The sequence below is a fragment of the Eleutherodactylus coqui genome, chromosome 4 (genome assembly GCF_035609145.1).
Source record: "Eleutherodactylus coqui strain aEleCoq1 chromosome 4, aEleCoq1.hap1, whole genome shotgun sequence".
NCBI classification, from domain to species: Eukaryota; Metazoa; Chordata; class Amphibia; order Anura; family Eleutherodactylidae; genus Eleutherodactylus; species Eleutherodactylus coqui.
The window spans coordinates 81,949,163-82,093,341 of record NC_089840.1 but is presented as its reverse complement, the minus strand read 5'-3'; the positions used below and the strand labels follow the sequence as shown (position 1 = coordinate 82,093,341).

Below are 144,179 nucleotides of genomic sequence, written 5' to 3'. Positions count from 1 at the left end.
AGATTTGGACCCAAAATCAACTGTGTGTCCTCTACTATGAGCACTGCCTTTCACCCAGTACCCGGTGCCCTGTAGTGATCGCGGAGCTGCTGGTCAGGTGATGCGGAAGTGGCATCCGATGAAATGGATTTTGACACTGTTTAGAATGTGGAAATGCTGAGAAATTAGTTGCTTCTGAAATTCCACAGCTTTTCCACCCCATGTGAACATTCCCTTAGGGCTCCTTCACACTGGCAAGCGCGATATCGCCGCAGGAAAATTGCGGCAATATCGCATATGTGCCCATGCGAGGTCCGAGTGTTAGCAATGCTTTTTCCAGGAAAATAATCTTGCATTGCTGCCACTTGCGATTTTCTCGTGCGATAGAGGGCAATAGGAATTTCTAAAACCGCATCGCACGAACATTGTAAGTTCGTGTGTTGCAATGCGATAAATTGAAGGCTCCATAGGGAAAACATGGGTGAGAAAAAAAATCGCTAAACACAGAAAGATAGGGCATGCAACAATATCCAGATTTTGCAACATCGCAGGACAGGACCATTGAAAATAATGGGTTTCATAATTCTGCGTTTTTTCTCACTCTCACATCGGTCAAAAATCGCAGGATTTTCTAGCCATTGTGAAGGCAGCCTAAGGGCTTATTCCTAGCTCTGCCCCCACCCCTCCCATTGCAAACAGTGGCAAGGGGCGGAGAGTGGGTGGAGAGAGGGTGGGAGCTCAGTGCATTGCTCTCGGCCCAGCCCGCCACCTCCCCCTGCAGGAATGGACACCGTATATCGCTGGGCATGAAAAACCCCGCCGATTTACGGACGTGTGAATAGGCTCTTAGACAACCTTTTCAGGAAATTTGACCAGTCACTGATAAAGACATGTGTAGTGTACCAAAGTAGGACACTACATAGGTAATGTGGTCACTTTATAAGGCCTCATTCAGATAAATGTCATTTTTGCGCTGCTAGCAGCGCTCAGAATGCACGTCTATTAGGGACCAATAGGTTCCCATAGAAGCGATCACATGAGAGAATGTTAGGCGCAAGAAACGGCGTGCACCTAACAAAGATGGGACATGCGAATGAGGTCGCATGTAGCTCCGTGGTGCACGCAAAAGATAGGACCTTCCCATCTTTGCTGCGTGCTGCGCAGGACTTTCCATTGCCTCCTACTGGGAGCTGGATAGTGCTCAGCACGCACCTGCGAACATGTGAACGGCTACTTCAAGTAGCTGGAAGCAGCCCGTTCATGTGATCTTTACAGCTCTGTTAGCAACAATCTTTTTGCGCTGCTAGCAGTGTGAAAATTACGTTTGTCTGAGTAAGCCTTAAAGGGGTTGTCTCGCGAAATCAAGTGGGGGTATACACTTCTGTATGGCCATATTAATGCACTTTGTAATATACATCGGGCATTAAATATGAGCCATACAGAAGTTATTCACTTACCTGCTCCGTTGCTGGCGTCCCCGTCGCCATGGTTCCGTCTAATTTCGGTGTCTTCTTGCTTTTTTAGACGCGCTTGCGCAGTCCGGTCTTCTCCCTTCGGCTCCGCTCGGCAGCATAGGCGTTTTGGCTCCGCCCCCTTGTACGCGTCATCGCATAGCTCCGCCCCCGTCACATGCTGATTCCAGCCAATCAGGAGGCTGGAACCGGCACACATCATGGGGCACACATCAATTCTGACATAGATTTTTTTTCTTTTTTTTTACAGTGTTAATCATGCAGCATACATGACACACTAAATGTTTTCTGCGGGTCAGTACGGTAACAACGATACCAAAATTGTTATATTTTTTTCAGGTTTTTACACTTTTTTGCAATAAAACCCCCTTTTTTTGGAAATATTTTTTTTTTCTCTATAGCTGCATTCAAAGTTCTGTAACTTTTTTATTTTTCTATGTACGGAACTCTATGAGGGCTTATTTTTTGCAAGACAAGCTGCAGTTTTTATTGGTACCATTTTGGGGAATGTACGGCTTTTTTGATCACTTTTATTGCATTTTTTGGGAGGCAAAATGCTAAAAATTAGCATTTTGCCTCTGTTTTTTAGCGTTTTTTTTAACGCTTTTTGTCGTACAAAATAAAAAGCATGTTAAACTTTTTGTACACGTCATTACGGACGCATCAATACCCAATATGTGGGGTTTTAATTTTTTTTCCCATTTTTTATGCTAATATTAGAAAAAGCATAAAAAAAGGGGGTTTTTTACATTTTTTTTTACATTTTTTTTTTTTTACCCTTTTCTTTTCTTCTTTTATACTATTTGAGTCCCTCTGAGGGACTTACATCACTGTACCGATGATCGCTGTTATAAGGCATGGCAGAGCTACTGCTCTGCCATGCCTTATCGCTTGTACAGCGATTATAGGCTCAGGCAATACAGGACGCCAGTGTCTGGCGTCCTGTTGCCATGGTGACAGGCCGAGCTCTCGGACATCGTGAGAGCTGGTCGGAGACACAGAGGGAGCGCGATCCCTCTGTGAACTCTTTCCCTGCCGCGATTTACTTAGATCGCGGCAGGGAAGGGGTTAACTGGGGGGGGCGCATCTCCGATGCTCCCCCGCTGTTGCAGCGGGACGCCGGCTGTGACTGGCAGCCGGCTCCCGCTGCGGGATAGCGCGGGATCTTATGTGATCTCGCGCTATCCCCAGGACGTACCGGTACGTCCTGTTGCGGGAAGTACCAGGCTCCCAGGACGCACCGGTACGTCCTGGAGCAGGAAGGGGTTAAAGTAACCGAGGAAGAGAGAGGCAGAAAGGCAAAGCATAGTCCTGCACTTTCAATTGTTATTGAGCCCAAATGTACAGATGGGGTTTCTGTACTAATTGTCTGCATATGTACTGATTTATAAAGCCTACTTCAAGTTCTAAAGTAATGTCAGTTTTGTAACTGAAGATTTTTCTCACGTTGATCCTGACTCCTGGAATTCCCTTCCCACCAATTCACCATCTGCACTGAGGCATACCATACCACAATACAACCACCATTTTATTTTATTTTCCCATCTTTTTTTTATTATTTTGTCCAGAACAGGTTTCGGCCTGTATACGGACTGGCACCACGAACTTAACAATATTTAACACCACCCCCATACTCTGCCTAATTGCCCGGTAGAGCAAATCGCCACTAGAGACTTAATTTTATTAGAGCTGTTAGTCCCTGCCAGTAGTGGGGTTACCACAGATCCACCGCTGCCATTACCACACCACCCCTTTACTATCTAGGGCACTACATAAGTGTACTGAGGCTTGTAAGAAAATTTTCAAAGGCTTTCCCATTAAAGTAAAAGATATAGACCATAAGGCTTCATATTCACGGGCGGATAGGATTCCACATGTGGGAGCCTTCAGCAGAATTCGACTGCCCGTGGCCGAGGACACTGCGGGTGTTATACTTACCCATCTGGGTCTTCCTTCTCTTCACTGCAGATGCGTGCAGAAGTGTCGGCGGCTCGCCACTGCGCATGCGCAATGGAGTTTGTTTTTTTTTAAACTACTGCTTTCTCGTGGAATCTGCGGCCCGTCCGCAAATCAAATCTGCATGCTTTAATTCATGTGCGAACGCCCGTGTATCCCTATGGGAGGCCTTGATCACCCGTGCAGATTCCACAAATCCGATCCGCCCGTGAACATTGGGCCTTAAACGGTTGTCTGAGATTTTTTTTATGATAAAACCTAATTCGCCATGCACTAACCAGCATATGCTCGCCTCTCCCTGCACCCTTCTGTGTCCCACACTGCAGGTCACCCCTCTGATGTCATGCTTTCCGGAGGTTCCCACGTTGCTTTCAGGCTAGACCAGGGCTTAGCAGTATTCCTACCTCTCCTGGAGCTGAGGGGTGTGGTGGTTGCAAGAGTAATGTCAATCCTCACCTGGTGCTAAGTAGCTCTGCTCCTATTTAAGCAGTGCTAGTATTGACTCCTGTGCTGGTCAATGCTTCAGTTGCCTCTGGACAGCTGCTGAGGAACACATCCTGGCTGAAGCTCCTCCGTGCTAGCTAAGTTCCTATTTCTGCTTTGTTTGGCTTTCTGTTTCCCTTTCTTTTGTTCTAGGGCTCCCTGATAGGGACTTGTCAGTGGCCCAGGCACGCGTGTGGGTCCGCACCTATCGGAGCGATCGGCCCGCCGAGTCGGCAGGGCCCCCTCCCCAGGTTAGGGGTTTATAGGGAGAGGATTTCCTGTAGTTTTATGTTTCCTTTACACAGTTGTGCCTTATCATTTGTTTTGGATATTGCATGTCCGGTTGGACGCAACAGATTGACCAGCCCTTACCTACTCAGGGAGATTCGGTGTGGTTATTATGAATCCCCTTGAGGTTTTGTCGCACCAGCTGGGCACGCTGGCTGCTGAGGTCGCAGAGATAAAACAGCGAAAACTTGCCCTGCTAGTTCCCAGCAAGGAACCCAAAATTGAGCTTCCTGACTGTTTTTCTGGTGATAGGCAGAAATTCAGATCCTTTCAGGATGCCTGTAAGCTTTATTTTAGACTGCGTCCTAGGTCTTCGGGGGGGGGGGGGGGCGACGCCCAGAGGGTGGGCATTGTAATGTCCAGACTGCAGGGGGCACCACAGGCATGGGCTTTTTCACTGCCCCCGACGTCTGAGGCCTTGGCCTCAGTGGATAACTTTTTTGCTGCATTGGGTCTTATCTATGATGACCCAGATAAGATATCGGTGGCTGAGGGAAATATCAGACGTTTGCGACAGAGAGACTCCACTGTTGAAGATTATTGTGCTAAGTTTCAATGTTGGGCAGCAGAAACTCAGTGGAACGACCCTGCCTTAAAGAGCCAGTTCCATTGTGGCCTGTCCAATGAGATCAAGGATGTACCGGTAGAATATCCAGTACCCCGCTGTCTAGATGAGGCCATATCTCTGGCTATTAAAGTTGGGAGACAGATCAGGGAGAGACATCAAGAGCTGTCTATGGATCCCGGCCTCCTACCTGCAGGTATGGAAGAGCCCATGCAGCTGGGGTCTCTAGCTGGCAGGGTTAGGAGGAGAAGGACGGTACAGTTTAATGGCCGATGCTTTATCTGTAATCAGACAGGTCATATGGCTCAGCTTTTCCCACGTCGTAATGCTCAGTTGGAAAACTAGATGGCCTGGAGGTTAGAGGGAAAGTTCCTCTAGGCCATCAGATTGCTTGGGTATCCTCTTCCAGGCTGGTACTTCCCGCTGAAATTCGTTGTGGCAGTGTTGACAGTCCCATACGAGTCTTTCTGGATTGTGGAGCTAGTATTAATTTAATACATCAGGAGACGGTCAAACGTTTAGGCTTAGAGATGAATGCTTTGGATTTTCCCATCCCTGTGTCCGCCATTGATGCTGCTCCACTATCTCAGAAAAGTCTGAGTTTTTGTGTGCCTAATGTCCATTTAAGGATTGGGCTGTTCCACACGGAGATTATAACACTATATGTCATGGAATCCCTCCCTACGCAAGTAGTCTTGGGGTTGCTTTGGCTGCGCTTACACAACCCAGTAGTGGACTGGGAAAAGGGGGACATTGTCAAATGGAGCCCTGGTTGTCTGTCCAGTTGCATTTCTCTTGATATAGCGTCTATTCAGGCAGAGGAGTTGCCTGAATTTATCGCTGACTTCTCTGATGTGTTTTCCCTGGAGGGGGCAGACAAATTACCACCACACAGAAAGGGGGATTGTGCAATTGAACTTCTCCCTGACTGCAAGTTTCCCAAGAGTCGCATGTACAACATATCGGCCCCTGAGAGACTTGCGCTCAAAGATTATATCCAGGACAGTTTGAGAAAGAGTCATATACGGCCATCTAATTCCCCACTAGCAGCTGGGTTCTTTTTTGTAAAGAAAAAAAATGGTGGGTTACATCCCTGTGTTGACTTTAGGGAATTGAACAAAATCACGAAACGCAATCCATACCCTCTCTTCCTTATCCCGGATCTGTTTTCGCAGTTGAATGGCTCCAACTGGTTTTCTAAACTAGACTTGCGCGGGGCATATAATTTAATCCGGATTAAGGAGGGGGACGAGTGGAAGACTGCGTTTAATACCCCAGAGGGGCATTATGAGAGTCTGGTGATGCCTTTTGGTCTCACTAATGCCCCTGCAGTATTTCAGTCCTTGATCAATGAGGTTCTCTATCAGTTTGTGGGCAGATTTGTATTAGTATACTTGGATGATATTTTGCTCTTTTCCCCGGATTTTGAGTCCCATGTTTCTCATGTTCGCCAGGTCCTCCAAGTTTTGCGCGAGAATTGTTTGTTCGCCAAAAAGAGAAAAGTGTGTGTTTGCTGTACAAGAGATCACATTTTTGGGGCATATAATTACCCAAGAAGGTTTCAAGATGGATCCTGAGAAGGTTCGAGCGGTGCAGGATTGGGTCCTACCAGAGAATGTGAAAGCCCTACAAAGGTTCTTGGGATTCGCCAACTATTACCGTAGATTCATTAGGAATTTTTCGGTGATAGTTAAACCTCTTACTGATATGACTAAGAAGGGGTGCTTCCCTACTAAATGGTCGGCGGAAGCAACGCAGTCATTTCAGAGATTGAGGAAGTGTTTTGCTACTGCTCCGGTTCTGGTGCAGCCAGATTCTTCTAGGTCTTTTATTGTTGAGGTCGATGCTTCAGAGGTGGGGGTTGGAGCAGTTCTATCTCAGGGAACGGAGACATTGCAAGATCTCCACCTGTGTGCATTCTTCTCTCGTAAATTTTCGTCTTCGGAACGAAATTATGACATTGGGGACAGGAAATTGCTGGCGATTAAATGGGCATTCGAGGAGTGGCGTCATTTTCTATATTGCTGAATATTCCTCAGAGCAGTGCAGGAGAAGAGCTGTCTGGATGCAGCTGAGCCCCGGCAACGGAAGAAAGGTGAGTATATATATTTTTTTATCACCATTTTTTCTTGTTTTTCAGGGAAGGGCTTATATTTAAAGCCCTTCCCTGAAAAACAATTACAGGATGCTGGCAGCTGGACCCACTACCGCAGCTGTCATCTGTGACAGCTTTTGTAGGGAATTCTTTATTCCCCGCAGGGATGAAGAATTCTTTTGCTGCATCTGTCACAAATGTGGCAGGTGCAGCAGGGAATTCTTTTTCCTCACAGGGATGAAGGAAACATCTGTCTCATGCAGCAGATGTGTTCTTCATCTCCATGGGGACACGGCAGCGGTGGACAGGTAAGTATTTTATTTTTATTTTTTACACCAAAATTCTTGTTTTTCATGAAAGGGCTTATATGCAAAGCTCTTCCCTGAAAAACAATTCAGGAATGCCGGTAGACCATTGTCTTCAATGGAGCCACCAGCAGCAGCCGCGGCTCCTTTGAAGACAATGCGTGCATTCTCTATGGTGCACGCATGTCCTATCTTTACAGGCACGCACCTGTAAAACATGGACATGTGAACACACCATACGGAATGCATTGGTTCTAATAGAAGCGTGTTTTTGTGCGTGCGTATGCACGCACAAAAACACGCTCATGTGAAGCCACCCTAACTCCTGAAAAACTCTGGAGTCAAAATATTTATGACAAAACTCAGTAAATACATTAAAATGTGTATTTTTAAAAATGTGTTTCATTTGTGGGGGTATCTATCATTGTGACACCTATGAGCCTTTGCAATCTTCGCTTGGTGTAGGAAAACAAAATGTTCCTCAAAATGTTAATAACTAGAGATGAGCGAGCACCAAAATGCTCGGGTGCTCGTTACTCGGGACGAAATTATCGCGATGCTCGAGGGTTCATTTCGAGTAACGAACCCCATTGAAGTCAATGGGCGACCCGAGCATTTTTATATATCGCCGATGCTCGCTAAGGTTTTCATTTGTGAAAATCTGGGCAATTCAAGAAAGTGATGGGAACGACACAGCAACGGATAGGGCAGGTGAGGGGCTACATGTTGGGCTGCATCTCAAGTTCCCAGGTCCCACTATTAAGCCACAATAGCGGCAAGAGTGGCCCCCCCCCTCCCAACAATTTTTACTTCTGAAAAGCCCTCATGAGCAATGCATACCTTAGCTAAGCACCACACTACCTCCAACAAAGCACAATCACTGCCTGCATGACACTCCACTGCCACTTCTCCTGGGTTACATGCTGCCCAACCCCCCCCCCCCCCCCGCACGACACAGTGTCCACAGCGCACACCAAAGTGTCCCTGCGCAGCCTTCAGCTGCACTCATGCCACACCACCCTCATGTCTATTTATAAGTGCGTCTGCCATGAGGAGGAACCGCAGGCACACACTGCAGAGGGTTGGCACGGCTAGGCAGCGACCCTCTTTTAAAGGGGCGGGGCGATAGCCCACAATGCTGTACAGAGGCAATGAGACATATAATCCTGTGCCACCGCCATCAGGAGCTGCACACGTGGGCATAGCAATGGGGAACCTATGTGCCACACACTATTCATTCTGTCAAGGTGTCTGCATGCCCCAGTCAGACCGCGGTTTTTTATAAATAGTCACAGGCAGGTACAACTCCGCAATGGGAATTCCGTGTGCACCCACAGCATGGGTGGCTCCCTGGAACCCAGCGGCTGTACATAAATGTATCCCATTGCAGTGCCCATCACAGCTGAGGTAACGTCCGAATAAATGCAGGTGGTCTTCGGCCCACACTGCATGCCCCAGTCAGACTGGGGTTCTTTAGAAGTGTACACATGCAGTTACAACTCCGTGTACCCACGGCATGGGTGGGTGCCAGGAAGCCACCGGCGGTACATAAATATATCCCATTGCATTGCCCATCACAGCTGAGGTAATGTCATGTTAAATGCAGGTGGGCTTCGGCCCACACTGCATGCCCCAGTCAGACTGGGGTTCTTTAGAAGTAGACACATGCAGTTACAACTCCCTGTGGATCCACAGCATGGCTGGGTGCCAGGAAGCCACCGGCGGTACATAAATATATCCCATTGCATTGCCCATCACAGCGGATGTAACGTCAGCTTTAATGCAGGTGGGCAAAAAATTAATTGGATTACACTGTAGGCGAGGGCCACAAAAAATTGGTGTACCAACAGTACTAATGTACCTCAGAAAAATTGCCCATGCCCAACCAAGAGGGCAGGTGAAACCCATAAATCGCTTTGGTTAATGTGGCTTAATTTGTAACTAGGCCAGGAGGCAGCCCAGTTAAAATAAAAATTGGTTCAGGTGAAAGTTTCAACGCTTTAATGAGCATTGAAACGTATAAAAATTGTTTATAAAAATTATATGACTGAGCCTTGCCCGTTCGGCGTGATTACATGAGGTTTCAGGAGGAGGAGAAGGAGGAGGAGGATGAATAGAATACACAGATTGATGAAGCAAAAATGTCCCCGTTTTTGATGGTGATAGAGAACAATGCTTCCATCCGCGGGTGCAGCCTACGTATTACTTAGGTATCGCTGCTGTCCGCTGGTGGAGAAGAGAAGTCTGGGGAAATCCAGGCTTTATTCATCTTGATGAGTGTAAGCCTGTCGGCACTGTCGGTTGACAGGCGGGTACGCTTATCCGTGATGATTCCCCCAGCCGCACTAAACACCCTCTCTGACAAGACGCTAGCCGCAGGACAAGCAAACCCCTCCAGGGCATACAGCGCGAGTTCAGGCCACGTGTCCAGCTTCGACACCCAGTAGTTGTAGGGGGCAGAGGCGTCACCGAGGACGGTCGTGCGATCGGCTACGTACTCCCTCACCATCCTTTTACAGTGCTCCCGCCAACTCAGCCTTGACTGGGGAGCGGTGACACAGTCTTGCTGGGGAGCCATAAAGCTGGCAAAGGCCTTGGAGAATTTTCCCCTGCCTGCGCTGTACATGCTGCCTGATCTCTGCGCCTCCCCTGCTACCTGGCCCTCGGAACTGCACCTTCTGCCACTAGCGCTGTCGGATGGGAATGTTACCATCAGTTTGTCCGCCACGGTCCTGTGGAATAGCATCACTCTCTAACCCCTTTCCTCTTCGGGTATGAGAGTGGAAAGGTTCTCCTTATACCGTGGGTCGAGCAGTGTGTACACCCAGTAATCTGTAGTGGCCAGAATGCGTGTAACGTGAGGGTCTCGAGAAAGGCATCCTAACATGAAGTCAGCCATGTGTGCCAGGGTACCTGTACGCAACACATGGCTGTCCTCACTAGGAAGATGACTTTCAGGATCCTCCTCCTCCTCCGGCCATACACGCTGAAAGGATGACAGGCAAGCAGCATGGGTACCCACAGCAGTGGGCCAAGCTGTCTCTTCCCCCTCCTCCTCATGCTCCTCCCCCTCCTCCTCAACGCACTGAGATATAGACATGAGGGTGCTCTGACTATCCAGCGACATACTGTCTTCCCCCGCCTCTGTTTCCAAGCGCAAAGCGTCTGCCTTTATGCTTTGCAGGGAACTTCTTAAGAGGCATAGCAGAGGAATGGTGACGCTAATGATTGCAGCATCCCCGCTCACCATCTGGGTAGACTCCTCAAAGTTTCCAAGGACCTGGCAGATGGCTGCCAACCAGGCCCACTCTTCTGTAAAGAATTGAGGAGGCTGACTCCCACTGCACCGCCCATGTTGGAGTTGGTGTTCCACTATAGCTCTACGCTGCTCATAGAGTCTGGCCAACATGTGGAGCGTAGAGTTCCACCGTGTGGGCACGTCGCACAGCAGTCGGTGCACTGGCAGATTAAACCGATGTTGCAGGGTCCGCAGGGTGGCAGCGTCCGTCTTGGACTTGCGGAATTGTGCGCTGACCCGGCGCACCTTTCCGAGCAGGTATGACAAGTGTGGGTAGCTTTTCAGAAAGCGCTGAACCACCAAATTAAAGACATGGGCCAGGCATGGCACGTGCGTGAGGCTGCCGAGCTGCCGAGCCGCCACCAGGTTATGGCCGTTGTCACACACGACCATGCCCGATTGGAGGCTCAGCGGCGCAAGCCAGCGGTCGGTCTGCTCTGTCAGACCCTGCAGCAGTTTGTGGGCTGGGGCCCGCAATTCTGGGGGTGGGTAGGACGTGAGCGGTCCCAGGCTCTGACTCTGTCCCAGCCTCCACTAAATTCACCCAATGTGCTGTCAGGGAGATATAGTGGCCCTGCCCGCCTGTGCTTGTCCACGTGTCCGTTGTTAAGTCGACCTTGGCAGTAACCGCGTTGGTGAGGGCGCGTACAATGTTGCGGGAGACACGGTCGTGCAGGGCTGGGACGGCACATCGGGAAAAGTAGTGGCGACTGGGAACCGAGTAGCGCGGGGCCGCCGCCGCCATCATGCTTTTGAAAGCCTCCGTTTCCACAAGCCTATACGGCAGCATCTCTAGGCTGATCAATTTGGCTATGTGCACGTTTAACGCTTGAGCGTGTGGGTGCGTGGCGGCGTACTTGCGCTCAAACAGTTGCGCTAGCGACGTCTGGACGCTGCGCTGAGAGACATTGCTGGATGGGGCCGAGGACAGCGGAGGTGAGGGTGTGGGTGCAGGCCGGTAGGCACTTGTGCCTGTGTCCTCAGAGGGGGGTTGAATCTCAGTGGCAGGTTGGGGCACAGGGGGAGAGGCAGTGGTGCAAACCGGAGGTGGTGAACGGCCTTCGTCCCACCTTGTGGGGTGCTTGGCCATCATATGCCTGCGCATGCTGGTGGTGGTGGCTCCCCAGCTGATCTTGGCGCGGCAAAGGTTGCACACCACTGTTCGTCGGTCGTCAGGCGTCTCTGTGAAAAACTGCCACACCGTAGAGCACCTTGACCTGTGCAGGGTGGCATGGAGCGAGGGGGCGCTTTGGGAAACAGTTGGTGGATTATTCGGTCTGGCCCTGCCTCTACCCCTGGCCACCGCACTGGCTCGGCCTGTGCCCACACCCTGACTTGGGCCTCCGCGTCCTCGCCCGCGTCCACGTCCTCTAGGCCTACCCCTACCCCTCAGCATGCTGTATTACCAGTAGTGCAGAAACAGAACGCTGTAATTAAATGTGCCGCTTATTGGCCTGTGGTTGGAGGCTGACTTCGCTTACGGAACGCACAGCAGAGGCAGGAAAGAATTTTGCGCAAGCCTGCTGTAACACTTAGCTGGCTGCGTATGAATTAGGACAACTACCCCCAGCAGAGACCCAGTACACTTGTGGACAGGAATACAGCGGTGATGTAAGAGGCAACACAGAGGCAGGAAAGAATTTTGCGCAAGCCTGCTGTAACACTTCGCTGGCTGCGTATGAATTAGGACAACTACCCCCAGCAGAGACCCAGTACACTTGTGGACAGGAATACAGCGGTGATGTAAGAGGCAACACAGAGGCAGGAAAGAATTTTGCGCAAGCCTGCTGTAACACTTAGCTGGCTGCGTATGAATTAGGACAACTACCCCCAGCAGAGACCCAGTACACTTGTGGACAGGAATACAGCGGTGATGTAAGAGGCAACACAAAGGCAGGAAAGAATTTTGCGCAAGCCTGCTTTAACACTTCGCTGGCTGCGTATGAATTAGGACAACTACCCCCAGCAGAGACCCAGTACACTGAGGACGGTCACAGGCAGCCCAAATAGATTTTTTTCCCCAAATGTTTTTGGAAAGGCCCACTGCCCATATACACTAAATATGTCTTCTGTCCCTGCCTCACCACTACTGGCCCTGGACAATGTAAAATTACTGCAGGACGCAATGCTCTGCACGGCCGATATACAAAAAAAAAAAAAAAATGTGCAACACTGCAAAAAGCAGCCTCCACACTACTGCACACAGTTAGATGTGGCCCTAAGTAGGACCGTTGGGGTTCTTGAAGCCTAAAATAACTCCTAACGCTCTCCCTATAGCAGCTCCGGCACCAGCAGCACTGTCCCTGATCTCTGTCAGAACGCATCTGTGGCGAGCCGCGGGAGGGGCCGATTTTTATACTCGGGTGACACCTGATCTCGCCAGCCACTCACTGCAGGGGGGTGGTATAGGGCTTGAACGTCGCAGGGGGAAGTTGTAATACCTTCCCTGTCTTTCTATTGGCCAGAAAAGCGCGCTAACGTCTGAGAGATGAAAGTGAAAGTAACTCGAACACCGCGTGGTACTCGTCTCGAGTAACGAGCATTTCGAACACGCTAATACTCGAACGAGTACATTCGCTCATCTCTATTAATAATCAATGTTAAATTTGTACGTCTCCTAAATGGATAAAAAACACTGATGTTTTTCCAATGTGCTTCCAGAATGAAGTAAACAGATGGAAATATATATCTCATCAAAAATTTGTACAGCATGTATGCACATATTTGAGATATTGCAGTTGAAAATGTGAAAAAATGACCATTTTGACACTTTTAATAAATGTACACAAATTCTATCGGTCTATTTTTACCACCTAAATGAAGTACAACATGTGGCGAAAAAACAATGTCAGAATCACTTGGATATGCAAAACCTTTACAAAGTTACTCTATGTTAAAGTGACACTTGTCCGATTTCCAAAATTTGGGCTGGTCATCAAGGCACATTTGGTCACCAAGGGGTTAAGGGACGTCACCAGCATTACAGCCAATAACAGAGCTCATCAATCGAGCGCTGAGCTCTGTCATTGGCTGCTGTGCCTGTGATGTCCCATAAACAGGCTGAGGCAGTCTGTAATCAAGGCATCAGAGAGGAGACCCAGAGCAGTGCCGCGGGACACAGCAGGAGTTGGTATAGGTGAGTATAAGCCTATTTCTTATGTTACTGCATGAGAAATGCATTTTACACAGGATCTGTAACTCAGAAAACCCCTTTAATTAAAATTGAAAAAAATATAGCATTTCCCCCCACGTGTTGCTTTATTATGTAAAAAAAAGCCTAATTTATATCACTTTTTCTATAACAACCTGTAGAACCGACACATTATTTATTCCACATGTAAGCCCTGTAAAATATACCAAAATGGCCATTTGTGTTACTTCGAAAAAGACAAAATAAAAAGTGACTAAAAAGTTGTATTTATGCCAGGATGGTAGCAGTGAAACTTTTTGATCCCTTTTCATTTCACTTTTTTGAGGTCAGCTGACCAAGGAACAGATATTCTGACATTGTTTTTTAATTGTTATTTATACAGCACGCACAGTGCGGCATTGATAAAGTCACCCTTAATTGTGCCGGCCATTACGATTACGGTGATAAACAATGTATATATATCATTTTTTTTTGTTGCACCACTTTTGCACAATAAAAACATTTTTTATATATATTTTGTATAGTTTGTAAGTGTTTGTATGGTACAAAAGGTAGTTAAACATAAAGCTATGTAAATTTAGTATTGCTTTAATAGTACTGAGCAGCAGAATAAAGGGAAAATATTATTTATGCCACACGGCTAATGGTAGAATATTGAAAAAATTGAAAAAGCAATAAGGGAAATGCTGTTTTTTTTGTTTTTTTTTTAAATTGCACCATCTTTAAAGATAAAATAGGCTGTGTCCTTTAGGGGTTAACAGAAAAGTATTAAACAAGGGGTTATCCAAAAGGTTTATTCACCTTAGGGCATTCTTTATACCTTGATAGTGATCATGTATAGATATGTTTACACTGTGTGTAACACCTAAAACCCACAAAAACCAACAGCGCACAAGAATCAATCATTGAATTCTCATCTTTATTAGAAATACAATGTTTTACAAAATGCAAAGAAGTAATTTGCTAAGGGCTTCCATAGTGGACATGCGCTGATACATAAATGGAAAGTATGAAATTGGTATTATATATGCTAAGCTGTAGAAAACAGTTCATAATTGTATATATAAAAATGGTAAAAAGCAAGATATAAAAAATGCCATTACTGACCACTGGGCCTAGTGACCAGAAAGATGTAGTGCATCATACATCCAAGGCATAGAATTCAGCCAATTGAGGCCAGCTGTCCAAATCTGGCACCCGTTCCCAATCACAGCAGACTTGTATTGACCTACAATTGCCAATGCAAGCCCCTTATCTAATGTGGGCACTGTGAGGTTGGCACTATTCCTGACTGCACGCTATAGGTACCCATTAGACTAAAATTGATTAAAATGGATGGCTTCAATTAAAATGATCATTTGCTGGGTGAAATTTAGCAAAGAACGATTGTTTCAGCCTACCACGTTTCACCATTGTTTCACCTGATAGTCGGATGAAAGATTTTTCATTTGCACAAGATACACTTTTTTCGTTCATCGCCTGGTGTCATTGAACCTGTATGGCCAGTGTGAACTACTGTGATGGCCTATAAGGACTAAAATGTGTATGGCTGTGCCTGCAAGTCTGTGGTTCACCAGACAATTACTAGTTCAACCATCAATCTACTTTTATATGTCTATAGCCATCCCATAACTCTATTCCTGCTATTAACCCTTTAAATGCCGCTCAATTCTGACAGCGGCATTTAAACCCCCTGAACAATGTTCAGAGGTCCTGTTCAACCCCCCCGCAGTGAGATCAGGGGAGCCGTGCAGGTGTCATGGTAGCCAGGGGCCTTCTGAAAGGCCCCAGGGCTGCCTTGGGAGACTGCCTATCAAGCCATCCCATGGGTTGGCTTGATAGGCTGCCTGTCAGAATGCAGTATGACGTAATACTATAGCATTACGTCATACTGCAGGAGTGATGAAAGCATCGTATGTTGTAAGCCTCCAGTTGGGCTTAAAAGAAAAGTAAAAAAAAGATCAATAAAGTTTTATGAATTATAAAAAAAAAAGTAATAAAAGTTTAAATCACCCCCCTTTGCCATATCTATAATTAAAAAATCTAAATCACAAAATAAAAATACGTATTTGGTGTCATCGCGTCCGTAAAAGTCTGATCTATTAAATTAGCACATTCTTTTCCCCACACAGTGAACATCGTCCAAAAAAAATAATAAAGAATGCCAGAAATGCACTTTCAGTTACCCTGTCTCCCAGAAAAAAAATGCAATAAAAAGCGATCAAAAAGTCGTATGTATTCCAAATCGGTACTTACGTAAACTACAGGACATCCCGCAAAAAATTAGCCCTCGCACAACTACGTCAACGGAAAAATAAAAAAGTTATTGCGTGCAGAAAATGGCGGCAGAAAATAATAATTAAAAAATTAAATGTCTTTGAAAAAAAAAAAAGAGTAGTACAGTAAAAAAAAAACTGTACAAGTTTGGTATCGTAACAATCGTACTGACCCATAGAATAAAGTTATCATGTAATTTTTGCGGCAGTTTGTGCGCCGTAGAAACAAGACGCACTGAAATGCTTTGTGCCACATTACTATATGTTTTTAAACACTTTGGACAGTTTTTCCAACTGTCCAACAAAGAGGCATGGTCTAAATTGTGCCAAAGTTGTACCAAATTTCTGCAAATTGCACCCAACTTTGGCGCAATTTTTGGTGTCAGCTAATAGGTGGTCTAAACTTAGATTAGGCCGTCTTAAAAGTCAATAGATTTATCATTCAGCAAAGCTACTGCAACAGATCTGGTGGATTTTGAGACTGTCCAATCTAAGTTTACATTAAAGGGGTTGTCCCGCGGCAGCAAGTGGGTCTATACACTTCTGTATGGCCATATTAATGCACTTTGTAATGTACATTGTGCATTAATTATGAGCCATACAGAAGTTATAAAAAGTTTTATACTTACCTGCTCCGTTGCTGGCGTCCTCGTCTCCATGGTGCCGACTAATTTTCGGCCTCCGATGGCCAAATTAGCCGCGCTTGCACAGTCCGGGTCTTCTGCTCTCTTCAATGCAGCCGCTCGTGCAGAATGCCGGCTCCGTGTAGCTCCGCCCCGTCACGTGCCGATTCCAGCCAATCAGGAGGCTGGAATCGGCAATGGACCGCACAGAAGAGCTGCGGTCCACGGAGGGAGCAGACCCCGGCGGCCATCTTCAGCAGGTGAGTATGAAGACGCCGGACCGCCGGGATTCAGGTAAGCACTCTCCGGTTTGTTTTTTTAACCCCTGCATCGGGGTTGTCTCGCGCCGAACAGGGGGGGGGTTTAAAAAAAAACAAAAAAACGTTTCGGCGCGGGACAACCCCTTTAACTTTTAAGCCAGTATTAGTAAATAAGCCTCATTGTATGTAGAAACAATAACTCTAGGAAAAACTGGTAATTGGTAATTGGTTCACCCTTAATGACATGGTCTATTTTGGCCATAAGGCCCAAACTGTATTTTTTATAGGTACCATTTTGGGTGTATATAATGTATCGTAAGCTTTTAGTATTTTCTATTTTTGGAGGGCTTGGAGCGAAAACACATCAATTCTGTCATTGTTTTTTTTTGTTCTTTACAGTGATAATCATGCAGCATAATTGACATGCCATATCTTTCCTGTTGGCTGGTACAAATACGACAATACCAAAAATGATTTTTTTAAAGGTTTTTCCACTTTTGCACAATAAAAATCCTTTTTTCTTTTACATCGTTGCGTTTTATGTTTTCATGGACTGCGCTCTGTGAGGGCTTACTTTTTGCATGACAGGCTGTATTTTTTATTGGTACCATTTTGGGGTACATGCAAAAATCTGTGCACAATAAATAGTGTGTTCAATTTATTGTACTGGATGTTATAGATACGGTGACACCAAATATGGGGGTGGGGGGTTAAATTTTTGTATTAATTTTTAAACAAATTGGAAAGTGCAAAGTTGTATTTTTTTTAACATTATTTTTTTAAAAATATTTTGTATTAAAAGCTGTAAAGTTTGGTCTCCCTTGAAAACATGCTGGTCAGGGGTCACAAGAAAGATACTTTCTCTCGACCCAGTTTAAAAGCGTTATCCCACTATCTAATGTGTATAGGAAGCTTTAGTAACAAGGATGAAAGTAGACGTGTCTAAATAAGCAATATATAAATCGCTGTTGGCAAATGCTAATGTGCAGAGAGCAATAAACATTTCTTCAGAAGGGTGTGCCGTTCCAGAATTGGCAGCTGTTTGTATCTGTGTTTAGCCTATGAGGAGAAAAAAAATAACCAATTGTGAAAAATCAAAAAATACATTTACTTTTTAGAATGTATACAAATGAGAGAGTTAATATAGTGCTTCTTAACCCCTTCTCGCCCACCCCTCATAAATTAAAAGGGTAATGGTAAGGTCACCCCCTCTGCAATTGGGATGATTGTTAGGTATTTTCCTATGCAAAGGGGGCTCAGAGACATGCAGAGGAGATTAAGGCCTCCTGTCCACCGGCGGATCGGATTCCGCATGTGGGAGCCCGCAGCGGAATCCAACCCTGCTTACAGCTGAGGACATTGCAGGTCTTCTACTTATCTGTCCAGGTCTCCTATCTTCTTCACGGGGGAAGAGTGTGGGCGTGCCGCCGCACGTGCGCAGTGGAGTGGTTTTTTTTTAACTCCTGCTTTCGCGCGGGATCTGCGGCCCATCCGCATTTAAATTGCGGACAAGCCGCAGATCAGTTGGCTTCCACTAATTCTGTTCCTTAGTTGACTAAAAAAGATGTGTTCTTTTTTTTCCGTCTATCTCTATTTTTCCAGTCTGTGTTAGGGAGATTATGCATCTAATTGTGGGAAGGCGATGGCCCCCAATGCTCTTATAGCTTGTATATTTGTTTTTACCACAGATTTACTGACTCCGCATCCATTTGATAAATCCAATCATTATGTGTTTTTTTTCTTGGTGATGACAAGGATCAGGTATTTTTTCTGATCTAATAACTGTAGACTGTATAAGGGACAGGAGCATTGTTCATGTTATGATTAGGTACAATGAATGGTCTGCTGACATTATCTATTATTGCTGGACTGATATATAAAAGGAGTAATACATAGCAATGGTCTAAAATGATCATGGAATTTGGAGGGGATCTCCTGGATCATTGGGTCTGTCCTCCTGCTTATTGTAGCACTCAAAGTAACTGGCTCGTGAGTTAATCAAGCCCACGACCTTGCCGCTATAAATGTTATGCTCTTATTGACTAAGCTAACTTTATCTCCATTTCTGATGTTGGTGTTTAGCATATATAAAAGGAGCAAGGCATAGCAATGGTCTAAAATGATCATGGTGTTGGGAATTTGGAGACCCCAGGATCTCCTGGTTCATGGGATCTAGCCTCCTGCTTTATGCAGTACTCCAAGTAATTGGTCCGTATGGCGATCAAAGCCCCGACCTTTCCACTGCTAGCGCTGTACTCTTACTGACTGAGCTAATTTTGTCTCAGTTTCTGAAGTCTGTTATTTGCACAGACCTGATAACTGGATAGTGTCTTGCATGAACTTTTGCTATTAACCTACAGGTGTGTATCTACATCTTGATTGGTTCTTCCAGGATCTGAAAGGGGAGGTAATCCTGTTCAGCAGTCTCTTGGCATTTTAAGAAGCAGCCATGCTATGTGGTTCTTCCACAACGCCACACCTTGGTAGTTCTTGTCAGAATTTACTGACTGCAGTTTTAACTTAGGCTAGATTGATACTAGTTAGCCAGAGTAGCTAGGCTAGCTGTCATCAAGCCACACTAGACAAAAAGCAGCTACATCTGGCTCATGGCAATCAGCTCCTTTGTCACTTCTAGCAGCCAGATAGTAAGTGCAGCATAGGGGGTCTACTGAGGTAATAAATGACCCTGCAACTTCTGGGTCTAACCCTTGTATTTCTACACCTAATCGTAGCACCATTGAGTACTCCTCGTATATTTGGAGGTCCAGGGTGATTCCCTGTCCCCTCGTTTATATCATATTTGAGGTCTACACAGGCATTGTGTGCTTACTATTATAAAGGTTACATCCACATTACTGTCAATGAACTACCACTGCTAATAGAATATGAGGCACCCAATTAAGGAATAAAAGAAACTGGTACTTTCCGATAAAGGACCCCTGATTAGTTTGATTGAAATGCGTGTAGACTCAAATAAAGTTGGGTTAATCAATGGATGTTATAAAAAGAGTTAATCGCTCATTATGTCACTAGATGGGTTCCACAACAAATGCGTGTTATCTCTACTGATATTGGTTTAATTACAACTACACAACCAAATTTTAAGCCACAGGACATTTTAACATGAACTCTTGATACAGGCATCTCGTGTTTTATCACCCATGAGGCTGCATTTGCGCTGCGGCGTTTACCAATAAACATTGTGCTCTCGCCTCCATGATCAATCAGTGCAATGCCAAGGGCCCTGTGACTGTAACACACACAACTTAATAAATTAGGGACTGTGGTGGGTATTACAAAAATCGCGCTCGAATATCCATTAGGGCACATTTTTTGTATATGTTTTGGGGATAACCAACTACAGAAGGAGATCCAGCCATTTCTTGGTGTGTTTCCCCATCCTCCGTTCTTTCTCTTTTGTGTTTTTTGGTTCTTTTGGGGGTTTATACTTTGCTTCACACTAATGTCATCACTATTGGCTATGATCAATTCCTGATTTTTAATGAAAATTATTAGAAGTTATATTTTATCATTATCCTTTCAGTGATACCTTGCTGTTATTAGGAAGACCCATGACGTCTGTACTGAGTACACCATTTTTCAGTGAGAGTAGGTAATAATGCAATATAATCACATTGTATAACTGTACCTGTTATTCCTAGATCTTCACTTAGTATCGGATCCCTTTCTCTGATTTTTTGGAGTAGTACGTTGGAACTGTTATCTCCCTTTCCGATTACTGTATCAATCAGTAATCGGCATTTGTCTGCACGCAGAGCGTTATCTAGAATGATAGACTCCTCTGCATTATTGAGTATTTTTTGATGAAGTAAGTCATCTATCAATCCTTGTATAAGTGCTTCTCTGCAGCGTTCTACTAACTGCAGTCGGACTCTTCTAAGTTAATCTACAGAATAGAATTCAAAATGAAAGACTGATGGAGGAAAGCAGAACATTGTTTACCAGCTGTAAGAGTAAAGGTTAAAACTGCCATGCAGATTTCAGTCTTAGATCCCTCAACATTGTTTCCTACTATACGCTACAACTAGATATTGTTACAATGTATGGTCACTGACTTACCCCTCCTGGCACTGGCTGTGTCCTCAATAGCCAGTGAACCTAAACAAAGTGTTCCCACTCCAATCATATTTGACACCTGACTATATCAGGCATCCATTTTTCTGTGGAGGGTGCCTGAGTATTGTAGTCATTTTTTCCTCGCTAAAGTTGGTATCAAGTTTGTACTGATGTTCTGGTTCCTTACATTGGATGTTCCTGACTACTTTCCTGTCTTTGCTCCTGACCCAAGCTTGTTACACTGACTATGTTTCTGTTCGCTACCTGCCCCAACCTCTGGCCTGATTTCCCATACCGGACCTGTTCTCTGCGGTTTGACCTCTGGCCTGTCCCTCATGTTGAAGTGTGTCACCTGTCCTGACTCGGACTGACTACGCTCCTGTTTACACCCTCAGATACCAAGCCCAGACCTCTAACAGCATCAGCTGACACAGTACTGAGACTACTTCATGAGTATTGGCCTGAGGATCCCACACCGAAGCCCACATCCCAATCAGTGAAGTTAAAGGGTGAAGACCGGGTTCCTCAAGTGTTGCTTTAAGATATGGCCCAAAGCCAAACCAGTCTGTGGCTTAATGGATCTACATTCCCTGATCCTGGCAGATATACTTAGAAATATTTTTTTTCTGGCAGAATAATAAAAAATCATGACATGCTCAATTAGATGATGTATTGCAGAGTAAGGGGGACTTTCTGTTTAGCCATATACAGCTTCCTGTAATCGTCTCTGTCGTGAGCATAGGCGTAGCGTCAGGGGGTGCTGGGGTCGCCATGGCGACCCGGCCCGTGAGCTCAGGGGGCCCTGGGGCTGCCCTCCGCCATACCCCCATGCACATTCATTGCATTAATGGCTGGCCGTTCTTTCCCCCGCATGATGCGGCAGTCAGAACAGCCAGCCTGAGAGGAAAAGCAGGGAGGTACTCACATGGGCCGGCAGGGGAGGAGGTCACATGGGACGGCAGGGGAGGAGGTCACATGGGACGGCAGGGCACAGTGATCATGTGCTGCCCCCCCCCCCCCCGCTTCCTGCTGAATGGGGAAGCCTCTGAGTTTACCTCTCCTGCTGCTGCTGTCACATGGAGGAGAAGTGGACCGAGCCCTGGGGTAAGTGTATATATGTGTGTGTATCTATCTCATATCTATCTATCTATCTTATATCTATCTATCTCATATCTATCTATCTATCTATCTATCTATGTAGCTCTCTCTTTGGTATAAGTTATACATCTCCCTGGATTTACTGTATTTATTTGCACCCTTTACACGCAATTAAAAAACGCATCAAAACTGCATGCGGTTATTAATAGTGTCTGCTGCTCCTTTACGGTGACTACCCACTAGAGTTTTTTTTCACGGCGAAATTCGCAGCGTTTTTTTTTTCTGTAGGGGTCTATGGGACTTGTAATGTTAAAATAGCAATCGCGCAAAATCGCAATTTACCGCGAAATCGCGGTTTTGCGCGATCGTGATTTTAACATTACAAGTCCCATAGACCCCTGCAGAAAAAAAACCGCTGCGAATTACGCCGTGAAAAAAAACTCTAGTGGGTAGTCATCCTAATACCGTACGCTGTCTTTAAATACTGCATGCAGGTTTTTTATGTGTCTTAAAGGGGTTGTCTTGCGGAAGCAGTGAAATTTTTTTTTTGCCCAGTCCCCCTTATTAAGCATACATTACTAAGCCCCCCTGTAAATGACTTTTCTAGCTGGTTTGTACTTACAGTTCCAGTGTTTCAGCAACTTATAAAAAGTTTCCCCAAGATGGCCGCCGGCTCTTTTCCCGTCACTTGCTGTAGCCCGACGTGCGCGCTCCCGAGATGCTACCAGCTGTGTCTCCCTGACAACCAGACGCCCCGCTGACGCCGACCGGACCCCGGGATTGAACGCGGTAGGCTCCGGGGCCACAGCGGTAGGCCCCGGGGCCCAGCGGTAGGCCCCAGGGCCACAGCAGTAGGCTCCGGGGCCACAGCAGTAGGCTCCGGGGCCACAGCGGTAGGCTCCGGGGCCCAGCGGTAGGCTCCGTGGCCACAGCGGTAGGCTCCGTGGCCACAGCGGTAGGCTCCGGGGCCACAGCGGTAGGCTCCGGGGCCACAGCGGTAGGCCCCGGGGCCACAGCGGCAGTCCGTCACGCGTCACCCCCGTCAGTCCGTCACCCATCATTTACCTGGGCGGCTGGGCTGGGCGGCTCTGCACCTTCCTCTAAGAGAGGATGGTAGCAGAATGGCTGCTCCAGCGCACTCCCGAGAAGATACAGCTCTTCTGCAGAAGAGCTGTAGCGGCTCATGCTCAGAGCAGAAGACCGGACTGCGCAAGCGCGTCTAAAAAAGCAAGCCGCCAGCAAATTTAGACGGAACCATGGAGACAAGGACGCTAGCAACGGAGCAGGTAAGTGAATAACTTCTGTATGGCTCATAATTAATGCACGATGTATATTACAAAGTGCATTAATATGGCCATACAGAAGTGTATAACCCCACTTGATTTCGCGAGACAACCCCTTTAATTGTGGTTCTAAAGTGCAACAAACACATGACCCCCCTGAGGCCGCTCTCACATATGTGTTCAGAAAACGCAGCTCGAAATCGTGGCATTTTTACCATGATTTCGAGCAACGTTTTTGAACACAGGTTACAGCGTTTGACAGCACTCTTCAATGCACCCCATCATTGTGATGGGTGATGAGATGTGTTAAAAACCACGAAAATGCAGGAACAGAACAGACAGCTCTCGAAAATCACAGCGTTAGAAACACCGTGTTCGAGCGCAAATTTGAGTAACCTCATTAAAATCTCTGGGAGTGTTGTACCGCGGTTAGTACGGCACTCGGGGCGCTGTGCTAATAGCGCTAAAAAGAGGTGTGTGTGTGAGAGTGGCCTGCGGGGCTACAAACAAATCTTCAGGAAATGCATCATGTTTGGAAAGATTACGCCAAGGGACAGATCATGTATGCAGCACGATCTAGGTATGGGTACGGGGGCGTGTGGGGTTGAGGCCCGGGGAGGGGGGGCCCCGAGCTGAACTTTTGCACCCGGGCCCCTGAGCCTTTAGGTACGCCCCTGGTCGTGAGGTTAGCTAATGAAAGATGAGAGGAAAAAAGAGGGAGCGGAGCATGTACTTGAGAGTTTCACAGTCTAGAAACCGATGTTTTGGTTTGGGAATTTTATTTTCTCCTCCCTTTATTCTATATATGGGAGTGAGATTGCTCAATTCCTGATAAGTCTGAGAGGGTGCAGCCGGTCCACGAAACATCACACCTTCCCAGGAGGATGTGCAAATACATAGAATAAATGTAGGAAAAAAGTGGTTGTAGGCGCAATCCCTTTTATTAAAGAGGCACGAGATGTATTTCTAAGCTCGACTCCTCTCTTTTTAAGAATAAACCCAGCATACAATAGACGTGTTTTGGGGCCATTGCGCTCCTTCCTCGGTACTTTAGTTGGGGAAACACTGTACATATAATGGAGAATATGTTGACATATAGGGGGGCAATTGCATAAAATTTAATTTATAATACTAAAAACAGTAATTTATAGCAAATAAGTGGAAAAATGAAGAATACAAGTAAATAATTAAACTAGTAATTGAATAATTGGATACATAGCTTCCAATTTTATAATTGGGCTAATAAATTCTAGGTCCATATCTATAGCAATATAGATAAATGGATGGAAATAATATCTAAAATAGCCCTCATTATTGTATAATAAAAAATGGAGCTTTTGCTAAAATTAAAATACATATAAAACATTAACTTATTCAAATAAGTTTAAATATAAAACATAAGAATATTCATTATATATGGTATAAAGACAAGAAATACTATATAGGGCTAAAGTGCAATAGTGTCTTGTGTTGGTAGTATAAATTGCTTACTAGCCAGCACTGGTGCGTTCTCTTTACAGAGGAGTGGAGCACTTAGCTCTTCTCAATGCAGGTATTTGAGTAAAAACAACGTGGGAAAAGGACTCCAGAGGATGCACTCTGCAGGCCTTCCCTCTTCTTTCACAAGGTTGTCATGAGGTTGACTTTGACTTTCTACAAATAGACTTGCCTTGGATTTCTGAACTGTGTAACCTTTATTCTATTATACTTATATGTAACTGTAGTTTGTTATCACAGTTAATCTGATGTCTGGTTATATGTAGAAAGGATTTTTTTATATACCTGCTGATCATGGCTGTCTGTGTCTCTTATCTCCACCTGCTGTTGGGCGTAACCAGCACCACATCTCCCGTGTGGTCTGTGGCAAACATCAGTTTCTCGATCCCCATTGGGTGCATGTGCGCTGCCAATCCATGTCTTATTAAATGGCCAGTGCAAGCAACCAGCTTTTCCATCTCCAGCCCATGCAATAAGGCCTATAGCTATTTAAAGCACCCTACCCCAATGGCAGGTACCTGAGCAAAAGGTCACCATACTGTGTGAAAGCTATTTTTTGTCTGGTCACCTGGTATTTGACTCTTGCCAGAACCACCCAGCTTTCCTGACCTCTCTAATCCTGACCTTGGCTTGATATTTGACTATGCTTTCTTTATCTGTTGCCTGCCCTGATCTATGTTGTGAACGTATTTCACCTGCCCTGATTCTGGCTCTGTTCTATGACTACGTTACTGTCTACGCACTCAGGTAGTTGTCTCCGTTGTGTTAGCAGCTACATAACCAAGACTATTTTGAGGTAAGGGTCTGATGTCCCCCATAGCGAACACCAGATCCCAAATGGTGGGGTTACATGGTGAAAATTGGGGAACCCCAGGTATATTCTCCAGATTAAACCCTAAACAAGATCGATTTTGTTGCACAACAGATGCTACAGATATGTATAATATTACTAAATGATAAGTGTGACAGATTGTACTGAGTATGTTAAAGGAGTTTAAGAGGGGACTAGATGCCTTTTTAGAGCGCTATTATATAACTAGCGAGGTAGGAACTTTCAAAACGTTGAGCCAGGGATTACTCTGATTGCCATTATGGAGTCGGGAAGGAATTTTTCCCCCTAAATGGGCTAAGTTGGCTTCTGCCTCATTGGGCTTTTTTTTGCCTTCTTCTAGATCAACAAGGGCGGGTGGAAAGTGGCTGAACAAGATGGACATTATTTTCTTTCAGTCTAACATACTATGTTAATATGTTCAGACAGCACTGAATAGGGACCGAAAGAAAATCTAGACAGAAACATATGGAGCAATTGGAGGAGCTGCTCTGGGGAAGACAGTTGGTGTGGTGTAGAAGCCACCAGTGTTGCCATAATATCCGGCTCCTGGCCTCAGTAAGGAATTGTCCCGAATAGAAGAAATATTCCCCACAGAGAGGGACCATTGCTGATGTGTAATGTTGATGTACCAGCACTGTATTAAGTATGTGCAGATGGCAGATTCTGCTTCTGAAAATCAAATCCGCATAGAATCAGGTAGGAAATTCCACATGCAGATTTTGCTTATTCTCAGGGCTATATCCATGTTTGGATACACAAAAAAATATGTGAATGAAATATACGGCTTAGCTGTGGATTTCTGCCACGGCTTTTAGAGCGGACTCCACATGGAAAAATCCTAGCTGTATTCTGCCATGTGCACATACCCTTAGTGTGATAGTGCTCAGCAGACAATGAGAGACTGGCTGCCCTGAGTCCTTGTGAGAGGCTGGGAAATACAGTTCAGCAGAATGAGGGGACTGGGGGTGTTAGAAAAGGCACTTATTACCTGAGAGGTTCCCTTCAAGTCAAGTAATAGTTATCCCTTCTTATGCCACCAAGTGTGAACTATGTAAGTAAAGGGACGTGGCATAGCTAGGATAAGACCACTTCCATGTAATATATACAGCCTGTGCATCCTGCTTTCCACAGCTGTTACACTGTTTGCCTTGTAAGACTACTTTCACATAGTGTTTTTTGATCCAGTTCTATCAGGCTAAAAAGTCAGGTACGGATGAAAACCTTGTGAATCAGAGACCAAAAACGTTTCCCTTTCACACATTAAACCCCATCCTGCTCCAGATTTCTATCTCCATGACATTTTTGGCATGAAGATGGAAACCTGAGATGAAATCAGTGCTGAATATAGCATAAAAAAACTATATATGAAAGTAGGGTTAGTGTGCCATCCTTCCTCTCTACTATCTCAGCACTGTACAGTAGGTAGACATGACCCGGGTATTGTAGAGTCATGTCTCGTATTCGACTCTAAGGACTCCCACCAGCTGCCATGACAAGATTCAATCCCTAGAATCCCCCCAACCTCTCAGCTAGTTAAGTTTCCACTCTTAGCTACATCCTGATTAGTCTGGTCTGAGGAATAAGGAAATCTTAGGCCAGGATGGTCGGACTGCTACTGATTTCCTGCTTAAAATGGCTCTGCTATGCCCTGGAGAGCATTTGTATTCCCTAAACTCCACCCCTGTAACCCTCCCCTAAATCCTTAACGCTTTAGCTCCTCATCCTCCCTACAAGCCCCTCACCATGTGGGCCTCCACCCAGGGCCCTGGCCTCAGTTACGGCCCTTATTTAACTTACTAATAAAAACCTTGTTCTGCTGCTCTGCAAATTATATTGGCTCAGTCATATTCAACAGTCCTGTTCTGTTTATCTGCCATACAGCTGTGTAATACTTGTACCGGCAGCTCTCCGAATACTTTACTACTGCTGAACTCCTTCGTCTAGTAGCGTATTTGATTGATCTCTGTCTGATAACAGACCTCAGGAACGCAGAGATCGCTTGTTGGAAACGGCATAAAGCTAACACAAATATTATTATTATGCAAATACACTTTGTGGTCAGATCACGGTTTTGCACACATTAACATAGTAACATAGTGTGTAAGCCTGATATATGTCCATCTAGTTCAGTCTATTATCCCCCAATGTTGATCCAGAGGAAGGCAAACAACCCCATGAGGTAGAAGACAATTTTCAACATTTATAGGGAAGAAAATTCCTTCCCGACTACAATCTGGCAATCAGAATAATCCCTGCATCACCGATCCGACTAGAATATAATAAGTCAGATGTACAAAACACACTGATGTAGTTAAAATGAAGACTCCTAAACAGGATACATTACCTGCCATCTAGAAGGGATCAGCAGCGCCGTCTATATTGCAGGGTTCAGCTGAATCTACTCTCCGGACTGAAGCTCGTTTTCGAGGAAGCAGGAATTACATTGTTTAAAGATAAACAACTGGCTGATATGTAGGGGGGGGGGGGGCAGTCAGGGGCGTCACGTCTTACTTAGAACTTTTTCTCTCTCTCACGGGATGTTCTTACATGAACTTATTCCACAGAAATGAGAAAGCAGAAGAGCGTTGCTTCATGTTCTAGTTTCGGAGTAACATCACAACAAGCTGACTGTAAATGCAGAAGAGAAGTGCAAAACTACTGAAGGAAATAGATCTTTCCATACACGTAAGCTTTACATGAACATGAGGAAGTGAAATCCACATCAAAATCTGCATGTAATACATGCAGATTTTAACATGGATCCTCACTAGAGATGAGCGAGCACCAAAATGCTCGGGTGCTCGTTGCTCAAGTCGAACTTCCCGTGATGCTCGAGAGTTCGTTTCGAGTAACAAACCCCATTGAAGTCAATGGGCAACTCGAGCATTTTTGTATATGACCGATGCTCGCTAAGGTTTTCATTTGTGAAAATCTGGAAAACCTACGAAAGTGATGGAAAGGCCACAGAAACGGATAGGGCAGGCGATGGGCAACATGCAGAGCTGCATCTCAGGTTCCCAGGTCTCACTATTAAGCCACAATAGTGGCAAGAGTGTCCCTCCCACCCCTAACAATTTTTACTTCAGACAAACCCTCATTAGCAAGGCACACCTTAGCTAGGCACCACACTACCTCCAACCAAGCACAATCACTGCCTGCGGGACACATCGCTGCCTCTTCCCCAGGGTTACATGCTGCCCAACCCCCCGCACGACCCTGCGTCTGCAGCGCACACAAAAGTGTCCCTGCGCAGCCTTGAGCTGCCCTCATGCCACACGCTCGCTTTATAGCCACACCACTCTCATGTCTATTTATAAGTGCATCTGCGATGAGGAGGAACCGGAGGCACACACCGCAGAGGGTTGGCAGGGCCAGGTAGCGACCCTCTTTAAAAGGGGGGAGGGGGCGATAGCCCACAATGCTGTTGAGAATTGATGAGACATTGACGTTCGATCTTCATTCCAATCCTGTGCCACCACCGTCAGGAGCTGCAAACGTGGTCATAAAGGGCACTCAGGTGCCAGCCCAGAACTTCTACACATCTCCACAATGCAGCAATACTCTGTGTCGGAAGTATGTGAGCGGTCCCTGGGTCTGACTCTGTCCCAGCCAACACCTGGTGTGACCGAAGGTGCTGCGAGTGACATAGCAATGGGGAATCTATGTGTCCACACACTACTCATTCTGTTTGGGTGTCGGATACCTCATCAACAACGCGAGGGGTAAACCATCTGCACTCTGCACCGTACCCAAGTCTGTCAGTGTTTTGGGGACAGACAGGTAAAGCAGCTCTATGGGAAGTCTGTGTGCACCCACAGCATGGGTGGGTCCAAGGAACTTAAAGACAGTACACATAAAGAAATCAGAGTGTCCAAACATGGCAGACTTTCACTGCGCCGAGGACATAGGCCTCTGCCCAAACCCTCAGCAATCGCGGGCATAGAGCGGACTCCGATGCTAGCGTAGCTGTGAACGTCTCATTAGCACTGTATCGATCCTCTTGTTTGGCCCAATGCAGTGCCCCGGATAGTTGTGGTAACGTGAGAGAAAATACATGTTGGCTTCGGGCCACACTCCATACCCTATTCAGTCTGTTTTTTTTAAAGTGCCAGGCAGGTACAACTCCACTATGGGAAGTCTGTGTGCACCCACAGCATGGGTGGGTCCCAGGAACCCAGAGAAGGTACATAAAGAAATCCCATTGCAGTGCCCCGGATAGCTGTGGTAACAAGAGAAAAAATACATGTTGGCTTCGGACCACACTCCATGCCCTAGTCAGTCTGGGTTTTTTTTTAGTGCCAGGCAGGTACAACACCACTATGGAAGTCTGTGTGCACCCACAGCATGGGTGGGTCCCAGGAACCCAGAGAAGGTACATAAAGAAATCCCATTGCAGTGCCCCGGATAGCTGTGGTAACGAGATAGAAAATAAATGTTGGCTTCAGCCCACACTCCATGCCCTAGTCAATCTGTGTTTTTTTTTTAGTGCCAGGCAGGTACAACACCGCTATGGAAAGTCTGTGTGAACCCACAGCATGGGTGGGTCCCAGGAACCCAGAGAAGGTACATAAAGAAATCCCATTGCAGTGCCTGGATAGCTGTGGTAACGTGAGAGAAAATACATGTTGGCCTCGGCCCACACTCCATGCCCTAGTCAGTCTGTTTTTTTTTTTTTGTGCCAGGCAGGTACAACAGCGCCATGGGAAGTCTGTGTGCACACACAGCATGGGTGGGTCCCAGGAACCCAGAGAAGGTACATAAAGAAATCCCATTGCAGTACCTGGATAGCTGTGGTAACGTGAGAGAAAATACATGTTGGCCTCGGCCCACAATCCATGCCCTAGACCAGTGGTGGCGAACCTATGGCACGCGTGCCAGGGGTGGCACGCAGAGCCCTCCCTACTGGCACGCGCCGCCATCGGCCGCCCACCACTTGTAAATACCAGCAGGGGCCGCGGCTCCCCTGATGGCATTTACTTAGCTGCTGTGCTAACATCGCCGATCCTGTCATAGAACTGGTTCACGCCCCCAGCTTCTGATTGGCTGGGGGCGGAGGACTGCAGTGAGCCTGAGAGCTGCGGGCCCGAAGCTGAGAGCACTGGCACGGGCAGTGCAGGGCCTGGCCAGCGGCCCCGGCATGGAGGACAGCAGGGAGGCAGGGAGCGCCGGGACAGAGGACAGCGCCGACCCTGGGTGCTGCGGCAGAGGCTGAGACGCAGGAGGAGAGCGCACCACAACTGAGGTGAGTGAGTGGGGCAGAGGAGGCCGCAATGAGATGTCACTATTAGACTGTGGGATGTCCCTTATACACTGGGGGATGTCACTATTATGCTTTGGGCGCCGCTGTGGGATGTCGCTTTTATGTGCTGGGGGCCGCTGCTGTGGGATGTTGCTTCTATGCGCTGAGGGCCGCTGTGGGGTGTCGCTTCTATGCGCTTGGGCCGCTGTGGGGTGTCGCTTTTATGTACTGGGGGCCGCTTCTGTGGGATGTCGCTTTTATGTGCTGGGGGCCGCTGTGGGGTGTCGCTTTTATGCACTGGGGGCCACTGTGGGGTGTCGCTTTTATGCGCTGGGGGGCCGCTGGGGTGGGGGTCACTATTATCGCTGGGGTCGGTGATGGGGGTCATTATTACCGCTGGTGTATGTTTACATTTGGCGGAAATGGGCAAGGCAGCTTCAAAATAGACAGCGTGCAGATTTTCACTGCTTTTTGGATGCGGAAATGCTGCAAAATTTGCAACAGGAATTTCTGTTGAGGACATTCTGCAGTATTTCCGCATCCAAAAAGCAGTTAAAATCTGCACGCTGTCTATTTTGAAGTGGCCCTGTCCTATTTAGAACGACGGAGGTAAAATCATACGTCGTGATAAGTCCCGCCCCCTGACATGTTGGCACTTTGCGATAAATATGTGGGTTTTAGGTCACAGTTTGGGCACTCGGACTCCAAAAGGTTCGCCATCACTGCCCTAGACAGTCAGTGTTTTTTTTTGGGCCAGATAGGTAGAACACCATGCTGGGAAGACTTAGTGCACTGATAGTATACACAGACCCCTGTAATATTCCTGTAGCAAAGGTATAAGCTGAACCCAGTAACAGTTATGTGGCAGAAGTCTAGGTAGACCCCAGTAACATTTCTGTAGTAACAGTATAGACAGACCTCAGTAACATTTCATTAGCAGAAGTATAGGCAGACCCCTGTAACATTTCTGTAACAGAAGTATAGGCAGACCCCTGTAACATTTACGTGGCAGAAGTATTGGCAGACCCCAGTAACATTTTAGTAGCAGAAGTAAACGCAGACCCCCTAGTAACATTTATGTTGCAACAGTATTGGCAGACCCCTGTAACATTTCTGTAGCAGCAGTATAGGCAGACCCCTGTAACATTTGTGTAGCAGCAGTATAGGCAGACCACTGTAACATTTCTGTTGCAGAAGTATAGGCAGACCCCAGTAACATTTCTGTAGTAACAGTATAGACAGACCCAAAGTAACATTTCTATAGTAACAGTATAGACAGACCCCAGTAACATTTATGTAGCAGCAGTATAGGCAGACCCCAGTAACATTTCAGTAGCAGCAGTATAGACAGACCTCAGTAACATTTCATTAGCAGAAGTATAGGCAGACCCCTGTAACATTTCTGTAGCAGAAGTATAGGCAGACCCCTGTAACATTTCTGTAGCAGAAGTATAGGCAGACCCCTGTAACATTTACGTGGCAGAAGTATTGGCAGACCCCAGTAACATTTTAGTAGCAGAAGTAAACGCAGACCCCCTAGTAACATTTATGTTGCAGCAGTATTGGCAGACCCCTGTAACCTTTCTGTAGCAGCAGTATAGGCAGACCCCTGTAACATTTGTGTAGCAGCAGAATAGGCAAACCCCTGTAACATTTCTGTTGCAGACGTATAGGCAGACCCCAGTAACATTTCTGTAGTAACAGTATAGACAGACCCAAAGTAACATTTCTATAGTAACAGTATAGACAGACCCCAGTAACATTTATGTAGCAGCAGTATAGGCCGACCCCAGTAACATTTCAGTAGCAGCAGTATAGGCAGAGCCCAGTATTAGTAACATTTCAGTAGTAACAGTATAGACAGACTCCTGTAACACTTCAGTAGTAACAGTATAGACAGACCCCAGTAACATTTCTGTAGTAACAGTATAGGCAGACCCCTGTAACATTTGTGTTGCAGCAGTATAGACAGACCCGTGTAACATTTCAGTAGCAGCAGTATAGGCAGACCCCTGTAACATTTCTGTAGCAGCAGTATAGGCAGAGCCCAGTATTTGTAACATTTCAGTAGTAACAGTATAGACAGACCCCAGTAGCATTTCTGTAGTAACAGTATAGGCAGACCCCTGTAACATTTGTGTTGCAGCAGTATAAGCAGACCCCAGTACCATTTCTGTAGCAGAAGTATTGGCAGACGCCAGTAACAGTTCAGTAGCAGCAGTATAGGCAGACCCCTGTAACATTTACGTGGCAGAAGTTTGGGCAGACCCCTGTAACATTTACGTGGCAGAAGTATAGGCAGACCCCAGTAACATTTCAGTAGCAGCAGTATAGGCAGGCCTCTGTAACATTCTTGTAGCAGCAGTATTGGCAGACCCCAGTAACATTCTTGTGGCAGCAGTGCAGGCAGATCCCAGTAACATTTACGTGGCAGCAGTATAGGCAGACCCCTGTAACATTCTTGTAGCAGCAGTATTGTCAGACCCCAGTACCATTTCTGTAGCAGCAGTATTGGCAGACCCCAGTAACATTTCAGTAGCAGCAATATAGGCAGACCCCTGTAACATTTACGTGGCAGACATTTGGGCAGACCCCTGTAACATTTCCCTGGCAGAAGTATAGGCAGACCCCAGTAACATTTCAGTAGCAGCAGTATAGGCAGAGCCCAGTATTAGTAACATTTCAATAGTAACAGTATCGACAGACCCCAGTAACATTTCAGTAGTAACAGTATAGACAGACCCCAGTTACATTTCTGTAGTAACAGTATAGGCAGACCCCTGTAACATTTGTGTTACAGCAGTATAGGCAGACCCCAGTATGAGGGTTAAAATTCTAAGTACAGCACCAATCGGCCCCACCCCACTTGCCCCGCTGCCGGCGGTAAGAAGAGACACCACACACAGGAGTCTGGTCTAGCTCCTCACACGGGAGAAAAAACTGCGCACTTTATTACAGATTACATGAGATCTTATACCCTCTGCCCTCTCACCACTAGGGGGTGATGGGCTCATAATCATATATGGGCAGTCCGGATTTCCGCCTTAGACAGTGAGGCGCCTCTGGCTTATACAGAAAATCACGTATTCAATTAACTCCAGTGCAAAGAATTACCCACACAATTCTAAGAAGTCCGGCCTAAGACAGTGAAAATTATGTACATTTGAACATCTTGATATCTTGTTTCTGGGAAAACGGCCAAGTACACGTGTCCTTCGTCCGATTCTTCTTTGCTGATACATTTTGTTCAAGCCTGGCAAGGCCTTGGCATATCTGATGTAAGGCGACCATATAAGTTTTTTCTCATTTGGAATTGAATAAAACTTGCATATAGGTATAAAAGCATAAAAAACACATATGGCAATATATATATATACCCTCACAAACCCCCCTAAAAAACTTAATATGGAGATCAAGCATCAGACCTTGCACTCTTCCTCGGTCGTCTCTCCCTTGCGTCAGGGTTTCTCCACTGCCCGTAAGTCCCTACTCCTAAAAGGGAAGGGATCCCTACCTAACCTCAGAAGGAGGCCATGGATTCCCTGGGCTTATTTCCGGGCCTCCATACCCTCTATCTGTACGAGTTAACACCCCACAGGGTGTGCCCTCGCCGGAACCTAAGGTCTTCTGTCTTTCCCTAGGCAAATGGGAAGTCCACTGACAGTCCATCTTATGAGACTGAGGCAGACACAGTACTAGTCCATCTCTCCATTCTTCTGGTAACATACGTGGTTGGCATTATTGGAACTGGCTCTTCATCTTTTACAAACAAGGGAAACATTGTTCATTATGCAGTCCCTTACTCATACTCTTTTTGATCAAAGGGATAATACACATACAGGAAATTACATACCCCACCTCTTTCTGCTAAAATCATATCCACGGCCACTCTATTTTGGAACGCCATGGATGCAGTGGGCCCTAACTGGTCAGCTAACCCTTGCAAAAGCATCTCTAGTGTAGTTTACAAACCTCTGCTGATTGTAATAGATATAATTCATCTAATCTACATTATTAACAGTGACAATAGCAAATAAGGACTCAAAACTTGCTTTAACCTGATCTCTAGAATTAAATTCATGTGGCACCCCCCTTGGCACTCCTATTGATACATGTGGGTCAAAGTTACCATCTTGAACGTTAACTTCTCTCTTAGCACGATGCGGTGTTGGATTCTCACCCTCAGTGTAGTCTACATATTGCACATTCGATTGTATTAATTTGTTCTGAAACAGGGGGCTAGTGTACAGTAGTCAAAGGTGTGTGTTAGAGGAATTGTACCACATTATAGCATGTAAAGGATATGCAGGATCATTCGTTTTTGCAGTGCGAAGTGTGGATCCAAGTGGGTTTTCCTTCGAGCTTGACTGCAGTTGGGTGAACAACATCTGGTAGGGACATTCAAACAGGGTTTCTCGCTCAAACTTTTTCACATAGACCCTGTCACCTGGTTTCAGATTGTGACACTCATCTGTAGGACCTGGGATAAAAGCAGAGACTACAGAATACATTACTAACAATTCCTTGGGGAGACCCATGACAAAATTAACAAGAAAATCATTCCCCAAACTCTGATACTGTGGCATGTATCCTCCTGGAAAAAAGAAAAACTAATAGAAAGACACTCAATTCAAAATTTTACCATTTCCTCCATCGCCTTTTGTATCTACTTTCCCACTACTCCGCGGATGGTAGGGTGTGTCAAAAGCCTGGAATATACCCAAAACAGACATGATGTGTTGCATTATTTCACCTGTGACGTTTGTACCTTTGTTTGACTCAATCACTTCCGGTGCCCCATATCTGCGGATTACCTCATTCATGAGCTTCTGTGCGATTACCTGCTTATTTATTTTGGTAACAGGGTAGGTCTCCAACCTGAAAAGCATTAACAACAACAAGCACATATTCATGCTTCCCAACAAGTAGGAGCTGAGTGTAGCCAATTTGCAATCCCTGAAATGGGTAGAGTGGTCTAGGCAAGTGTGGTGTGGCAAATTTACTTCTGCCCTGTTGCTTTATGGCAAAGATCATGCAAAATTGGACAAATGATGCAGCAGCTACAGAAAACCAAGGAGCCACCCGTCCTTGTTCAAGCGTCGACATCATTACTGCTTCGAGAGGTGTGTCTTTCCGTGCGTCAGCTGGGCCATCATGGGGCACAGGGACTATGGTAAGCAAGTTCTGTTGACTGTTCACCATACGCCGTCCCTTTTTAGTCCATTTGTAGTTTTAGTATTTTTATCAAAGTCCAAGATTTTTATCAAAGTCCAAGATTTTTATCAAAGTCCAAGTTTAGTCAAATTCTTCTTTTCTTCTTTCTTCCACGGCTTGAGGGCCGCTGCTTTTGCTGTGTGGTCTGTGATGGCGTTGCCTCTTGCTTCTCCGGTGTAGGAATTGGTGTGAGCTTTCCACCTTGTCAGGTAGAAGTAGGGCCTCCATGAGACTGCACCGCTGCAACATTTTTAATTGGCTGTCCTGCTGTGGTAAAAAAACTGTCTGGCCTTCCATGTTGGGCCTTAATCATGAGCTATGCCAAATGCATACCGGGAATCAGTGTAAATGTTTGCCGTCTTACCTTCCTCCACTCTACACGCCTCCGTGAGTGCTTTTAATTCCGCTTCTTGTACTGCGACATGCGGAGACATTCTGCTTTTTAGGACATCTTGTTGTGTAACCACAGTATATCCAGTGTGGAGTCGTCAATCACTCTGGGTACCATCTATAAAAAACAACTCAAAATATGCATTATTAACAAGGGCTTTCAGTAACTTTTTAAAACTTAAATTTTCTTGTTGCATTACTGCTAGACAATCAGGCTGATATTCTATTTCAAAAAGATTAGAACCTTGTTGCAAAAAATTTAAAAATGTAAAAATGACTTGCAAAAAATTTAAAAATGGCTGATTTGCAATACCTAAAATGGCTGACTTGCCATACCTAAAATGGCTGACTTGCCATACCTAAATCACCTACGCCTATTCCTCCCCCCCTTTGAAACAGGGTACGCAATTGGAACAAGAGCACCCGGTTTCAAGGTAGTATAACATTGTAAAAAGATTTGATGGAAGCAGATAAGGAACAAAAACATGAGTTACACCGGGGAAGAATAATCTACAAACACCTACTAATATTTGAAATGTGATATCCCTTTAAGTGAATTCATTATTAGTCTGTTCCTGCCTGCAGTCTTATCAAAATCTGAGACAGGAGGAAAAAAAAACAAAACAAAAAAAGTAGCTGCTCAAAATTCTCCCCCCTCCCTTGTGCAGGAGGGATGAAACATTACTACGTACTATTACATCATATAGCTCCACCCCTTCGATATTGGCACATTGCGTCCGTCTTCTCAACTTAATTTCAGCTTAACCGTCTACACGTCCACATCTCAACCAAGCAAAGTCCCATGCATGGGGTAGGACTTTTACCCCCAGTCAATTTCCACATCACACATTCCACCACAGCCCAAACACGGGTCACTAACTCACATCCATCCATGCGCTCAAGTCTGCTCCGTCACCCCCCTTTAAAGGTGTACCAGTCCATACAGATGCATGGACAAAAAAAGTTTGACAAACATACATACATCAGTTGAAAAACATTGAGGTGAGTGCTTTTAATTTTATAAAGTACATGATTCTATTGAGATGAGATTGTGAATGAGCGCTATCTTTGACAAATTATGTGAAAAAGTTTGCTGAGTGACTGAAATATTCTATATTTCTTATCTACTGAAGCTATTATATGCTGTATTAAACGCTGAAGTATTTAGTTTCTGTGACCCTGAATTTGGAGTGAATTCTGAAAGCCCCCACCCTTTTTTAAAACAAACCTCTTATCTCTCCGCGACTATGAAACACAATTTTAGCTCAAACTATTGAAAAAAAACCATTTGAACTCATAATTAACACATATGCTGGGACCTTGCAACATTCATTTTCAACCCCTGTATAAGTAAGAATATACATTAGAAATTACTATATTTCCCTGCCTACTAAGACAGTATAACTACTAATTAAATTCATTTCAATTCATTGCAAGCAAGCCAAGATATTAACCAAGGATGTTATTGTATTTTTTCTCTCGCTGTTATCTTCCTGACCTTGCAGCTACTTGTCAACAACCTCTTCTCCCCTAAGAGCAAGCTGTTAACTATTTGCACATACAGTATATATATATACACACACATATATCCACCTAGTATGGATTATACATATTATCTATTATCTATCTTGTATTATACACATTTTCATCTCTTTCTTTTTGCCAACAAATCACGTGCATTGTAACATTCTTTATCGACTTGCTTGCTCCCCTTATTTCTCTCCCCTACCTAACTGCCAATATAACTTTTAATAGACACTCTCCTGACGCCCTCTTGATCACTTACTGTACTTTTCAACATTTCACTTACGGACACTTTCTTAAACAAATAATGTGTATATACCTAACTTACTCTGACTATCTATCTCTCTCTTTAGCAAACCTTGATCTTCCAAGGCACCTCTGGGTCCTAAAGACCTCCTCCCAGACACCATTTTGTAATCTACCGTGCGGGTCGGTGTCACACATTTTCATTAGAGTTTTCTTACATTTTACAGATTCATCCACACGGCGGCAGCCCTTGAGGGGCTCTATCTTCTTTAATAAGATCTTACGCATATTAGAACATCAACAATAATAAAAATAACACGCTCCATAGAGTGAATCCCTCTTAATTCCAAATTGTCAGCCCCTTATATACCGGCAAAACAACCGAGGACATCTTCTTCCATGGAACCAGTCCCATAAAAATGCATCTCTCTGAAATCAAATCGCTAGCCCCATATATAAGGCAAAACAACCGAGAGTCCCTATTTCTATGAGACTTCTCATAGAGTGCGTCTCCTCCTCAGCTAAACCATTAACTAACTAAACTAAACCCGAGGGTCCCTTCTTCTATGAGACAAAATAAAAAGTAAGAGAAAAAAAACTCTGCAGATACAACAAACAATCTCCACTATCGCTAAAACGCTACGGACTTCAACAACAAATAAACTACAGACTAATTTCTGGGTGAGCCATTGGTGCGCATATCACGGTCAGTGGTCCATGACGGCAAACCCGGAGCCCACACGAGTTACCGTGTAGAACTCTTAACCCAACCCGTCCGGTCACAAACCACAGATAGTCAGTCCTGCTGCAAGACTCTCAGCGTAAAACACAACATAAATATATGTTTGTCTTACCTGGAGTTCTTGTGAGTTGATCAGGCTCGGTTTGCAGTAGGACGGTTTCTCAGTAGCGTGGATCCGGGTGAATTGCGCTGTAAGCTCCGATTTTACCGCCCCAGGTTCGGGCGCCATTTATGAGGGTTAAAATTCTAAGTGCAACACCAATCGGGCCCACCCCACTTGCCCCGCTGCCGGCGGTAAGAAGAGACACCACACAGGGATCTGGTATCATTCCTCACACGGGAGAAAAAACTGCGCACTTTATTACAGATTACATGAGATCTTATACCCTCTGCCCTCTCACCACTAGGGGGTGATGGGCTCATAATCATATATGGGCAGTCCGGATTTCCGCCTTAGACAGTGAGGCGCCTCTGGCTTATACAGAAAATCACGTATTCAATTAACTCCAGTGCAAAGAATTACCCACACAATTCTAAGAAGTCCGGCCTAAGACAGTGAAAATTATGTACATTTGAACATCTTGATATCTTGTTTCTGGGAAAACGGCCAAGTACACGTGTCCTTCGTCCGATTCTTCTTTGCTGATACATTTTGTTCAAGCCTGGCAAGGCCTTGGCATATCTGATGTAAGGCGACCATATAAGTTTTTTCTCATTTGGAATTGAATAAAACTTGCATATAGGTATAAAAGCATAAAAAACACATATGGCAATATATATATATACCCTCACACCAGTACCATTTCTGTAGTAGCAGTATTGGCAGACCCCAGTAACATTTCAGTAGCAGCAGTGTAGGCAGACCCCTTTAACATTTACGTGGCAGAAGTTTGGGCAGACCCCTGTAACATTTACGTGGCAGAAGTATAGGCAGACCCCTGTAACATTCTTATAGCAGCAGTATTGGCAGACCCCAGTAACATTCTTGTAGCAGCAATATAAGCAGACCCCTGTAACATTTACGTGGCAGAAGTATAGGCAGACCCCAGTAACATCCTTGTGGCAGCAGTACAAGCAGATCCCTGAAACATTTACGTGGCAGAAGTATAGGCAGACGCCTGTAACATTTCTGTAGCAGCAGTATAGGCAGACCCCTGTAACATTTCTGTAGCAGCAGTATAGGCAGAGCCCAGTATTTGTAACATTTCAGTAGTAACAGTATAGACAGACCCCTGTAACATTTGTGTTGCAGCAGTATAAGCAGACCCCAGTACCATTTCTGTAGCAGAAGTATTGGCAGACGCCAGTAACATTTCAGTAGCAGCAGTATAGGCAGACCCCTGTAACATTTACGTGGCAGAAGTTTGGGCAGACCCCTGTAACATTTACGTGGCAGAAGTATAGGCAGACCTCAGTAACATTTCAGTAGCAGCAGTATAGGCAGGCCTCTGTAACATTCTTGTAGCAGCAGTATTGGCAGACCCCAGTAACATTCTTGTGGCAGCAATGCAGGCAGATCCCAGTAACATTTACGTGGCAGCAGTATAGGCAGACCCCTGTAACATTCTTGTAGCAGCAGTATTGTCAGACCCCAGTACCATTTCTGTAGCAGCAGTATTGGCAGACCCCAGTAACATTTCAGTAGCAGCAATATAGGCAGACCCCTGTAACATTTACGTGGCAGACATTTGGGCAGACCCCTGTAACATTTCCCTGGCAGAAGTATAGGCAGACCCCAGTAACATTTCAGTAGCAGCAGTATAGGCAGAGCCCAGTATTAGTAACATTTCAGTAGTAACAGTATCGACAGACCCCAGTAACATTTCAGTAGTAACAGTATAGACAGACCCCAGTTACATTTCTGTAGTAACAGTATAGGCAGACCCCTGTAACATTTGTGTTACAGCAGTATAGGCAGACCCCAGTACCATTTCTGTAGTAGCAGTATTGGCAGACCCCAGTAACATTTCAGTAGCAGCAGTGTAGGCAGACCCCTTTAACATTTACGTGGCAGAAGTTTGGGCAGACCCCTGTAACATTTAAGTGGCAGCAGTATAGGCAGACCCCTGCAACATTCTTATAGCAGCAGTATTGGCAGACCCCAGTAACATTCTTGTAGCAGCAGTATAGGCAGACCCCTGTAACATTTACGTGGCAGAAGTATAGGCAGACCCCAGTAACATCCTTGTGGCAGCAGTACAAGCAGATCCCTGAAACATTTACGTGGCAGAAGTATAGGCAGACGCCTGTAACATTTATGTGGCAGAAGTATAGGCATACCCCTGTAACATTTAAGTGGCAGCAGTATAGGCAGACCCCAGTAACATTCTTGTAGCAGCAGTATTGGCAGACCCCAGTGGCATTCTTGTAGCAGCTGTATAGGCAGACTCCTGTAACATTTACGTGGCAGAAGTATAGGCAGAACCCAGTAGCATTCTTGTAGCAGCAGTATAGGCAGACCCCAGTAACATCCTTGTGGCAGCAGTATGGGTAGACCCCTGTAACATTTAAGTGGCAGCAGTATGGGCAGACCCCTGTAACATTTAAGTGGCAGCAGTATAGGCAGACCCCAGTAGCATTTCTGTCACAGCAGTATAAGCAGACCCCTGTAACATTTATGTAGCAGAAGCATAGCAGACCCCAGTACCATTTTTGTAGCAGCAGTATAAGCAGACCCCAGTACTATTTCTGTAGAAGTATAGGCAGGCTCCAGTAACATTTCTGTAGCAGCAGTATAGGCAGACCCCTGTAACATTTATGTAGCAGAAGCATAGGCAGACCCCAGTACCATTTTTGTAGCAGAAGTATATGCAGACCCCTGTAACATTTAAGTAGCAGCAGTATAGGCAGACCCCAGTAACATTCCTGTAGCAGCAGTATAGGCAGACTCATGTAACATTTACGTGGCAGAAGTATAGGCAGACCCCTGTAACATTTAAGTGGCAGCAGTATAGGCAGACCCCTGTAACATTTACGTGGCAGCAGTATAGGCAGACCCCAGTACCATTTTTGTAGCAGCAGTATAAGCAGACCCCAGTACCATTTCTGTAGAAGTATAGGCAGGCTCCAGTAACATTTCTGTAGCAGCAGTATAAGCAGACCCCTGTAACATTTATGTAGCAGAAGCATAGGCAGACCCCAATACCATTTTTGTAGCAGAAGTATATGCAGACCCCTGTAACATTTAAGTTGCAGCAGTATAGGCAGACCCCTGTAACATTTACGTGGCAGCAGTATAGGCAGACCCCAGTACCATTTTTGTAGCAGCAGTATAAGCAGACCCCAGTACCATTTCTGTAGAAGTATAGGCAGGCTCCAGTAACATTTCTGTAGCAGCAGTATAAGCAGACCCCTGTAACATTTATGTAGCAGAAGCATAGGCAGACCCCAATACCATTTTTGTAGCAGAAGTATATGCAGACCCCTGTAACATTTAAGTTGCAGCAGTATAGGCAGACCCCAGTAACATTCTTGTAGCAGCAGTATAGGCAGACCCCAGTAACATCCTTGTGGCAGCAATATGGGCAGACCCCTGTAACATTTAAGTAGCAGCAGTATAGGCAGACCCCAATAACATTCTTGTAGCAGCAGTATTGGCAGACCCCAGTAACATTCCTGTATCAGCAGTATAGGCAGACTCCTGTAACATTTACGTGGCAGAAGTATAGGCAGACCCCTGTAACATTTAAGTGACAGCAGTATAAGCAGACCCCTGTAACATTTACGTGGCAGAAGTATAGGCAGACCCCTGTAACATTTTTGTAGCAGCAGTATAGACAGACCCCAATAACATTCTTGTAGCAGCAGTATTGGCAGACCCCAGTAACATTCCTGTAGCAGCAGTATAGGCAGACTCCTGTAACATTTACGTGGCAGAAGTATAGGCAGACCCCTGTAACATTTAAGTGGCAGCAGTATAGGCAGACCCCTGTAACATTTACGTGGCAGAAGTATAGGCAGACCCCTGTAACATTTTTGTAGCAGCAGTATAGGCAGACCCCTGTAACATTTCAGTGGCAGCAGTATAGGCAGACCCCTGTAAATTTCTTGTAGCAGAAGTGTAGGCAGGCAGACCCCAGGAAAATGTCTGTAATAATAGTATAGGCCAACCTCTGAAACATTGGGGTACCATGAGCATAGGCGAAGGCCGGAAAAATTAGTTGGATAAGAGTGTAGGCGTGGGCCCGAAAAATAAGTGTACCAAGAGTACAAGTGTACCTCTGAAAAATTTATCAACCGAGAGGGCAGGTGAAACCCATAAATATTTTTTGAAAGATACATCTCACTGTTGCTTAATTTGTAACTGTTCAAAAAATTGGTTCATGTTAAAGTATCAATACTTTTGAAACTTTGAAAAATTGTAAAAACATTTGTAGATGTAGATGAGCCTTTTGGGCTGCAGAAAAATTGGCCGTTCAGCACGATGACATGTTGTTTCTGGAGGAGGAGTAGCAGGAGGAGGACTAATGTCAGAGACAGATTGACAAAGCTAAATGCCCCGTTTTCCTGTTGATACAGAAGAGTGCTTTTATCTGCGGTTGCAGCGAAAAAAATCTTTAGGTTCTGCTGCTCTCCACCGGTGGAGAAGAGAAGTCTGGGGAAATCCAGGCTTTGTTCATATCTATGAGTATAAGCATGTCGGCACAGGTGGGTACGCTTATCCGTGATGATTCCCCCAGCTGCACTAAACACCCTCTCTGACAAAACGCTAGCGGCAGGGCAAGCAAGCACCTCCAGGGCATACAGCGCAAGTTCGTGCCACGTGTCTAGCTCTGACACCCAGTAGTTGTATGGAGCAGAGGCATCACAGAGGACAGTGGTACGATTGGCTACGTACTCCCTCACCATCTTTTTACAGTGCTCCCTCCGACTCAGCCTTGACTAGGGAGTGGTCACGCACTCTTGCTGGGGAGCCTTAAAGCTGGCAAAGGCCTTGGGGAGTGTTCCTCCGCCAGCGCTGAACATGCTGCCTGATCTCCCCACCTCCCCTGCTACTTTGCCTTTGGAACTATGCCTTCTGCCGCTAGCGCTGTCAGATGGGAATTTTACCATCAGTTTGTCTACCAGGGCCCTGTGGTATTGCATCACTCTCGAACCCCTTTCCTCTTCGGGAATGAGAGTGGAAAAGTTCCCCTTATACCGTGGGTCGAGCAGGGTATACACCCAGTAATCTGTGTTGGCCAGAATGCGTCTAACGTGAGGGTCACAAGAAAGGCAGCCTAACATGAAGTCAACCATGTGTGCCATTGTACCAGTACGCAACACATCGCTGTCCTCACTAGGAAGATCACTTTCAGGATCCTCCTCCTCCTCCACAGCCCATACAAGCTGAACAGATGAGAGGCAAGCAGCATGGGTACACTCTGCGGTGGGCCCAGTTGTCTCTTCCCCCTCCTCCTCCTCCTCCTCCTCCTCCAAAACCCGCTGAGAAGATAGACATCAGGATGTTCTGACTATCAAGCGGCATACTCTCTTCCCCCGTCTCCTGTTCCGACCGCAAAGCGTCAGCCTTTATGCTTTGCAGCGAACTTCTCAAGAGGCATAGCAGAGGAATGGTGAGCTAATGATTGCAGCATCACCGCTCACCATCTGGGTAGACTCCTCAAGGTTTCCGAGGACCTGGCAGATGTCTGCCATCCAGGCCCACTCATCGGTAAAGAATTGGGGAGGCTGACTCCCACTACGCCGCCCATGTTGGAGTTGGTATTCCACTATTGCTCTCCGCTGCTCATACAGCCTGGCCAACATATGGAGTGTAGAATTCCACCGCGTGGGCACGTTGCACAGCAGCCGGTGCTCTGGCAGATTAAACCGATGTTGCAGGGTCCGCAGGGTGGCAGCGTCCGTGGTGAACTTGCGGAAATGTGCGCAGATGCCGCACACCTTGCCGCGCAGGTCAGATAAGTGCGGGTAGTTTTTCAGAAACCGCTGAACCACCAGATTGAAGATGTGAGCCAGGCATGGCACGTGTGTGAGGCTGCCGAGCTGCAGAGTCGCCACCAGGTTACGGTCGTTGTCACACACAACCATGCCCAGTTGGAGGCTCAGTGGCGAAAGCCAGAGGTCGGTCTGCTCTGTCAGACCCTGCAACAGCTCAGGGGCCGTGTGCCTCTTGTCACCTAGGCTGAGTAGTTTCAGCACAGCCTGCTGACGCTTGCCCACCGCTGTGCTGCCACGCAGCGCCACACCGACTGCTGGCGATGTGCTGCTCACATTTATTAATTGAGAGGTAGAGGTTGCGTTGGAGGAGGAGGAGGGGGAGGGTTTAGAGGAGGTGGCATAGACCGCCACAGATACCAGAACTGAGGAAGGACCCGTTATTCTGGGTGTGGGTAGGACGTGTGCGGTCCCAGGCTCTGACTCGGTCCCAGCCTCCACCAAATTCACCCAATGTGCCGTCAGGGAGATATAGTTGCCCTGCCCGCCAGTACTTTTCCACGTGTCCGTGGTTAAGTGGACCTTCCCAGTAACCGCGTTGGTGACGGCACGATTTATGTTGCGGGAGACGTGCTGGTGTAGGGCTGGAACGGCACACCGGGACAAATAGTGGCGACTGGGGACCGAGTAGAGTGGGACCGCCATCATGTTTTTGAAAGCCTCCGTTTCCACAAGCCTGTACAGCAGCATCTCCAGGCTGATCAATTTGGCAATCTGCACATTTAATGCTTGAGCGTGCAGGTGCGTGGCGGCGTATTTGCGCTTGCGCTCCAATGCTTGCGAGGGCGAGGGTGTGGGTGCAGGCCGGGAGGCGCTCGTGCCTGTGTCCTGAGAGGGGGGTTGGATCTGAGTGGCAGGTTGGGGCACAGGGGGAGAGGCAGTGGTGCGACCTGGAGGCGGTGAACAGCCTTCGTCCCACCTTGTGGGGTGCTTGGCCATCATATGCCTGCGCATGCTGGTGGTGGTGAGGCTGGTACTGGTGGCTCCTCGGCTGATCTTGGCGCGACACAGGTTGCACACCACTGTTCGTCGGTTGTCCGCGCTCTCACTGAAAAACATCCACACCTTTGAAGACCTAGGCCTCTGCAGGGTGAGGGGGTGCTTTGGGAAACAGTTGGGGAAGTCTTCGCTCTGGTCCTGCCTCTACCCCTGGCCACCCCACTGCCTCTTTCAAGCTGTCCTGCTGCTGCACTTGCCTCCCCCTCTGAAGACCTGTCCTCAGTTGGCTTAGCGAACCAGGTGGGGTCAGTCACCTCATCGTCCAGCGGCTCTTCCTCCGAATCCTCTGTGCGCTCCTCCCTCGGACTTACTGTCCTTACTACTACCTCACAGATAGACAACTGTGTCTCATCATCGTCCTCCTCACCCACTGAAAGCTCTTGAGACAGTTGCCTGAAGTCTCCAGCCTTATCACCCGGACCCAAAGGTTGGGCATCGGTCATGACAAACTCCTCAGGTGAGAGAGGAGCCATTTCTTCCCAATCGAGGCAGTGGTCCGAGAACATTTCCTGGGAGTCTGTCTGCTGATCAGAATGTGTCATTTTCATGGAGTGAGGAGGCTGGGAGGAAGGAGGAGCAGCAGCAGAGAGAGGATTCAGAGTTGCAGCAGTGGACGGTGTAGAAGACTGGGTGGTCGATACATCGCTGGATGCATTTTCTGCCATCCATGACAGGACCTGCTCACACTGCTCTGTTTGTAATAAAGGTCTACCACGTGGACCCAAAAATTGTGATATGAAGCTGGGGACCCCAGAAACGTGCCTCTCTCCTAAGCCCGCAGCAGCCGGCTGCGATTCACCTGGACCAGGAACTCGGCCTGTGCCCACACCCTCACATGGACCTCCGCGTCCTCGCCCGCGTCCACGGCCACGTCCTCTACGCCTACCCCTACCCCTCAGCATGGTGAATTTAGAATAGAGCAGACAATGAGCGGTCTGAATAATTATGCAATTAGTGGCGTGCAGTTGGAGGCTGACAGCGGTTATGTTACGCACACTGCCGTCCGGAAAAAAATTATATGCTAGGCTGCAAAAAGGCCTAGCTGGCTAATAGTGAGCAGTAAACTGCACACGGTCACAGGCAGCTCTAAGGAGGAGTTTTTTTTCAGATTTTTTTTAAAAAGCCAACAGCCTAGATAGCATGTATATGTCTTTCCCTCTATCAGCGGCTGTGGCCGTATGCTGTGCATGAAGTTGACGGGACGTACAGAGCGGTGTAAAAATTATGCAATTATTGGCCTGCACTTGGAGGATCACAACGGTTATGTAACGCACACTGCAGGCTGAAGAAATTATACGCTAGGCTGCAAAAAGGCCTAGCTGACTAATAGTGAGCCACTACAACTCCCAGCAGCCACAACAGCACAGCTCAAGATGAAAAAAGAAAATGGGGAAAACTGCTCCCAGCAGCCACAACAGTAATGCACACGGTCACAGGTAGCCCTAAGGAGGAGCTTTTTTGGGGTACTTGTTGACAGGATTCTACACTAGCACTGTCCCTGCCTCACCAGTACTGCCCCTATACTCTGTATAATTGACTGCTGTCTGAGAACGCAATAGTCTGCACAACCCAAGATGAAAAAAAAGAATTGTGCAAAACTGCTCCCAGCAACCACAACAGTAATGCACACGGTAGGATGTGGCCCTAAGAAGGACCGTTGGGGTTCTTGAAGATGCTAACAGCCTAACACTCTCCCTATAGCAGGAACAGCACTCTCCCTAATCTCTGCCAGTGTGTGTCTGAGGCGAGCCGCGGGCGGGACCACATTAAATCCTCAGCGGTCACTTGATTTCACCAGCCACTCACTGCAGGGGGGTGGGATAGGGCTGGAACGTCACAGGAGGAAGTTGTAATGGCTTCCCTGCATGTCTATTGGCCAGAAAATGGCGCAAAACATGCAGGGAAAGAAATGGAATTGATTTAAGTACCGCGTGGTTCTTGTCTCGAGTAACGAGCATCTCGAGTACCCTAATACTCGAGCGAGCATCAAGCTCGGACGAGTATGTTTGCTCATCACTACATAAAGGTAAATAAAAAGTGAAAAAAGTTAGTTTCAGCTCCCCTCACGGATCGTATCTGTAGGCCTGTAATCTCCGCTATCCATGGATAACGGCAATCATGGAAAAGTTCAAAAAAGTTAATCCGAACCGAGGTGAAAATACTCACCCCCATCATCCGCGATGTCCTGCAACTTTCTAGTCCTCCAGGACCTTATGTCATAGTGATGGACAAACATTGTCATGTAATAGCAGTCGAACTGAAGGAAATGGAAAGGAAACTGATGTCCCTGAAGTTCAAAAGGGTTATACCAGAATATACTTTTATCACCTATTCAAAGAATAGGTGCTAAAAGTCTGATTGGTGGTGGTAGGTTCTCATGTCTGACACCCTCACTGATCCTGAGAGATGGGGTCTCATCTCCTCCCTCCTTTTCACTGCGACTTGCTCAGCTAAGCTTATTCTGTGACAACCTACACAGAGCCCTGTAAGCTGTTCCTTTCCTTAAATAAGACAATCCCAGCCCAACTACACTAAAATGGCAACAATTAACCCTTTCCAATCCAATTTGTATTCTGGTTTTCCTAGGGGGCTTTTTTTTCTGATGTTTTACAACAGCGCTATCTGCTGGCTAAAGCCAGTACTGCATGAGGTGACCGTTGGATAGGCTCTGAAAGCAGAGAGGCTGGCAATATACAGTAAGAGAACCCCAACGGACATCTTCCAACATCAGAGCTGTACAGCCTTAAATCATAATGTCTTCAGATGTCAGACAGTGAATTGGAAAGGGTTAATATGAGAGAGACTATGGGGGGAGAAGGGTAATTTGGGGGGTTTATATGTGTAGTATATGCAAGTATGTTTTTGTATGTCAAATTTAAATTGCAAACGTTTAATAAAACATTTGATTAAAAAAAAAAAAATGGTAACAATTCCATACGTCAGTTCACTGTCTCCTTGCAGTAACATCCTCTGGCCCTTGTTGGGCAAAATATACCTCTCACCTTAAGGGTCCTCCAAGAGGTGGTGCACTATGCAATGCCTTCATAGGCCCTGCATCGCATACTCCAGCCTCCAACCCATTGCTTGTCTTTTAATGAGTGAGCCAACTCTGGTCTTGGGTTTACCAACACACCTCCGATGGACAAGCCCTAGGCCTCCCATTTTACACTGGGCTACTCGACAACACACAGACTATTCACTCAGCCCCTCGGCACCAAAACACAACCTTTTATCAGTTCCTTTTTGTTCCTTCTATTGGCACTGTGGTATAGCGCTCCAGTGGCACAATGACCAACAGGCTCAGCTTAGAAACCAGTCATTGTCACTGCCAGTTACTGTGACAGAGCATGACGGCACTGCTGCATTTCATGGCCTGCCAGTCCCGACAATCTAGTACCCAGAGGAGCAAAATCAGTATATAATGCCTCATCACATCTACGCAACATAGAGTACATACATTGTACTTCCTTTACAGGTAGAAATCAATAAGCAACTGAATAGTCCCTAAAGTATTAAACAGTTTCTTAAAGTGAAGGTAACTTGTTCTTTATGCCATATCGCTAACGGCACAATCTTTAAAACCATTTAAAAAAAGTAATAGCGGAAATGCTGTTTCTTTCTTTTTTCCCCCAGAAAGAGTCTGCAAGAGTCAGGCAATCAGTTAAATGTATGCCAATGTGGCGCCATTGAAAACATCCTTGTATAACTAAGTGAACAAAAACATAAAAAGTTATGGCTTTTAAAAAGTGGCAAAGAAAAAACCTGCCACATACTTTAAGACAAATAGGCTGCATCATATAGGGGTTAACAGAAAGGTATTAAACAAGGGGTTATCTGAAAGGTTAATCATTTTAGGGTTTTATACCTGGATACATGTATATATGCATGTATACAGTGTATGTAACACCTATAAGCCACAAAAAAGAACAGCACACAAGAATAAATCATGGAATTCTCATCTTTATTTGAAATACAATGTTTTAGAAAATGATAAAGATGTGTTACACATAGCAATTAACTAAGAACTTCCACAGTGGACATGTGCTGATACACATGATGGGTATGTAATTAGTGTTAAAACATGCTGCATTTTTCAAAATATATCCTAAAATATTATAGAAAATGTCATAATTATATATCAAAAAAATATAAAAATGTAGATATAAAAATGACATTACTAACCATTGTGGACAAGGGGGAAAAAGAGGGGTGAAGCAGGACCCGTACAGTTGTGTTTGTTGTGAAAAATGATACTGTAAAAGTGGTGAAGAGAGAAGTGCTAACTTCAGTAATGGAGGTGCTGCCTGACCAGATGACGCACCACCTGGGGGGTGGGGGGGGGGGGGGGATGGGTGATAGAGTAAGAGAATAGAACTAAAAAAACTGGCAGTGGAGGAGGAGCAACACTCCAGGTTAAAGCAAATGGGAAGTGACCGAAGGTTTGGGAAACTTCTGCTTTTATTTAATAAACTACATGATCAGCTTATGAAAACGCGTTTCCGGGATAACCCCTTCGTCAATTCAGCTGGTGTTTAAAACATACAAGCAATTAGTGGGTCCCAAAAGGGTTAATGATTAGATCTGTTTGCCTGTGGGGTGCGGGTCAGCCAGGGCAGGAGCAGGAGAACGAAAGATGTTTACTTTACACACAAGATGTTTCTTTTTCTTTGAAAGAACGTTCCCAGAAAGATCCTTTGTCCATCGCCTGGTGTCATTGAACCTATATGGCCAGTTTGAATGACTGTAACGGCCAATAAGGATTCAAATGTGTATGGATGTAAGGCTCCGAAACACGACCTTCCCACCCCCAATAATAAGATAAGGGAAAAATAGTCACAAAATCAATACACATAAAGTGAGACGTTGTGTATTGCAGTCAGCTGACCAATCTTTTTCTACTGGGGAGATAAGCCGCTGCCAGAAGAGTCCGGCAGCAGTTTATCTCCCATCAATACATACAAAACACATGTATGCTCGGCCAGGCCAAGCATGCATGTACATGGGTACGATGGGTGAGATAGCTGTCAGCCTGAAAGAACATGCAATCAATGAATATCTTTGGGCAGCTTTATGAAAAGCTACAAGGATGAAAGTAAATAATGAGCAAAATATAAATCTGTGCTGGGAAATGCTAATACCCAGGAAACAGGAAAAATTTCTTCAGACTGGTTGTCCTCTCCAGAGTTGGCATCTGTTTGCCCTTTTGAAATGAGCATCGAACCTGTGAGGGGCAAAAAATAAGCAATTATAAAAGCTCACAAATACATTAAGCAGGCACTTAAGGACCAGGCTGTTTTGGTCCAAAATGAACAGACACTTTTCAGGGATCTTTTTCTTCCACTACCAAAATTATTTTTGATGCGTTTTTGCCCTGTGTCCATAGCCAGCAATGGGAGTGGGCGGGGCAGAGTGGAGCTTAGCTCCGCCCCTGTCCCACCCACTCCCATTGCAAACCGCTCAGAGGGTAGGAGAGGGGCAGTGATCCGGTGAGGGGGAGGAAAGGGGGGAACTGCTCAGATGGAAGCTTATATCGGCCGGCCGTGAAAACGCCGGCCGACATACGGTTGTGTAAATAAGCCCTCAGACAGCAATAACTTTTTAAATCTTCTGTCGACATATTTGTGCGAGGGCTCATTTTTTAATGGGATGTCCTGTAGATTCTATTGGTACTATGTTGAAGTACATATAACTTTGATTGTTTTTTATTACATTTTTTTCTTGATGACAGGGTGAGCAAAAAACAGCAATTCTGACATTGCATATATTTTTTTCTGATTACATTTACTGTGCAGGGTAAATAATGCTTTACTTTAAAATATTGGACTTTAATGGATGGAGCGATATCAAATATGTTTTGGGATTTTTTTATTATAAATATTAGATTTTTTTAAACTGATTTTTACATGTTTTTAGTCCCCATAGGGAACAGGAACTTGCAATGGTTTGATTGCACCTTGAAGTATGTAAGGCCATAGCATTACATTATGCCGCAATCTGACAGTCTAACACACTAGACCACAGGTCTGGCTTGATAAGCAATATGCAATGGCAGCCACAGGGGCTTTTCAGAAGGCCCCCAAATGTCATGGCAACCTAATGGCATCCCGCAAACTCATCCCACAGGGTCCGTTTGGGACCTCCGAACTTAAATCAGGGCATTTAAATGTCGCTGTCAGAATTGACATTCTAAGGGTTAACAGCTGCGATCAGCGGTGGTGCTGATAGGAGTTGTTGCGGGAGGGTGTTGGCTGTAAGAAGCAGCCAGCACCGGCATTGTATGGAGCGAGATTGACTCCTGATCCTCCTCCATACAAACCCCAGACCTTCATGACTTAAATGCATCTTACTGTTGCTGTACATTTAATAAAAAAAAAACAAACAGCTCAACAGTTTTTGATGAACTATTTCCTACAGTTTTGCTCCTACAGCTCCTTTGCAGATCTATGTATCTCCATGGTAACAGACAGCAAACATACCCTGGGCAGTCAGATGCTGCGGTCACACTGTTTTCTATTTATTTCATACTTATTGCTAATCTACCAAATGTATGTCAGCACAAAGCAGGGGACAGATGGGCAGGAATAGGGCTGCAGGATGAGGCTACGTAGAGATGGGTTGTTGTCTGTTATCAGGGAGATGTATAGATCTATGGAGGAGCTGTAAACACAAAACTGAAAGGAAATTTTAAATTAACATTTTTTGCAAAGTGGTTTTATTTTTACTTTAGATGCATTGGGATAATTAATTCCATTATTCTGTGCTGATTTATTTAACAATAAACCCTTAAAGGGGACAGAGCTAGTTTTTTTTCTTGGTATAGAACACCAAATTCCTGCTTCCGTTCATACAAAGAGTTAAATAATGCAATTGTGACTGCCTTCATCTGCAACTATGGGTAGCTACCACATCCTGTTTTATTACTGAATACATAGGGAAAAGGTATTTATTGGGAAAAAAAGTCACAAATTTTGGTGCATACTGTGAATTTTTGCTTGACAATTTTATAAGAAAAAGTCAGCGGGGCTTAACAATAGGGAGTGGCCTCCAACAGTCCAATATAGTTACTAGAATTTACACCAGAAACTAGCATAAATTAGAGTAAAAATCTTGGCCATTATATGGCTATGTTCATGTAGGGGAGTTGAAGATATGTATCAGAATAACCATAAAAATGTGTTAGGAAAGTTATCGGAACAGAATTTTTGACCTATTTAGATGTATATAAGTAAATCAGCAGGATGTTTGCCACAAAATATAAGTATTCGTTAGCCTAAATCGGTCTCAAAGTCTGCGCTAATTTTATTAGACACCTTTATAAATTCTGTATGAAGTCTTACTTTTCGGAAGATATCCTCTATAGATGTATTGTGGGCATCTTCTTTCATGAACTTAATCAAGCTTTCAATAAACAAAGAGCCCTTTATAGGATGTCTATAGGAAAAGGTATCTGTGGACAAGAAAAACATCCCTCGTTATCATCTGAATGTCACAAAGCTAGATCAAAATTATGAGTACCACATCCATATGCAAACATTCGAATTGCTGTTCATAAGTCTGTGTGATTCATAAACTTGCTCATTTGTTTAAAGAGGACGTGTCACCACTTTGGTCATGCCTGTTTTAAAAGGCCACTCCAGCAAGAACCCAATTTTCCATAACTGTACAAGGTTTTTTTTTAATGTAATGACCTGCAGCTAGCTCGGAGCCTCATATTGTAACCCGAGCAGACAGAAAGCATGGTCAAGCAAAACCAGAGGTCAGTAATGGTGGATATCAGTTGCAGTACAAAAGGAGGAGGAAGGTAACGTAGTCAGAAGGTAAACAGATTTTGGTAACAGGAGCAGCAATCATAACAGTAGGTTGAAGCAGCGCTTGATTACAGGCAAAGCACAATAATCTCACACTAGAGCAGAGACAGGCCCAGACTTTTATAATTTGCTCAATCAAGAGAAGATGGAGCCAAGACAGAAAACTAGATCAGGGATATGAGAACCAGGCTAAGGTCCAGCAAGGGAGCTGTTCAAAAGGTTGGATGGTTCAGGGAGAGCTGCTGACAGGAGTACAGAAGGTACTGGGGTCAGTCCTTGACATGTGACTTTAATGGCGATAATTACCACCATGATTGTTGGGAAAGTTGCACAATGATGTAGGGACATAGTATAAGGGTATTTTTGCTAAAACTAAGGATGGCGCCAAGAAATTTTAGCTCGGTAAAGAAACAGAAGTGTGGGTGATGAAGCTAGAAATTTGGGCAAAATGGAAGTGAACCCCATGTGCTGCCATATTACATTGTGGCCAAAAGTTGTTAAATACAACAATGATTCTGCAGAGGAAAGAAAGCTGTAAGCTTTAAATTTGTAATACCTGCACGATCCCCCAACACAGACAAGAATCTGGCTAACAAAGAAGTGTTACCAGTGTATTGCCTAAAGCTATGTGTAAATAAACCGAGGTCTATGAGTAATAAAGCTCTGTGGTCTGTAAAAGGCTCCTGCTTGCTGCATGGTGCTAAGACAGACTTGTAACCAGACTTTCTTTCATCAATTCCCAATGGCACTGTGGTCTGAGAAAACGGCCAGCTCTAGACATCCCACAGTCCCCCTCTCAAGAGAAGAACCTGCCAGAGGTCGGTTTAGAATCCATAGCCTTTCAGTTGCCTCCTCACCTGACTCTCTATCATAGTCTGGATGCCTCTTATGTATATTACAGTTACTTCCATGCAGTACAGCCTTCTATCTGATACTTATCAGACAGCATATGCTGTGCCAGTAATACCATAATGCATCAGCACAGCATCATGGGACAAGCTAAAGCTAGTATTACCAATGCCTGCTGGGAGAACAGTGTAAATATCATTAACCTATATATATATTCTCCTCAATAAGCTAAAGAGCATAAGTATACAGTCAGGAGGCTGAACTGCCATTTTCTTCATTATAACTATGTGACATGACCTTCTAATTATTAGTAATAGTGTGAGAAGAGTTTCTCCCCCACTTTCCCCACGAAGAGCTTGTGTGGTACAGTCCATGCAGTTTCAACATTCAGGAATTTGCAGATGAGATCACATGACCCACCTAGGACACTAGGAAATGTCTGATAGCAGCGAGTAACAAAACAAGCTAATACTAATTGATTTTAGTACCTTATGTTGGGGGACTAGTTGCATCATGGATGAAAAAAAAATCACCGAAACGGCCCTTTAAAGGAGTTGTACCAGAATTACAAGTTATCAACAGAACTGTGGATAACTTGCTGATCAGTGGGGTATTACCACTAAGATGGTAATCACAAAAATGGTGGTCCTGTGCCCCCCGTCCTCCTAATTGCAGACTTACTGCATCCCTGCAGTGAGGAGTATGAATGGTGGCACAAGTGCGCTGCTCCTTTCATTTTCAATGGGACTGCAGAGATAGCCGAGCGGCAAGTGCTGAGCTATTTCAGTCAGCCCTATTGCAATGAATGGAGTGTTGACAGAGCATGCTCAGTTAGCGCTCTATTCACTGTGATGTCACAGCAAGGGGAGAAGCGTCCCCCACAGAGATGTGAAGACGGGACACAGGACCCCCATTCTCAGGACCTATAAGGGTCTTGATCAGCAAGTTTCCCCCTATCCTGTGAATAAGGGACAGCTTGTAATTCTGGGACAACCACTTTAATAGTGATTTGTATTGCCTCCAAAATAACAATTCTAGAGAATCTTTTCTTGGAATACAGTTGTGCTGCTCCTGTTATTCCTCCTGGAAAAGTATCAATAAATTAGCAATTGGGTGAAACCATTTCACTTGTCAAGGGGCTTTGCCCTTCCAACTCTGAAACTATCCTATCTTTGTGAACATTGTCAGACTGTGAAGGGACACAACCTGTTTATTAATACAGTCACACACGAGCGGCTGGCGCAACTGAAAGGTATCCTGGCATTAATCCGTTTATTTGCCCAAAATAAGGATTTACAACCTTGCTCATTTTTAAATTTTTGTACAAGAGAAGAGGAAGTTTCTAAATGGAGCGGGTCTGACCACTGGGACCAGCATAATCACTAGAACAGGGGTCCTGTTTACTCCTGATTTAATAGCCATGTCTGGTGCCGCTCTATTTATTACAGCGGGACTTACAAAGATTGCTAAGCACTTGAACTTGATTATCTCTGGCAGTCCCATTGGAATGATTGGAGCAGTAGTGTGCATGCTCAACCCTTACTCTTTTCCAAGGGGACACTTGTTCTTGTGATTGGTGTGGGTCCCCAATTTTGGATCCCTACTGATCTGACACTTTTCCCTATCTTGGAGATAAGTGTTAAACTTGGCACAACCTCCTATCCTCTGCAGGTTCTGAATCTGTAAGTTTGTCCAGAGTTGGTAGGTGGAACCTAACTGCCATGACATCACCCATACATAGCACACAGAGAATAGGGGATCCTGCTCTCCTATCTTGCTTTCACAATCACACACAGAAGAAGTAACAGCAGTACATACAATACAACAGTAATGTGCAATATAACTGAGACTTCATTACAAGAGGGAAGCATGCTAATTCAGCAACTAATCTCTCCTCCTCCCCATCCCTCCCTCAAAACTACCATGGGCAGCAGCTGTAACCTAATCTCTCAGTGAAGCTGAAAATCCATCTCATCATTTAATCTCTGAAGACAGATTTTACCAGTGAATTGAGAGTGAGTGAACAGTGCGGGAGATCGGGAAAGAAGGAGACTCTGACAAGAAGGGAGAAGCATTTTTTCACAAACAAAATATATTACAAAGTCTCTTATCATTGCTTTTACTATTCATTTATGGTGAAAAAATGTTTTTAAAAAGTCGGCTACTATGTAAAATGTGTTTATGTTACAATATATGATTTTGGTTCAGAAATATATGGATAAATGTGTTTGGTTACCTTGGAGGCAGCCAGCTCTAAAACCCTGTATATTATTACTAGTCTGGATATAGTTTGTGTACCTGGTGTTGTTGAATAGAAGCAGATGAAGTCGGATTCCTTATGCGTCTTGCGTGAGGCATCAGCTTCTAAGTCTTCTTGGTTGATATTCTCGGGCTGCTGGGCATCATCCCTGACCCCTACCCAACTCTCATCATCTGCATAAAAATATTCAACTCTTAGTGTGAAATATTTACAATTGCTGTTACACAGAGTATTTGTCACTAAGACACATCTTTTCATAATTGCCCTTCATTGCCGTCCATGTTATTTGTATTGTAAATACAGTATAAGATTAGTGTCTTTTATTTCTCTCCCTTCAATTAGTGCATTTGTGAGAGGAAAGAGATATAGAGTGACAAATCTTGTGCTGTAGAGAGATAAAGAAAGTACCCCCATCACCTTGTTATCACCGCCCCACACCCTGATCACTGCCCTCACCCACAAAGTGAAGAACACCCGTCTTCATTTTCAAAAAAATGTTCGAAAATGGTGTGTAGGAGATATAGTGCAGAGCAGGCCTACGCATTGCTTTATTCCAGCAGGTCTGGTAGCGATATGGAAACTGCGTCGGAGGCAGAAATAAATTCCATCAGTGAGAACTCTAGTTCTACAGCTAGCCCTATGGTGGTTGAAGTAGTTGTTGAGTCATCAGGGCTAAGTACTGTGATGCCTACCACACTGTGGGATTCTGCCGTTTCATTTTTTCCCAAATGTCCAATTTGTATCGACTGCAAGTGTAAATGCTGATGTCACTAATTTTGCCCCCTTTGGTTTTTTAATCTATTTATTAGAAATAACGTCCTGGATTTAATTGTTTGGGAGCTCATGGGGCCACAAGGGGTGCCATGTATACACGGTCAATTACTACACCAGTGCCTAACTCTACAAACTTCTCCATGCCACAAACAGGAGCCTGCAGGACAATAAAGAAAAACAGAGACGGTTTCCCACAACCCTTGACATCTACATGCTCTGCACAAACACACCTCAGTAGCAGTAAGGGAGAGAGGGCTGCCACGGGCAAAAGAAAACCTGTCTACATCACAGATTATAATAAATTTATGGGGGGTGTAGACCTTTCGACCAGGTGCTTCAGCCATACCTAGTGAAGCGAAAGACCAGGGCCTGGTACAAAAAGGTAGCGATCTATCTTATTCAGATCACTACCAATAATGCCTACATAATTTACAAAAAGTCCCAGGGACGCTCAACTACCTGTAGTTCCAGGAGCCTTCTGTTTGAGACCACCGCACCTCAGCAAGCTTACAAGTCTGAGGAGTTGTGAGGGCTCACAGAATGCCACGTTTTACACCCCATCCCTGCCACTAAGGTCAAGAAATGCCCCCCCCCAAAAAAAAAAAGTGTTGGGTTTGCGGCAATACCCGGTTTTATTGCCCAATGTGTCCATCCCAATCAGGCCTCTGTAATTACCCAAGTTTTGAGACATACTACACAGTTTTACATTATTAATGTTATCTAAGATTTAGGAAATGCCAAAAAGTAGGGGGAAGGGGATTCTTTTAATGGAGTCATTTTTTTTTCAGCACAAGTGTGCAATGGAGCCTGGAGTTCATTCAGTTGTGCTCCGAAATACAATGGGTGTTCCCTCCATTATTGGCCTAGCTATGTGTTCTATAAGTAGATTGGGGCTACAATTGGGGTAATGCTGAACACAGAAGAATAGTGCTATAACGTTTGGGGTGCGTCTCCCTAGTTTTCTCAGCTTGAAATAAAGAAAATTGTCATGAAAGTGACATATTTGAAGAAAATGAAATGTTATTTATTTAATTACTATTTATATAGTAATTTTTGCAAAAAACTGTGGGGCCAAAATGCTTAGTACACACCTAAATAAGAGGGTTAAGGGGTCTAGATTTCAAAATGTGGTCACTTGTGGGGGCGTTGTATATCATTTAGGCACCTTGATAGCTTTACAATTAAGCAAAGGGCTGTGGAATTTATTCAGTTGTGCCCTGAAAGCTAAAGGGTGTTCCCTCCATTACAAGCCTAGCCATGTGTCAAGTAAGCAGATTAGTGCTACAATGGGTATGTTTCTGAACACAGAAGAAACAAGGGTATCCATTTTGGGGTGCAAGTCTTCATTCAGATTTGTGCTGTACAAAAAAAATGTTTTTAAAATGACATAACTGGCAAAAAATGAAAATCATAAATTTTTCCTTCTGCTTTGCTTAGATTCATTCAAAAACTCTGTAGTAAAATACACAGTACACTCCTAGCGGTGTTTATTAAGGGGTCTAGTTTTCAAAATGGGGTCATTTGTTGGGGTTCTCTTTCGTTTTGGCAGCTCAAGGGCTCTACAAGTGAGCAATGGGGCCTGAAACAACTTCAAGCAAAATTTCTGTTCTGAAAGCCACCAGCCGCTTCTTTCATTTTGGGCCCCGTTGTGCCTAGAGACGTAAGATTAGAGCCACAATGAGTATGTTTCTGAACACAGGACAAACAGGGGTATCCTTTTTGGGGTGCAAATCTCATTAAAAAAACTGTCTTTAAAATGATGTATTTGCAAATAAATGAAATGTTACTTTTTCTCCCCTACACTGCATTAACTCCTGAAAAAAATCTGTGGGGTCAAAATACTCATGACACCCTTCAGGAAATGTATTGGTATATCTTTTTAAAATGGGGTCATTTGTGGGGGTATCTATCATTTTGACACCTATGAGCCTCTGTAATCTTGGCTTGGTGCAGGAAAACAAAATGTTCCTCAAAATGTTTATGTTAAATATGTACGTCTCCTAAATTGATAGAAAAAAACTAAAGTTTTTAAAAATGTGCTTCCAGAATAAAGAAAACAGATGGAAATATACAAGAGGTGAACAAAAATATGGAAACACTGTATGAAATGCATGCATTAAGTTACATGGGATTATAAACCATATTTCAATAAGACATGTAGAGACCGATTTTAGGTGGAAGAAATATGACACAGATACTGCCGAGCAGAAGTGAACTTTTGTCCAAGCAACAAGGTTTAATTGGTCAGGAGTTTGAGCCACTCAGCTGGCTTCCATGTCTGCAAGATTCAGCAGGTGGAATCCGTGCATGAAAGTGGACAATGGGCATTAGCCTATGTTGCAGGACAAAATGCACTGCTTATCATATGTTTTGTTTTTTGGCATTTTGGCGACTTTTTGCAGCTGTAAAAATGTGTGTATGAAGGAGAACTTACAATGTAGGAGAAGGGAACATGATAGAAGGAATTTTCATTTCTGATTGGAGGGTTTCTTACAAGAATATTCTTACTGTAAACGGCTCTGATATTCTGCAGCCATAGCAGAACGAGCAGCTACAGGAATTAGGGTTTCCTGCTGCTGTTCTCCCCATTATCAGCTCCGTTCTGCTAGTAATTGATGGAGAGTTGTGGGAGGTGACTGTATACTACCAGGTTGTGGTCACACTGGTGTCATGGCTTGTCTTTACAAGATCCATAACATACATGGAGGACTGGATAAAATATGTATTTAATGCATCTTGATGTTACTTCAGGACCCACAAACTTATTTTTGTTTTTGCAAAACTAAATTCTAAAAATTTAAACTTTTTAAAGGAATTTGTCAAATTTGCCGTTTTTTTGTACATAAATAATGCAGCATGCTGTGTTAATCTGACAATCAAAAAGTAGTGGAAATGTGGTGAAGAACTAACTGTAATGTGAAAAGAAACTTGTTTTATACTGCCAATAGATATGATGTGCATCAGTGCTATCATAGGACATTTCTGATGACATTCAGCTCTGCAAACAGTGTGGTCAGTGCAGCAGGGACCATAAGTTATAATATACATATATCCTTCAGAAGCAGAGTTGTCCTTTATTACTATACTGTGTCATAATGCAAAGTCATAAGTATATATATATATATATATCTCTTTGGATCTATTCCATTATGCCTGGGGAAGAATTCTGAGAGGTTTGAAAGCTCGCTATAACATCATGTATTTTTGTTAGCCAATAAAAGGTATCATATCTACAAGGTTACTTGGTTTCTCTTGCTGGGAACAATCACACAATACAAAGTGTTTTATATACTGGATGTTTTACTCCTGAGAACCCTTTAACTTACCTCCACGAGAAGCCTGGATAAGGATCACTTTTGGTTTATCCCGCAGTCCTCGGCAGTTTTTGTTATTGAACGTATCGAAGATATCATCAACATGGAGACCGCTAGCTGCATCATTTTTAACATCAGTCCCATAAATAATGTTTTTTGCTCCATGAGACATAAAAACCAGGAAGGTGCTGTCAGATTGGCTGTGATCAGTGTGATCAGCAAAACTCTTCATTGTGTGATACATCTCCTACAAAGTAACAAGAAGCTAATTAAACAAACACCGGATCTCAATTTTTTAATACTATAGAACTTTACCAACTTAGGGAAAGTGAGGCAAACATAGTTCTATACTTAGGTGACCAGATTTTCCAATAGTCAAAGCAGGACAAAGGGGTGTGGTCATGGGGCAAGCTTTATCACGACATATGATTTTACTTCCGTCGTTATAAAAAGTACAGCGCCGGTTAAAAAAACGACTCATATGGATATAAAAAAACACGAATACTAAGATGGAGTGGAAGTGGTCTTTCTCTCATGGTGAGCTTGGTTAATGATAGTATCTAGTAGAAACCTGTGGTGGACGGTTTGTACTGTGTGGATTGATATTAATACAGTTAGGCCACCTGCACACGGACGGGTCGGATTCAGCATGCGGGAGCTCACAGTGGAATCCAGCCCTCTTCCCAGCTGGCGTCTGCACGTACCTGTATTTTGTCTTCATAATCTGTACTGCAGATTGTGGTGGCGAGCCGTCGTTGGACGTGCGCAGTACAGATTTTAAAAAATGGTTATCGCTAAACAATGAGGTGCAATCCGCGACCTTTCCGCAGTGTCAATTCCAGACGGGCCATGGATCAGATGGCTTCCATTGACTTTAATGTTGGCCGTCCCTGCAGAATCCATGAAAAAATAGAGCATGCTGCGATTTCTCCTCTGCTCACGGAAACCGCAATTTGATTCTGCGAGTGTACAGGAAAAAGCAATTTCCCATAGCATGCTATGAACCACATTTGCTGCGGATGCGCAGTGCAGACACCAACCGCGGATTTGGCAATGCAAATCCGTTTGTCTGCAGGCGGCCTAAGTAGTGTTCCGTGCAATTGTTTCGAGCCTTTTTAAAAATTAATTGTGATTTTCTGGTTTTGTACACAAGTTGTGCCGTCTGAAACTTTATACTGCGCTATATTCCATCATTAGCAAGTAGAGGAATATACATAATACACTAAAATTGTCATCTTGTGACTTCATCATAGTGTTCAAGATCGGGATTATTTCTGTTCATAACAGTCCATGGCCGCCTCATAGGAATGCATGAGACAGAATATCGTACTGCGAACTTCCACTATTCCAACAGTGCAACCAATACACACAAAATCCTATGGAGTGCTGGCTGAAGGGTTCACATATATACAGTATATTCCAGTTCTTACCACAGCTGTGAGATTAATTTTTGATTGTACATTGTAACCAAATCCATGTAACAGTTTTGTCATTTCCTTGAGGTCAATCTCCGCCCAATAGCGGTTTAAAGTTGCATCTTCAAACACAATATTACAGATAATCAGAGCCCAGCGTTTGCGATTAGCTATGTCATATATAGGATATCTCTAGAGGAGAAAGCAAAAACATATGTTGCTAAATAATCCAGTATTCCATTGTTTTCCATAAAAAGTATCCAGACAGTGAAAACAGTTAAAGGGGTAGGGCTTCAGTAGTGAGTCCCCACCACCTATACCCAGAAAGAGGGTCCCGTGATCCCCCTCACTGAGAGCTCACTGTACCCGCCACAGTGAGGAGGAGCTTAAATGCAATGGCAGCCGCACATGTGCAGTATCGCTCCATTCATCTGCAGTGAGACTGTCGGAGAAAGCTGAGCGCTTCTACTTGGCTATTTCCGTCAGCTCCCTTTGAAATGAATGGAGCAGCACCGCGCATGCACCCAACCACTCCAATCAATCTCCACGTCATTGTGGTTGGATGCAGTGAACCCAGACCTGCAGTGATGAAAAGAGGGGGACATGGAACCTCCATTCCGGGGATCAGCGGGGGTCTCAGTGGTGAGCCCTCCACCAATCACCTGTGGGTGAGTGATAAAAGTTGGTTTTGATATGACCTATTTAAGAAAACAGTTAAATATTAATTAATGCGTATCAATGACTGCGGTCTTATAGGTCAATTACAGCAGGAAACAGCGCTGTTTTTGTCAAACCTATAGATCTCATGATAACGTGTGAGATTTGATTTTCCAAGAGTGATGCAAGGCATGCCAGAATGGCTGGGGGGTATGTCAGGAGCAGCAAACTAAAAGTGCTTGGTTGACTTTCTTGGAAAAGTATGTAACCTTTTCTTCATTTAATCACAGGCTGAGAGTTACCATTTTTTACATCTACACCGTTGTATAAATACATGATTTTTGCAGCATTATCTGTATTTCTAATGAGACATTTTAGGGGTACATATACTTTACTGATTAACTTTTATTTATTTACAAGGGAAGGGGAGAAGAAAGTAATTTTGTCATTGTTTTGGGGAATTGTTTTTATGCTGCTCACCGCGTGGCATAAATGGCAGCTTCATTTTATTCTGTGGTTTATTAGGATTACTGTGATACCTAATATATATTCGTTTTTCTGCCTTTTAAAACATTTTTTATCATTTGTGTTGCCACATTCTGGGAGCTATACCTTTTTTATCAACGTTTTTATATATTTTTTAAGAAATGTGCATTCTGCCATTGTTTACATCATTTGCAATAAAAAACAAGACTGATTTTTTTGTTTGTTATAATTTTTTTTACTTGCATTGAAAGATTTTTCTCTCAAGAAAGATTTTTTTTAGCTTTTTTTCCTGTTAGTGATGCTAGGGAAATTGAACGTGCTACCATAGGGCCTCATGCACACAGCATGTCTGGATTCCGGCTACGGAATCCCGCACAGAATCCAGCACTGACCGCGGCCAGTTAACCCATGTACCTGTCGTCTTTTTCTTTTATCTGTACTGCGGATGGTCCGTCCGTCGCGCCGTCGCACATGTGCAGTACACATTTTCCTGCACTGTCGCTAGGCAATGATACGGGTCCCGCAACCTTTCAGCAATGTTATTTGCGGAAAGGTGGCAGGTCGTACGACTTCCATTGACTTTAATGGAAGCAGTTTGTGAGGAGCCAGCACTAAAATGGAGCATGCTGTGATTTTTTTTTTTCCTCCACTCGTGTGCAGGAAGAATCACTTTTCCATAGCACACTATGGAGGGTTATTGCTGCGCAACCTGGAGGTGTACGCCTGCCTCAGATTCCGCAGCAAAAATCTGCCCGTGTGCGTGAGGCCTTATTCATTGCAAAACTCCTATATTGCAGTGCATTATGCCTGTGAGCTTTACACTAACAGGTAGCCTATTACACCCTGCCTTAGGTCCTTAGGCTTCCAGACATTGCAGGCCTGTGGCCTTTGCTAGGTCACTGGGGGCATAGATATACATTGACAAGCTGCACTTGCATCATGAGGTCACCTCATTTAACTCCTTGAGGACCATCCCCCTTTTTTTTTCATTCTCGTTTTTTCCTCCCCCCTTTTTAAAAATCACAACTCAACTTTTATTGATTCATCAACGTAGCTGCCTGAGGGCTTGTTTTTTGCACTGTACATAATGTACCATATAATGTACTGAAAATCTTAAATTCTTAGTGGAGTAAAATGGAAAAAAAAAAATCAAAACTCTGCCCTCTTTGGGTGCGTCTTGATTCTACAGCGTACACACTGCAACAGAAATGACCAAATAACTTTATTCTTTTATTATAAATATGGCAAAAGGGGTTTTTGTTTAACATTCATTATTTTTTTTAATAGATATTTTAATCATGTCTTGTACTGAAGAGGTATGGACTTTGGCTCATATATGTGGTTCTGGGATGAGAATTATTTATTTCTATAGGAAATCCCCTCGGAACATATTTCATTTTCAATAAGTTTTATTAGGTTTTTCCAGTAGTATACAACAGTTACAGTAAGGAGATATCTTTGTTGTCCATATACTAGCCGAGGGTGTCTCCTTGTGAACAGTAACATTAAACTTCTCTGAATGTATTAACTTTGCTGTAAGCATTAACATAGAAAAGACACGCATATATGACAAATAACAAAAAAAAGGGGGGGGGGAAAGGTATGTGGAGCAGGTGGGGGGGGGGGGGGGGTAGGAGGTGGTGAAGGTGGAAGGGGGGGTCCAGGTGTTAGGCTTGGTTTTATTTATAGTGACTTAGGTCCGCACGACTTATGCACAGGAGCCGGTTTGTAACCATCTAGAAAACGTGGGCGTGCCACGTATATCTATCCACGTTGCCCAGGTTTTGTAGAAATCATCGTAGCCCTGAGGGTCGTCGGACAATCTCAGCCTCTCCATCCGAGCGATTTCATCCATCGCCCCCACCCATGCATGCCTGGGGATCTCTTTGCTCTGCTTCCAGGACCTAGGGATTGTCAGGCGGGTTGCCATGATAAAGAATTTTAAGAGGCCTTTTTTCAGTGATTGGATGCTGGGGGAGATGGATAGGAGCGCCAACTCCGGCGTCAAGGTCAGAGATTCTCTGCTAGTACTCTCATATAGATTCTGCATGTCTAGCCAAATGGGCGCGACCATGGGGCACTCCCACCAAATATGCAGCATCGAGCCGATCCCGTCCTGGCAGCGCCAACAAATGTTCGAGGTCGAAGGGAAGAAGGCGTGAAGCCTCTCCGGGGTCATGTACCACCTGGCCAAGATTTTAAAATTTAGTTCCTGGAGCTTGCTCGCGATGGACAATTTGTGAGTAAACTGAAACGATCTGCCCAGCGCCTCCTCCCATACCCCTAGCCACCTGGGGCGGTGGTCCTCTAGCTTCTCATCTAATAGTTGGTTGTAGAGCAGCGAGACCGTGTGTCTGGATGCCTCCCGGGCACAACACAGTTCTTTTAAGGGGGTGGTGTGCATGCCTTGGACCATATTTCAAGATATTTCTCCACCTTTCCTTCTTGGAGTAATCTCATTTTTTTAAGGGCTGCTAAGTGTGCTGATCTCATTGAGCCATTCCCGGATGTTGGGAGGGTCTGTTTCCTTTCAGTGTCTAGGGATTAGTATTTTGGCAGTGTCTATTAGGAATGGGAGTAATGTAGTTCTCTTTTCTGTTGTGGTCGAGGGGATTATGTTAAGCAGAAGAGTAATACTTCCTCTCCCAAAATAAGACTTCATATCCTCGCACTTTGCGCAGGAAAAGCTGTATAGATGAGCTTGAGTATAGTAAAAGTTTTTTAAGCTTAATTTTTTTTTCAGCCCCCAGAGGGAATGAGAACTTGCGATGCTTTGATCGCTCCTGCAGCATGATGCAATGCCATAGCATTACATCATACTACGATCGAACAGGCATTCTATCAAGCCAGCCCAAGGGCATGGCTTGATAGACATTCTGCTAAGACAGCCCTGGGGCTAAAAGCTGTCAAATACTACCCTTGATTTTGATGGGGCCTCTCAGACAAGCGCTAAAATGCAGCATTTTTAACGCTGCATTTTGTGAGTGCTGTTGATTCTATTTTCAGGCATTTCAGCGTTTTAAACCTTGATGTATTGCCCATTGAAATGAATGGGGAGCGAAAACGCAGTAGAACGTGGTAATAGCACTTTTTACCAAGTTTTTACACACAGATTGCTATGCCACCGAGACTGAATTTTTTTTTAAAGGAAGTTGTCAGCAGCTCCCGATCTCTAGATTCTCACAGACAAAGAAAAATCCAGTGTAGAGTGCATGTGCAGGCCCCTGTACGCCAGTCCGGGGTGCACAACCTCCAGCAGCTTGTCGAAGGTGGACACCGACCTACAGCTGAAGGCATACACTTCGGCTGCTGACGCCAATCGCAGTAGAAGGTTAGGAAGTGGCTTTACGGCCTCACTGTGACACCAGAGGATGAACCCTGAACCTCGGCTTCCTCCTTCACTGGATACACTGCAATCAGCCACCACCCAGGCCCGTAGCACGTCGTTCTGCAAGACCACAGCTAGCACTGAACTAAGCTCACGGCCCCTGTGCACTCATCTGACTTTTTCAGGTGCGTTTCTTAGTTCTGTCATTATCAGCTTTCTTGGCTGCGTTTACAACCGCGCTGAAAATGCAGTCAAACGCTGTGAAAAAACGCATGTTAACGCAGCTGAAAATGCAATGTTATAAAAAGGCAGTATTTTTACAGGCGGCTGTGTAAGAGTGACCTTAGCCTCAACATCATCATGTGTTGTCATCTTTTATAAAAAGTGACTCACCTGTATAAGGCCACTCTCACACATGCCGTCGGCAAAATGCACACCATCATTCTGATGGGTGATGAGGTATGTTAATCGTGGTAAAATGGAGCAGACAGCGCTAGATGGCGTATCGAGCGCAGGTTTTCGAGGCTTCATTGGAATCAACGGGAGCCCTCTACAAGAGTTTTGAACACTGTGGTAAAAACTGGTTGTGTGAGAATGGCCTCACTTGTGTTCAGCTGGGGGTTGAGCCGCAGGGAGATTCACTATGCATCGTAGCAAATCCTGCAGCACCTGGCAGTCCTTATTTGCACTCTCTGTTCACAAGTTAAGCTGTGCCATTAACAAGAGGTTTGCCTCCTGCAGAGCTGCATTGGTAGTTTGCTGTTCTGTGATAACAGCCTGCTGGGTGGCATTTGTACACTGTTGCCCTCTGGTTGCATCTTGCTGGGTTGTTGTAGCTTAACCAAAGCCTTCACTATATCATCCATTTTCATTGCTTTAATGAGCTATTTCTTTCCAAACCACCCATTGCAGAAGCAGTGTGTGAAAAATTAAGTACACCCCATGGATCAATAGCTTGTAGAACCAACTTTAACAGCAGTAACATGATGTAATCAAGTTTCTGTATGACTTTATTAGTCTCTCACATTATTCTGGAATTTTAACCACCTCTTCTTTACAAAGTTGCTTCAGTTCATTGAGGTTTGTGGGCATTCATTCAGGCCTCATGTCCACGGGCGGATTTGATTTGCGGCATACACCTTGGGTACTCACAAATCAAGCCACCCATAGGGGTTCATGGGCATCTGCAAATTAATTAAAGCATGCAGATTTGATTTGCGGACGTGCCGCGGATCTGTGAGAAAGTAGGAGTTAAAAAAAAAAAGAATACTGTGCATGCGTGCTGGTTGGAACGCCTGAATGCATTTGCAGTTCAGAAGAAAGAAGATCCGTACAGGAGGGATACGGTCCACAGAAGACCGGACAGGTAAAATATGTCCTTGGCCATGGGCAGGGTAGGGTCCCACTGCAGGGACAAAATCCAACCTACCTGTGGACATGAGGCCTTCTGCAGAGCTCTCTTAAGGTCTCACCACAGCATTTCACTTGGGTTGAAGTCTGGACCAGCTAGACTATTACAACACATTGATTATTTTCTTTTTCAGCCATTCTGATGTAGATTAACTGGTGTGCTTGGGATCATTGTCGTGTTGCATGGCCAAATTTTGGCCAAGCTTTAGCTTTTGCATAGATGACCTCAGACTTGACTCTAGAATACTTTGCTATACAGAAGAGTTAGTAGTCGACTCGATGACTGCATAATACCCAGGTCCTGTAGTTGCAAAACATGCACAAATCATCACTCCTCCACCACCGTGCTTGATACTTGATATGAGCTGTTTGTACTGATTAGCTCTGTTTGGTTTTCCCTAAACATGGCGCTGGACATTAGGGCTCTCCACTTTGGTCTTGTCTGTTCAAAAGACAATGTTTCAGAAGTTTCGTGGCTTGTTCAGATGCAACTTTGCAAACTTTAGCTGTGCTGCCATGTTCTTATTAGAAAGTTCAGGCTTTTTCCTGGCAACCCTTCCAAACAAGCCATACTTGTTCAATCTTCTTCTAATTGTACTGTCATAAACTTCAACATTTATCACGCTGAGGCCTTTAGAATCTGAGAAGTAGCTTTTGTTTTTTTACCTGTGTAGTAGCCCGAAATACATATGTCTGGACCCTGCATAATTATCTATAACTGCTGTAAATGTTTTGTCTTAAATGTGGATGCACTGTGCAAATTGTCCTGTCATTAGTCATGTGTATTGCACAGTTGCAACATGCAAGGCATTAATGTCTGTGAATGTTTGGAATATGTCTGGAAATTGTAACAAGTTGTGTTGTCAGGTGAGCATGCAAGTTATATTTGTGAGTGCAACGTGCAAATCAAGGGTGTTCCATTTCTTCAACGGTTGGGTGTGGAGAGAGAGTGCCGGCCACATGGGGGTAGCTTCAACCCTCATGTGGTGAAGAATGGAAGAGGAATAAAGGTTTTTCTGACGGTCCAATGCCAGGATTCCTACCTTAAGAAAGAAAGACAGAGAGAAAAGAGAAAAGGTTCCACCGTGCAGTGTCCTGAAACAGTCAGCAAGTAAATCTCAGTGGAGTATTTGTCCTCCTCTGGAGTGTGTGTGTCCAGGAGCGGAGTCATACAGATAACTCAACTGTAGGCCTGGTGTCATCCTGTGTTTTTCCTCCCTGACCTCCATCCTTGTTCTTCTTGCTCTGGTATGCGAATTTCCTACAAAGAATTGTGTGTGTATCCAGGTAATCTATCTGCAAGTAAAGTTCCAGTTGTTCACTGTTCCCAGTAACTGCGTTTCTCAAGTTAACTGTATGTGCACTCTCTTAATTTTTTTCCCGTTAGATATATTACAGAGTAAGGAACGGTGGCGTCACCCGTGACAAGATTCTTCCAGTCCACTACACCATTTATTCAGGTAACCGCTGCCCTAGGGTTGCCTGGAGAGGCCGGTCAGTGCCTTGGCCAAGTGTCACACGCGTCCCAAAGTGGAAGAGTTGGTAGTGCCACCATGACATCCTTAACATCTACCATGCTGTCTCCTCAGTGGTGTGCCTTGTGTCTCGGTCTCTGCACCTGCAATCTCTTTGAGCATTGCGCGGTCTGACCTTGGGGTGAGTTTTCTGGAACGTCTACTTCTGAATAGATTCTTAACTGTCTTCCACTTATGAATAATCTTTCTCACTGCAGAATTATGGACTCCAAATTGTTTGGAAATGGCCTTAAACACTTCCCAGATTGATGGGCAGCAACAATTGATTCATTAGAATTATTGGATGTATTTCCTCCATGGCATTGTGTTAATGCACACCTGAATGCTTCAGACCAGCAAACTGCCAAAACATCTGCTTTTATAGATGTGGTAAGATCTGTTGATGATCAATTATTCAAGGGCTTTTGAGAACTGTTACCTATCTGCTACTTACCCTCTTAATTGCTATAGAAGCAGTAAGGGAGTACTAAATTTCCACACACTGCTTCTGCATTTGGGTCTATATTTTGTAAAAAATAATGACATGGTGTAATTTGTATTATGTTGTTGTTAATCTCAGGTTGTAGTTACCTAATTTAAGACCTTTTGAGGACCAGAAGTTTTAAATATCCTGATAAGTAAAACCATAGAATCCGAAGAAGGTGTACTTAGCTTTTCTCATGACTGTAGATAAAATTGACAATATCTGACAGATACAACTTGTATTCTCGCTCTTACTGCATAGTGCTCATAAAATGATGCCATGATAAAGATTATAAGACAAAGAAGATACCAAACCATGGCATTGAGCATTCACTGATTCCTATGACTAATTCTTACCTCTGTTTCTTTGGTATTTATTTCTTCATATTCTACCTCTGAGCACACTGTGATTCCATTAATGTCTAAATGAAAACAAAGAGAGATTAATCTCTGCCAATTCAGTGTGGACTGAAGCAAACTTATTCCTATTGTATACTAGCTGATAAACGTTTTTGCCCTCCTGCGAATGCATAGATGGGGTGTTCAGATTACAATACCATGTGGACACCCATGTTCAATAAGAGAGGTCTCAAAATCAATGGAATGATTAGTGGCAATCAGTTGCAGCAAATGAGGACAGCATATATTTGCTAGAATCCAATACACTGTTAAGGGCACTTTATAAGGAGCAATTATTCCCCAAATACCTGCTCGAAGCAGCAAATTTGGCTGATAGTCATCTCAAGTACACGCAGATTTAAAAGCCAAATGACTGTTGGGCCATATAAATAGGAACCTCACAATGTTTGAGCGACTCCTGTTTATTGTAAGTGGAGGCGGGCGGGCTGGAACGATCCTCGCCCGCTACGCCCTAATTTATTTCAATGACTATCACTCCTGTGTAAGCATAGGAGTGATAGTCGGTTGGCAGTTTGGGTACAGTCATCACCATTACTCTTGTGGTTATCTACTTCTGAAAAGGTAGAGATAATTTTAGCTGTATGGTTTCCTTTCCCATTCCAAGAGGTTACAGATCACCTTACTTCACCTTCCTATTAATGCAAAGAGTTATCCACACTACTCTAGTCCAGAGACATGTTGGACTGTTGCTGTTAGTAAGCCAGCTGCTAACCTTTTATTAATTTTGGGAAAATACTTCATCTGTCCTATTATCCTATTCCTTAGATAACAATAAGCTGTATTCTGCAATGTTAATACACAGTTTGTCTGCCATTGTTTCATATCACCTCCCATCCAGGCATTCCATCATGGTTCTCCTCTGAAATTTTGAAGAAGAGATCAGGTTGGAACCCCTGGTTGGAATCTCTGCCATTGCAGAAATCTGCTGAAGCAGAAATCAATATGTGTCTCTTCAGCTGGTTACAATTAGTTTCTGATATTTTGTGCCAAAGAGACTAATTTGGTAGACCGGTTCTTCTTTCCAGCACAAAATGCTGGAAACAAATGGAAACCTGCCAAAACAGAGATCTTTTAAGGCTCTTTTACACAAGGTGATTATATTGTTCTCCTGCGGGGTTTCGATCGATATTGTCTAGTGTAAAAACATGCTGAAACTGAACGACTAATGTCTATTCTGTGATAGGGCTTTAAATTTTTTGTATAGACTTCTGTGACTGCCTCAGTGATTAGTTCTTTCTGGGCTATGTGCATCAAAAATAGTACTGTTTTGAGCACTCTACTAGTCCATCTTTCGGTGAATCTGCACATTATTAATGTAAGACACGTTAGCCAGATTGGGAAATCAGGGATGACCATGCTATAGTATTGTGTTACACAGTCATCCTAAGGGTTCTTACCCATTTGTGTTTTTAATTCGTATGTCAAAGCGACTTTCTAATGTTAAAAACGCATCACAAGTTTCTGCTTTGCGATTTTTGTGCTATGCATTTTTAACATTAGAAAGTCCCATTGACATTTGCGTTTAAAAAAAAGCAAGTGCGTAGGGGCACTGAAGAGCTACCTGTTGAATACTGATTCAGCTATCGGCCATCTTCCCAGTCCCCAAACACATATGATTAGAGATGAGCAAACATGCTCGTCTAAGCTTGATGCTCGTTCAAGTAGTAGTAGCATACTTGATGGTGCTCGTTACTTGAGCGAGCACCACGCCGTGATCGAGAAAATTTCATGGCCCCTCCCTGCTTTACCACTTCCTGCTGTCATGTGCCAAGCGTGCGCACGTCTGGCTGGGAGAGAGAGAGAGAGAGAGGGAGTGGGAGAGAAAAAAAAAAAAAAGCTCGGCACCTGTAGGGTCCATTGAAAAATGCTCGAGTCTCCCATTGACTTCCATGGGGTTCGTTACGCGAACAGAGCTCTTGAACATTACAAAAAGCTTGGGTCAAATAACGAGCACCCAAGCATTTAGGTGCTCGCTCATCTCTACATATGATCAATGCGGTCAAGCGTGCATGTGTTCTGAATGTAGAGATATCCAAGTGCTAATCCTTATCTGACAACAGTCATTGGTGGAGAATCAATGGGCTCCCATACACATTACATGATCAGGTGGACTTGCCAAAATCAGTAGGTTTAGACGATATACATCTGTATAAGTTTATGGTCAGCTTATTTGTGATTACTATTGAGTAACCCCAAACATCTTCCTTCAGCACACATCTCATAAACAATTCTTTACATTGCACAATTATCTAAGTAGCAATTACCTTGTTGGCTGGACTGGTCTTTTTTTGTCGGGGTCTCTACAGGTGTTGAAAAAAGAGCATGCTCCATTAGTTTTGGAACCTTTGACATATTTTTGTTTGCAGTGCTAATATTGCACTGAATGAGGACATAATTCTCAAAAAGGCTAACAAATTACTCAAAAGGGAAAAACGTTTAACTGAAAATTGTGAGTGCGACTATAGATAGGAAAATCATAATTTCAGTATTTTGATATTAAATCATACTAAGAAACATAAAACCACTATTAACATGTTTCTTTCTATTGTTTTCATGCTGACATAATTTCATCACAGACGTGTGCCCCTGTGCCATCAAAGTGCATATAAGCAAGCCACAGTGTAATTTAGAGGGCAGCATTATTACTGGTGGAGGCATAAAAGGGAGCATTATTATGGTTGATGGCCTTAGGGAGAACATTATATTGATTAAGGTATAAGGGTATAAGGTATAAGAAAGAGCATTATTACTGATAGGAGTATAAGGAGGAGCATTATTATTAATGGGGGCATAAGAGGGAGGACTTGCCAATTCTCTATTTTGGCTAATGGACGCGGACTACCGCAAATTGTCCATGCGGGTGACGATCGCAGATTCCGCAATCCTAATCCAGCTGTGTGAGACCGGCCTAAGTCAGTAAAAGTACAGGCTTTTTTACACAGTGTGCAAATATGTCTCTGGCTAGACAGCTCAGGATTTTATGCTCAAATGCCCGCCCCTCATTTACAGGGGCGTGGCACCAACTGCCAATCCGGTTGAAGGTATCTTCCCCCACTAGAAGTGTGTCAACCATATGTCTCAGTACCCCGATTAATAAGAGCAATTACCAACCGCCTACAAATAGGGGTTATTTATTATATGAGTTGCCTTGTCTGTAAATTAGGCTGTAGTCTTATACAGAGGATTTCTTTATTACCTTGTGACCGGCAGCCATAGTGATCACACTATGGCTACAAAGCCATGTGTTTTACTCAGTTTTTAACTGTAAGTTGTTGAATATTAGGATCCCGCTGTCTCTGTGATGTTTTTTTCACAGGGTTACAGAATGTTCAGAAGGGATTGTAAAAAACAGAAAGGGGGAGGGGGTTGTCTTTATGTAAAATCCTGTTTAAAGCCCACACTACGGGAAAATATATGGGAGGGAAATGAACATGTAGAGCCTCTAGTGATGCCCTTACCCTTATTGACTGGGATAATGTCCTCATAAATAAGAGTACCAAACAATAAATGGGAAAAATTTAAAAACATCTTTTTTACTTACTGTGAGAGGTTAATAACTTAAGGCCCTTTTACACGCAAAGATAATCGCTCAAACTGTCGAAAGATTGAAAGATTCAGCGAGGGTTTTGCATAGAATACTTGCACAGACAGTCTCTCCATTAGATAAGTAAACTAAGTAGCAGCCATGACATGTGTTTAGTGCAAGGAATTATCTGCCCAGTGGGAGTCCATTGTTCTTTACTAGCATCTGTTTGCCTTCCATAATCAACGATAATGCAAAGCAAACAGCTCATCAGCTTCTTCAGGGATGGATTTTTTTGCGGACTGAAATCCATCGGTTAAAGAAAAGTGCACTACTGCCCGCGTTTACATGTAATGATAATCGCTCAAATTCGGCCATTTGAACGAATGTTGAGGGATAATCGTTGCATGTAAAAGGGCCTTTACAGAAATAAAAGACTTAGTAATAGGAGTAAAACAGTGTGGCTTAATAAAGATGTAAAGGGGGCAATAAACAGCAAAAAGAAAGCGTTTAAACTACTGAAACAAGAAGGCAGCGAAGAAGCAACTATATACAAATCAGATAAAAGCAGCAAAGATGGAGATAGAGAGACTTATTACCAAAGAGAGTAAAACTAACCCTAAACCGTTCTCCTGCTATATAAATGGTAAAAAGATTAATACTGAAACTTTTAGCCCTTTAATAAATAATGTAGGAAAAACGGTAGAGGTTAATGAAGAGAAAATAAGAGTCATAAATGTAAACTCTCCACTAAATGTCTCCATTCTAACCCTGGGAGAAGTGCAGAGCCGTCTTAAAAAGATTTAAATTGACAAATTGCTGGGTCCCGATGGCATACACCTTATGGTTTTAGGGGAATTAAGTAATGTGATACACAGACCCTTGTTTCTTATATTTAAGGACTCTATAGCGGCAGGGTCTGTTCCACTGGATTGGCGCCTAGCCATTGTGGTGCCGATATTCAGAAAGGCATCAAAAAGTGGAACCTGTAAATTACAGGCCAGTAAGTTTTACTTCTATTGTGGGTAAAATGTTTAAAAGGTTTCTAAGAGATGCTATCCTTTAGTATCTCAAGGAAACTAGCTGCATAACTGTATCAGCATGAGTTTGTGAGAGATCACTCCTGTCAAACCAACCTGATCGTCTCCTACGAGAAGGTAAGTTCTAGACTGGACCCAGGCGAGTCATTGGATCTTGTGTATCTGGACTGTGCCACATAAAAGGTTGGTATATAAAATGAGAATGATTGGTCTGACAAGAATGTGTGTAAGTGGGTAAGTAACTGGCTCAGTGATAGAAAGCAGAGGGCAGTTATAAATGGTACATACTCTGATTGGATCTCTGTTACTAGTGGGGTACCACAGGGGTAAGTTCTGTGCCCTATTTTTTTTTAATATATCAATTAATGACCTGGTAGAATGATTGCATAGTAAAATATCAATATTTACAGATGATACAAAACTATGTAAAGGAATTAACACAAGAGGGGATGCAAGGCAGTTGCAGGAAGATCTGGGTACGTTGGGGGCTTGAGAATGTTACGCGTGTTACCATTACACACTACATGGGAATCACTGACATGGAAAAGGGCTTGGGGATTTTAGTTCACTTTAAGGTTAACTGGAGCAACCAGTGTCAGGCAGCTGCTGCCAAGGCAAATAGGATCATGGGGTATATCAAAAGAGGTCTAGGGGCGCATGATGAGAACAATGTTCATCCTTTTTACAAGTCACTGGTTAGACCACACATGGAATATTGTGTACAGTTTTGAGCATTGGTACTCAAGAAGCCCTTCACAGAATAGACTAATCTGAATGGAGCATAGCAAGGGTTGCCAGAAATATTGTGTACTGGCAGCCTGCAATACTCCCTACCCCCAATTGAGACAGTCTAGGAGAAAAGGGGCAAGTCTCAAATAGTAGGGGATGGGTACCGCACAACTGTAAGGTCAAGAACTGATAGGTATAGTATATGACCAATCTGTCAAGAAGACAGGTGTTATACTCCTCCTGAGAGCCTGATTTATTAAAAATCAGAAATCTATATAGTTCATTCACTTGAAGATCTAGTGAAATTCTGTCAGAGACGTACGCCCTGAATTAAAGAAATAATTATTGAACATGCCAGATCTCTATGGAAGGAACGTTTCCATTATATCATAATAATAGTCTGGGTGTTAACAAGGCGATAATCGTTGTGTGCATTCATCACAAGGTGATCGCTCAAACGTTCAGCAATCACCTTCCACTCCGAGCGGGGGATGCAGAAGACAAGGAAGCGAGGCCGCTTTTCTTCTGCATCCAGCTGCTCTCTGCTCGGAGCGCCCGGCTATTATAAAGCTGAGCGCTCCGAGCAGCGTATGAAGAACACAGCTGGATTACTGTCTTCTTCATACCCAGCCTATGTTCAGGGAGCAGGATACAGCTGGAACAATAGTGAATTCCACATAAGACTGATCGTTCTCTTTCAGCATGCTAAAAGACAATGATCAGCGACGGCTTAACAAAAACTGCATGATATCAGTGCAGTTAGACACAACGATTATCTCTCAAAAGACAGCTTTTGAGCGAATTTTGAGCGATAATCGTTGTGTCTAAATGGGCCTTTATCCATAGAGGCTAGTAGGGTTCAATCAGGAGGGCTTTAGACTCTTCTATGAGTGTAATTATTGTTCACGGTACACATGGCTTGTGGGGTATAAATTAACTGATTGGTATGTAGACTGGAGTCTGGAAGAGAAAGTCCTCATTTAGGTTATTGCATGGTTACTTAAGTCTGGAAGACGAAAGTCTTGGCTTGAGTTATTACACGATTGTAAGCTGTCCCTGCGCTGAGCCAATCAGAGGCAGCCCTCACTCACCCATTCATGAATTCATGAATGGGTGTGAGTGAGGGTTGCCTCTGATTGGTCAGGCTGTGACCAATCAGAGGCATCTCATTCAGCAGGCGGGGATTTTAAATCCCCGGCTGCTGAATACTACTCACAGCTGTTCAGAGCAGTTCAGGAGAACTGCAGCCTGCCGCGCTGAACTCCGTCTGCCGGGACCAGGTGAGTATATATATATTTTTTATTTTTACACATTTCTAGATGTATTGCAGGGAAGGGCTTATATATTTAAGCCCTTCCCGACAATTCATCCCGCAATCGCTGGCAGCCCATTGCTTTCAATGGAGCCGGCTGTATTGCCGGCTCCATTGAATTCAATGGTCAGTGCTCGTTTAATCGAGACGAGTACCGCGTGGTGCTCGTCTCGAGTAACGAGCATCTCGAGCACCCTAATACTCGAACGAGCATCAAGCTCGGACGAGTATGCTCGCTCATCTCTAGTCAAGACCTATTGGAATCTAAGCCATGAAAAATGACTGTGGTTCTGAAGACCCAATGAGGTCCAGCATGCTATTATTATTATTTTTGGGGTTGTCTATGTTTAAGATGAAGATGCAACATGCACTCTAGCAGTCAGAGGTGATTCATGGGGAAATCTGATGCACAGCCAAACTATCAATTTAACAGAGCAGATGATAGCGGGCAGGAATGAACATAATTACTAATACATTCTAGTCACCACCAGAAAATAATGCAATATGATCACATTGTATAATTGTACCTGTTAGTCCTAGATTTTCACTTAGTGCCGGATCCTTTTCTCTGATTTTTTGGAGTAGTACGTTGCAACTGTAATTTCCCTTTCCGATCACTGTGTTAATCAGTTGTCGGCATTTTTCTGCACGCAGTGTGCTAGCTTGAGTGATCGACTCCACCTCTAATTTACTGAGTATCTTTTGACGACGTAAGTCATCTAGCAACTCTAATATCAGTGCTTCGCTGCAGCATTTTACTAACTCTGGTCGGATGTCTTCAAGTTTATCTACAAAATAGAACTCAAAATCAAAGACTTTTGGAGGAGAGCAGAACATTGTTTACCAGCTGTAAGAGTAAGATAAAACGGCCATGCAGGTCTCAGTCTTAGATCCCTCAACATTATTTCCTACTATATCTTATAGCTAGATATGGTTACAATGTATGATCATCAAATTGCCCCTCCTAGTACTGGCTGTGACAGAGATTTGGAAGGTGCGCATCCAGTCTTAAAGGATCAAAGCACCAAAACAAAGTTTTCCTCCCTCCAATCATATTTGACACCTGGCTGTATCAGACCTCCTTTTCCTGTGGAGGGTGCCTGAGTATTGTGGTCATTTTGGTCTCACTCAAGTATGTATCAAGTTTGTTCTGATTCCTTACATTGTCTGTCCCTCACTACGTTCCTGTCTTTGTTTCTGAGGGAGATGATGGAGATCTTCTCCATTTTGTATGTGTATTTTCATTGTATTTCTCCTATAGTTGGTTTTTGTGTTTCAGTCTTTGAATCTGCTTGTGTCAGCAACTATCGCCCATACACAAAGAGAGTGTTAGTTCCTTTTCATCTCTTATCTAGAGACCTTTCAAAGTAAACAGGACAAATCTCCTCTTCATCTCCGTACAGGAAACCAGCAGAGAAAGAGGATTCATCAGTCTGTGTCTAACTTTGCCATGTGGCAAAGACTCTACTGAGCATGTCTGATAATTCCCTTGTCTTTCCTGATTACCTTATAAACCCATGAGAATGACCTATCAGCACACAATATATTGTGATTTATCTGAATGTCACGCCTTCTTTTGTTTGAGCTACAATATAAGCTCTTTCCTGACCAAATTAAATCACATATCCTGTGGTTCACACACTGTAATGTGTGTCTTTCATTGGCTTCTCCAAGCTCATATTAACCATATCTAATATGGCACCCACAGTATATCTAAGAGCATATTTGCACTAAGACTCCTGATCCTAGCTTGTTACACTGACTATGCTTCTGTCCACTGCCTGCTCCTACCTCTGGCTTTATTTCCCATTCTGAAAATGTTCTCCACAATTTAACCTCTGGCCAGTCTTCTCCTGCTGAAGTATGCCACCTGTCCTGAATATGCTCCTGTTCATACCCTCAGATATCAAGCCTAGGCCTCTACTAGCATCAGTGCCACAGTATTGAGACTACTTCCTGAGTAATAGCCTGAGGAACTGAAGCCCACATCGTGATTAGTGAGGTTAAAGGGTGAACACCGGGGTTCCTCAGGTGTTGCTTCAGGATATGGCCCAAAACCAAACCAGTCTGTAGCTTGGTGGATCTACTTCCACTGAACAGGACAGGCATATTTAGAAATAGCTTTTTTCTGATGGATTAATAAAAAATTATGACATACTCAGTCATATGACAAATTGCTGAGCAAGGGGAATTATGTGTTTGGCTATATACAGCTCCCTGTAATCACCTCTGCCATGAGGTTGACTATGCTCCTCTACAAGTAGACCTGCCTGGGATTTTTGGTACAGTCTATTTTAGTATCTATGTAACCCGTATTCCACTATACTTATATGGCATTGTAGATTATTATCACAGGTAACTATATGTCTGGTTATATGTAGAAGGGATATTTTTATAGCTGCTGTTCATGGCTGGCTGTGTCTCTTACCTCCTCACGCTATTAGCTGTAACCAGTAGAGATGAGCGAGCACCAAAATGCTCGGGTGCTCGGTACTCAAGTCAAACTTTCCGTGATGCTCAAGAGCTCGTTTCGAGTAACGAACTCCATTGAAGTCAATGGGTGACTCGAGCACTTTTGTATGGGACCAATGCTCCGTATAGCTGATGACTTCTCAAACACCAGAAAACATCAGAAAGTCATGGAAACACCACAGAAAAGGATAGGGAAGGGTAGGGGCAGCATGCATTGCTGCATCTGAGGCACCCAGGTCCCACTATTAAGCCAAAATGGGGGCAAGAGTCTGGTGTCACCCCCCTAACAATTTACTTCGGACAAACCCTCATTAGCAAGGCACACGCACTGGCACATCTTAGCCAAGCACCACACTACCTGCAACCAAGGACAATCACTGCTTGCGGGTGACCCCGCTGCCTCTTCTCCTGGATTACATGCTGGCATTGCTGTCCAACCCCTCGCATGACCCTGCATCCACAGCGCATAGAAAAGTTTCCCTGCACAGCGTTCAGCTGCCCTCATGCTACATGCTCGCTTCATAGCCACACCACCCTCATGTCTATTTATAAGTGCGTACTGGATGAGGAGGAACTGGAGGCACACACTGCAGAGGGTTGGCAGGGCCATGCAGCGACCCTCTTCGAAAGTGTGGGCGATAGCCCACAATGCTGCTGAGAATTGATGATAGATTGACATACCAGCCTCCACTATGTGTGACCCAAGGTGCCGTGAGTTATATAGCAATGAGAAATCTATGTGTCCACACACAATTCATTCTGTGTAGGTGTCAGATAGCTGAACGACGTGCTAGGAAAACCGTCTGTGCCCTACCCAAGTCATTCAGTGTATTTGTGCCAGCTAAAACACCGCAATGGGAAATCTTTGTGCACCCACAGCATAGGCAAGCCCATGAAATCCAAGGAAAGTATTGAACATGAAGCAATTACAGTGCCCAAACATGGCAGACTTTCACTCCGCCCAGGACCTCAGCCTCTGCACACACCCTCATCAATCGTGGGCATAAAGCGGACTCTGATGCTAGTACATCAGTGAAGGTCTCATTAAATTAGTTACGGTTGCTTTCATCGCTCCAAAGACTGGATGAACCAGGAAGAAGTTCCACGGGCCAAACCTGGGGCGGGGCAGTTGCATTTCCCCAAGGACATAGGCCTCTGCCCACACCACACCCTCAACAATCATGGGCGTAAAGCAGACTCCGATGCTAGTACAGCTGTAAAGGTCTCATTAAATCAGTTACGGTTGCTTTCATCGCTCCAAAGACTGGATGAACCAGGAAGAAGTTCTACAGGCCAAACCTGGCACAGTTGCATTTCCCCCAGGGCATCAGCCTCTGCACACACCCTCAGCAATTGTGGGCATAAAGCGGACTCCGATGCTATTACAGCTGTAAAGGACTCATTAAATCAGTTACGGTTGCTTTCATCGTTCCAAAGACTGGATGAACCAGGAAGAAGTTCTACAGGCCAAACCTGGCACAGTTGCATTTCCCCCAGGGCATCAGCCTCTGCACACACCCTCAGCAATCGTCGGCATAAAGCGGACTCCGATGCTAGTACAGCAGTGAACATCTCATTAATGCAGTAACGCTGCTTTTGTTTGGCCCAAACCAGTGTCTCAGATAACTGTGGTAACACGAGAGAAAATACATGTTGCCCAGTGCTGATCCCCTGACTCTAAGCAGGAGGAGGAGGTGGCATTACAAGGCCAAGAAACTATGACCAGGACCCGCTATAGACTGTGTGGGAAGTATGTGAGTGGGCCCTGGGTCAGGCTCGGTCCCAGCCTCCACCTTGTGTGACCCAAGGTGCCCTGAGTTACATAGCAATGGGAAATCCATGTGTCCCCACACAATTAATTCTATGTAGGTGTCAGACAGCTCAACATCGCAAGGGGAAGTCTTTGAGTTCCTTGGGCTCGCCTATGCTGTCAGTGCACAAAAATGGTATTACACAGGAAGAAATCAGGGTGGCCAAACATGGGAGAGCTTCACCCCGCCAAGGGCCTTGGCCTCGGCCCACATTTCAGCCCTAGTCAGTCAGTTTTATTTGTGCCAAAGAGGTAAAACACCACAATGGGAAGTCTTTGTGCACCCACAGAATAGGCAGACCCCTGTAACATTTCTGTAGCAGAAGTATAGGCAGACCCCTGTAACATTTCTGTAGCAGAAGTATAGGCGGACCCCTGTAACATTTCTGTAGGAGAAGTATAGGCAGACCCCTGTAACATTCCTGTAGCAAAGGTATAGGCAGACCCCTGTAACATTTCTGTAGCAGAAGTATAGGCAGACCCCTGTAACATTCCTGTAGCAAAGGTATAGGCAGACCCCTGTAACATTGCTGTAGCAAAGGTATAGGCAGACCCCTGTAACATTGCTGTAGCAAAGGTATAGGCAGACCCCAGTAACATTTCTGTAGTAAATGTATAGGTGGGCCCCAAAAGCATTTCTGTAGCAAAGGTATAGGCAGACCCCTGTAAAACACCTGTAGGAGAAGTATAGGCAGACCCCTGTAACATTCCTGTAGCAAAGGTATAGGCAGACCCCTGTTCCTGTAGCAAAGGTATAGGCGGACCCCTGTAACATTTCTGTAGTAAAAGTATAGGCAGACCCCTGTAACATTTCTGTAGCAGAAGTATAGGCAGACCCCAGTAACATTTCTGTAGTAAAAGTATAGGCAGACCCCTGTAACATTTCTGTAGCAGAAGTATAGGCAGACCCCAGTAACATTTCTGTAGTAAAAGTATAGGCAGACCCCTGTAACATCTCTGTAGCAACAGTATAGGCGAATCCCTGAAACATTGTTGTGCCATGAGTGTAGGCGAAGGCCGGAGAAATTAGTTAGATAACAGTATAGGCGAGGGCCAGGACAATTGGTGTACCAAGAGTACAAGTGCACCCCTGAAAAATTGCTCAACCGTGAGGGCAGGTGAAACCCATAAACATTTTTTAAATATACAGATCGCTGTTGCTTAATTTGTAACAGAGCCTGGAGACAGCCCTGTGAAAAGTTTGGTTTCTGTTAAAGTTTCAATACTTTTGAAACTTTGAAAAATTGTAAAAAAAATTTTAAGCAGAGCCTTTAGGTCCGCAGAAAAATTGGCAGTTCAGCGCGATGACATGCTGCTTTAGGAGGAGGAGTAGGAGGAGCAGGAGTAATAATATCCGAGAGTGATTGACAGAGCTAATTCCCCCTTTTTTTCCGGTAATAGAGAATGCTTTTTTCTCCGATTGCAGCGAAAAGAATCATTAGGTTCTGCATTTTTCCGCCGGTGGAGAAGAGAAGTCTGGGGAAATCCAGCCTTTGTTCATCTTTATGAGTGTAAGCATGTCGGCACTGGCAGTTGACAGGCAGGTACGCTTATCCGTGATGATTCCCCCAGCTGCACTAAACACCCTCTCTGACAAGACGCTAGCGATAGGGCAGGCTAGCACCTCCAGGGCGTTCAGCTCAAGTTCGTGCCACGTGTCCAGCTTTGAAACCCAATAGTTTTATGGAGCAGAGGCATCACGGAGGATGGTGGTACGATCGGCTACGTACTCCCTCACCATCTTTTTACAGTGCTCCCTCCGACTCAGCCTTGACTAGGGAGTGGTGACACAGTCTTGCTGGGTAGCCATAAAGCTGGCAAAGGCCTTGGAGAGTGTTCCCCTGTCTGCGCTGGACATGCTGCCTGATCCCTGCGCCTCCCCTGCTAGTTGACCCTCGGAACTACGTCTTCTGCCACTAGCGCTGTCAGATGGGAACTTTAGCATCACTTTTTCCACCATGGCCCTGTGGTATTGCATCGCTCTCAAACCCCTTTCCTCTTTGGGAATGAGAGCAGAAAGGATCTCATTATACTGTGGGTCGAGAAAGGGTGAACACCCAGTAATCCCTGTTGGCCAGAATGCGTCTAACGCAAGGGTCACGAGAAAGGCAGCCTAACATGAAGTCAGCCATGTGTGCCAGGGTCTCAGTACGCAACACATCGCTCATCCTCACTAGGAATATGACTTTCAGGATCCTCCTCCTCCTCTTCAGCCCATACACGCTGAACAGATGAGAGGCAAGCAGCATGGGTACCCTCTGCAGTGTGCCCAGCTGTCTCTTCCCCCTCCTCCTCCTCCTGCTCCTCATCCCCCTCCTCCTCCTCCTCCTCCTCCTCCAAAACACGCTGAGATATAGACATGAGGGTGGTCTGGCTATCAAGCGACATACTGTCATCCCTCATCTCCTGTTCCAACTGCAAAGAGTCGGCCTTTATGCTTTGCAGCGAACTTCTCAGCAGGCAAAGCAGCGGGATGGTAACGCTAATGATTGCCGCATCGCTGCTCACCATCTGGGTTGACTCCTCAAACTTTCCGAGGACCTGGCAGATATCTGCAATCCATGCCCACTCCTCAGTAAAGAATTGGGGAGGCTGACTACCACTCCGCTGCCCATGTTGCAGCTGGTATTCCCATATTGCTCTACGCTGCTCGTACAGCCTGGCCAACATGTGCAGCGTAGAATTGCAGCATGTGGGCACTTCGCACAGCAGTCGGTGCTCTCGCAGCTGAAACTGATGTTGCAGGGTCCTCAGGGTGGCAGCGTCCGTGGCGGACTTGCGGAAATGTGCGCAGACGAGGCGCACCTTGCCAAGCAGGTCAGACAAGTGGGGGTAGTTTTTAAGAAACCACTGAACCACTAGAGGCTTTGGAGGAGGTGGCATAAAACGCCGCAGATACCAGCACTGAAGTAGGACCCGCTATTCTGGGTGTGGGTAGGACATGAGTGGTCCCAGGCTCTGACTCGATCCCAGCCTCCACCAAATTCACCCAATGTGCTGTCAGGGAGATATAGTGTCCCTGCCCGCCAGTACTTGTCCATGTGTCCGTGGTTAAGTGGACCTTCCCAGTAACCGCGTTGGTGAGGGCACGATTTATGTTGCGGGAGACTTGCTGGTGTAGGGCTGGGATGGCACACCGGGAAAAATAGTGGCGACTGGTGATGGAGTAGCGCAGGACCGCCACAGCCATCATGTTTTTGAAAGCCTCTGTTTCCACAAGCCTGTACGGCAGCATCTCCAGGCTGATTAATTTGACAATGTGCATGTTTAAATCTTGTGGGTGCGTGGCGGCGTATTTGTGTTTTCGCTCCAATGCTTGTGTTAGCTGAGAGACATTGCTGAATGGAGTGGAGGACAGTGGAGGTGAGTGTGTCGGTGCAGGCTGAGAGGCACTCGTGCCTGTGTTCTGGGAGGGGGATTGGATCTGTGTGTCAGGTTGGGACACAGGGGAAGAGGCAGTGGTGTGATCCGGAGACGGTGAACAGCCTTCGTCCCACCTTGTGGGGTGCTTGGCAATCATATACCTGCGCATGTTGTGGTGGTGAGGCTGCTAGTGGTGGCTCCCCAGCTGATCTTGGTGCGACACAGGTTGCACACCACTGTTCGTCATTCGTCCACGCTCTCACTGAAAACCATCCACACCTTTGAACACCTAGCCCTCTGCACGGAGGCTTTCTGCGAGGTGGTGCTTTGGGAAACAGTTGGGGGATTCTTCGCTCTGGCCCTGCCTCTACCCCTGGCCACCCCACTGCCTCTTCCAACCTGTTCTGCTGCTAAACTTGCCTCTCCCTCTGAAGCCCTGTCCTCAGTAGGCTTAGCAAACCAGGTGGGGTCAGTCACTTCATCGTCCAACTGCTCTTCCTCCGAATCCTCTGTGCGCTCCTCCCTCGGACTTACTGCCCTTACTACTACCTCACTGGCAGACAACTTTGTCTCATCATCATCATCCTCCTCACGCACAATAGGCTGTTGAGACAGTTGCCGGAAGTCCCCAGCCTCCTCACCCGGACTCCGGGAACTTTCCAAAGGTTGGGCATCAGTCACGACAAACTCCTCAGGTGAGAGAGGAACCATTTTTTCCCACTCATGGCAGGGACCCGAGAACAGTTCCTGGGAGTCTGCCTGCTCAGAATATGTCATTTTCATGTAGTCAGGAGGCTGGGAGGAAGGAGGAGCAGCAGCCAAAGGATTCAGAGTTGCAGTCCCTAGGCCGGGAGTAGTGGACTGCGTAGAAGACTGGGTGGTCATTACATTGCTGGACGCATTTCCTGCCATCCACGACAGGACCTGCTCACACTGTTCTGTTTGTAATAAAGATCTACCACGCGGACCCATAAATTGTGATATGAAGCTGGGGACCCCAGAAACTTGCCTCTCTTCTAATCCCGCAGCAGCCGGCTGTGATTCATCTGGACCAGGAACTCGGCTTGTGCCCACACCCTCACTTGGATGTGAACGTCCACGTCCTCGATCCTTACCCCTACTCCTCATCATGGCGGATTAAGAATAGAGCAGGGCTTAAATAAATTACCCCACTGTACAGCACTGAAAACTGTGGCTTAATTCACCGCACACAGAGACTTGTAGATAGTGGAGGCTCTATGCTGTGACTTGAACAAAAAGTAACCCGCTGTCTTGCGCTGATACCTAGGGGTAATTTACCGCTCGCAGAGACTTGTAGATAATAGAAGCTGTATGGAGTGGGAGAAGACTCTAAAGCCAGTGGACAGTGCTGGCAACTGCAGCTATCTCAACCTCATCAAGGAAAGGGTATTGTGAGATGCTCTGCACAGCGGCAGAGCTGAAATACTTTGCAGTGGCCCCGGTGATATTACAGTACTGTTTAGCGGTGAGACCTCTGTCTAATGCACTGCAGACACAGAACGGTATAAACTAAGTCATTCGTAGTAGGCTAGGAAATATTTGAGTGCAGTTTCACGGTGAGAGCTGGTTGTACGGCTCTGCAGCCTGAGAACGCTATTACTGACAGGCTGGGAACAGGCCTAGGCCCTAGATGCGTTATACAAAAATGGATGCACTACAACTCCTGGCAGGCCACAAGTATAATGCACACAGTCAGATGTAGCCCTAGGAAGGAGCTTTGGGGTATTTGCACGGAGGATCAGGAGGACTGTATAGTGTATATAACGTTCCCTTATAGGCTAGGAAATATTTGAGTGCAGTTTCACGGTGAGAGCGGTATTGTACGGCACTGCAGCCTGAAAAACTATTCCTGAAAGGCTGCGAACAGGCCTAGATGTGTAATGCAAAAATGGAAGCACTACAACTCCCAGCCAGCCACAAGTATAATGCACATGGTCAGATGTAGGCCTAAGAAGGACCGTTGGGGTTCTTGAGAACAGGATCCTACTCTAACACTTTCCCTATATCAGCAGCAGCTCTTTCCCTAAACTCTGTATAATACACTGCAGTATAAGAACGCTATAGCTGTAATAGCCTGCACAGCCTGAGATAAAAAAAAAAAATTCTGCACTACTGCTTCCAGCCAGCCACAACAGTAATGCACACGGTCAGATGTAGCCCTAAGAAGGACCGTTGGGGTTCTTGAAGACAGGACCTACACTAACACTATCCCTGAATGAGCAGCAGCACTTTCCCTAATCTCTGCCAGCGTGTGTCTGAGGCGAGACGCGGGCGGGACCGCTTTAAGTACTCAGCGGTCACTTGATCTCACCAGCCACTCACTGCTGTGGGGTGGTATAGGGCTGACACGTCACAGGAGGAAGTGGTAATGCCTTTCCCGCATGTCTATTGGCTAGAAAATGGCGCTAAACATGCGGGGAAGAAAATGGAATTGACTCGAGTAGCGCGTGGTGTTCAACTCAAGTAACGAGCATCTCGAGTACCCTAATGCTCGAACGAGCATCAAGCGCTGACGAGTATGTTCACTCATCTCTAGTAACCAGCACCACATCCCCCATGTGGTCTGTTGCAGATGTCCCTTTCCTGTCCCCATAGGGTGCGTGTACTCTGCCAATCCATGTCTTGTTAAATGGCTAGTGCATGGAACCAACTATTCTATCTCAAGCCAATCCAGTCAAGTTTTAATCACCCTACCCCACTAGCAGGTGCCTGAGCAATCAGTCACAATACTGCATGAAGGTACTAGTTTGTTCTTGTCTGTTCTCCTGGTATTTGATCCATGCCTGAACCACTGAGCTTTCCCGACTTCTCCAATCCTGACCATGGCTCATTATTTGACTACGCTTTCTTTGTCTGCTGCCTGCCCTGATCGATGTTCTGAAAGTACTCCACCTGGCCTGATTACAGCTCTGTTCTACAATTACGTCCCTGTCAATGCACTCAGGTGCTGCCTCACAGTACTTATCTCACTTGTGTCAGCCACATAACCAAGACTATTTGGGGTAACAGTCTGAGGTCCCTCATAGCAAAAAACAGCTCCCAACGGGTGGTGTTAGAGTGAAAACCAGGGAACCCTAAGTGCAGCCTGCACACTGAGCCCTAAGCAAGATCAGTTTTGCTGCACAGCAGATGCTAGAGATATGTATTGTATTATTAAATGATAAATGTGACAGATTGTACTGAGTATGTTCAGACAGCACAGCTTGGGAGACAGAACAAAAATCTAGAGAGATGGGTATGGAGCAATGTGCTGACAGTAGGAGGGGCTGTGACAGCTAATGCAGTGTACAAGCCACCGCTGTTGCCATGATAGCCGGCTCCTGGCCCAAGTAAGGAACTGGCCTGAATAGAAGAAATATTTCCCACAAAGGGGGACTGAGACACTTTGGGGAACCATTGCTGATGTGTATTGTGGATGTACTGGCCCGGTATGTGCAATGGTAGATTCTGCTTCTAAAAAACAGAAAATTCCGCATATAGATTTTGCCCATTCACTGGGCTAAATCCACATGAGGATCCGTGGCAAAATACGTGAGTGAAATGCATGGCTTAGCTGTGGATTTTTGATACAGATTTTAGAGCGGAGTTCACATGCACAAATCCGAGTTGGATTCCGCTGAGTGCACATACCCTTAGGCTTTATTATTATATTATGCACATGAGTGATGCGGCTGAAAATCACATGAATGAGGGAAAGCTGCAACCAAATCGCGGCTAAATCTCACGTTTTCTTGCCCATTCACATGCCCGGTTGTGGCATATATATGCCACAGCCCAGAATTCTGTCGGCCGGAGAGAAATCCTTCAACTGGCTCAACAGAACTAGCTGACATAGTTTAGCAGTGCTAGCCGCTGCTAAAGTCCCTTCTACTCCCTTCACCGGCAGCTCCTGGCAATAGAAGCTCCCATAGAATAGTTGCCAACAAATGGAAGGGGAAGGAGGCGGAGAGAGTTTAGCAGCAAAACTCCCTCCCCTCCTTTCCCTTCCCTCCCCCGGTATTATTGTATCTTGTCACCACCGGAAGCTAGGGGATTGTTAGGGCTTGGATGCATGAACGCCCCTGCCACACTCCTAGCTCCTAATTGGTAACTTCTCAAAGGTCCTAGCAGCACAGTGTGTAGTGATTTTTGCCTTGGCTGAATGGTTAGGGATTAGTGTACCTGTTAGGCGTACATTATTAGAACAAATAATCTAAGCCTAACACCAAAACATTCCTAACCCTAACCCTCCAGGCAAAGCAAAAACCACCGCACTGTTTGCCCGGAGAACAGGCTGTTTATTTATGCGGGGGGCTTACAGTGCAGGCGGTAAACAGATGTGAGTCAGCGCCGGACCAACAACTCTCCGCTTCCTCCTTGGCGCCTGCTACAAGGGAGTGGAGGCAATCATTTTCACACTGCAGCCACCGGGGACAGTGCCGCTGGGGAGAGTGACAGCGGCCCAGGTAAGGTACTCACACTTGCATATATTTCTTGTATATTTTTACGTACATAAATAAGCATGCAGCATGTTTTATCTTACCATGTTTTACGCGCATACGGTTTTACTGCTTTCTATGGGTGCATTCAGGACGCAGTGCATATGCAATTACACGGCGTATGTGCAGCATGTTTATTCATGCTGCTAGGAGACATCAGAAGAAAGTAAAAAACAAAAACGAGGAACCAGTGCATGACAGTGTGCATAAAATACGCTGTACGTGCGCAGACATGCACAAGGAAAAACGTGACAATACGCGAGGAGACTCGATGGCTTTCCCACGCTCTGCAGAGCAATTTTACACTTTAAACTCCACCTCTGTAACCCTCCCCTAAATCCTTAACCCTTCAGCTCCTCATCCTTCTTACAAACCCTTCACCATGTGGGCCTCCACCCAAGGCCCTGGCCTCGGTTACGGCCCTTACTTAACTCGTTGATAAAAACTTTGTTCTGCCGCTCTACAAATTATGTTGGCTCAGTCATATTCAACAATCCCGTTCTGCATATCTGCCATACAGCTGTGTAAGGCCGCCTGCACACGAGCGGAAATCCCGCCACGGGATTTCCCGTGGGATTTCCGCCGCTGAAAGTTTGCATAGGAGTGCATTAAAATACGCACTCCTATGCAGACGTCCGCGGTTTGGCCACGCGAAATCTCGCGCGGCAAACAAACCGCGGCATGTCCTAATTTTCTGCGGGGCACGCACTCACCCGGCCGCCGGCTCCGGTCTGCGCATGCGCCGGCTGCGCGGCAGCCGGCACATGAAAGAGCCAGGGCCGCCAGGCACGGGTGAGTACGCGCTCGTCCCTGCAGGCGCTCGGGTCGGATCGCGCGTCGAGAATTCTCGCTGCCGGATCCGACCCACTCGTCTGCAGGCGGCCTAATACTTGTGCCGGTAGCTCTCCGAATACTTTACTGTGACTACTGCTGAACTCCTTCGTCTCTGCAGAGATCAGTTGTTGGAAACTGCATAAAGCTAACACACGTATTATTATTATGCAAATACACTTTGTGGCCAGATCACGGTTTTGCACACACTAACATAGTAACATAGTGTGTAAGGCTGATATATGTCCATCTAGTTCTGTCTATTATCCCCCAATGTTGATCCAGAGGAAGGCAAATAACCCCAATAAGGTAGATGCCAATTTTCAACATTTTAGGGTAAACAAAATCCTTCCCAACTACAATCTGGCAATCAGGATAATCCCTGCATCACCGACCCGTCTGAAGTAATCAGTGATTATAATATTATAAGTCAGATGCACAAAACACACTGATGTAGTCAAAATGAAGACTCCTAAACAGGATACATTACCTGCCATCTAGAAGGGATCAGCAGCACCATTTACACTGCAGGGTTCAGCTCAGTCCACACTACAGACTCACAGGCGTGTTTTCCAGGAAATACATTGTTTAAAGGTAAATAACTGGCTGATCTGTAGGGGGGAGGGGGGGGCAGTCAGGGGCGTCACGTCTTACTTAGAACATTTTTACTTTCACCGGATGTTCTTACATGAACTTGTCCCACAGAAATGAGAGAGCAGAAGAGCGTTGCTTCATGTTTTAGTATCAGTGTAACTTCACAACAAGCTGACTGTAAATGCAGAAGAGAAGTGCAAAACTACTGAAGGAAATAAATGTTTCCATACAAGTAAGCTTTACAGAACACGAGAAAGTGAAATCTACAAGACAAGCCGATTTTGATGCGGATTCACACGAAAATCTGCAAACAATGTGTCGTAAGGACATGTTCACACGTATCGCAAATGCTGCATTGGCTGGGCAATTCCTGCACCGTGTCACCTCTTCAAATAAGAGAGTGAAATCCGGGTCACAATCTGCATCAAAATCTGCCTGTTTCCTGCAGATTTTGACAATACGTGTAGACATAGAAAAATCCAGCATGGATTTGCCCTGCACTCATGTCAGAGATTTGAGGCTGAACCTTGGATTTCTGGCATAAAGTCTTATTTTGATTTATGTGGATTTAGGTTCATTCAGGACCCGTTCCACCAACCATGATGTTGATCCCAATTTAATTAAACTGCAACCAGCCATTGAACTTGGTTTAAGGAAAAAAGTGTTACACCAACAGATTTGAAAAATTTACAATCAAAGGTTCAACCTAGTAGAAATGTAATGTGCACGGTGATTGGTGACTGTGATCAGGTGATCTTCCCAGCATTCATAGAGATCTGCCCAGCATTCCAAGCAATAGCAAAAACATGCCCGCTACCAGCAGCAAATGTGGGTGTAATTTCACCACCCAGAAGAAAAGCCTACCAGGCTATCAGCCTAGTCCGCCATCTTAGATTTCGGCTGCAAAATTAAGTTCAACTAGTTTGATTTGCCAGAATCAGGGGAATTTAATTAAACCTAGATTTGACCCAAAATCACAGGCTTAAAGGGGTTTTCCAGGAAGAGTACCATTGATGACCTATCCTCATAATGAAGTAGAATGTCTTCTTTGGCATCATCCTGGTGAGAATATAATTCATATAACAGTAAATATACTAATACACTAAAATATATAATTGCGTCAGACTTTGTCTACAATTTTGAAATAGAACAAATTAAAAACACTTATTATAAGCATAAAATTTGCGCAAAACCCATGTAGATTCTATTCAGGCAAAAATTTGCATTTGTAGCTCTTGTGTTTGTGTACTTGCTGAGGACAATCTCGTTCGATGGTCCAGCCATAGTCTGCCATCATATTCCTGTCCCATCGCCCCTGATAACGCTCTTCCATCATCTTCAGATCTTGATGAAAGCGTTCTCCCTGCTCATCACTAACAACTCCAAGCTTTTCGGGAAACTTATCAAGGTGACTGTTCAGGAAGTGAATCTTAACTCTCATGTTACATCTAATGTCACAGAACGCCAACAGCATCCTTTGAACCAGAAGTTCATAGTTTTCTGCTTTTTTGTTGCCAAGGAAGTTCTTTGTAACTGCCACAAAAGTCAGCCATGCTGCTTTCCCCTCCTTATCCATCTTCCTGGCAAATTCTTCATCACGTATGAGGGTTTAAATTTGAGGTCCATCGAACACACCAGCTTTTATCTTCTCGAAAGACAAGGCAGGAAAAGCAGAAACAATATGTTGAAAGCACTCACTTTCTCTATTCAAAGCCTTAACAAACTGCTTCATTAAGCCAAGTTTGATGTGAAGCGGGGTGAAAATGATTCTGTCTCGACTAACTATAGGTTCATTCACAATATTTGGCATTCCTACTTCCAGAGCTTCACGTTTCGGACACTCTTTCTGTGTCCAGTGTTTCTCCCGAGCTTGGCTGTCCCACAAACACAGAAAGCAAAGATACTTTGTGAAACCTCTCTGTTGTCCAAGGAGGAAATTTTCCATTTTAAGATCCACACAAATGATTCAGTTATGCTCCTGATACTTCAGTAAGTCGAGGACAATTTTTATGTCATTATAATCTTATCGCAGATGAACTCAATGACCATTTGCAACAGCTGCATAAACATTACTGTAGTGTAAGAGAACAAATTTCAGACTCCTTTTATAGCTATCAAGAAATAGCTGCAATTCTGTTGGACTGTAAGTGGTAACACCTAACTGTATAATGTGATGATATCAGTAGTCTTCTCAGCCAAAGTGTTTGTCTTTGGAAAAGAAGTCCACGAAAATTTGTTCACGCTTCCTGAAATGGGATACTTTAGCTGACCGGTGAAGTACATTTTTTTCTTGAAGCCTGGAGGCTTATAACTCAGCTAGTTTCTTTGACAGGCCTAAATCCCTTACTAAGTCATTCAATTCCGGTTGGCTAAACTGCTGAGGGGTTAATGACTGCTTGGCATCAGAAGATCTGCCAGATTTTACAACCATTTCCTCATGCATCTTATCAAAATCCCCTTGATCACCATGTTCACTTTCTTCATTCATAGAAGAGACAAGACCATTGAAAACTGGAAGCGGGAGTGTCTCAGAGTGTGGGATAGGTCGTACTGCTGAAGAAAGTTTAGGATATGTCATCATATGCCGTCTTTTCTTGACGATGGTCTTTGTATTGGTCGGGCAGAAATAACAGTCACTGCTGTGGTCCTTGGGTTCACGCCACACCATACCAAAAGGCATGCCTTTGCATTTTCCTATTGTCCAGTCACGAAGCATTTCCTCACAATTATGACACACAATATGAGGAGCCTGATTCTTGTCTTGATCGCCAAGGGGAACTTGAAAATAGGTAATATGCATGTGTCACAAATGATGAAATATTGCGCCTTTGACGCATATATAGCAGAAGGTGTCAGGACTATTCTTACATTTATGCCTACTTGAAGAAGCCATAATTCAATCTAAAAAAATAATAATAATAACACGGTGTTTTTATCAGATAATTTTTTACATTTAAAAACAACTACAGTTATGTAAAAATGATGTTTGTTACCATTAAATGTTTTCTAAAGCATTAATTACCTTGTAGTTATGTCCAATCTAAGAGTCGTTGCCATTTAACTCCAATTTAAAAACCAATAAGTGCCATTAAGGCTGGATTCACACAGGGCGGATTTGCCGCGGTTCTGCCGCAGCAGATGCGCCCGCGTCAAAACCGCTCGCGGCCACTAATCTCGGGATTAGCCAGCCATGTGGACGAGGTTTCCCTGAAACCTCGTCCACACGGGACGGCTAATCCGCTGCGGTAAATCCGGTTGAAACCGCGGCTGCGGCCGCCGCAGCCACGGTTTCAAAAGAAGCAGCTTGTCTGTTTACTGTCGTTTTTTTGTTTATTTATGTTACGGCCGCGCTCTCCTCTATGGGAGAGCCGGCCATAACAGAAATGCATGCGGCCGGGCCGCTTCAAAGCCGCCGCGGCTTAAACTGCGGCTGTTCTCCCGGCGGGAATCTCGCGGTTTTTGCTGCGGCCAAACCGCGAGATTTCCGACGAAAATACGCCCCGTGTGACCCCTGCCTAACTGTAACAAAAAGAAAGAAATTAAAATTGCATGAAAACTAGAGCATGTACAAAAAAAAAAACAGGTGTCAGATTTGGAATCAGCGATGCAGAAATATATAGAAATTGTTCTAAAACCTCATGCAACAGAAAATGAAAAAAAAAATTGTTCTTCAGTGAATAATCAATATAAGGCTACATAATATAAATATAAAAGGCAAAGACAGAGTATAAAGCCAAACAATTAGTTTATAGAATGCTCTTGACCTGGCATGAACTTTTACATTCCAATGCATCAGACCACAGCGTATATTGGCTGGCCGTGAAAAGAAGCCACATTCTGAAAAAAAAGATATGTCTATCTAGTTCAGTCAATGACCTCCAACCCACCTCCCCAATGTTGATCCAGAGGAAGGAAAACAATCTAGGGATGAGCGAGTATACTCGCTAAAGCACTACTCGCTCGAGTAATGTGCTTTAGACGAGTATCTCCCTGCTCGTCCCTGAAGATTCGGGAGCCGCCGGTCTAAAGTAATCAGTGACTATAACACTATAAATCAGATGCACAAGACACACTGCTATAGTCAACATTAAGACTCCTATACAGGATATATTACCTGCCATCTAGAACGGATTTGCAGCACCGTCTATACTGCCGGTTTCAGCTGAGTCCAATGTACGGATTGATAAACTAATTTTACAGAAAGCAGGAAATACATTGCTTAAAAAAAAAACAACAACTCGCTTATCCGTAGAGGAGACAGTCAGAAGGTGCAACATCTAAAGGGCCATTTACATGGGACAATTGTTGCCCAAACTTCGTTCAAATAAACAAAAATGCGCGATAATCTTTATGTCTAAATGCAAAAACATTGTTTACTATTGGTTTATTTTTCATTATCGCTAAAAAATGTAGGATCAGAGGTTCAGCCTAGAAAAAATGTATTGTGCGTAGAGATGAGCGAGCACCAAAATGCTCGGGTGCTCGTTGCTCGAGTCGATCTTTTCATAATGCTTGAGAGCTCGTTTCGAGTAACAAACCCCATTGAATTTAAGGGGCGACACAAGCATTTTTGTATGGGACCGATGCTCCGCATAGATGATGACTTGTGAAACACCAGAAAATAATAATAATAATAATCTTTATTTGTATAGTGCCAACTTATTCCGCAGCGTTGAAAACATCAGAAAGTCATGGAAACACCACAGAAACAGATAGGGAAGGGCAGGGGCAGTATGCATGACTGAATCTGAGGCTCCCAGGTCCCACTATTAACCCCTTAACGACCGGGCCATAGCCTTTTTACGTCCTGCCCAAGTGGGCTTTATTCTCTGAGGATGTAAAAACATGCGTCCTACAGAGAAGAAAGCCCCTCGGGCTCTGGACGTGACAGCTCCATGCTGTCGGTTTCCGCAGGTAGCCGACAGCATGGAGCTGTCATCCCTGGCTGCACGGACCCCCCCCCCCCCCCCCCCCGGCAATGCGATCGGCGCTATCCAATGGATAGCGCCGATTGCATAAAAGTTGAAAAAAGTTTTAAAAAAGTTAAAGATTCAGCTGCCCTCATGGATCGGATCCATCAGGGCAGCTAAAATTACTCACCCCCGTCCGCCGCACGGCTCCCCGCTGTCCTGGTCCTCCGGGTCCCGAAGCCGTCCTTCTGCGCATGCGCGCCAGGCGGCATTACGTCAACCGCATGCGCAGAAGGCCCGGCGGCGCGGGAAATTTAAAATCTCCTGGCTCCCGGCTCCTGTAGGTAGCCGGGAGGCAGGAGATGTCATGGATAACGGCGATCGCGAAAAAGTAAACAAAGATGTTAAAAAAAGAAATGTTTCACCTCCCCTCATGCATCGGATCCATGAGGGGAGGTGAAAATACTCACCCCACTTCCTCCATGTCCTCCGGCCGGTCTCCGGACCACCTGCTGGCTTCTGCGCATGCGCCGATGTGGCGCGCATGCGCAGAAGGCCGGCGAGCCCGGCAAATTCAAAATCTCCCTGCACCCAGCTGTCACAGATAGCCGAGTGCAGGGAGATATGACTGGGGACCGCTGTATGCGGTTTCCAGTCATATGATCACCGTTATCCATCGGAAAACGGTGATCATATAAAGTTAAAAATGAAAAAAAAAAAAAAGTTAAAAGTTAAAAAAAAGTTTCCGTAAGGGGGAATGAAATTACGTAACCAAGGTCCCCGGATGTGTTCCCTGATGGGATGTTCATCCGCGGAGCTTACCCCAGCTTCGGCGCATGCGCCCATCAGCATAATGGCGGACGCATGCACAAAAGTGAAATATTGCCCAAGAAACTTTAAATCTCCCTGCTCCTGGCTACCAAAGGTAGCCAAGAGGCTGGAGATGTCACGGGGAGCTGCGGTATGCGGTTACTGGTCACGTGATCACCGTTATCCAATGCATAATGGCGATCACGTAAAAGTTCTTTAAAAAGTGGCAGTTTCATCTCCCCTCACCGATGCGATCAGTGAGAGGAGATGAAACATCTTATCAGAGGCTTCCGCATTTGAATCCAGATGCGATTATCCTCCATGGACCCTTCCGGCTGCTGCGCATGCGCCTGCCGGCAAAATACCGGACACATTCACAGGAGCCGGGGAGCCCAGGAAATTTTAAATCTCCTTGCTCCCAGCGACCAACGGTCGCTGAGTGCTTGGAGCAGTGACCGGAGGCCTCGTTGAGCGGTCCCCGGTCATGTGATAAAGTAGCGATCTAACATTAGGCCGGTCACACAAAACCAGAGAGGAATTCCGGGTTCTGCATGCGCTTGGTCAGCGGTAATCCACGGATCAATCGCATGCATTGGATTACACAATTCCCCCCAATTAGTGGGTCGGAATTACGGAATCCACTTGCAGAAACAGAACACGGCATGCTATATTTTACCATGGATATCCGCGACCTAGAGCCCATTGTTCTCTTTGACTGCGGATATACTCGCAGCCCATATGCAAACACATTGTGTATGGGCTGCGGGTACCCAGATCATCTCTAAGCGACGGCGCGGGAAATAAAAACAAACAACGGTGTACTGCGCATGACCGCCTGTATGAATAGACAGTTATGCGCAGTACATTACGTGGCCGTACGCAGGGTCATCGCCTGGCTCACAGCTGGAACCCGCTGCGGGCCTCCGCAAGCGGATTCTGCATACGGCCGTGTGAGCCGGGCGTTATTCAGACCGCTACTTGTAATCCGTAATTTACAAGAAGCCCCGGGAACGCTCGCCTTCATGCAGTTCCAGGAGCAGCTTGTTGAGCGCCTTCTCTGTGAGACCGCTGCACCGCAGCAAGATTACGAAGCCTCGCAGAGCGCCACTTTTTACACCCCATACCTGCCGCTGAGGTTACGAAATACCCCCCAAAAAGCGAGAGAGAAGGGGGGAAACCCGGTTTGCTTGCCCCATGTGCCCAACCCAGCCAGCCTCCGTAATTACCCCTGTCTTCGGACATAAAACGCAGTTTATATTATTACCTTTATCTAATATTTAGGGAATGCCAAAAAATGGGGATGGCGGCGGTGGGGTGGGGGGGTGGGGTGGGGGATTATTTTTAGGAAGTCAATTTTTTTTCCGTATAAGGGCGCCTACCCACTGGCGATTTGTTTTCCTTTGCGTTTTGCGTTTTTTCTGAAGAGCAATTAGGATAGAATGTGTTCCTGTCCACTGGCGTTTTTTTTTTTCGGTCCGTTGCAATTTTTAACATAGGAACTGTCAGTTGCATATGTGTCCTTATTTTTCTCTTAATGCACCCATGAATGTCAATGGAAATTAACGGAAAAGGCGCGAAAAAGGCGCGAAAAAGGCGCGAAAAACGCGGAAAAACGCTGCGTTTTTCACGCACGAAAAATGCAATCGCCAGTAGGTAGGCGCCCTGAGTGGACAATGGGGCCTGGAATTTATTCAGTTCTGCCCTGAAATCCAGCGGGCATTCCCTCCATTATGGGCCTAGCCATGTGTCCTGTAAGTAGATTAGGGCCACAATGGGTATGTTTCTGAACACGGGACAAACAGGGGTATCCATTTTGGGGTGAAAGTCTTCATTCCTATGTACACTGTACAAAAAAAACAGTTTTTAAAATGACAAAATTGCCAAAAAAATGAAAATCGTAATTTTTTCCTTCTGCTTTGCTTAGATTCATTCAAATACTGTTGGGTCAAAATACGCAGTACACCCCTAGATGAATTTGTTAAGGGGTCTAGTTTTCAAAATGGGGTCATTTGTGGGGGTTCTCTATCGTTTTGGCCGCTCAATGGCTCTACAAGTGTGCAATGGGTCCTGGAATTTATTCCGTTGTACCCTGAAATCCAACGGGTGCTCCTTCCATTATGGGCCTAGCCATGTTTCCTTTAAGTAGATTAGGGCCACAATGGGTATGCTTCTGAACACAGGACAAACGGGGGTATCCATTTTGGGGTGAACGTCTTCATTCCTATGTACAGTGGACAAAAAAAACTGTTTTTAAATTGACACAATTGCCAAAAAAATGAAAATCATAATTTTTATCCTTCTGCTTGGCTTAGATTCATTCAAAAACTGTGAAGTCAAAAAAGTCATCGTACCCCTAGATAAATTTGTTAAGGGGTCTACTTTTCAAAATGGGGTCACTTGTGGAAGTTCTCCATCGTTTTGGTCACTCAATGGCTCTACAAGTGGGCAATGGGGACTAAATCTCCTTCAAGCAAAATTTCTGTTCCGAAAGCCACCGGTTGCTCCTTTCATTTTGGGCCACATTGTGCATACAGACGTAATACTAGGGCCACAATGAATGTGTTTGTGAGCACAGGAAAAACAGGGGTACCCATTTTGGGGTGAAAGTTTTTATTCATATATGTGTTGTACAAAAAAAACTGCTTTTGAAATGACAGCATTACCAAAAAAAATGAAAATCGTTATTTTTTTCCTTCGGCTTGGCTTAGATTCATTCAAAAACTGTGAAGTCAAAAAAGTCATCATACCCCTAGATAAATTCGTTAAGGGGTCTACGTTTCAAAATGGGGTCACTTGTGGGCGTTCTCTATAGTTTTGGTCACTCAATGGCTCTGCAAGTGTGCAATAGGGCCTAAATCTCCTTCAAGCAAAATTTCTGTTCCGAAAGCCACCAGTTGCTCCTTTCATTTTGGGCCCCATTGTGCATCCAGACATAAGATTAGGGCCACAATGGGTATGTTTCTGAGCACAGGACAAACAGGGGTATCCATTTTGGGGTGCAAGTCTTCATTCATATATGTGCTGTACAAAAAAAACTGCTTTCAAAATGACAGAATTACCAAAAAAATGAAAATCATAATTTTTTTCCTTCGGCTTGGCTTAGATTCATTCAAAAACTGTGAAGTCAAAAAAGTCATTGTACCCCTAGATAAATTTGTTAAGGGGTCTACTTTTCAAAATGGGGTCACTTGTGGGCGTTCTCTATCGTTTTGGTCACTCAATGGCTCTACAAGTGTGCAATAGGGCCTAAATCTCCTTCAAGCAAAATGTCTGTTCCGAAAGCCACTGGTTGCTCCTTTCATTTTGGGCCCCATTGTGCATACAGACTTAATACTAGGGCCACAATTGGTATGTTTCTGAGCACGGGACAAACAGGGGTATCCATTCTGGGGTGCAAATCCTCATTTTCATGTGCACTATAGAAAAAATTCCTGTCTTTAAAATGAAATATTTGCAAAAATATGAAATTTTAGTTTTTCTCTTCTAAATTGCATTGACTCCTAAAAAAAACCTGTAGGGTTAAAATATTCATGACACCCCTCAGTGAATTCGTTAAGTGCTGTAGTTTTTAAAATGGGGTCACTTGTGGGGGTATCTATCATTTTGACTCCTATGAGCCTTTCCAATCTTGGCTTGGTGTAGGAAAACAAAGTGTTCCTCAAAATGCTGAAAAGTAATGTTAAATTTGTACATCTCGTAAATGGTTAAAAAAAAAACGAAAGTTTTTCCAATGTGCACCCAAAATAAAGTAAACGGATGGAAATATATATCTTAGCAAAAGTTTCTATATTATGTTTGCACATATTTGAGATATTGCAGTTGGAAATGTGAAAAAATTACGATTCTTTCAAAATTTTCTCAATTTTGGCGCTTTTAATAAATAAACACAAATTCTATCAGTCTTTTTTTTCCGCCTAAATGAAGTACAACATGTGGCGAAAAAACAATGTCAGAATCGCTTGGATATGCAAAACCTTTCTGGTGTTTTTCCATGCTAAATTGACACGTGTCAGATTTACAAAATTTGGCCTGGTCATTAAGGCGCAAACAGGCTTGCTCACTAAGGGGTTAAGCCAAAATGGGGGCAAGAGTCTGACATCACCCCCCTAACAATTTACTTTGGACAAACCCTCATTAGCAAGGCACACGTGCTGGCACATCTTAGCTAAGCACCACACTACCTGCAACCAAGGACAATCACTGTCTGCAGGTGACACCTCTGCCTCTTCTCCTGGGTTACATGCTGGCATTGCTGTCCAACCCCCCCCCCCCCCCCCCGCATGACCCTGCATCCACAGCACACCCAAAATTTTCCCTGCGCAGCGTTCAGCTGGCCTCATGCAACACGCTCGCTTCATAGCTACACCACCCCCATGTCTATTTATAGGTGCGTAATGGATGAGGAGGAACCAGAGGCGCACACTGCAGAGGGTGGGCAGGGCCAGGAAGCGACCCTCTTAGAAAGTGTGGGCGATAGCCCACAATGCTGTTGAGAATTGATGATGAATTGACGTACGATCATCGTTCCAATCCCATGCCACCTCCGTCACAAAATTGTCAGGAACCGCAAACGTGGGCATAAAGGGGACTCAGGTGCCAGCACTTCTACACATCTCCACAATGCAGCAATACTCTGTGTGGGAAGAATGTGAGCGGGCCCAGGGTCAGGCTCGGTCCCAGCCTCCACCTTGTGTGACCCAAGGTGCAGCGAGTTACATAGCAATGGGAAATCCATGTGTCCACACACTATTCATTCTGTGCAGGAGTCAGATAGCTCAACACTGCAAGGGGAAGTCTTTGAGTTCCTTGGGCTCGCCTATGCTGTCAGTGCACAAAGATGGTATTACACAGGAAGAAATCAGAGTGCCTAAACATGGCAGAGTTTCACCCCGCCAAGGACCTCGGCCTCAGCCCACATTTGTGCCCTAGTCAGTCAGTGTATCTGTGCCAGATAAGTAAACACCGCGATAGGAAGTCTTTGTGCACCCACAGTATAGGCAGACCCCTGTAGCATTTCTGTAGCAAGAGTATAGGCGGACCCCTGTAACATTTCTGCAGCAAAAGTATAGGCAGACCCCTGTAGCATTTCTGTAGCAAGAGTATAGGCGGACCCCTGTAACATTTCTGTAGCAAAAGTATAGGCAGACCCCTGTAACATTTCTGTAGCAGAAGTATAGGCAGACCCCAGTAACTTTTTTGTAGTAAAAGTATAGGCGAACCCCTGAAACATTGGTGTACCAAGATTATAGGCGGACCCCAGTAACATTCCTGTAGCAAAAGTATAGGCAGACCCCAGTACCATTTCAGTAGCAAAAGTATAGGCGAACCCTTGAAACATTGGTGTACCAAGATTATAGGCGCACCCCAGTAACATTTCTGTAGCAAAAGTATAGGCAGACCCCAGTAACATTTCAGTAGCAAAAGTATAGGCAAAACCCCTGAAACATTGTTGTACCAAAAGTATAGGCAGACCCCAGTAACATTTCTGTAGCAAAACTATAAGTAGACCCAAGTAACATTTCTGTAGCAAAAGTATAGGCGGACTCCAGTAACATTTCTGTAGCAAAAGTATAGGCAGACCCCAGTGACATTTCAGTAACAAAAGTATAGGCGAACCCCTGAAACATTGTTGTACCAAGAGTATAGGCGAACTCCAGTAAGATTTTTGTAGCAAAAGTATAGGCAGACCCAAGTAACATTTCTGTAGCAAAAGTATAGGCGGCCCCAAGTAACATTTCTGTAGCAAAAGTATAGGCAGACCCCAGTAATATTTCTGTAGCAAAAGTATAGGCAGACCCCAGTAACATTTCTGTAGCAAAAGTATAGGCAGACCCTAGTAACATTTCTGTAGCAAAAGTATAGGCAGACCCCAGTAACATTTCAGTAGCAAATGTATAGGCAGACCCCAGTAACATTTCTGTAGCAAAAGTATAGGCAGACCCTAGTAACATTTCTGTAGCAAAAGTATAGGCAGACCCCAGTAATATTTCTGTAGCAAAAGTATAGGCAGACCCCAGTAACATTTCAGTAGCAAAAGTACAGACGAACCCCTGAAACATTGTGTACCAAGAGTATAGGCGGACCACAGTAACATTTCTGTAGCAAAAGTATAGGCAGACCCTAGTAACATTTCTGTAGCAAAAGTATAGGCAGACCCCAGTAACATTTCAGTAGCAAAAGTACAGGCGAACCCCTGAAATATTGGTGTACCAAGAGTATAGGCGGACCCCAGTAACAGTTCTGTAGCAAAAGTATAGGCAGACCCCTGTAATATCTCTGTAGCAAAACTATAGGCAGACCCCAGTAACATTTCAGTAGCAAAAGTATAGGCAGACCCAAGTAACATTTTTGTAGCAAGAGTACAAGTGTACCCCTGAAAAATTGCTCAACCGCGAGGGCAGGTGAAACGCATAAACATTTTTTAACGATATAGCTCGCTGTTGCTTAATTTGTAACAGAGCCTGAAGGCAGCCCCGTGAAAAATTTTTTATTTCTGTTAAAGCATCAATACTTTTGAAGCTTTGAAAAATTGTAAAAAACTTTTAAACAGAGCCTTTTGGGCCGCAGAAAAATTGGCAGTTCAGCATGATGACATGCTGGTTTAGGTTGAGGAGTAGGAGGAGGAGGAGTAATATCTGAGAGTGATTGACAAAGCTAATTCCCCCTTTTATGTGGTGATAGAGGATGCTTTTTTCTCCTGTTGCAGCGAAAATAATCATTAGGCTCCGCTGCTTTCCGCCGACGGAGAAGAGAAGTCTGGGGAAATCCAGCCTTTGTTCATCTTTATGAGTGTAAGCATGTCAGCACTGGCAGTTGACAGGCGGGTACACTTATCCGTGATGATTCCCCCAGCTGCACTAAACACCCTCTCTGACAAGACGCTAGCGGCAGGGCAGGCCAGCACCTCCAGGTGCGCAGACGCGGTGCACCTTGCTGAGCAGGTCAGACAAGTGGGGGTTGTTTTTCAGAAACCACTGAACCACCCGATTGAAGACGTGGTCCAGGCATGGCATGTGTGTGAGGCTGCCGAGCTGCAGAGCCGCCACCAGGTTACGGCCGTTGTCACACACGACCATGCCCAGTTGGAGGCTCAGCGGCGAAAGCCAGAGGTCAGTCTGCTCTGTCAGACCCGGCAACAGCTCGGGAGCCGTGTGCCTCTTGTCACCTAAGCTGATTAGTTTCAGCACGGCTTGCTGACGCTTGCCCACCGCTGTGCTGCCGCGCCGCGTGCTACCGACTGCTGGCAACTTGCTCACACTTCTTAATTGAGAGGTAGACGTGGCGGAGGAGGAGGAGGAGGGGGAGGGTTTGTAGGAGGTGGCATAAAATGCCACAGATACCAGCACCGAGGTAGGACCCGCCATTCTGGGTGCGGGTAGGACGTGAGCGGTCCCAGGCTCTGACTCGGTCCCAGCCTCCACCAAGTTCACCCAATGTGCCGTCAGGGAGATATAGTGGCCCTGCTTGCCAGTACTTGTTAAGTGGACCTTCCCAGTAACCGCGTTGGTGAGGGCACGCTTTATGTTGTGGGAGACGTGCTGGTGTAGGGCTGGGACGGCACACCGGGAAAAATAGTGGCGACTGGGGACCGAGTAGCCCGGGACTGCTGCCACCATCATGTTTTTGAGAGCCTCTGTTTCCAGAAGCCTGTACGGCAGCATCTCCAAGCTGATTAATTTGGCAATGTGCACGTTTAAAGCTTGTGCGTGCGGCTGGGTGGCGGCATATTTGCGCTTTCGTTCCAACGCTTGTTTTAGCGACAGCTGAACGCTGCGCTGAGAAACATTGCTGGATGGAATGGAGGATGGTGGAGGTGAGGGTGTGGGTGCAGGCCAGGAGGCGCTCGTGCCTGTGTCCTGGGAGGGGGATTGGATCTGTGTGGCTGGCTGGGGCACAGGGAAAGAGGCAGTGGTGTGACCCGGAGGCGGTGAATGTCCTTCGTCCCACCTTGTGGGGTGCTTGGCCATCATATACCTGTGCAAGCTGGTGGCGGTGAGGCTGGTAGTGGTGGCTCCCCGCCTGATCTTGGTGCGACACAGGTTGCACACCACTGTTCGTCGGTCGTCCACGCTCTCACTAAAAAAACATCCACACCTTTGAACACCTAGCCCTCTGCAGGGAGGCTTGCCGCGTGGGGGTGCTTTGGGAAACAGTTGGGGGATTCTTCGCTCTGGCCCTGCCTCTACCTCTGGCCACCCCACTGCCTCTTCCAACCTGTCCTGCTGCTGCACTTGCCTCCCCCTTTGAAGCCCTGTCCTCAGTAGGCTTAGGAAACCAGGTGGGGTCAGTCACCAAATCGTCCAGCTGCTCTTCCTCCAAATCCTCTGTGCACTCCTCCCTCGGACTTACTGCCCTTACTACTACCTCACTGACAGACAACTGTGTCTCATCATCATCATCCACAAAAAGCTCTTGAGACAGTTGCCGGAAGGAAGGAAATGCAATTGACTCGAGTACCGAGTGGTGTTCGTCTCGAGTAACGAGCATCTTGAGTACCCTAATGCTCGAACGAGCATCAAGCTCGGACAAGTGTGCTCGCTCATCTCTAATTGTGCCCAGTGATTAGTGACTGATCAGGTGATCTTCCCAGCATTCATAGCGATAGTAAAAACATTGCCACTACCAGCAGCAAACATGGGTGTAATTTCACCTCCTAGGAAAAGCCTTTCAGACAATCAGCCTAGTACGCCATCTTGGATTTCGGCTGCTAAACTAAGTTCAACTTGTTTGATCCGCCAAAATCGGGGTAATAAATTGAACTTAGATTTGAACCAAGATCACAGGTTAAACAGTGTTGGTGCAGTGTTTTTCTACTTGATATTAGATCTCAGGATAGGTCATCAGAGGGCAGACAACCCCTTTAACACAAAACTAAACACTGCACAGCACTACCAAAGATTTTCACATTTGGGCTTCATTAAGGCTGGTTTACACGGGCTGATGATAGCTCAAAGATTGCTCAAAAGACACTTTGAGTGACAGCTTTGAGCGATCATTTTGCATTAAAATTAATTGGTATTTAAGTGGCTACTCAGCTACTTAAATACCAATTAGGTATGCCAATGAAGCCTTCCCTGAACACAGCTAATAGCCCAAGGCTATTATCTTTGCTCAGATCCTTTGTTCTCCACGGGGAAACAATGCTATCAGCACTCCCTGTGGAGAACTACTGATAAAAGTGAGTGACGAATTTTATGTTGGACTGTATTTAATGATCAGAGGATGGGCGCACATTAAGGGCTCATGTCCACGGGCAAAATATGATTTAGGATCCGCAGTGGATTACCTGCACGCGGATCCGCACCCCATAGGGATGCATTGACCACCCGCGGGTAGATAAATACCCGCGGATCGTCAATAAAATGGATTTTAAAAAAAATGGAGCATGAAAAAATCTGGACCATGCTCCATTTTCGTGCGGGTCTCCCGCGGGGACGGCTCCCGCGGGCTTCTATTGAAGCCTATGGAAGCCGTCCGGATCCGCGGGAGACCTAAAATAGGAATTTAAAGCATTTACTCACCCGCAGCGGGCCGGGAAGCTCTTCTCTTCCTAACGGCCGCATCTCCCTTGCTTCGGCTCGGCGGATGTGCCCGGCGCATGCGCGCGGCACGTCGACGACGTGCCGGCGACGTGCCGCCGGCGTCAGGAATTCATCCGCCGGCTGAAAAAGAAGATCCGGGCGTGAGGAAGAGCAGAGCTTCGCCGCCCGCTACGGATAGGTAAATTCTTATGTATTTGTATTTTCAGCGTTCACGTCCGCGGGGCAGGAGGGACCCGCTGCAGATTCTCCATGTAGAATCCGTAGCGGGCCCGATTTTCCCCGTGGACATGAGGCCTTACACGCACCGATTATAGCTAAAACGATTGCCGATTAGCGATTTTTTAGCGATAATCGGCTGATGTGAATAGGCCTTTAGTCAGCTTATTTTATTTTATCTTATCTTTAACCTGAAAGATGGCATCACTTATCTGCTTCAGAGCAGCAGCCAGTTTCTCCTCACCTTCTTTAACCCCTTACGCAGCTCCGGTGCGTAAGTTTACGTCCTGGCAGCGGGGTACTTCCCGCAACAGGGCGTAAACTGACATCCTGGGGATAGCGCGAGATCACTTTTGATATCGCACTATGCCGCCGTGGGACAGCCGGCTTCCCGCTGCAACAGCGGGGGTGCATTGGAGATGCGCCCCCGCTGTTAACCCCTTCTCTGCTGCGATCTATGTAGATCGCGGCATGGGAGGGGTTCACAGAGGGAGTGCGCTCCCTCTGTGAAGTTGCCGGGCTCTCGCGATAAAATGGCAGAGAGCCCGTCCTGTTGCCATGGCAACAGGATGCCAGACACTGGCGTCCTGTAGTGCCATAGCCTATGATCGCTGTATAAGCGATAAGGCATAGCAGGGCAGTAGCCCTGCCATGCCTTATCACAGTGATCATCAGTGCTGTGCTGCAAGTCCCTCAGAGAGACTCACATTGTGTAAAAAAAAGATTTAAAAAATGAATAAAAAAGAAAAATGTAAAAAAAAGTTTAAAAAAAACACCTATTAGCATAAAAAGGTAAAAAAAATTAAAACCCCACATATTTGGTATTGTCGCATCTGTAACAACGCGTACAATACGCTGCACCTGCTTTTGACTGTGCACGGAAAAAACAAGCCCTTATACGACCACATCGACGGAAAAATAAAAAAAGTTATGACTTTTGAAAAACGGAGAAGAAAATCCGCCAAAAATCGTGGCCTTCTTAAGCCCAAAATAGGCCATGTCATTAAGGGGTTAAACTCTTTGTGTAATCTCTGGACACCCATTGTCTTCCAACTCTCTTTGGCAATTCTTCAGATGCACCTCATGTAGTTTCTGGATAACTTCTACTATTGTTTACAGAGGCAATTTCTTTCTTCAAGACTTTTTCAGTTTTTCCCAAACTATTCCCACATAATTTCCAGATTACCTTCTGAACACAATTTGGCGTACTTTGTTGTTTGTAACTCATCTTTAAGATCCTCCAACAGGGTCTTCATTTCTCCTACTTGTTAGAGCACAATTGTGGCCTTTTTTAGTTCCAGAGCTTCCTTTTGAGCATCTTTCTTGCTGCTAACCAAGTCTTGCATTTTTGTGTGCAACTGCTTGTTAAACCTTTCTACTTCTGCTTTTCTTTCAAGGGTCTCTTCTAGGGCATGTATCAAGGAAAGCGCTTTGGTTTCTTTTTCACGAGCCTCTGCTTCAGCGTGTTCATGTTCAGCGGCATATTTAGCAGAAATGGTTTTCTCTTTACCAAGCAACTGATCAAACTTCTTCTGTTTCTTCTCCAAGTTGGACAATTGACGTTAGTGATCAAACGCAAAACTAATATCTTCTAAATCTCGTTGGTTTGGTTTTAGGTTGTCATAAGATGCTGCTTTTTCTTCATACCATTGATTTGTAGCTTCTGATTTTTTGAATTTATTTCTATTGCTCTTCACAGAGTCCAAGGATGCAGAATTCTCCTCCATTTTCTTTTTCATATCTTCCGCCTGAGCTTGAAGTGTTGAAAACTGCTTTTATAAGTTTTTCTTGGTTCTTTCGAATGGATAACGCCGATCGCATGAAAGTAAATAAAAAGTGAAAAAAAGTTAGTTTCATCTCCCCTCACGGATCGCATCAGTTGGCCCGTAATCTCCACTATCTAATGGATCATGGCGATCACGGAAAATTCAAAAAATTTAAATAAAATAAAAATTTCAGCTCCCCTCATGGATCCAAACCGAGGTGAAAATACTCACCCCCGTCATCCGTGATGTCCCGCAACGTTCTGGATCTCCAGGACCTTATGTAATTGTGATGGACAAACGTTGTCATGTAATAGCAGTCGTAATGAAAGGATTGATGTCCCTGAAGTTCAACCCCTTAACGACATGGCCTATTTTGGGCTTAAAGGGGTTGTCCATACACTTCTGTATGGCCATATTAATGCACTTTGTAATGTACATTGTGCATTAATTATGAGCCATACAGAAGTTATAAAAAGTTTTTTACTTACCTGCTCCGTTGCTAGCGTCCTCGTTCCCATGGAGCCGACTAATTTTCGCCCTCCGATGGCCAAATTAGCCGCGCTTGCGCAGTCCGGGTCTTCTGCTCTCTTCAATGGAGCCGCTCGTGCAGAATGCCGGCTCCGTGTAGCTCCGCCCCGTCACGTGCCGATTCCAGCCAATCAGGAGGCTGGAATCGGCAATGGACCGCACAGAAGAGCTGCGGTCCACGGAGGAAGAGGATCCCGGTGGCCATCTTCACCGGTAAGTATAGAAGTCACCGGAGCGCGGGGATTCAGGTAAGCGCTCCGGTAAGCTTTCTTTAGGTCCCTGCATCGGGGTTGTCTCGCGCCGACCGGGGGGGGGGGGGTTGAAAAAAAAAAAAACGTTTCGGCACGGGACAACCCCTTTAAGGACGCAACGATTTTTGGCAGATTTTCATCTCCATTTTTCAAAAGCCATAACTTTTTTATTTTTTTGTCGACAAGGGCTTGGTTTTTGCGTGGTGAAGTGTAGTTTTAGGGGCCATAGACTATATTGTAAAACAGTTGTAAAACCGCAGGGAGAGAAAAGGCATAAATTCTGCCATAGCCTTTTGAGTTGTTTTTTTTTAAAAGCGTTAATTATGCAGCATAAATGACACAATACAATTTCTTGTGCGGGTCTGTACGATTACAACGATACCAACATTTTTTTTTCAAGTTTATCCACTTTTCTGCAATAAAAAAACTTTTTTGGAAATCTTTTTTCTAAATCGCTGCATTCAAAGTCCTATAACTTTTGTATTTTTCCATGGACGGAACTCTGTGAGGGCTTATTTTTTGCGGGTCAAGCTGTAGTTTTCATTGGTACCATATTGGGGTACATACGGCTTTTTTGATCACTTTTATTGCGTTTTTTGTGAAGCAAAATGCTAAAAATTAGCATTTTGCCTCAGTTTTTTAGCATTTTTTTAAACGCTTTTTGACGTGCAGATTAAAAAGCATGTTCAACTTATTTTACATGTCGCTATAGACACAGCAATACTAATTATGTGGGATTTTTTTTTTACATTCTTTTTTATGCTAATATGAAAAGGCCCCCCAGAAGGTATTTTTTTTACAGTTTTATTTTATTGTACATTTTTCTTTTCTTTTTTTTTGCACCATTTGTGTCCCTCCATGGCTTCTCTGATCGCTATGATAAGGCATTGCAGGACTTTTGTCCTGCAATGCCTTATCGCTTATTACAGCGATCATAGGCAATGGCAGTACAGGACGCCGGTATCTGGCATTCTGTTGCCATGGCAACCAACCAGGCTCCCTGCGATTTTATTGGGAGAGCTCAGCAATGTCACAGAGGGAGCGCGCTCCCTCTGTGAAACCTTGCCATGCCGTGATCTACATAGATCACGGCAGGGAAGGGGTTAACAGCGAGGGGCGCATCTCCAATGACAGCCGGCTCCCGCTGCTGGATAGCGCGAGATCTCTTATGTTCTTGCGCTATCCCTATGACGTAAGGATACATCATGTTGTGGGAAGTACCACCCTGCCATGACGTACCCTTACGTCATATGGAGGGAAGGGGTTAAAGGGGTTGTACCAAAATACACTTTTATCACCTATTCATAGAATAGGTGCTAAAAGTCTGATCAGTGGTAGTAGGGTCTCACTTCTGACACGCCCCCACTGATCCTGAGAGATGGGGTCCCATCTCCTCCCCCCTTCTCACTGCGAACTTGCTCACCTACGCTCATTCTGTGACAACCTGCACAGAGCCCTGCAAGGCAAAATATACCTCTCACCTTAAGGGTCCTCCAAGAGGTGGTGCACTATGCAATGTCTTCATAGGCCCTGCATCGCATACTCCAGCCTCCAACCCATTGCTTGTCTTTTGATGAGTGAGCCAACTCTGGTCTTGGGTTTACCAACACACCTCCGATGGACAAACCCTAGACTTCCCACTTTACACTGGGCTACTCGACAGCACACAGTCTATTCACTCAGCCCCTCGGCACCAAAACACAACCTTTTATCAGTTCCTTTCTGTTCCTTCTATCGGCATTGTGGTATAGCGCTCCAGTGGCACAACGACCAACAGGCTCAGCTTAGAAACCAGTCATTGTCACTGCCAGTTACTGTGACAGAGCATGACGGCACTGCTGCATTTCATGGCCTGCCAGTCCCGGCAATCTAGGACCCAAAGGAGCACAATCAGTATATAATACCTCATCACATCTATGCAATATAGCGTACATACATTGTACTTCCTTTACAGGTAGAAATCAATAAGCAACTGAATAGTCCCTAAAGTATTAAACAGTTTCTTAAAGTGAAGGTAACTTGTTCTTTATGCCATATCGCTAACGGCACAATCTTTAAAACCATTTGAAAAAGTAATAGCGGAAATGCTGTTTCTTTCTATTTCTCCCAGAAAGAGTCTGCAAGAGTCAGGCAATCAGTTAAATGTATGCCAATGTGGCACCATTGAAAACATCCTTGTATAACTAAGTGAACAAAAACATAAAATGTTATGGCTTTTAAAAAGTGGCAAAGAAAAAACCTGTCACATCCTTAAAGACAAATAGGCTGCATCCTATAGGGCAGGGGTGTCAAACATGTTCACGGAGGGCCACATCAGCCTGATGGTCGTCTCCAAAGGTCCGATTGTAATTGGAAGGCTGCCTATCCATGGGCGATTGTTCATTGTGTTACCCACGGCGATGATCCGGCCGTGGGTAATACAGTGAAGGCTTTCCATAGCGTTGCTATGGAAAACGCAGCCGTGGCGTCCATGAGAAACATAGCGATTTTCCGCTCACAGGATCTAAATCGCTGCATGCAGCAATTTGCCTAGGTGAGCCTATCTGCAGATAGCCTCACCACAGAGAACTGACAGCTCAGTGACCCCCGCAGCGGCCGCAACAGTCATAGTGACCCCATGGAGACCTCAGCAGTAATAGTGACACCCCCTCCACCGTGGCCTCAGCAGTAATAGTGACCCCCCACAACATCCCCAGTAATAATAGTGACCCCCACAGCAGCCTCGAAGGCATCTGCAGTAATAGTAACCCTCACAGCAGCCTCAGCAGTAATAGTGACACCCACAGTGGCCTCAGCAGTATTAGCGACCTCCACAAAGGCATCAGCAGTAATAGTGACCCCCACAGAGGAATCAGCAGTAATAGAGACCCTCAAAGCAGCCCCAGCAGTAATAGTGACTCCCACAGAGGCATAAGCATTAATAGTGACCGGCACAGCAGCCCCAGTAGTAATGCTGGGCCGATATAGGGGACACTATTTCTAATAGTATACCCTAAATCAGTAGTAATAGAGCCCTCTGAAATCCATATACTTACCCCCTTCTCCTTCTCCTCCTTGTGAAAGTACCGCTACTCCTTTGCTCACTGTTACTGGCGCTGATTGCAGGTGCACACTGTGAGTGGCCGCCGGCAAGCGATGCCGGCCATGCTCACAGGGCACGTTGAACAAGGTGGCGGGCCGGATTTAGCCCGCGGGCCTTGTGTTTGACACATGTGCTTTAGGGGTTAACAGAAAGGTATTAAACAAGGGGTTATCCGAAAGGTCATTCATTTTAGGGTTTTATACCTGGATACATGTATATATGTATGTATACACTGTATGTAACACCTAAAAGCCACAAAAACCAACAGCACACAAGAATAAATCATGGAATTCTCCTCTTTATTTGGAATACAATGTTTTATAAAATGCTAAAGATGTGTTACACATAGCAATTAACTAAGAACTTCCACAGTGGACATGTGCTGATACACATGATGGGTATATAATTGGTATTAAAACATGCTGCATTTTTTAAAATATTATAGAAATTGTCATAATTATATATAAAAAAATATAAAAATATAGATATGTCCCAGGCATAGAATTCAGCCAATCGAGGCTGGCTATCCAAATCTTGTATTGACCTGCAATTGCCATTGCAAGCCCCTTATCTAATGTGGGCACTGTATGGTTGGCACTATTCCTGAGTGCACACTATAGGTACCCACTAGACTAAAGTTCGTGGAAATGGACAATTTCATCCAAAACTACCATTTGTCGGGTGAAATTTAACAACGAACGCTCTAATCAGCCGACTGATGACAGACTTCACTGCATCGGCCACATATGAGTTGCACAAATTTGAAATTTTTGTCTCACAATTGGAACGAAAGATGTTTATTTTACACACAAGATGTTTCTTTTTCTTTGAAAGAAAGTTCCCAGAAAGATCTTTTGTCCATCACCTGGTGTCATTGAACCTTTATGGCCAGTTTGAATGACTGTAACGGCCAATAAGGATTCAAATGTGTATGGATGTAAGGCTCCGAAACACGACCTTCCCACCCCCAATAATAAGATAAAGGAAAAATAGACACAAAATCAGTACACATAAAGTGAGACGTTTTGTATTGCAGTCAGCTGACCGACCTTTTTCTACTGGGGAGATAAGCCGCTGCCAGAAGTGTCCGGCAGCAGTTTATCTCCCATCAATACATACAAAACACAGGTATGCCCGTCCAGGCCAAGCATGCATGTACATGGGCACGATGGGTGAGATAGCTGTCAGCCTGAAAGAACATGCAACCAATGAATATCTTTGGGCAGCTTTATGAAAAGCTACAAGGATGAAAGCAAATAATGAGCAAAATATAAATCAGTGCTGGGAAATGCTAATACCCAGGAAGCAGGAAAAATTTCTTCAGACTGGTTGTCCTCTCCAGAGTTGGCATCTGTTGGCCATTTTGAAATGAGCATCGAACCTGTGAGGGCCAAAAAATAAGTAATTATAAAAGCTCACAAATACATTAAGCAGGCACTTAAGGACCAGGCTGTTTTGGTCCAAAATGAACAGACACTTTTCAGGGATCTTTTTCTTCCACTACCAAAATTATTTTTGCTGCGGTTTTTTCCCCCGTGGCCATAGCCAGTAATGGCTTAGCTCCGCCCCTGTCTCACCCACTCCCATTGCAAACCGCTCAGAGGGGAGGAGAAAGACAGAGAGCCGGTGAGGTGGAGGGAAGTGGGGGAACTGCTTAGATGGAAGCTTATATCGGCCGGCCGTGAAAACGCTGGCCGATATACTCTCGTGTAAATAAGCCCTCAGACAGCAATAACTTTTTAAATTTTTTATGGGATGTCCTGTAGATTCTATTGGTACTATGTTGAAATACATATAACTTTGATCATTTTTTATTACATTTTTTTCTTGAAGACAGGGTGAGCAAAAAACAGCAATTCTGACATTGTATATATTATTTTCTGATTACGTTCACTGTGCGGAGTAAATAATGCCTTACTTTAAAATATTGGACTTTAACCCCTTCCCGCTCCAGGACGTACCGGTACGTCCTGGGAGCCTGGTACTTCCCGCTCCAGGACGTACCGGTACGTCCTGGGGATAGCGCGAGATCACATAAGATCCCGCGCTATCCCGCAGCGGGAGACGTCTGTCAGTTACGGCCGGCGTCCCGCTGCAACAGCGGGGGGGGGCATCGGAGATGCGCCCCCCGCTGTTAACCCCTTCCCTGCCACGATCTAAGTAGATCGCGGCAGGGAAAGAGTTCACAGAGGGATCGCGCTCCCTCTGTGTCTCCGGCCGGCTCTCGTGATGTCATCGCGAGAGCCTGGCCTGTCACCATGGCAAAACCATGGTATTGCCTATGCCTATAATCGTTGTACAAGCGATAAGGCATGGGAGAGCAGTAGCTCTGCCATGCCTTATGAGAGCGATCATAGGCACAGTGCTGCAAGTCCCTCAGAGGGACTCAAATAGCGTAAAAAAAAGAAAAGTGTAAAAAAAAGAAAAATATTAAAAAATGTAAAAAAAACCCTTTTTTATGCTTTTTCTAATATTAGCATAAAAAAGGGAAAAAAATTTAAAACCCCACATATTGGGTATTGACGCGTCCGTAACGACGTGTACAAAAAGTTGAACATGCTTTTTATTTTGTATGACAAAAAGCGTTAAAAAAAACGCTAAAAAACAGAGGCAAAATGCAAATTTTTAGCATTTTGCCTCCCAAAAAATGCAATAAAAGTGATCAAAAAAGCCTTACATTCCCCAAAATGGTACCAATAAAAGCTACAGCTCATCTCGCAAAACATAAGCCCTCATAGAGCTCCATACATAGAAAAAGAAAAAAGTTACAGGACTTTGAATGCAGCTATAGAGAAAAAAAAAAGATTTCCAAAAAAAAGGGAGTTTTATTGCAAAAAAGTGTAAAAACCTAAAAAAAATAACAATTTTGGTATCGTTGTTACCGTACCGACCCGCAGAAAAAATTTAGTGTGTCATTTATGCTGCATGATTAACGCTGTAAGAAAAAGAAAAAAAATGCATTTTTCTCTCCCTGTTATCATAAAAAAAATTTAAAAAAATTTTGCGATATAATCTACGTACCCAAAAGTGGCACCGATAAAAACTACAGCTCGCCACACAAAAAACAAGCCCTTATACGGCCACGTCCACGGAAAAATAAAAAAGTTATGGCTTTTGAAAAATGGAGATGGAAAAATACCAAAAAATCGCTTGGTCCTCAACGCCAAAATAGGCCGTGTCATTAAGGGGTTAATGGATGGAGCGATATCAAATATGTTTTGGGGCTTTTTTTATTTAGAATTTTTTATTATAAATATGACAAAAGGTTTTTTTTTAAGGTATTTTTTTAATAATAATTAAGATTTTTTTTTAAACTGATTTTTACAGTTTTTAGTCCCCGTAGGGAACAGGAACTTGCAATGATTTGATTGCACCTTGAAGTATGATGTAAGGCCATAGCATTACATTATGCCGCAATCTGACAGTCTATCACACTAGGCCACAGGCCTGGCTTGATTAGCAATATGCAATGGCAGCCACAGGGGCTTTCAGAAGGCCCCAAAATGCCATGGCAACCTAATGGCATCCCGCAAACTCATCCCACAGGGTCCGTTTGGGACCTCCGAACTTCTATTAGGGCATTTAAATGTTGCTGTCGGAATTGACATTCTAAGGGTTAACAGCTGCGATCAGTGGTGGTGCCAATAGGAGTTGTTGCGGGAGGGTGTTGGCTGTAACAAAATTGTATGGAGCGGGATTGACCCCTGATCCTCCTCCATACAAACCCCAAACCTTCATGACTTAAATGCATCTTACTGTTGCTGTACATGTAATCCATCAAAAAAAAATTTGGATAATTAATTCCATTATTCTGTGCTGATTTATTTAACAATAAACCCTTAAAGGGGTTGTCCCGCGGCAGCAAGTGGGTCTATACACTTCTGTATGGCCATATTAATGCACTTTGTAATGTACATTGTGCATTCATTATGAGCCATACAGAAGTTATAAAAAGTTATTCACTTACCTGCTCCGTTGCTGGCGTCCTCGTCTCCATGGTGCCGACTAATTTTCGCCCTCCGATGGCCAAATTAGCCGCGCTTGCGCAGTCCGGGTCTTCTGCTTTCTTCTATGGAGCCTTTCGTGCAGGATGCCGGCTCCGTGTAGCTCCGCCCCGTCACGTGCCGATTCCAGCCAATCAGGAGGCTGGAATCGGCAATGGACCGCACAGAAGAGCTGCGGTCCACGGAGGAAGAGGATTCCGGCGGCCATCTTCACAGGTAAGTATAGAAGTCACCGGAGCGCGGGGATTAAGGTAAGCGCTCCGGTAAGCTTTCTGTACGTCCCTGCATCGGGGTTGTCTCGCGCCGAACGGGGGGGGGGGGGGGGGGTTGAAAAAAAAAAAACCCGTTTCGGCGCGGGACAACCCCTTTAAAGGGGACAGAGCTAGTTATTTTTCTTGGTATAGAACTCCAAATCCCTGCTTCTGTTCATACAAAGAGTTAAATAATGCCTTCCGCTGCTACTATGGGTAGCTACCACGTGCTGTTTTATCCCTAAATACATAGGGAAAAAGGTATTTATTGGGAAAAAAGTCACAAATTTTGGTGCACATTGTGAATTTTTTCATTTTTGCATCTTGCTTGACAATTTTATAAGGAAAAGTCATCGGCGCTTAACAAAAGGCAGTGGCCTCCAACAGTCCAATATAGTTACTAGAACTTACACCAGAAACTAGCATAAATTAGACTGGAAACTTTTGCCATTAAATGGCTACGTTCATGTAGGGGAGTTGGAGATATGTATCAGAATAACCATAAAAATGTGTTAGGAAAGTTATCGGAACAGAATTTTGGACCTATTTGGATGCATGTAAATAAATCAGCAGGATGTTTGCCACAAAATATAAGTATTCTTTTGCCTAAATCGGTCTCAAAGTCTGCGCTAATTTTATTAGACACCTTTATAAATTCTGTATGAAGTCTTACTTTTCGGAAGATATCCTCTATAGATAAATTGTGGGCATCTTCTTTCATGGACTTGATCAAGCTTTGAATAAAAAAGGAACCCGTGTCAGGATCTCTATAGGAAAAGGTATCTGTGGACAGAAAAAAAATCCCTCATTATCCTCTGTATGTCACAAACACTCAAATTGTAGTTCATAAGTCTGTGTGGTTCATAAACTTGCTCATTTGTTTAAAGAAGACGTGTCACCACTTTGGTCATGCCTTTTTTTAAAAGGCAACTCCAGCAAGAAGCCAATTTTCCATAACTGTGCAAGGGGGTTTTGATGTAACGACCTGGAGCTGGCGCGGAGCCTCATATTGTAACCTGAGCGGACAGATACCATGGTCAAGCAAAACCAGAGGTCAGTAATGATGGATATCAGTTGCAGTACATAAGGAGGAGGAAGGTAACGTAGTCAGAAGGTAACCAGAGTTCAGTAACAGGAGCAGCAATTATAAGAGTAGGTTGAAGAAGCACTTAATTATAGGCAAAGCACAATAATCTCACACTGGAGCAGAGACAGGCCCAGACTTTTATAGTTTGTTTAATCAAGAGCAAGGTGGAGCCAAGACAGGGAACTAGATCAGGGATATAGGAACCAGACTAAGGTCCAGCAAGGGAGCTGTTCAGAAGGTTGGATAGCTCAGCAGGGAGAGCTGCTAACTGGCGTACAGGAAGCCCTGGGTTCAATCCCTGACATATGACTTTAATGGCGATAATTACCACCATGATTGTTGGGAAAGTTGCATGATGATGTAGGGACATAGTATAAGGGTATTATTGCTAAAACTAAGGATGGCGCCAAGTAATTTTAGCTCGGTAAAGACACGGAAGTGTGGATGATGAAGCTAGAAATTTGGGCAAAATGGAAGTGAACCCCATGTGCCGCCATATTACATTGTGGCCAAAAGTTGTTAAATACAACAACGATTCTGCAGAGGGAAGGAAGCTATAAGCTTTAAATTCGTAATACCTGCATGATCCCCCAACACAGACAAGCACCTGGCTAACAAAGAAGTGTTACCAGTGTATTGCCTAAAGCTATGTGTAAATAAACCGAGGTCTATGAGTAATAAAGCTATGTGGTCTGTAAAAGGCTCCTGCTTGCTGCATGGTGCTAAGACAGACTTGTAACCAGACTTTCTTTCATCAATTCCCAATGGCACTGTGGTCTGAGAAAACGGCCAGCTCTAGACATCCCACAGTCCCCCTCTCAAGAGAAGAACCTGCCAGAGGTCGGTTTAGAATCCATAGCCTTTCCATTGCCTCCTCACCTGACTGTCTGTCATAGTCTGGATGTCTCTTATGTATATTACAGTTACTTCCATGCAGTACAGCCTCCTATCTGATACTTATCAGACAGCATATTGATTTTTAGATTTTTTTCTCTATGCTGTGCCAGTAATACCATAATGCATCAGCACAGCATCATAGGACAAGCTAAAGCTAGTATTACCAATGCCTGCTGGGAGAACAGTGTAAATATCATTAACCTATATATATTCTCCTCTATAAGCTAAAGAGCATAAGTGTACAGTCAGGAGGCTGAACTGCCATTTCCTTCATTATAACTATGTGACATGACCTTCTAATTATTAGTAATAGTGTGAGAAGAGTTTCTCCCCCACTTTCCCCATGAAGAGCCTGTGTGGTACAGTCCATGCAGTTTCAACATTCAGGAATTTGCAGATGAGATCACATGACCGACCTAGGACACTAGGAAATGTCTGATAGCAGCGAGTAACAAAACAAGCTAATACTAATTGATTTTATTACTGTATGTTAGGGGACTAGTTGCATCATGGATGAAAAAAAATCACCAAAGTGGCCCTTTAAAGGAGTTGTACCAGAATTACAAGTTATCAACAGAACTGTGGATAACTTGCTGATCAGTGGGGTATTACCACTAAGAATATCAGCAATCACAAAAATGGCGGTCCCGGTCATTGCAGACTTACTGCGTCTCCTTCAGTGAGGAGTATGAATGGAGCGCTGGTCGCACAAGTGCGCTCCTGCTCTATTCATTTTCAATGGGACTGCAGAGATTGCAATGAATGGAGTGTTGACAGAGCATGCTCAGTTAGCGCTCTATTCACTGTGATGTCACAGCAAGGGGAGAAGCGGCCCCCGCAGTGATGTGAAGACGGGACACAGGACCCCCATTCTCAGGACCCATAAGGGTCTTAATCAGCAAGTTTTCCCCTATCCTGTGAAGAAGGTACAACTTGTAATTCTGGGACAACCACTTTAATAGTGATTTGTATTTCCCCAAGGTTCTAGAGAATCTTTTCTTGGAATACAGTTGTGCTGCTTCTGTTATTCCTCCTGGAAAAGTATCAATAAATTAGCAATTGGGTGAAACCATTTCACTTGTCAAGGGGCTTTGCCCTTCCAACTCTGAAACTATCCTATCTTTGTGAACATTGTCAGACTGTGAAGGGACACAACCTGTTTATCAATACAGTCACACACGAGCGGCTGGCACAACTAAAAGGTATCCTGGCATGAATGCGTTTATTTATTTGCCCAAAATGAGAATTTGTAACTTTGTTCATTTTTAAAGTTTGGTACAGGAGAAGAGGAAGTTTCTGATTGGAGAGGGTCTGACCACTGGGACCAGCATAATCACTATAGCAGGGGGTCCTGTTTACTCCTGATTTAATAACCATGTCTGCTGCTACTCTGTTTATTACAGCAGGATTTACAAAGATTGCTAAGCACTTTAACTTGATTATCTCTGGCAGTCCCATTGGAATGATTGGAGCAGTAGTGTGCATGTTCAACATTTACTCTTTTCCAAGGGGATATGGGACCCTTGTTCTTGTGATTGGTGTGGGTCCCCAATTTTGGATCCCCACTGATCTGACAGTTATTCCCTATTTTGGAGATAGGTGTTAAACTTGGCACAACCTCCTATCCTCTGCAAGTTCTGAATCTGTAAGTTTGTCCAGAGCTGGTAGGTGGAACTTAACTGCCATGACATCACCCATACATAGCACACAGAGAATAGGAGATCCTGCTCTCCTATCTTGCTCTCACAATCACACACAGAAGGAACAGCAGTACAATACAACAGTAATGTGCAATATAGCTGAGACTCCAGTACTAGAGGGAAGCATGTTAATTCAGCAACTAATCTCTCCTCCTCCCCATCCCTCCCTCAAAACGTCCATGGGCAGCAGCTGTAACCTAATCTCTCAGTGAAGCTGAAAATCCGTCTCATCATTTAATCTCTGAAGACAGATTTTACCAGTGAATTGAGAGTGAGTGAACAGTGCGGGAGATCGGGAAAGAAGGAGACTCTGACAAGAAGGGAGAAGCATTTTTTCCACAAACAAAATATATTACAAAGTCTCTTATCATTGCTTTTATGGTGAAAAAATGTTTTTAAAAAGTCGGCTACTATGTAAAATGTGTTTATGTTACAATATATTATTTTGGTTCAGAAATATATGGATAAATGTGTTTGGTTACATTGGAGGCAGCCACCTTTAAAAACCTATGTATTATTACAAGTTTGGATATAGTTTTGTGTACCTGGTGTTGTTGAATAGAAGCAGATGAAGTCGGATTCCTTATGCATGCTGCGCAAAGCATCAGCTTCTAAGCCTTCTTGGTTGATATTTTCGAGCTGCTGGGCACCATCCTTGACCCATACCCGACTCTCATCATCTGCATAAAAATATTCAACTCTTACTGTGAAATATTTACAATTGCTGTTACACAGAGTATTTGTCACTAAGACACATCTTTTCATAATTGCACTTCATTGCCGTCCATGTTATTTGTATTGTAAATACAGTATAAGGTTAGTGTCATTTATTTCTCTCCCTTCAATTAGTGCATTTGTGAGAAGAAAGAGATATAAAGTGACAAATCTTGTGCTGTAGAGAGTTAAAGAAAGTACCCCCATCACCTTGTTATCACCGCCCCACACCCTGATTACTCCCCTTAACCACCAAAGTGAAGAACACCCGTCTTCATTTTCAAAAAAATGTTCGAAAATGGTGTGTAGGAGATATAGTGCAGAGCAGGCCTACGCATTGCTTTATTCCAGCAGGTCTGGTAGCGATATGTAAACTGCGTCGGAGGCAGAAATAAATTCTGTCAGTGACAACTTCAGTTCTACCACTAGCCCTATGGTGGTTGAAATAATTGTTGAGTCATCAGGGCTAAGTAAGGGATTTAAAATCCCCGTCTGCTGAAAGAGCTGATTGTGATTGGCTGAGGCGCTCAGCCAATCACAGGCAGTTCTAGTCTGTCATTCATTCGGCAGAGAAGACGCGGCTGAGCCCCGGCAGCTGAAGGGAGGTGAGTATCTATATATTTTTTAATTTTTACACTATTTTTCCTGTGTTTTCAGGGAAGGGCTTATATTTAAAGCCCTTCCCTGAAATCCAATTACCTGGGGGGGCCGGCAGCAGGATCCTCTACCGCAGCTGTCATGTGGGAATTGAAGAACTCTTCTGCTGCATCTGTCACAGCAGCAGGGAATTCTTTTTACTAGCAGGGATGAGGGAAACATCTGTGTGATTCCATTCCATCTGTGTTATTGTCCCATGGGGAACATGGCAGTGGCGGAGGGTACGTTTTTTTTTACACTAAAATTATTGTTTTTTAGGGAAGGACTTATATGTAAAACCCTTCCATGAAAAACAATTCAGGGGTCCCAACAGAGCATTGTTTTCAATGGAGCCGCTGGCATCAGCTGTGGCTCCATTGAAAACATGTGGAAGGTGAAATTTTCTCGAGCACCCGAGCACTGCGTGGTGCTCAGCTCAAGTAATGAGTACATTCGAGTATGCTAATGCTCAAATGAGCATCAAGCTCGGATGAACATGTTCGCTCATCTCTAATCACTACCTATAAATGCCTACATAATTTACAAAAAGTTCCTGGGAACGTTCACCTTCCTGCAATTGCATGAGCAACTTGTTGAGTGCCCTCTGTTTGAGACCGCCGCACCTCAGCAAGCTTACAACTCTTCAAGAGTTATTCCTATCAAAGACTTATGGCATTTCCACTGGATTTGCCATAACTGTGTAATAAATATAGGCCCATCTAGCTCAAAATGAGGAGTTATGGAAACAGCACAGAACATGAGTAGAGTTGTCCTTTATCTTTCTTTTCTTCTTCATCTGACCCAGGCTATCATGACAATTTCTCCTGGCCAGGACTTGTTTGTGTGTGCATTTATATGACATTTTGATCACTTTTATTGCATATTTTGGGAGGTGAAATAAAAAAAACATAAAAAGCATTTTGACTGTGTTTTTTTTACTTTTTTTTTATAGTGTTTGTCATGTTGGATGGAAAGTGTGTTCAATTTATTGTATAGGTCGTTACAAATGCAACAATACTAAACATCGCCTAGTTCAGTCATTGGCTGCAGCAGTCTGTAAACATTACATCACAGGGTAGACCCACAGCAGCGATATGGGACACATCGGGGAGTTAGGCCATTCTCACACTTCTGTTTTTCCCGAGATTACCCTATCCTTTTTTATCACTGCGGTAATCGTGGTATAAGGCTACCATTGATTTCAATGGGGCCTCGCAGACATGCGCTCGCCACTATTTTCGAGCTCTGTCTACTATATTTTGCCGCATTTAGTGCACCTCATTACAATAAGATGAAAGTGATCTGTTTTAGGTTATAAAGGAGCTATACCCCGCCCCCCCTTTCCCCTTTTATACCCTCCCTTTTTTCCTTTTTACCATCACTTGATTCTATTTTCTTTTTCTTTTCTTCTTCTAGTTTATTGTTGTAGGTTAAATGGTTCTGATGATTTTCTATTTTGCCGTGTCTCAATCAAGGCCCAAGACTGTTTTACTAGGCCTCACTTAGGATGAAGTCACACGAACGTATATCGGCTCGGTTTTCACGCCGAGCCGATATACGTTGTCCTTGCGTGCAGGGGGGGGGGGGGGGGGGATGGAAGAGCCAAGTGCAGGAACTGAGCTCCCGCCCCTCTCTCTGCCTATTTGCAATGGGGAGAGCTGGAACGGGGGCGGGGCTAATTCGCGGAACCATAACTTATGGGACCATAAGTTATATACATATATATATATATATATATATATATATATATATATATATATATATATATCTCATTCAGAAGCAGAGTTGTCCTTCTTCATTACTATACTGTGTCATAATACAAAGTGTTTTATATACTGGATGTTTTACTCCTGAGAACCCTTTTACTTACTTCCACGACAAGCCTGGATAAGGATCATTTTTGGTTTATCCCGCAGTCCTCGGCAGTTTTTGTTATTGAACGTATCGAAGATCTTATCAACATGGAGACCTTTTGTTACATCTTCACTTTTAACATCAATCCCATGAATGATGTTTTTTGCTCCATGAGACATAAAAACTAGGAAGGTGCTGTCAGATTGGCTGTGATCAGTGTGAGCAGCAAAACTCGTCATTGCGTCCTGCATCTCCTACAAAGTAACAAGAAGTAAATTAAACAAACACCGGATCTCGTTCTTTTTCACCATAGAACTCTACCAACTTGAGGAAAGTGAGGCAAACATAGTTCTATAGTAAGGTGACCAGATTTTCCAAGGGTCAAAGTGGGACAGAGGGGCTTATAGCGACGTATGATTTACCTCCATCATTATAAAAAGCACAGCTCCACTTATCCGCAGCTGATTTCGTATTATGTGGCGCTCCCCCTTAGCTCCTCTGTAGGCTTCCCGCTATCAGCGCTCCTTGGCTTTTGGTTTCTAGCGGCCTGTAGCAACATCACCTGATCAGGCCACTGGGAACCGGAATCCGGGGAGCGCTGACAGCGGGAAGCCTTGGAGGAGGGGCGGGGGAGCGCCGCATAGTATGAAATCAGCTGCGGATACATATCTGATTTCTAGTCAAAATCAGCACTAATGGTACAGATTTTGACTGTTTATTAAAATGCAGAATTTGCTGCAGAAATGTCTGCTGTGGACATTCCGCAGTATTTACACCATGTGTAAATATGCCCTAAGTCAACTTGAGGTATGCTGCCACTTGCAGAGTGGCCTCAGTAGTAATAGTGACCCCTACAGTAGCCCCAGCAGTAATAGTGACCCCCACAGAGGTTTCAGTAGTAATAATGTCACCTATACCAGCCCCAGCAATGATAGTGACCCTGGCAGTAGCCCCAGCAATAATAGTAACCCCACAGTAGCCCCAGCAGTAATAGTGACCCCCACAGTAACCCCAGCAATAACAGTGACCCCTCACAGTAGCTGCAGCAATAACAGTGACCCCCACAGTATCCCCAGCAATAATAGTGGCCCCAGTAGTAATAGTGACCCTTCACAGTAGTCCCAGCAATAATAGTGACCCCTCACAGTAGCCCAAGCACTGATAGTGACCCCCACAGTAGCTCCAGCAATAATAGTGACACCCCACAGTATTCCCAGCAATAATAGTGACACCTCACAGTAGCCCCAGCAATAATAGTGACCCCTCACAGTAGACTCAGCAATAATAGTGACACCCCACAGTATCCCCAGCAAAAATAGTGACACCTTATAGTAGCCCCAGCAATAATAGTGACCCCCGCACAGTATCCCCAGCAATAATAGTGACCCCTCACAGTAGCTGCAGCAATAACAGTGACCCCCACAGTATCCCCAGCAATAATAGTGGCCCCAGTAGTAATAATGACCCTCCACAGTAGTCCCCGCAATAATAGTGACCCCTCACAGTAGCCCCAGCACTGATAGTGACCCCCACAGTAGCTCCAGCAATAATAGTGACACCCCACAGTATTCCCAGCAATAATAGTGACACCTCACAGTAGCCCCAGCAATAATAGTGACCCCTCACAGTAGACTCAGCAATAATAGTGACACCCCACAGTATCCCCAGCAAAAATAGTGACACCTCATAGTAGCCCCAGCAATAATAGTGACCCCCCACAGTATCCCCAGCAATAATAGTGACCTCTCACAGTAGACTCAGCATTAATAGAGCCCTCAGTAGTAATAGTAACCCCCACAATAGTCCCAGCAATAATAGTGACCCCTCACAGTAACCTCAGCAATGATAGTGACACCCCAAAGTAGCGCCAGCAATAATACTGACATCCTACAGTAGCCCCAGCAATCATAGTGACCACAACAGTTGTCTCAGCAATGATAGTGACCCACACACAGTAGCCCCAGCAATCATAGTGACCCACACACAGTAGCCCCAGCAGTAGTAGTGACCCCCACAGTAGCCCCATAGTACTAGCACTCCCCCTTAGTCCCATATACTTACCCTCCTCCTGGTCTTCACAGCGCCACTGCTCCTCTCAGAACTGCTGCTAGGGGCCGGAAGTGTGTGCAGCAGTGCCACCTCTCCTCACTTGTGGAACCAAAGATAAGGAGTGAGGGGAGGAGGATCCTGGATGCACACAATGCCGTCAGTGTGTGTATCTGGCCCACAGTGCTACAGATTGATTACCGGCGGGAAGCTGGTAATCACTGTAATGGTGACCAGATGTCACCAGAAAGCAGGACAAATGGCTGTCCCACTGGAGTCCTGGCAGAAGGCGGGACACAGGGTCACAAAGCAGGACTGTCCTTCCTAAATCGGGATATCTGGTCACCTTATCTATAGTTATTTAAGTTGGATTCAGTTGAACAGTGGACTGTTGTAGCCATATTGTTATCAAAAACCATGAATACTAAGATGGAGTGGTTGGGGCCTTTCTCTCATGGTGAGCTTAGTAATTATAGTATCTAGTAGAAACCTGTTGTGGACGGTTTGTACTGTGTGGATTGATATTAATACAATAAGGCCGCCCGCACACGGATGGGTCAGATTCAGCATGCGGGAGCCCATAGTGGAATCCGACCCTGTTTCCAGCTGGTATCCACATGTACCCGTATTTTGTCTTCATAATCTGTATTGCAGATGGTGGTGGTGAGTCGTCATCAGACAAGCGCAGTACAGATTTTTAAAAAATGGTTATTTCTCCTGCGCCGTTGCTAGACAATGACGTGGAATCCGCGACCTTTCCACAGTGTCGGATAGCTTACATTGACTCCAACAGAAGCCGTTCATGCGGAATCCGCGAAAAATTAGAGCATACTGCGATTTCTCCTCCGTTCGCGGAAACTGGAATTTGATTCCGCAAGTGTAAAAGAAAAAGCAATTTCCCATAGCATGCTATGAACCACATTTGCTGCGGATCCGCAGTGTGGACACCATCCGTGAATTCTGCAATGAAAATCCGTTTGTGTGCAGGCGGCCTAAGTAGTGTTCTGTGCAATTGTTTCGAGATGTTTTTTTTATTAATTGTGGTTTTCCAGTTTTGTGACTCCATCACCAAAGAGTTCTACTTTTGTGCACATGTTGTGCCGGCTGAAGCTTAATACTGCGCTATATTCCATCATTGGCAGGTAGTGGTATATAGTGTGTAATACACTAAAATTGTCATCTTGTGACTTCATCATAGTGTTCAAGATCGGGATTATTTCTGTTCATAACAGTCCATGGCCGCCTAATAGGAATGCATGAGACAGAATATCGTACTGTGAACTTCCGCTATTCCAACAGTGCAACCAATACACACAAAATCCTAAGGGGAACTGGCTGAAGGGGTTCACATATATACAGTATATTCCAGTTCTTACCTCAGCTGTCAGATTAATTTTTAATCGTACACTGTAACCAAGTCCTTCTAATAGATTTGTCATTTCCTTGAGGTCAATGTCCGCCCCTTTGCGGTTTAAAGTTGCATCTTTAAACACAATATTACAGATAATCAGAGCCCAGCGTTTGCGATTAGCCTTCTCATATATAGGATATCTCTAGAGGAGAAAGCAAAGACATGTGTTGCTGAATAATCTAGTATTCTTTTATTTTCCATAAAATAGTATCCAGACAGTGAAAACAGTTAAAGGGGGTTATCTCAAAATCAACTTTTATCACTTATCCACAAGTTAGGTGATAAAAGTCTGATGGGTAGGGCTTCAGTGGTGAGCCCCCACCACCTATACCCAGTCCCCAGTCCCGTACCCCCCTCACTGCGAGCTCACTGTACCCTTCACAGTGAGGAGGAGCTTAAATGCAATGCCAAATGCATATGCGTGGTGCCACTCCATTCATCTGCAGAGGGACTATCGGAGATAGCTGAGCGCTTGTACTTGGCTGTTTGCGTCAGCCCCCTTTGCAATGAATGGAGCAGCATCACATATGCGCAACTGCCACTCCACCCAATCTCCACGTCATTGTGGTTGGGTGCAGCGAACCCGCAGTGACGAGAAGAGGGGGACATGGAACCTCCATTCCCGGGATCAGCGGTGAGCCTCCACCGATCACTTGTGGATGAGTGATAAAAGTTGATTTTGAAATGACCTACTTAAGAAAACACTTAAACATTAATTAATGCGTATCAATAACAGCTCTCTTATCGGTCAATTACTTTTTTGTTACAGCAGGAAACAGTGTAGCTCTTGCCAGAACAATAGATCTCATGATAACTTGTGAGATTTCATATTCCAAGAGTAAAGCAAGGCATACCAGAATGGCTGTGGGGTACATCGGGAGCAGCAAACCAAAAGTGCTTGGTTGACTTTGTTGGAAATCATTAAAGATATGGGGCAGTATCTGTATGTGACCTTTTCTTCATTTAATCACATCCAGAGTCAAAATCTTTACATCTACACAGCGGTATAAAATCACTTTTCCATAGTATGGTATGGAGGGTTACTGCTGTGGAATCCGGAGACGAACGCCCGCCCCCCGATTCCGCAGCAAAAACCTGCCCGTGTGCGTGAGGCCTTATGCATTGCAAAACTCCTATATTGCAGTGCATTATGCCTGTGAGCTTTACACTAACAGGCAGCCTATTACACCCTGCCTTAAGTCCTTAGGCTTCCAGATATTGCAGACCTGTGGCTTTTGTTAGGTCATTGGGGGCCATAGATATATATTGACAATGTCACCTCATTTAACTCCTTGAGGACCGCCCCCTTTTTTTTCATTTTAGTTTTTTCTTCTCCCCTTTAAAAAAATCATAACTCTTTCATTTATTCATCAACATACCGTAGCTGTCTGAGGGCTTGTTTTTTGCACTTTTAACGGTTCTATATAATGTACGATATAATGTACTGAAAAACCTTTTAAAGATTCTTAGTGGAGTAAAATGGTAAAAAAAAACTAAATTCTGTGCCAAATAACTTTATTCTCTCGGTTAGTACAAATACTACGATACCAAAATTTACATACTTTTTTTTACTGTACTACTACTTTAATTTTTTTTTAACATTTAATTTTTTAAAATTATTTTCAGCTGCCATCTTCTGACAGCTATAACTTTTTAATTTTTTTCGTAAACATAGTTGTGAAACGTCTCATTTTGAGCAGAATATCCTGTAGTTTCCGTTGGTTTTGGAGTACATACAATTTTTTTATTGCTTTTTACTACATTTTTTCTGGAAGGCGGGGTGATCAAAAAAACACAATTCTGGGGTTCTTTATTTTTTTTCTGAAGATGCTTATCGTGCGGGGTAAATAGATATATCGGACTTTTACGGACACAATACCAAATATGTATTTTTGTTTTATTATTTAGATTCTTTTATTCTAAATATGGCAAAAGGGGTTTTTGTTTAACATTCATTATAGTTTTTAATAGATATTTTAACAATGTCTTGTACTGAAGAGGTATGTACTTTGGCTCATATGTGTGGTTGTGGGATGAGAATTCTTTATTTCTATAGGAATACCACTTGGACCATATTTAAAGATATTTCTCCACTTTCCTTCTTGGAGTAATCTCATTTTTTCAAGGCAGCTAAGTGTGCTGATCTCATTGAGCCATTCCCGGATGTTGGGAGGGTCTGTTTCCCCCCAGTGTCTTGGGATTAGTATTTTGGCTGTGTCTATTAGGAATGGGAGTAATGTATTTCTCTTTCCTCTTGTGGTTGGGGGGGATTATGTTAAGCAGAAAAAGTTTTGGTGAGAGCAATACTTCCTCCCTCATAATAAGCCTTCATATCCTTCGCACTTTGCGCAGGAAAGGCTGTTTAGATGAGCATGAGTATAGTAAAACTTTTTTAAACTTAACTTTTACTTTTTTTTTAGCCCCCAGAGCGAACAAGAACTTGCGATGCTCTGATCGCTCCAGAAATATGATGTAATGCCATAGTATACATCATACTTTGATTGGACAGGCATTCTATCTAGCCACCCCAAGGGCATGGCTTGCTGCTAAGACAGCCCTGGGGCTAAACGCTCTAAAATGCTACCATTGATTTTGATGGGGCGTCTCAGACAAGCGCTAAAATGCAGTGTTTTTAATGCTGCAATTGTTTTTATCGCTGTCAGTTCTATTTTTAGGCATTTCAGCATCTTAAAACTTGATGCGTTGCCCATTGAAATCTGCAAGTAAAGTTCCAGTTGTTGATCATTTCCTGCAACTGAGTTTCTCAAGTTAGCTGTGTGTGGACTCTCTTATTTTTTTTCCGTCGGATATCCTACGGAGTAAGAAACGAACGGAGGTGTCACCCGTGACAAGATTCTTTGAGTCCATTACACCATTTATTCAGGTAACCGCTGCCCTAGCATTGCCTGGAGAGGCCTGTCAGTGCCTTGGCCAAGTGTTACATCCGTCCCCCAGGGGAGGAGTTGGTAGTGCCACCGTGACATCCATAACATCTACCACGCCGTCTCCTCAGTGGTGTGCCTTGTGTCTCGGTTGTTGCACCTGCAATTTCTCTGACCATTGCGCGGTCTGACCTTGGGGTGCATTTGCTGGGACGTCTCCTTCTGAGTAGATTCTTAATTGACTTCCTCTTTTGAATAATCTTTCTCACTGCAGAATGATGGACTCCAAATTGTTTGGAAATGGCCTTAAACACTTCCCAGATTGATGGGCAGTAGAGATGAGTGAACGTACTCGGTAAGGGCGATTTCGCAATCGAGCACCGCGATTTTCGAGTACTTCACTACTCGGGTGAAAAGTACACGGGTGCGCTGTGGGTGAGCGGGGGGTTGCAGCGGGGAGTGGGGGGGAGAGGGAGAGAGAGAGGGCTCCCCCCTGTTCCCCGCTGCTACCCCCCACTCCCCTCTGCAACCCCCCGCCCCACAGCGCACCCGAGTACTTTTCACCCGAGTAGTGAAGTACTCGAAAATCGCAGTGCTCGATTGCAAAATCGCCCTTACCGAGTACGTTTGCTCATCTCTAATGGGCAGCAACAATTGCTTCATTAGAATTATTGGATGTATTTCCTCCATGGCATTGTGTTAATGCACACCTGAATGCTTCAGACCAGCAAACTGCCAGAACATCTGCTTTTATAGAGGTGGTAAGATCTGTTGATGATCAATTATTCAAGGGCTTTTGAGAACTGCTACCTATCTGCTACTTACCCTTTTAATTGCTATAGAAGCAATAAGGGAGTTCTAAATTTCCACACACTGCTTCTGCATTTGGGCCTATATTTTATAAAAATAATGACATGGTGTAATTTGTATTATGTTGTTGTTAATCTCAGGTTGTAGTTACCTAATTTTAAGACCTTTAAGGCCTCATGTCCACAGGCAAAAGAAGAATTAAAATCCGCAGCGGATTTTAACTCTTCTCCTGCCCGCGGATCCGCACCCCATAGGGATGCATTGACCACCCGCAGGTAGATAAATACCCGCAGATGGTCAATAAAAGTGATTTTAAAAAAAAGGATCATGAAAAAATCTGGACCATGCTCCATTTTCGTGCGGGTCTCCCGCGGGGACGGCTCCCGCGGGCTTCTATTGAAGCCTATGGAAGCCGTCCGGATCCGCGGGAGACCAAAATCGGAATTTACTTACCTGCTCCGGATCTTCCCTTCGCCACGGCTTCATCTTCTCTTCGTCGCGGCCGGATCTTCTTTCTTCGGGCCGGCGCATGCGCGGGGCATGCAACCGACGTGCCCTGCGCATCCGCCGGGCTGAAGAAAGAAGATCCGGCCACGACGGAGAGAAGATGAAGCCGCGGCGAAGGGAAGATCTGGAGCGGGCGAGAGGTGAGTTAATTCTTATTTTAATGCCTCATGTCCGCGGGGCAGGAGGGACCCGCTACGGATTCTCCATGGAGAATCCGTAGCGGGCCTGATTTTCCCCGTGGACATGAGGCCTAAGGAACAAAATTTTTAAATATCCTGATAAGTAAAACCATTAAATTCAAAGAAGGTGTACTTAGCTTTTCTCATGACTGTAGATAAAATTGACAATATCTGACAGATACAACTTGTATTCTCGCTCTTACTGCATAGTGCTCATAGAATGATGCCATGATAAAGATTATAAGACAAAGAAGATACCCAACCATGGCATTGAGCATTCAGCGATTCCTATGACTAACTCTTACCTCTGTTTCTTTAGTAGTTATTTCTTGATATTCTGCCTCGGAGCACACTGTGATTCCATTGATGTCTAAATGAAAACAAAGAGATTAATTTTGACCAATTCAGTGTGGACTGAAGCAAATGCGTAATTCTATTGTATACTTGCTGATGAACATTTTTGCCCTCCTGCGAATGCAAAGATGGGGTGTTCAGATTACTATACCATGTGGACATCCATGTTAAATAATAGAGGTCTCAAAATCAATGGGATGATTAGTGGTAATTGCAGTAAATGAGAGCAGGATATATTTGCTAGAATCCAATACTATCTTAGGGCGCGGTCACACGAGCGTAGGCATATTTACGTTCGCACGTGCGCAGCGTTTAATCGCCGAAAAGAACGTTTTTCGGCGATCATGACCAGAGCTAGAAAGCGTATTATCGTTTGTTCCTACTTTGCAAACTATCTTTTCTGCCATCGAATATGCGTTGGCGCGTATTTCAGTCGCATATGTTCCGTTTCTTTTTGGGTTGCCGTTTTTACGCGCCGTAAAACCGCCTGTGCGAACGAATACATTGGAAACCAACGCCTCAGATGGTCACGTTTATACGATTGGGCGCAAAAACGCGCCGTTTATGCGCTCGTGTGAACACACCCTTAGGGTGAACACCCACTTGCGTTTTTCTTGCGCATTTTTTCACGCAATATCACTGCTTTTTTTTAACGCGGTTGTCAATGGGACTTTCTAATGTTAGAAATGCATCACACAAAATTTGCAAAGCACCAACTTGTGATGCGTTTTTAACATTAGAAACTCCCATTGACAATCACATGAAAAAAATGTGCAAGAAAAACACAAGTGGGTGTTTACCATTAATGGCACTTTATAAGGAGCAATTATTGCCCAAATACCTGCTGAAAGCAGGAAATTTGGCTGATCCACACGCAGAACTAAAAGCCAAACAACTGTTGGGCCATATAAATAGGAACCTCTCAATGTTTGAGCGACTCCTGTTTATTATAAGTGGAGGCGGGCGGGCTGGAACGATCCTCGCCCGCTACGCCTCAATTCACTTCAATGACTATCACTCCTGTGTAAGCATAGGACTGATAGTCAGTTGGCAGTTTATGGGACAGTCATCATCATTACTCTTGTGGTTATGTACTTCTGCAAAAGTAGAAACAATCTTAGCTGTATGGTTTCCTTTCCCATTCCAAGATGTTACAGACCACCTTACTTCACCTTCTTATTAATGTAAAGAGTTATCCACACTACTCTAGTCCAGAGATATAATTGTCATGTTGGACAATTGCTGTTAGTAAGCCAGCTGCTAACCTTTTATTAATTACAGGAGAATACTTCATCTGTCCAGTTGATTCCTTATATAACAATAAGCTGTATTCTGCAATGTTATTACACTGTTTGTCTCCCATTGTTTCATATCACCTCCCATCTAGGCATTCCATCATGGTTCACCTCTAAAATCTTGAAGAAGGGATCAGGCTGGTGCCCTTGGATGGAATCTCTGTCATTGCAGAAATCTGCTGAAACAGAAATCAATATGTGTCTCTTCAGCTGGTTACCATTAGTTTCTGGTATTTCGTGCCCAAGAGACTAATGTGGTGGACCGTGCTCTTCTTTCCAGCACAAAATGCTGGAAAAAATGGAAACCTCTCGAAACTGAGATGTTTTAGGCCCTTTTATACCAGACGATTATCGTTCTCCCACAAGGTTTTGAATGATATCGTCCAGTGTAAAAGCCTGCTGACACTGAACGACTGGAAGTGAATCATCCAGTCGTTCATCTTTTAAGCAGCTTAAAAGATGAATGACTATCATTCGCTGTAAGCAGCAGCCGCTCAGTACTGGGCATCTGCTGCTTTGAGTGAATGGAGAGAGGCAGGGAAGAGTGGGGAGAGCGTCGGGCATCGTTTGCCCAACGCTCGTTGTATGTAAAAGGACCCTTAGTCTTTGTCTCAGCAGATTTCTACAATGGCAGACATAGCTTTTGTACTGTTAGGGGCCTGGAGACTAGCCAGCGTGAGTTAGGTTCCCTGCATCTTGAAAGGCTCCACAGATGTAGAAGAATCTCCCTAGAGACTGCCGACAAGAGATAAGGGAACTCAAGCCTTATTTTAAATTACGCCTTTCAATGAAAAGCAGCATCCTTGTGTGCCTCACTATAAGTATTATGCATCTATGCCTCATCAGTGTACAAGTAAAATCAAATCTATAACATTCTTTCTGGACTATGAGATGAGAGAACTGTTTTGAGCACTCTACTAGGCCATCTTGTACTTTTGTTGAATCTGCACATTATTAGTGTAAGACACGTTAGCCAGATTGGGAAATCAGGGATGACCATGCTATAGAATTGTGTTACACAGTCATCCTAAAGATAAGAATATAAATTAAAGAGCTGCCTGTTGAATGCTCATTCGGCTACCAGCCATCTTCCCCATCCCCATACACATATGTTCAATGCGGTCAAGCGTGCATGTGTTCTGAATGTAGAGATATCCAAGTGCTAATCCTTATCTGACAACAGCCATTGGTGGAGAATCAAGGGGCTCCCATACACATTTACACGATCAGGTGGACTTGCCAAGATCAGTAGGTTCAGCCGATATACATCTGTATAAGTTTATAGTCAGCTTATTTGTGATTACTATTGAGTAACCCCAAACATCTTTCTTCAGCACACATCTCATAAACAATTCCTTACATTGCACAACTATCTAAGTAGCAATTACCTTGTTGGCTGGACTGGTCTTTTTTTGTCGGGGGCTCTACAGGTGCTGAAAAAAGAGCATGCTCCATTAGTTATGGAACCTTTGACATTTTTTCATTTGCAGTGCTAATATTGCACACAATGAGGACATAATTCTCAAAAAGGCTAACAAATTACTCAAAAGGGAAAAACATTTAACTGAAAATTGTGAGTGCGACTATAGATAGGAAAACCATAATTTCAGTATTTTGATTTTAAATCATACTAAGAAACATTAAACCACTATTAACATGTTTTCATGGTGAAATAATGTCATCACAGACGTTTGCCCCTGTGCCATCAAAGCGCATATAAGCACTTTAGAAAGATTTAAATTGACAAATTGCTTGGTCCCGATGGCATACACCCCATACTTTCAAGGGAATTAAGTAATGTGATACCCAGACCCCTGTTTCTTATGTTTACGGACTCTATAGTGATGAGGTCTGTTCCACTGGATTGGTGCATAGCCAATGTGGTGGCGATATTCAAAAAGGCATCAAAAACTGAACCTGAAAACTACAGGCCAGTAAGTATTACTTCTATTGTGGGTAAAATGTTTGAAGAGTTTCTAAGAAATGCTATTTTTTAGTATCTCAAGGAAACTAGCATTCTGTATAAGCATGGGTTTGGGAGAGATCACTCCTGTCAAACCAAACTAATCAGCTTCTATAAGGAGGTAAGTTCTAGACTGGACCCGGGAGTCACTGGATCTGGTGTATCTGGACTTTTCCAAAGCGTTTGATACTGTGCCACATAAAAGGTTGGTATATAAAATGGGAATGCTTGGTCTGGGCGAGAATATGTGTAAGTGGGGTAAGTAACTTGTGAGTGAAAGAAAGCAGAGGGGGGTTATAAATGGTACATACTCCGATTGGTCGATGTTACTAGTGGGGTCCCACAGGGGGCAGTTCTGTACCCTATTCTTTTTAATATATTAATTAATGACCTGGAAGAAGGATTGCGTAGTAAAATGTCAATATTTGCAGATGACACAAAACTACCCCATTTTCCGGCGTATAAGACAACCTTGTAATCCCGAAAAATCTGCTCTGCAGTCGGGGGTCGTCTTACATGCCGGGTATACAGTGTCCCCCCCCCAAAAAAAAAATCTATACTCACCTTCCGCGGCGCTGCTGCAGGCTGTCGCTCCCTCGTGCACCCTGGCAGAGCATTGCTTTCTGCAAGCGGGGCTTGAATGCTTCGCCTCCAGAAAGCTAATGCTCTGATTGGCTAACTTAGTCTGGTTTTAGCCAATCAGAGCCATTTATGACGTCATTGAATGGCTGTGCTTGGCTAACGCCAGACTAAGTTAGCAAATCAGAGCATTAACTTTCTGGAGGCGGGGCATTCAAGCCCCGCTTGCAGAAAGCAATGCTCTGCCAGCGTGCACGAGAGAGCGACAGCCTGCAGCAGCGCTGTCGGAGGTGAGTATTGATTTTTGTTTTACACACTGTATTCCCGGCATATAAGATGAAAAGGCGGGGGTCGTCCTATATGCCGGAAAATACGGTATGTAAAGTAATTAACACAAGAGAGGATGCAAGACAGTTGCAAGAGGATCTGGGTAAATTGGGGGCTTGAGAACATTATGTACATGGGCTGAGGAAATACATGTCACCATTACACATTACATAGGAAACCCCTAGGGAATACCGACATGGAAAAGGACTTGGGGATTTTAGTTAACTGTAAGCTTGACTGGAGCAACCAGTGTCAGGCAGCTGCTGTCAAGGCAAATAGGATCATGGGGTGCATCAAAAGAGGTCTAGGGGCACATGACAAGAACATTGTTCTTCCTCTTTACAAACCACTGGTCAGACTACACATGGAATATTGTGGACAGTTTTGGGCAGCAGCACTGAAGAAGGACATATCAGAAATGGAGTAGGTACAAAGGCGGGCAACTAAAGTAACTAACGGAATGAGTGGATTACAATACCCAGAGAGGTTATCAAAATTGGTGCTATTTAGTTTAGAAAAAAGACGGCTGAGGGGCGACTAATAACTTTGTATAAATATATCTCTCCCATGATCTATTTGTACCGCGGACTGTGACAGTAACAAGAGGGCATCCTCTGCGTCTAGAGAAAAGAAGGTTTCTACACCGACATAGAAGGGGGTTCTTTACTGTAAGAGAAGTGAGACTATGGAACTATCTGCCTGAGAATGTGGGGATGGTAAATTCGATAAAAGAATTCAAGAGCTGCCTGGACGCTTTTCTTGAGTGATACAATACTATATGTTATAATCATTGATAGCTTCAGAAGGGTTGGTAATCCAGGGATTAATCCAATTGCTAGATTAGAGCCAGGAAGGATTTTTTCTCCTTAAATGGGAAAAACTGGCATCCACCTCACTGGGGTTTTTGCCTTCCTCTGGATCAACATTGGGTGGTAATAGGCTGAACTGGATGGACATATGTCTTTTTTCGGCATACTATGTTACTTTGTAAGGGGAAATGCCATTCAAAATTTTGCTATAGAGCCCATCCTTTTGTAGTTTCCCCCCTGAGTATATGTATATTAGCAAACATTGCCACCTTATGTGAAACATGTTTGTGCAACTTTTTTTCACTCAATTTCTGATATGTTTAAACACAGCAGTTGATTGTGCTTTTCTATATAATGGGGATCAGGGGTGTGATTTGCATCGGGGATCTGAGGCTAATGCCCTATCCCTTATCATGTCGCTCAATTTCAAACTTTATCTACATCCTTGGGAAGTTTTCACTGTATTGCAGATTGCTCAAGCTGCAGGAAAGAAAAGGCCTGGATCCTGGACTGTTGGGTGTGATGTGGAAACAAGGCTAGGTGAAGTGTTTTTTCTTTGTAAATAGGGTTGAAAAACTTTACTTAGGGTACTATTACTTATGGAGGCACCCTGACATTTATTTTGGGGGACATGTGTTACACTATTAATGTTGCAAACATTATGAAGGACCTCTGCTTAGCAAAGATATTATGAGGTGAACTGGGCACTGTTGTTATTAGGGCCTTGCTGCTCTGCACTATGAGAATACTCTTTTTGCAGGAGGGACACTGTTGGAACTATTAATGTTGTGTCTTATATTATTTTTTGCTCCAGAAGATTTCACTTGTTTTTACATGTATCACTGCCTAGACACTATTTAAATTTACTTTTTTTTTTATTAACTGTAACTAGGGCTTAATTTTGGAGTAGGGCTAATAGTTTAAGAATTCTCAAAAATCCTGAAAAAGCCTTCTACATACTCATGAATCCTGAAAAATCATGCTAGGGGTTATTTTTGGGGTAGGTCTTATTTTCAGGGAAACAGTATGGGTGCAATTTTGGGAGTAATGTTTTCTATACAATACTGTGTTTTTCGGAGATCATTCCCAGATTTCTATGGTCCTTGTGGAAATTTAGTTACAGAAAAATTACATAAAAGTAAATAAAACATTGGAAAAATTTTGCAGTGGACACAGTCTCAGACATTTTGAATTAGAGGAATTTTTAAAGGGTTTTTACAGAAAGGATTTGGTGCACCTCTATGAGATTGGTCTAGATATTTTTAATATGGACTTACAGTCCATGTTTGAAAAGGTCGCAGGTATGAGTAGGGCCATGTACTTGGGTGACATGGATTGTGGGGTATAGATTTATTGATTGGTATGTAGACTGGAGTCTGGAAGATAAAGTCCGCATTTTGGTAATTACATGATTACTTAAGTCTGGAAGACGAAGTCATGGTTTGAGTTATTACATGGTGATTGATATTTGGTTTATGGTGAATGGTGTTGGGAGAAAAACTCCCCTTTGGGAACCCTTTAATAAAATACTGTGGCCTTTATTCCCCAAAATTGATGCCTGGTGTCTTATTTCAATTAAGTTTAATTGGGTTATATGGCAATAATGCATAAGATTCCATGTATGTACAGCATATACACTGAATGGCCTCTTTATCAGAGACCACTGCCCTTTCACGATTGGACCTTCCCTGTATGGAAATTAGACACGTGAGCCCGGAGTACAGCATAAAATCAAGTGAGCAAGTTTTCCATGGATCCGTTTTAGTATGAATCCACGTTACAATGGAAAGATCGAGCATTTTGAGTGATTATGAAGGAGGCCTGGTCATCAGTGCTACACTAGCCGAGGCCAGTATTTCATACACTGCCAACACTCTGGGAGTTCTCGTGCAACAGTGTAGACTATGCTGAGAAAAGTGTGATCAAGGAAAACCATCTATCGAAAGGGAATTCTGTGGAAATAACTAAACATTAATCATTGAAAGGGGTCGGAGGAGGATGTCAATAATAATCATTCTGAGGAATAGTTCGACTGTTGTATAAGAGAAATAGAAGGGCAAGACTCCAGTGGGCAAAAGTGGGCAAAAATTGGGTCAATGAGCAGTGAAAAAACATTGCCTTGTAAGATAAATCTAAGCAGCATGAATCTATGAACCTTTCCTATCAGCTATTCAGAGTATGTTAGTAACAATATCTAATTTGTGGCAACTGCAAGAAGCTATTTTGTTTACTTGGACTAATATTCCTGTAGAACAATGTCAAGACCTATTGGAATCTAAGCCATGAAAAATGACTGTGGTTCTGAAGACCCAATGAGGTCCAGCGTGCTATTATTATTATTTTTGGGGTTGTCTATGTTTAAGATGAAGATGCAACATGTCGCTCTAGCAGTCAGAGGGGATTCATGGGGAAATCTGATGCATAGCCAAACTATCAATTCACCAGAGCAGATGATAGCGGGCAGCAATGAACATATTTACCAGTCACCACCAGAAAATAATGCAATATGATCACATTGTATAACTGTACCTGTTATTCCTAGATCTTCACTTAGTGCCGGATCCTTTTCTCTGATTTTTTGAAGTAGTTTGTTGCAACTCTTATCTCCCTTTCCGATCACTATATCAATCAGTAATCGGCATTTGTCTGCACGCAGAGCGTTACCTTGAATGATCGTCTCCATCTCTGCATCACTGAGTATCTTTTCATCTATTAATTCATCTATCAACCCCTTTATCAGTGGTTCGCTGCAGCGTTCTACTAACTGCAGTCGGAATCCTTTAAGTTCACCTACAAAATAGAACTCAAAATGAAAGACTGTTTGAAAAAAGCAGAACATTGTTTACCAGCTGTAAGAGTAGGTTAAAACGGGCATGCAGGTCTCAGTCTTAGATCACTCAACATTATTTCCTACTATATGTTATATCTAGATATTGTTACAATGTGTGATCATCAAATTACCCCTCCTAGTACTGGCTGTGACAGAGGTTTGGAAAGTGAACATCTGCATCCGGCCGCAGTCTTAAAGGGCCAATGCACCAAAACAAAGTGTTCCCCCTCCAATCATATTTGACACCTGGCTGTATCAGACCTCCTTTTCCTGTGGAGGGTGCCTGAGTATTGTGGTCATTTTGGTCTTGCTCAAGTTGGTATCAAGTTTGTTCTGATTCCTTACATTGTCTGTCCCTCACTACGTTCCTGTCTTTGCTTCTGTGGGAGATGATGGAGATCTTCCCCATCTTGTATGTCTATTTTCCTTTGTTCAGCTGTGTAGGTGTAAGATGTAGAAGTGTGATGGAAATTGTATTTCTCTTATAGTTGGTTTTTGTGTTTCAGTCTTTGAATCTGCTTGTGTCAGCAACTATCGCCCATACACAAAGAGAGAGTTCCTTTTTTATCTCTTATCTAGAGACCTTTCAAAGTAAACAGGACAAATCTGCTCTTCATCTCCGTACAAGAAACCAGCAGAGAAAGAGGATTCATCAGTCTGTGTCTAACTTTGCCATGTGGCAAAGACTCTACTGAGCATGTCTGATAATTCCCTTGTCTTTCCTGATTACCTCATAAACCCATGAGAATGACCTATCAGCACACAATATATTGTGATTTATCTGAATGTCACGCCTTCTTTTGTTTGAGCTACAATATAAGCTCTTTCCTGACCAAATTAAATCACATATCCTGTGGTTTACACACTATAATGCGTGTCTTTCATTGGCTTCTCCAAGCTCATATTAACCATATCTAATATGGCACCCACAGTATATCTAAGAGCATATTTGCGCTAAGACTCCTGATCCCAGCTTGTTACACTGACTATGCTTCTGTCCACTGCCTGCTCTTACCTCTGGCTTTATTTCCCATACTGAAAATGTTCTCCACGATTTAACCTCGGGCCTGTCTTCTCATGCTGAAGTATGCCACCTGTCCTGAATATGCTCCTGTTCATACCCTCAGATATCAAGCCTAGGACTCTACTAGCATCAGTGCCACAGTATTGAGACTACTTCCTGAGTAATAGCCTGAGGAACTGAAGCCCACATCGCGATTAGTGAGGTTAAAGGGTGAACACCGGGGATCCTCAGGTGTTGCTTCAGGATATGGCCCCAAACCAAACCAGTCTGTGGCTTGGTGGATCTACAGCCACTGAACCGGACAGGCATATTTAGAAATAGCTTTTTTCTGATGGATTAATAAAAAATTATGACATACTCAGTCAGATGACAAATTGCTGAGCAAGGGGGACTATGTGTTTAGCTATATACAGCTCCCTGTAATCAGCTCTGCCATGAGGTTGACTATGCTCCTCTACAAGTAGACCTGCCTGGGATTTTTGGTACAGTCTATTTTAGTATCTATGTAAGGCCGCCTGCACACGGGCGGAAATCCCACCGCGGTATTTCCCGCGGTATTTCCGCCACTGAAAGCCTGCATAGGAGTGCATTACAATACGCACTCCTATGCAGACGTCTGCGGTTTGGCCGCGCGAAATCTTGCGCGGCAAACAAACCGCGGCGTGTCCTATTTCTGTGCGGGGCTCGCAGAGCCTCGCACAGAAACGTCACTCACCCGGCCGCCGGCTCCGGTCTACGCATGCGCCGGCAGCCGGCACATGAAAGAGCCGAGGCCACCAGGCGCGGGTGAGTACGCGCTCGTCCCTGCGGGCGCTGGGGTCGGGTCCCGCGGCGAGAATTCTCGCCGCCGGATCTGACCCGCCCGTCTGCAGGCGGCCTAACCCTTATTCTACTATACTTTTATGGCATTGTAGTTTATTATCACAGGTAACTATATGTCTGATTATATGTAGAAGGGATATTTTTATAGCTGCTGGTAATGGCTGGCTGTGTCTCTTACCTCCTCCGGCTATTAGCTGTAACCAGCACCACATCCCCCATGTTGCAGATGTCCCTTTCCTGTCCCCATAGGGTGCGTGTACTCTGCCAATCAATGTCTTGTTAAATGGCTAGTGCATGGAACCAACTTTTCTATCTCAAGTCAATCCAGTCAAGTCTCTGGCTATTTTAATCACCCTACCCCACTAGCAGGTGCCTGAGCAATAGTCTGAGGTCCCCTATAGCAAAAAACAGCTCCCAACAAGAGTGAAAACCAGGGAACCTTAAGTGCAGCCTGCACATTGAGCCCTAAGCAAGATCAGTTTTGTTGCACAGCAGATGCTACAGATATGTGTTGTATTACTAAATGATAAATGTGACAGCTTGTACTGAGTATGTTCAGACAGCACAGCTTGGGAGACAGAACAAAAATCTAGAGAGATGGGTATGGAGCAATGTGCTGACAGTAGGAGGGGCTGTGAGGAGCTGCTCTGGGGAAGACAGCTAATGCAGTGTAGAAGCCACCACTGTTGCCATGATAGCCGACTCCTGGCCCAAGTAAGGAACAGCCTGAATAGAAGAAATATTTCCCACAAAGGGGGACTGAGACACTTTGGGGAACCATTGCTGATGTGTATTGTGGATGTACTGGCCCAGTATGTGCACATGGTAGATTCTGCTTCTAAAAAACAGAAAATTCCACATACAGATTTTGCCCATTCACTGGGCTAAATCCACGTGAGGATCTGTGGCAAAATACGTTAGTGAAATGCACAGCTTAGCTGTAGATTTTTGTTACAGCTTTTAGAGCGGAGTTCACATACAGAAATCTGAGTTGGATTCCACTGAGTGCACATACCCTTGGGCTTTATGCACATGAGTGATGCGATTCTCAGTCGCTACAACCAAATCGTGGCTAAATCTCACGTTTTCTGGCCCATTCACATGCCTAGTTGTGGCATATATATGCCACAGCCCAGAATTCTGTCGGCTAGAGAGAAATCCTTCTACTGGTTCAACAGAGCCAGCTGACATAGTTTAGCAGTGCTAGCCACTACTACAGTCCCTTCTCTTCCCTTCATCGGCAGCTCCTGGCAATAGAAGCTCCCATAGAATAGTTGCCAGCAAATGGAAGGGGAGGGAGGCGAAGAGAGTTTAGCAGCTTAACTCACTCCCCTCCTTCCCCTTCCCTCCTTTGGTATTATTGTATCTTGTCACCACCGGAAGCTAGGCGTTTGTTAGGGCTTGGATGCATGAACGCCCCTACCACACTCCTAGCTCCTGATTGGTAACTTCTCAAAGGTCCTAGCAGCACAGTGTGTAGTGATTTTTGCCTTGGCTGGATGGTTAGGGATTAGTGTACCTCTTAGGCGTACATTATTAGAACAAATAATCTAAGCCTAACACCAAAGCATTCCTAATCCTAACCCTCCACGCAAGGCAAAAACCACTGCACTGTTTGCCTGGGGAACAGGCTACTTATTTATGTGTGTGTGTGGGGGGGGGGGGGGGGGGTTCAGTGCTGGCGGCAAACAGATGTAAGTCAGCCTCGGACCATCGACTCTCCGCTTCCTCCTTGGCGCCCGCTACAAGGAAGTGGAGGCGATCATCTTCATACTGCAGCCACCGGGGACAATGCCACTGGGGAGAGTGACAGCGGCCCCGATAAAGGAAGCACACAGTCAGTGCGGCACTGCTGGCGGGAGGCTGCCACCGCAGCCGGGGAGAGTGACAGCAGCCCTGGTAAGGTGAGCCCACAGTTAGTGCTGCGCTGCTGCCAGGACACTTGATAGCTTTCCCACACTTTGTAGAGCAATTTTATACTTTAAACTCCACCCCTGCAACCCCCCCCCCCCCCCTAAATCCTTAACCCTTTAGCTCCTCATCCTCCTTACAAACCCTTCGCCATGTGGGCCTCCACCCAAGGCCCTGGCCTCGGTTACGGCCCTTACTTAACTCGTTGATAAAAACCTTGTTCTGTCACTCTACAAATTATGTTGGCTCAGTCATATTCAACAGTCCTGTTCTGTATATCTGCCATACAGTTGTGTAATACTTGTGCCAGTAGCTCTCCGAATACTTTACTGTGACTACTGCTGAAGTCCTTCGTCTCTGCAGAGATCAGTTGTTAGAAACTGCATAAAGCTAACACAAGTATTATTATTATGCAAATACACTTTGTTGTCAGATCACGGTTTTGCACACACTAACATAGTAACATAGTGTGTAAGGCTGATATATGTCCATCTAGTTCTGTCTATTATCCCCCAATGTTGATCCAGAGGAGGGCAAATAACCCCAATAAGGTAGATGCCAATTTTCAACCTTTTAGGGTAAAAAAATTCCTTCCCAACTCTGAATCAGAATAATCCCTGCATCACCGACCCATCTAAAGTAATCAGTGATTATAATTAGAGATGAGCGAGTGTACTCGGAAAAGCACTACTCGCTCGAGGAATTTGCTTTATCCGAGTATCGCTGTGCTCGTCCCTGAAGATTCGGGTGCCGGCACGGAGCGGGGAGCTGCAGGGGAGAGCGGGGAGGAACGGAGGGGAGATCTTTCTCTCCCTCTCTCCCGCCCGCTCTCCCCTGCTCCCCGCTGCGACTCACCTGTCAGCCGCAGCGGCACCCGAATCTTCAGGGACGAGCACAGCGATACTCGGATAAAGCACATTACTCGAGCGAGTAGTGCTTATCCGAGTACGCTCGCTCATCTCTAATTATAATATTATAAGTCAGATGTACAAAACACACTGCTGTAGTCAAAATGAAGACTTCTAAACAGGATACATTACCTTTACCTGCCATCTAGAAGGGATCAGCAGCACCGTTTATACTGCAGGGTTCAGCTCAGTCCACACTACAGACTCACAGGCGTGTTTTCCAGGAAATACATTGTTTAAAGATAAATAACTGGCTGATCTGTAGAGGAGGCAGTCAGGGGCGTCACGTCTTACTTAGAACATTTTTACTTTCACCGGATGTTCAACTTCTCACATGAACTTGTTTCACAGAAATCAGAGAGAGCAGAAGAGCGTTGCTTCATGTTTTAGTATCAGTGTAACTTCCAAACAAACTGACTGTAAATGCAGAAGAGAAGCGCAAAACTACTGAAGGAAATAGATCTTTTCATACACGTAAGCTTTACAGAACACGAGGAAGTGAAATCCACAAGACAAGCCGATTTTGACGTGGATTCACACGAAAATCTGCAAAC

At 44.6% G+C, this 144,179-nt stretch overlaps 2 protein-coding genes and 1 long non-coding RNA gene across 6 annotated transcripts; all 3 read right to left on the bottom strand.

Moving 5' to 3' along the window:
* Positions 1–16,762: 16,762 nt before the first annotated feature.
* LOC136624667 (uncharacterized) lies at positions 16,763–27,985 on the bottom strand. The gene is made up of 3 exons (XR_010792375.1): positions 27,883–27,985; positions 20,401–20,658; positions 16,763–17,810 (listed from the first exon to the last, which is right to left on the bottom strand). It is a non-coding gene; the product is annotated as an uncharacterized lncRNA (long non-coding RNA).
* A 21,784-nt stretch (positions 27,986–49,769) lies between these two features.
* LOC136625529 (caspase-1-B-like) lies at positions 49,770–90,703 on the bottom strand. 3 transcript variants are annotated; one of them, XM_066599782.1, is made up of 9 exons: positions 90,617–90,703; positions 77,679–77,939; positions 72,812–72,847; positions 70,485–70,549; positions 62,265–62,441; positions 60,847–61,081; positions 56,785–56,919; positions 53,167–53,276; positions 49,770–51,050 (listed from the first exon to the last, which is right to left on the bottom strand). In XM_066599782.1, exons 1-9 carry the CDS (start codon positions 90,621–90,623, stop codon positions 50,961–50,963), a joined length of 1,116 nt encoding a protein of 371 aa, XP_066455879.1. In that variant the 5' UTR covers positions 90,624–90,703; the 3' UTR covers positions 49,770–50,960. The 3 variants fall into 3 exon arrangements, with proteins under 3 accessions (XP_066455879.1, XP_066455878.1, XP_066455880.1); XM_066599781.1 differs by lacking the exon at positions 90,617–90,703 and adding an exon at positions 89,340–89,445; XM_066599783.1 differs by lacking the exons at positions 72,812–72,847; positions 90,617–90,703 and adding an exon at positions 89,340–89,444.
* Positions 90,704–112,103: 21,400 nt separating this feature from the next.
* Positions 112,104–143,884, bottom strand: LOC136625528 (caspase-1-B-like). 2 transcript variants are annotated; one of them, XM_066599779.1, is made up of 9 exons: positions 143,758–143,884; positions 138,660–138,920; positions 133,841–133,885; positions 131,109–131,173; positions 126,391–126,567; positions 122,985–123,222; positions 120,310–120,444; positions 116,754–116,863; positions 112,104–113,206 (listed from the first exon to the last, which is right to left on the bottom strand). In XM_066599779.1, exons 1-9 carry the CDS (start codon positions 143,768–143,770, stop codon positions 113,117–113,119), a joined length of 1,134 nt encoding a protein of 377 aa, XP_066455876.1. In that variant the 5' UTR covers positions 143,771–143,884; the 3' UTR covers positions 112,104–113,116. The 2 variants fall into 2 exon arrangements, with proteins under 2 accessions (XP_066455876.1, XP_066455877.1); XM_066599780.1 differs by having other exon boundaries at positions 143,764–143,884.
* Positions 143,885–144,179: the final 295 nt, after the last annotated feature.

What these genes read in the sequence shown, in the direction of transcription:
- LOC136625528 (XM_066599779.1), bottom strand. An exon ending in TGAAGATCTAGGAATAACAG is followed by an intron (nt 133,886 to 138,659) that starts GTACAGTTATAC and finishes CTCTTTTTTCAG; the next exon opens with CACCTGTAGAGCCCCCGACA. An exon ending in CTTCTATTCAACAACACCAG is followed by an intron (nt 116,864 to 120,309) that starts GTACACAAAACT and finishes TTCTGTCCACAG; the next exon opens with ATACCTTTTCCTATAGAGAT.
- LOC136625529 (XM_066599781.1), bottom strand. An exon ending in AAATTAATCTCACAGCTGTG is followed by an intron (nt 61,082 to 62,264) that starts GTAAGAACTGGA and finishes GTTACTTTGTAG; the next exon opens with GAGATGTATCACACAATGAA. An exon ending in TATCCAGGCTTCTCGTGGAG is followed by an intron (nt 56,920 to 60,846) that starts GTAAGTTAAAGG and finishes ATTTTTATGCAG; the next exon opens with ATGATGAGAGTTGGGTAGGG.